This window comes from Bos mutus, chromosome 3 (assembly GCF_027580195.1).
Source record: "Bos mutus isolate GX-2022 chromosome 3, NWIPB_WYAK_1.1, whole genome shotgun sequence".
Taxonomy (NCBI): Eukaryota; Metazoa; Chordata; class Mammalia; order Artiodactyla; family Bovidae; genus Bos; species Bos mutus.
Genome location: NC_091619.1, coordinates 64,570,110 through 64,685,173, shown reverse-complemented (window position 1 = coordinate 64,685,173; position 115,064 = coordinate 64,570,110). Strand labels below are relative to the sequence as shown.

The window sequence follows — 115,064 nt, the reverse complement described above, 5'->3', positions numbered from 1 at the left end:
CCCATACAGAAAAAAAAAAGGGCAAACCTTCCTTCTATGATGCTTTTTATTCTTTACTTAAAAGCCACAGCAAGGCAACTGGTATATCAAATACCACCTCAACGTTTTGCTTTTAACTGTCTCTTATGTGTGTCACAGAAGCCTTTCACAGAGTGTACTTATTTATAGGAAATTACAGAACTTTTATAATTTGCTATTTGAAATAATATCGCAATACTTAAATATAGAGAAGAACTTTGACATTTGAAAACACCTGAGATACATGACTTCTAAAAGTTTGCTAATTCTTTTATTTAATGACACAGTGAGAGAATAGGTCCAGAGACTTTAAAAAGGATTGAATACTTTATGTGATAGCAAATGGGATTTTTTTTTAAAGTAGGTTAAAGCAGGTATACGTGTTATCTATTGCTACCTGAAAAATTATCCCCAAATTTAGCAGCTCTAAACAATGAACATTATGTCCCATGGTTTCTGAGGGTTACAAATTTAGGAATGGCTGGTTCCAGTGGTCCTCGCTTAGAGTTTGTCCTGAGCCTGCAGTCATCTGAAGGCCTGACTAGGCCTGGAAGATTTTGCTTCCAAGAGTTGCTTACTCATATGGCTGTTGTCAGAAAGCTTTAGGTCCTTGTTGCATGGGCCTCTGAACAGAACTGCCTCAGTATCTTTAAAACCTAGCAGCTGGCTTTCCCCAGAGTGAGTAATCCAGTAAACATCAAGACAAAAGACAGTATCTTTTATAACCTAGACTTGAAGGGGACATACCAGCATTTGTGCCATATTCTGTTAGTCACATAGACCCACCGTGATACGATGGGGGAGGAGTTTACACAAGGACGGAAAGACTAGGAGGCAGGATCATTTGAGGTTATCTTGGTAGTTGACTATCACACCAGGGAATCATAATAAATTGTAAAGAGATAATGTATATATAATGTATCATAATGTATTACACATTGTAGTTACATTATATAAAAATATATATTACATTATGTATTACAATTATTTTAATTTTAAATGAATATGTGCACATTCTTGGGCCAATCTTCTGGGGTAGGGTCAGAGCCTATATTGTGTATATGGATCAACACAGTATTCTGAGATGACTGTTGCATAAACTATACCTTTAAATCATCATCTGGGATTTCTAGTTTCCCTTTTATTTATTTATTTATTTTGGCTGTACTGAGTTTTTGTTGCTGCATGGACTTTTTTTTTTTTTGCATGGACTTTTCTCTAGTTGCAGGGAGTGGGGGCTACTCTCATTGCAGTGCACGGGTTTCTCACTGTGGTAGCTTCTCTTGTTGCAGAGCGCAGGATCTAGGACACATGGGCTTTAGTAGTTGTGGTTCCCCGGCTCCAGAATATAGGCTCAATAGTTGTAGCACACGGGCTACACGGGCTTAGTTGCTCTTCAGCATGTGGGATCCTCCCAGATCAGGAATTGAACCCGTGTCTCCTGCATTGGCAGGCAGATTCTTTACCACTGAGCCACCAGGGAAGCCCTCCCTTACTTTTAAAGGAGAAAAAATTTACATGAAAAGCAACGAGTCCCAAATCCCCATAGGTTTTCATAATTTTCTACACAGTCTTTTACATTTGTCTTCCCCACACCTAGTTGGATGGTAATTTTTGAAAGCTGTTTGCCTTCAAGTCTTCAAAGCATTCAACTTAGCTTTTATAAAAACAATAACTTTTTGCTTTTGTGATTTTTCCTTTTTATGATGTTTATGTAATTTCAATAATGTGCGACTCATAGAGTCAAGTCTGAGAACAAATCCAATTGATTCATGATAAATATACAAGAAGTGTTTATGTAAGTCAGCAAATCTTGAATTTCTAATAGCTTTCTCAAACTTAGCATGTCCAAAAGGGAGCTCTTACCCATACCTGCCTAAACCTCCCAGTCTTTCTCGTCCTAGTAAATGACAACTCCATTTTTCCAGTTCCTCAGGCCAAAAACTTCTTTTCCTCACATTTCATACTCAATCTGTTACCAAAATCCTACCAGTTCTACTTTTCAAAAGTATCAAGAAAAAAATACACCAAGCATTTCTCACTGCCTTCAGAACTATCACCTTGGCCCAAACTCCCATTGCCTGTCATCACGATTATTTTGGAAATCTCCTAATTGGTCTCCCTGCTTCATTTTAGTGTATTTGCAGCACACCAGCCAGACTGAGGACTTCTCTTGTGGCTCAGCTGGTAAAGAATCCACTGGCAATAAATGCAGGAGACTCCAGTTCAACTCCTGGGTTGGGAAGATCCGGTGGAGAAGGGATAGGCTACCCATTCCAGTATTCTTGGGCTTCCCTGGTGGCTCAGCTGGTAAAGAATCCGTGTGCAATGCAGGAGACCTGGGTTTGATTCCTGGGTTGGGAATATCCCCTGGAGAAGGGAAAGGGTACCCACTCTAGTATTCTGGCCTGGAGAATTCCACGGTCAGTATAGTCAGAGAAGGTCAGAGAAGTCCATGGGATCGCAAAGAGTTGGATACAACTGAGCGACTTTCACTTCACTTCAGCCAGACTGAACACGTTAAAAATACATCATCACATCATGTCACTGCTTTGTTCACAATCTACCGATGGTCACCCATCTTACTCAGAGTAAAAGCCAAAGTCTTTACAATGTGGAAAAAGGTTGCTCACAATCAGTCTCCTGCCCCAATCCACTTGGTATCATTTCACCCTTTGCCTACTTAGCTAGAAAGATGATGCTGTGAAAGTGCTGCATCAATATGCCAGCAAATTTGGAAAACTCAGCAGTGGCCAGAGGACTAGAAAAGGTCAGTGTTCATTGCAACCCCAAAGAAAGGCAATGCCAAAGAATGCTCAAACTACCGCACAATTGCACTCATCTCACACGCTAGCAAAGTGATGCTTAACATTCTCCAAGCCAGGCTTCAGCAATACATGAACCATGAACTTCCAGATGTTCAAGCTGGTTTTAGAAAAGGTAGAGGAACCAGAGATCAAATTGCCAACATCCTTTGGATCATCAAAAAAGCAAGAGAGTTCCAGAAAAACATCTATTTCTGCTTTATTGACTATGCCAAAGCCTTTGCCTGTGTGGATCACAACAAACTGTGGAAAATTCTTCAAGAGATGGGAATACCAGACCACCTGACCTGCGTCTTGAGAAACCTGTATGCAGGTCAGAAAGCAACAGTTAGAACTGGATATGGAACAACAGACTGGTTCCAAATAGGAAAAGGAGTACGTCAAGGCTGTGTATTATCACCCTGCTTATTTAACTTTTATGCAGAGTACATCATAAGAAACGCTGGGCTGGATGAAGCACAAGCTGGAATCAAGATTGCTGGGAGAAATATCAATAACCTCACATATGCAGATGACACCACCCTTATGGCAAAAGTGAAGAAGAACTAAAGAGCCTCTTGATGAAAGTGAAAGAGGAGAGTGAAAAAGTTGGCTTAAGGCTCAACATTCAGAAAATGAAGATCATGGCATCCGGTCCCATCACTTCATGGCAAATAGATGGGGAAACAGTGGCTGACTTTATTTTTCTGGGCTCTAAAATCACTGCAGATGGTGATTGCAGCCATGAAATTAAAAGACACTTACTCCTTGGAAGGAAAGTTATGACCAACCTAGGTAGCATATTAAAAAGCAGAGACATTGCCAACAAAGGTCCGTCTAGTCAAGGCTATGGTTTTTCCAGTGGTCATATATCGATGTGAGAGTTGGACTATAAAGAAAGCTGAGCACCGAAGAATTGATGCTTTTGAACTGTGGTGTTGGAGAAGACTCTTGAGAGTCCCTTGGACTGCAAGGAGATCCAACCAGTCCATCCTAAAGGAGATCAGTCCTGGGTGTTTATTGGAAGGACTGATGTTGAAGCTGAAACTCCAATACTTCGGCCACCTGATGTGAAGAGCTGACTCATTTGAAAAGACCCTGATGCTGGGAAAGATTGAGGGCAGGAGAAGGGGACAACAGAGGATGAGATGGTTGGACGGCATTACCTACTCAATGGACATGAGTTTGGGTGGACTCTGGGAGTTGGTGATGGACAGGGAGGCCTGGCATGCTGTGGTTCATGGGGTCCCAAAGAGTCAGACACCACTGAGTGGCTGAACTGAACTGAACTATTTAGCCTCACATGGCCTTCTTGTTCTTTGTAGAATATGTCAGATAGCATCTTTCATGGGGCCTTTGCACTTCCTCCCAGACCAATCTTCTCACAGAGATCTCCAGATACTTACATGGCTCATAGGCTTTTCTCATATGAGGCTTTCTCTAAACTCTTATCCAAAGGGATAATATCCAGCCATTCCATTCCCAGCATTTCCTACTTTTCTGCTCTGCTTTATCTGTATTGCTTATTACTAAGCTGTTTATCTGCTTACTGTCTGTCCTCTTCCACTAGAATATATGTCATATGATGGCAGGGCTTTTTGTTTTGTGACTGGTGTATCCTAAGTAGAACTAAATATTTGTTGAGTGAATGAATAATGAATCGAGGGGAGAAGACACAGCTTTGCATGCCGTGGGTAGCTAGCAAAGTTTATAGAATGAAGAGCTTTGTTGTGTCTGGTGAATCTGCTGAGTAGATCCTTTAGGAGAGTTTCTCTCACTTCTTTAAGTCATAAATATAAAAGTGTAATTATAAATTGGTAAGTGTAGGGAGGAAGAGTGGAATAAGAATTTGTAATGGGACTGATACGTGCATGCATGCTGTTGTGTCCAGTTCTTTGTGATCCCATGGACTGCAGCCCAGACTCCTGTCCATGGAATTTTCCAGGCAAGAACACTAGAGTGGGTTGTCATTTCCTACTCCAGGGGATCTTCCTGACCCAGGGATCAAACCTGTTTCTCCCACATTGTGGGTGGATTCTTTATCGTTGAGCCACATTGAAAGCCCAGGGACTGATACAGATTGGGGTAAAAGGAAGACTGCTCTGAGAAAGCAACATATAAGCAGATAGCAAAAGCATATGTTGAATTTAGGTAGGTGAAGAGTCTAGGGAAAGAGAATTTCATACAGGGGGAACAGCTTATGCAAAGGCTGGGCAACTGGAGTGACCACAGAAAATTCCATGAATCGAAGAAGGTCAGGGTGATGGTACTGAAGGGAGCAAGATAACAAGTTTAAATAGCTGCTTTTTAATTAACCAATCTAGAACTTTTCTGTAATTTAAGAATGAATGGCTTATACCTCTTAAAAGAATTGCCATCCTGAGCAAATAGTGTATGGGGATGGGGTGGATAAAGAAGGTTGTAGTTAAGACCAGAAGACCTTTTCAACATCTTTGAAAATGTAACCTGAGCACCACTGTCTTGCTAGTGCTAGAAGTTGGAGGTGGTTGTCCCTGGTTTGTGTAGATGCTAGTTCAGTTTTGTTTATTCATTCATTAAATTGATATTCATCTTATGCACGCAGTGAAGACTTGAAGATCTCCCCCACCAGGAAAATGTCCCCATTAAATGAGTATTTCAGGTTTTAATATGGACTGTCTGATGGCTTTAATTGACAGGCTGATGGTCCAGATTGAAAATATTCAATCTAGTTCTAATATTCAATTAGCTGGTGCTAATATTTGCAAGATGCCTTAATGTGGATTTAGAAAGACCAGAGATGATTTGCCCTCAGTTAAGGAAAACTGGGATATTATATAAATCTTATTTCTTTTTACGCCTCCTCCTCCGCGTCCACCCCTCTTTCGCATCCTCTCTTTCGTCCACTTTTCTCTATCAACCATTCTGTTGAGAGTAAAAGACCAGAACCAAGAGAAGGAGAGCAACAGACAGATGAAGTGGTCCCGGGTCTGCTGGTCTCTGCTCTCAGCAGTAAAAGGAAAGTTGGCTGAGGGGCGACGCTTTGGATGAAGATGAGGTGGTGGTTTGGCTACTTAGACCCCAGAACCGATAGCTCAGCTGAGAAGCAGGCCCTAGAGCAAACCGTTAGTGGGTAGAGGGAAGGCAGCTGCAGCCTGTTTCCGAATCCCACTCCAGTAGCTCCCGCTCCTCACTGGGGAGGCAGCTTCCTTTCCCCGGAGCCCGCCGGGACGCGAAGGCGGACCCGAGGGGAGGGGGTCAGCTCCGGGATCCAGAGTCGGGCGACCGGCAGGTCCCGGCGGAAAGTTGGCAGCCACCGCCCCCCTCGCCCGCCTTCCTTCTCGACTCTCCACCCCTCTCTGGGCGATACGGCGGAGGCGGGGGTTGGGGGAACTGGCCTCGTGTTTTGGAACAGCTGCAGCCGGCTCTGGGCCCGCCTGGAATGCGGGAACAGGCTGCGCACCAGGACTTTTATGGAAACTTGCTGTTGGAGCGGGCGGCGGCGGCGGCGGCCAGAGAGATCGCAGCGGCTGGAGTGGCGGCTGGAGCACCCGGACCCCTGCCCACACCCCGGCGCCCGACGCGCACAGCCTCCGCGCGCGCACCCCGGACCTTCGCGTGTCGCTGGCTTGAGGAGGGTGAGAGAAGTCGGGGGGACGTGGGACTGGGGCGGCCGAGATCGAGCCGTCGGCTCCCCTTGGGGGACTGGCGGGGGCGGCGGGGACGCGCGCCGCGGCTCCTGGCCGGGGTCCATCCAGCTGTGTGGATGTGTTGGTCCTCGGCGCGAGCGAACCGGCCCTCGGAGCCGCATCCCCGGGCTCCGCGCGGCGCGGGGCGGGCCGGGGCGGCCTGGCTGTCTCTCCGCGGTCACCGGCCTTGGGCAGATTCTGGCCGCGACATCCCTGCCCAGCTCCGCAGCTTCAGCTCAGCTTGCGCCCTATGTGTGCAGTTTCGGGAGCTTTCTGGGTCCCGCAGGCAGTGATCCTCCGGGAGTGATCTTCTGCAAGTGGAGCGGGCTCCCGACCCCTTGCTCGGTCCCAGTGGGCCCGGCAGGTAAAGTGCCGCGTCCTCCCCCACCACGTGCCCCCGGCGCTGTCTCCTTGTCCGCCGGCACTGCCTGCTGTTTTTGAGAGAAATCATTCCCTGTCTGTCCCAGTGGGAGGCTGGGGAGTGAGATGTGATTTAACTACCCGTCGTCTGCCCCCTCCCTCCAAACTAGTTTTTCGCGATTCTGTCCGAGGTCGGATGTTGGGAGTTGTGCAGCTAGAGCTGAACTTGGAATGAGTGATGGAATCACCTCTCGAGACCTCCCTTGACTATATACTCTTTAAAAACGCCAGCCATTCCAGCTGTTTGTAAACTGTGAAACGCTCTACAAATGCTAAAATATATATATATATATTTATTATTAATTAATGGCTTTTGTAAAGAAAATAGCCAAGTTCAGAATCGTTGATGGCTTCAAGGTCTTCATTTCATATTTATTTAAGGTCCAGAATGTGAACAAAGAGTTGGAAAGCGGGGTGGGGGGAAGAGAGAGAGAGAGGACAGAAGGAGAACAAGATAAAAATAGCATAAGGCTATGTCCTAACAAAATGTCTGTCCTTGGGTAGGAGGCAGGTAGAGAAAAGAAATAAGCCATAATAAGAAAGAAATCAGTTCCATGAGCGAAGCAACTGGAGCATCATTCACCAGCTAAATTTTGTTAATGAATTCATGTGTGGGCCCACGGGTCTTCGAGTCACAGCATAACTATGTGTTGGGTAGCATGATTAAGTCAACTTAAGTATTTATACCATCTTAGTCATCCGTCAGTCATTGAATGAATTGCATTACTTTCCCCCTGATAATCCTTTTAACAGGTTAAATTTCTGCCCTAAGAAAACGCAGAATACACATAAGTCTGAAATTCTTTTCAGTTTTGAAGTCCAGTAGGGTGGAAAAGTGAATAATGAATTAAATTGAGGGACAAGGTTTGTTTTGTTTTTTTGAGGAGGTATATTTAGTAATAAGGCTTGCCAAGTGGCTCAGTGGTAAAGAGCCCACCTGCCAATGCAGGAGAGGCAGAAAAGTCAGGTTCGATCCCTGAGTGGGGAAGATCTCCTGGAGGAGGGCATGGCAACCCACTCCAGTGTTCCTCCCTGAAGAATCCCATGAAGTGAGGAGCCTGGCAGGACTACATGGAGTCCCAAAGAGTCTGACAGGACTGAGCACACACACATACCAGTATAAATAAACTTTCATTATTTAATGTAGTTAATTAAGATTCTCACAGCTATTAGCCTCCTATTTTTAAAAATATTTTGTATTTTAACTGGAATATTTTAAAGAAAAATGTGGGCAATTCTGTATTTTATCTGCAGTGATTCCCTTAAAGAGCCCAAAGTAAAAACCACAAGATTCTTTAAAATCCAGTTTACCTTAAAACAGTATTGATGTAATTCCATTTTCATGAAAGAGTCACACTTTTAAATCCATTTTAAACTGAAATGTAGAGAATAGCAATTTTTCCTGCTCACCTGAAAATGGAATCTTGCTGTTTTTGAAAATTTGATATGTAAGACTGATCATTGTCAAAATGTATGTCATCTTGAGATGACTATATTTAGCATCAACAAAGGAATGCATTATCTAGGTTTTTGAACAGTATTTTTCCCCTGAAATTACATTTGAGGTATTTGGGTTAGAGTTTCACTTGTGAACAGAATAAAAACTGGGTATGTATATTTGGGTGAGATTAATTGGCAATTTAAGAGCTTCCCTGGTGGCTCAGCAGTAAAGAATCTGCCTGTAGCACAGGAGAGGTGAGAGATATGGATTTGATCCCTGGATGGAGAAGATCCCTTGGAGTAGAAAATGGCAACCCACTCCAGTATTCTTGCCTGGAAAATTTCATGGACAAAGGAGCCTGGTGGGCTACATACAGTCCATGGGGTTGCAAAGAGTCGGACGTGACTGAGAACATGCACACACAATTGGGAATTTAGATTGCTTAGAACCCAAGTGGCCTGAAATGAGATACTATTTCATTTAGGGGGGAAGAACCCCTACTGTTACCTTTGAAACTCATTAAGGGAAATAAGGGCTTCCCCCGTGGCTCAGCTGGTAAACAATCCGCCCGCAATGCGGAAGACGTGGGTTCGACCCCTGGGTCAGGAAGATCCCCTGGAGAAGGGAAGGGCTACCCACTCCAGTATTCTGGCCTGGATAATTCCATGGACTGTATAGTCCATGGGGTCCCAAAGAATAGAACTCAACTGAGCAACTTTCACTTTCACACTGGTGGCTCAACACTAAAGAATCCTCCTGCAGTACAGGAGACACAAGAGATGTAGGTTTGATCCCTAGGTGGGGAAGATCCCCTAGAGAAGGAAATGGCAACCCACTCCAGTATTCTTACCTGGAAAATTTCATGGACAGAGGAGCCTGGCAGGCTACAGTCCATTGGGTCACAAAGAGTCAGACACAACTGAGCATGCGTGCACACACACACACACATGCAAAAGCAAATAAAAATATTAAGTAAAAATACATGCCTAAAAGAAAGAAAACAATGTATTACAGTAAATGTAGAAAAGTATGTAACAGATGGGCAGATATCTGGATATTTTTATATAAAAGAGGACTCTGTGCATTTTATGTTATGCTGGCCAGACACACAAAACATCTTAGTAGTTGGCTTTATAATTAAGAGGGAAAATGACCTATACCATTCTTAGTAATTTCACATATTTCTGTTCTTATTTAAACTGTGGTCTACATCACCTGTATGGTTTCTTTTATGTTCTCTTCCTTCTGGTTTTATCATTTATCAAGATTACATATTTATACACACTTGGAGTTGTTATATTTTCTTCATCTATTTAAATACTCAGTGCATGGTTTGGCTTGACTGTAATAGTATGGGTCTTCCCAGATGGCTCAGCAGGTAAAAAATCCACCTGCAATGCAGGAAATACAGGAGACGCAGGTTCAATCCCTGGGTCGGGACGATCCCCTGGAGGAGGAAATGGCAATCCACTCTAGTTTTCTTGCCTGAAAAATCCCATGCATGGAGGAACCTGCAGGGCTACAGTCCAAAGTGTCGCAAAGAGTCACATATGACTGAGCACATCCTTCACATTGCATGGTAATATACTTTCAATATGGTAGGATGGATGAATTTTTACCCAGAAATCCAGCTATTTAACTTTCAGTCAAGTTTGTTTTTTATTAGAAAATTAATACAACTATGTTATAGTTATGGTTAAAAATTGGGGGGAACCGAAAAAGGGGCTCTCATCATCTGACATGTAAACTGTTAGTACTTTGATATAGTTCCCTCTTTCTCCACAAATAGGACTTTTTCCCCTCAGAATGCCATATCTCAGTGAAAGTACCTATGTGAAAACATTGATGCAGTATCTGCCATCTAGTAAGTATTCAATAGTTGGTTATTTTTCTCCCCCTCCTTTTTTTTTTTTTTTTTTTTTGTCATCTCTTCCTTTTTGTTCTCTGATTAGAAGACAGTCTGGGATCCATCCCTTGGCCAGGTTTTGAGGTTGGTGAAAAAATTTTTTGTCTTGATACAGGCAGTTTGATTTTAGATTATATGGGCTTCTGTTAGAAGTGTAAACCAACAGAGTTATCACCATTCAGCCCCTTACACAAACCCTGGGATTTACTGTCCTGATTCCTAGTCTGATGTTGCTACACGCTGCAAGGCAGTAGAGGAGGCGGGCAATGTCTCTACAAGGCTGGTTGGCAAGAGCCTCCCTGCTCAAACCTGGACCCTGGGTCTGGTTTTGAAGGGATGACCCTATCAGCACACTTAACAAGATGGATGAATTGAAATGCTGCTACTTTGGAAATCCAGGCATGTGATTAACAGAATGGACATTTAGGCTTTAATGACTTAAGTAGATACTTGAGAAACCATAACTTCTTGATGCCTGGACTCATTTGAGGTTGGTGAAATTTGACTTCGCCTTTCTTTCTGGCCCTCCTTCCTGCCATTTCCTTCCTTTTCACTCTGCCTCCCTCTTTCTAGCCAAAACAAGCCCCCACCCCTGTCTCTTTGTATTTTCTTAGTGCTGCTTGTTTATTTAGATCAGGGTCTACAATTTGGGAGCCAAAAAGCCACGTTTAGCCACAGGCATATTTCAAAATTGTACATTTTATATTGAAATATGGATTTTCAGCCTCTCTTGAAAAATTGAAAGGTCTTAGCAAAACTGGTCCACATTTCTGCATAGCAGGGATACTCTAAAACTAAGTAGTGACTCCCTTCTCAGACAGGGCACACAACACACTCTCCTCTTAACACAGTCTCTACCATCCCCTGTTGTTTGATAACTAGTCATCACTGATATACATTATTTGTCAATTATATTGCATAACATTAACTTACATTACCTGACCATAGACACTTGAATATGCAGGGCCCTGATCTAAGTTTAGGGTAAGTCTGAAGCCATGATATGCTGGACTTGGAACCAGGAAGCTGAACTTTAAATGCTATAGATATATTTTGATTCACATCCTTCTCTCAAATAATGTAATCATGGAGCTGGGAAGGAGAGGTTAACTGTCATTGACACACTGTAATTGCTAGTGTCAGTTGAACTGAAAGGAACCATGTTTTGAGAACTAAAACAAAATATTTTAACTGATGGGATTTTAGAAAGTATAGGGGAGATACTTCTGGGAAAGAATTCTTTCCTAGGAACTCTTAAATAATCCTACGTCTTCCCCATCTTAGAAGTCTTCAGGAGAGTTTTAGCAACCCTTACACATTGGTCATAAAGTGCAGTTTACTGCTATTCTTCTACTTAACCGCCCTACCCACTTGTTTGGAGCCAGAGGCCTGGGTCTTTCCATTCCCAGTTATGTCCCTCACTGAAAGGCCATCTTCCACTTGAAGAGGGTTGAGGAATTCCAGTGTGCTCCAGAAATCACCACATCCATTTGCTTGGGAATCCCACATCTGGTTTTTCACGATATCTAGTTTAATGTAAACTGACTCCATTTAATTTTATTCTCTACAATTTTGTTTGTTTGTTCACTCATTCATTCATGCATCCTCATCATCAGCTTTCCTTTTAGAGATATCATACAAAAGTTTCATTTGGGCTCATTTTGGATCAGACAGTTTTCTGGTATCTCTTAGTTATTCATCCACTAGCTCAAACGTGAACTGACTTTGTACTGTGTCCTAGTTGCTAGGTGAGACACTAAAGATAAAAAATGGAGTAGAGCACAGGTTTTCCCTTCAGGGACTCAGAGTATGGTGAATGCTCTTTGAAAAATATTCCACACAGTCATACGAGTGCAAAGTATTATATATTAATATGGAAGAATGACGAGGCAGGTTGAAAATAAGATTGTTGGTGTGACTGCAACCAGAGATTATCATTCTAAGTCAGAAAGAGACAGACAAATGTCATATGATATCACTTATATGTGGAATCTAAAATATGGCACAAATGAACCTATCTACAAAACAGGAATGGATTCACAGACATAGAAACAGACTTGTGGTTGCCAAGGCAGAGGTGGGTAGGGAGAGGGAAGGACTGGGAGCTTGGAGTTGGTAGACGCGAACTATTACATTTAGAATGGATAAACAGCAAGGTCCTAATGTACAGCACAGGGAACTGTGCTGAATATCCTATGATAAATCACAATGGGAAAGAATATTTAAAAATGTGTAAATGTGTGTAAGTGAGTCACTATGCTATACAGCAGAGATTGGCACAACACTGTAAATCAACTGTACTTCAACTAAAAAACTAAATTAAAAACTAAAAAACAAAATGAAAGAAACAGCCAAAGGAAAAAAAAAAAAAGATTGTTGATTATCAGAGAGGAATTATGTACTGGTAGGAGGAAAAAACTCACTATTTTAAGTAGGTAAAATAGGATCCAGTTTCATATTTTTGAACTGAATGAGGTTTATAATGTTTAATAATATAATTTTCAAAGTAGAAGGTTACAACCTTCATTAAATGTAATAAGGTTACATAAGTTTATATTTCTTGTACAAGTAGAAAATGATAAAAATTTAGGCTCACATTTTATGAAGCTGAAAACAATGTTGTTTGTTCTATAAAGAGGTGGGTTTTAACATTTACTTCTAGTATATAGGTAAGTGTTCTGTCTATAACCTTCCTAAAAGTTGAGACAAAGAATTTACTTGAGTTTAATGAAATGCAGATTTAAAGCTGTCACTTTCTTGTCAAGTCTGTTCTCCTTGAGAAAGGAGATAATACTTTCACACGATGAAACAGTTATTGTAAATGATAGAGAGTTATGATTTAAAATTCTTAAGTCTTGCGTTATTTGCTATCTTGAAATATTTTAATTGCACATAGAAAAATCAAATAAAGTAACTAAATTTAGAACATTTAGAGGTCAAACAGAGGTCCAGTGAAATTTTAGAATGGGAACATTAGCATGCATATTTTAAGATAATCTGTTATACTTAATATTATATTCTACTTTGAGACTTTCATATTATTTCAAAGTTTGAGTTCTATACCTTAGTATTCAACCTGTAAGTTACTTTATAACAGCCCCAAAGTATATTTTTGAAACACCTTTTATTAAGCTATTAAGTCATTTTTAAAAACTTCCTGAAGTCTACCTCATTAATTGCTATGCCAGTTGATACCAACATTAGTATATTTGTTTATGTATTCATGTATATGGGCTTTCCTGGTGGCTCAGAGGTAAAGAATCTGCTTGCAGTGCAGGCTGCAGTCCATAGGGTCACAAAGAGTCAGACAGGACTGAGCAACTAAGCACATCAGTTCAGTTCAGTCACTCAGTCGTGTCCGACTCTTTGCGACCCCATGAATCGCAGTACGCCAGGCCTCCCTGTCCATCACCAACTCCCGGAGTTCACTCAGACTCATGTCCATCAAGTCAGTGATGCCATCCAGCCATCTCATCCTCTGTCGTCCCCTTCTCCTCCTGCCCCCAATCCCTCCCAGCATCAGTCTTTTCCAATGAGTCAACTCTTCACATGAGGTGGCCAAAGTACTGGAGTTTCAACTTCAGCATCAGTCCTTCCAATGAACACCCAGGGCTGATCTCCTTCAGGATGGACTGGTTGGATCTCCTTGCAGTCCAAGGGACTCTCAAGAGTCTTCTCCAACACCACAGTTCAAAAGCATCAATTCTTCTGTGCTCAGCTTTCTTCACATCCATACATGACCACTGGAAAAACCATAGCCTTGACTAGACAGACCTTTGTTGGCAAAGTAATGTCTCTGCTTTTGAATATGCTATCTAGGTTGGTCATAACTTTCCTTCCAAGGAATAAGCGTCTTTTAATTTTACATATATACAATTCATGTATATGTATTTCAAGTACTTTTAGATAAAAATGTAGAATGGTAGAGTGAAATAAGTAGTTGACTAGAAGTCAAGAAACTTGGAGTCTAGTTCCTTGTTCTGCTGCTGAACAGTTTACAACCTTGGATTAGTCACGGAATCATTTTGAGCCTCCTGTTTTTTCTTATGATAAATGAATGGCTTTGACTAATTGGTCTTTAATGTCTTTGTGAATAAGCTCTAAAAATTCATAATTCTTAGTACATGTATAACAAGACCCCTAATGTAATTCTGACAGGTAGTAAAACCTGTTCAAAGCTGAACTCATTTTTTTTACCCCTTAAACATGCTTTTAATGGTAACCCTGTTCATCCATTCACTCAAAATAAAAACCTTGAACCAATTCCTTCCTTCCTCTCCTCACCTCTACCCTCCAAATCTAATTGGTCAAAATTTTTGCAATAATGCTCCCAAGACAGCCCCCTTCCCTGGAGGAAGGGACTTTGTCTTTTTGTTCACTTTCATTTCTTCACAGCCTAGGATCATCTCTGGCATATAGTTGGAGCTTAATAAATACTTCTTAAATAAATGAATAAATGGGTTACCACGTCTTGTCAATCCTATTTCTAAAATATGTTTTATGACTTGTCATTCCTAATGCTACCATCTTAATTCAGGCCCTTATCTTTTCTTGCCAAGATCATTGTACTTGTCTTTCTCCCTGTAGTCTTCCCTCATTTTACTCCAATTTTCTGCACTGCTATCAGTCTCTTTTTCTTTTCTATAATACATGTATCATTAAGTTACATGTTTGCTTTAAAAATCCTTTGCTGGCTCCCATTGACTGTAGGATCAAGTCTAAACTTTTTCTTAGTCTGGCATTTGGGAATCTTTCCATTCTGTGTCCAGTCTGTCTTTCTAGTTTTACCATACATTCTCTGGACAACTCATAGCTCCCCAAATTTTCAGTGGGCTGTCAGGCTTGGATGTTTTTGTTCATGTTGCTCCTTTTGCCTAGATGTCCTTACTCTCCTTTCTACTTTGTGAAATCCTCTTATCCTTCAGTATCTACATCAAATGTCACCATTTATCTCTGTGTAATCTGCCTTAAACCCCACCTCCTCCTTAACCCCACCATGATCTTTTCCATGACTTTTCCATATTTCTATAGCTCTGTACATATCCTGCTATTATGTACGCTTACTACTTTGTATTATCATTAGTTGTGGTCCCATCTATTTTTCCCAACAAAGCTAATTGATTTCAAAGGCTGTCACATATATTTTGTATACCATCACCAAGGCATAATTCCTGGTACATAGTAGGTTTCCCTCACAAAAATACTATGTTATAAATACAGGTCTAATCTGTCAAGTTTGAAAAAAATGCATTTTTGATAGATCATAGACAGGCTATAGTAAGACTGCATACAATATTCCCTCAGAACCCTATGCTGGATACTTAGTTGTCTTCATTTAACATCAGCACTTAATATGCTGGATTGGCATTCTTAAATCCCTTCTGTGTACTGTTCTTGGTCAGTCAGTCATGTCCAACTCTTTGCAACCCCATCGACTGTAGCCTGCCAGGCTCCTCTTGTCCATGAAATTCTTCAGGCAAGAATACCATAGTGGGTTGCCATTTTCCTTTTCCAGGGGAGCTTCCCAACCCAGGGATCAAACCCAGGATTGAACCTGAGTCTCTTGTGTCTCCTACATTGGCAGGCAGATTCCTAACCATTAGTGCCACCTGGAATTAAATCCCTTTATTATTCATCGTCCCTTTATTATGACCAAACTTGTTGATGAATCACATGTTCAACCTTATCCTTAGGTCATTGTTTTCTCTTAATTTTGGTAACAATTCATCTGGCTTGCCTGAGATCTCAGACATTTAGAAAAGTACAGTGGGGCCTAATTGTTGTGCTGCTGTTACTCCTTTAAGGTGGCTAAAGACCTGACATCTGCCTGCTCAGATAAGAAAAGTCACTTAATACTAGATTAAGAAAAGTCTGTGAGATTCCAGATATAAAATCCCTTGGTATTTAGGTTACTGAGTGTAAGAATTAAGTTGTTAAACTAATCCTTATTTAGTATTCTAGAATACAGACAGGGAGTGCCCACTCAAACTACTTTCTTTTTTGAATTAAAACTGGTGTGATTTGATAGAATATTTTTCCTATAATTCAACAAGTCTCAGAATATGGTTTTAGAATCCTTAGAAGTCCCCAAGACCCTTCAAGGACCCATAGGCCTTTCTTTTATAACTACATATCTGTATGAGGCCATACTTTCTTTACATACTTCAATCAAAACAACATATCACAATAGTTTGAATACAAAAGTAGATATGAGAATATAGCTATCTTTTTTTAAAGCCAGATATTAAAGAGATGTGCAAACAAAACAATGTAAAAGTAATTTTGGTCATTTTTTTAATAATTTTTATTTTGGAAAATACATTTTTATTTCCCATGACAAGTATATATTTGAAAATTCTCTTCTAATTTTTAATACATTGATATCTGTAGATACAATCTATATAAACAAAAGCCTTCTGAGCTCCTCAATAGCAGGCCTGTACGTTGGGCCCTTTTATATTTTCTTGGTGATTGTCTGTCATCCCATGTGGTCTATGAGTTCCCTGAAAATAAATATTTTATTCTACGTTCATCTTTGTATATGTAGTGCCTTATACTGTCTAGCACATTGTAGAAAGATGTTTAATAAATGTTTTTGAATTAATTAATAAGTACATATTTATTCATTTTAGCTAATTTTTCATTTCCCAATTATTTCTGACTCTATCATACTTATCACCTCTAAGTTTATGAAATAACATGCAAACCACCTAATATATAGCAGATAATAGGGATTCAGTTGTTAGTTTCCACTCTTCTCCTTTATATAATGTAGAGAAACCAGGTCTTTCCTCTAATTTATTATAACTTTTTAAAAATTCTTACATTTTGTTGATATAACTTCATTTTATTAATGACTTCCTCAAATGAGAACTCACCAGTTTTCTTTGAGTGGTTACTTTAAAGTCTTCCCAAGAAAGAATCAAAGGCCAGAATTATAGGGTTTGATTCTGGGCATAATTCTGAGGTGTTAGGAGGATGCACTGCATGGTGCCTAGAATGTGGCGAGTGTAGCTGGAGGAGGATTTAGAGCATCTATAAAGTATTGTGCATTATGCTGAAATAGATATTGGACAAAGTAAATGAAATAGATTGTATTGTTGAAGACAATGGAAGAAGCGAATACTTGTTGAAGCTTAGTGGTGGGTATATGAGGTTTGATTATATTAGTTGCTTTCACTATATTCCTGAAATAATAAAAAGTTAAATAAAGAAGATAGATTAGACTAATATATCTGATATGTTTAATATAAAATTTTTGATTTATGTCAGATGCATCTAGAAACCAGAAAATCTACATATATCTAGAAAAATCTAAGCACATTTTGAGATGTCAGAGACTGAAAGCAAAAAAGTCCATTCTTAGCGTGAAATGCAGAAAACCACCATTGTTAGTTTGGGAAAATACTTCACTGGTAAGGAAGTGGCTTAAGAATTTTCTTGGAGGGAATTCGCTGCAGTCCAGTGGGTAGGACTCGGAGCTTCCAGTGCAGTAGGCACGGGTTCCATCCCTGGTGGGGAACTAAGGTACTATATGCACTACAGGGAGAAAAAAAATCTCTCAGAGGTAGAAATAGTCACTGAATATATTTGTCAAGGTGGGAGGTTGAAGGAATGGGAGAAGACAAGGTAAGTCAGAGAGGCTAGGAGAACCTGCAAAAGGGCCTAATAAGCCCAGGTAAGAATTTTAGTTCTGGGCTTACGTAGTTAACATCCGCAGAGCTGGAGTCATAGACTAGAGTTAAAGAGCACAGAGTGGTAGAGAAGGTAGTAGCCAAGTTGATGAAGGTAGAAAGAATGGCAAGCTGTTACGTTATTAGAAATCAAAATAACTGGGGCTGGAAGTTACTCTGAATTTTTTTTTTGACTGCACAGCATATAGGATCCTAGTTCCCCCACGAGGGATCGAACCCGAGCCCCGAGCCACCTGCATTGGCAGCACAGTCTTAACCACTAGACTGTCAAGGATGTCCCATTCTGGAGCTTTTGAAACTTTATTTTACAACATGTAACCTGTACTTTAAAATCATTATTCTGATTATATGTGCCAGTTAAGAACTTTGAAGAAATTGTGTTTAATAAGTTTTCCTATAGCAACCAAGGTAACTTTGTGTCCTTAAACTTTGTTTAAGTTTATTGATCATAATGATAATGATCCACATGAATAATAAATATATATGAATATTTCTAGTAAGGATTATTATGTGAAGTTGAAGGAGGGCCTGGGAACTCTCTGCTATACAGCAACAAATATAGCAGCAAATTCCACATAAGTTTATAGACAAGTAGGTGAAACTCATCTATATGTTAACTAATAATATATGTAGAAAGCATGAAAGTGGGAGATGATAAAATGATCAAAGATTGAATGGATATTTGAAATTTGAGAATATATTTCCAAAAGATTAATTTGAAGGAAACCAGAATTGAAAGAGACATGTGTACCCCAATGTTCATCGCAGCACTGTTTATAATAGCCAGGACATGGAAGCAACCTAGATGTCCATCAGCAGATGAATGGATAAGAAAGCTGTGGTACATATACACAGTGGAGTATTACGCAGCCATTAAAAAGAATACATTTGAATCAGTTCTAATGAGGTGGATGAAACTGGAGCCTATTATACAGAGTGAAGTAAGCCACAAAGAAAAACACGAATACAGTATACTAACGCATATATATGGAATTTAGAAAGATGGTAACAATAACCCTGTGTACAAGACAGCAAAAGAGACACTGATGTGGGAGAGGGAGAGGGTGAGATGATTTGGGAGAATGGCATTGAAATATGTATAATATCATATATGAAATGAGTCGCCAGTCCAGGTTCGATGTACGATACTGGATGCTTGGGGCTGGTGCACTGGGACGACCCAGAGGGATGGTATGGGGAGGGAGGAGGGAGGAGGGTTCAGGATGGGGAACAAGTGTATGCCTGTGGCAGATTCATTTCAATATATGGCAGAACCAATACAATATTGTAGAGTTTAAAAATAAAATAAAAATTTAAAAAAAAACCAAAAGATTAATTTGAAAATCTTTTGGAAATATTCAACAGCAGATTTTAAAATGTAGTATAGACAGTTTATTAAGGGAATTAAAAATTGAGTCAAAGGAATGGGATCTTTTAGAGTTCTTTGCTTTGATGGTTACTACATGGATATTGAAAACCTTTTCATGATGGCTTTGGGGATTTATTTTAAATTATAGTTTATTAATTAGCAGGCATGGAGCTAGGCACTAGGAAGGAATCAATCCTCTGTGTTGTAGAAAAGGAACATAAAGTTTACCAAATATGCAGATGAAGGTCCAGGTGGAAGTAAGAGAAGAGCAAAATGTGGACTGAGAATGGAAGTCCCCGACCTTAGGCCTCTAGTGGGAAGGTTGGGGTATGGTGTCTGCTGTCTTCAATTCTGTATCAGGTGTGGTTGATGTTAGAATCTTACCTGAGTCTACAGATAGCATAGTGGGCTGGACCATTAAAAATCCTGTTCCAAGGCTTTTGTTCAGAGTTTTGGCCAGGAGACTATTAATAACATGAGAATAGGGAGAGTGTCTGTCTATTCAGTGCTGCATTTCTCAACATCTGGCAGAGTGCCTGGCACATAAGAGTTGCTTAATAAATATTTGTGTGATGAATGGTGTGTCCTATTTATATTGTAGTCCCACATAATGTTAACCATAATGAGAGTCACACAATATATCGCAGCATATAAAGTGCTTCCTCTGTAAGTTGGCAGGATTTACTTATTCAGTAAACAATTATTATATAAGTCTTCTATATATCTGCTGCTGCTGCTAAGTTGCTTTAGTCGTGTCCGACTCTGTGCGACTCCATAGACGGCAGCCCACCAGGCTCCCCCATCCCTGGGATTCTCCAGGCAAGAGTACTGGAGTGGGTTGCCATTTCCTTCTCCAATGCATGAAAGTGAAAAGTGAAAGTGAGGTTGCTCAGTCGTGTCCGACTCTTCACGACCCCATGGACTGCAGCCTACCAGTCTCCTCCGTCCATGGGATTTTCCAGGCAAGAGTACTGGAGTGGGGTGCCATCGCCTTCTCCGTTCTATATATCAGCACATGCTAAATACTGTGGATACAATGGTATATAAAATACAGTCTATGCTCTCAAAGACCTCACTTTCTGGTAGAGGAGGTGGTCAAGAAAGTGCTTTATTACCACATATTATGGTTGCTGTGTTTGTTCAATTGCTAAGTCATGTCCAGCTCTTTATGATCCCATGGACTGCAGCCCACCATGCTTCTCTGTCCTTCACCATCTCCCAGAATTTGCTCAAACTCAAGCCATTGAGTTGGTGATGCCATCCAACCATCTCATCCTCTACTACTGCCTGGAAAGCTCAAGTCATGTCTGACTTTGCAACTCCTCTCTCCTCTGTCCATGGGGTTGGCCCGGCAAGAATACTGGAGTGGGATGCCATTTCCTCTTCCAGGGAATCTTCTTGACCCAGGGACTGAACCCACATTTCTTATGTCTCCCGCATTGGCAGGCAGGTTCTGTACTACTAGCACCACCTGGGAAGCCCTTATACTGTGGTGAATGCCATAATTAGGGTAAGCATGGGAGTGCTGTTTTAACACACACTAGTGGAGAAGGCAATGGCACCCCACTCCAGTACTTTTGCCTAGAAAATCCCATGGATGGAGGAGCCTGGTGGGCCACAGTCCATGGGGTCACTAGAGTCGGACACGACTGAGCGACTTCACTTTCACTTTTCACTTTCATGCATTGGAGAAGGAAATAGCAACCCACTCCAGTGTTCTTGCCTGGAGAATCCCAGGGACAGGAAGCCTGGTGGGCTGCCATCTATGGGACTGCACACAGTCGGACACGACTGAAGCAACTTAGCAGCAGCAGCAGCAGCAGAGAAGCACCTAACCCAGTCTCATGAGTCAAGGAAGGCTTCCTGGAGAAAAATGACAGTTTCAGAACTAAAGAATTAGTAGGAGTTAGCTAAGAGAATGAGTAGAATATCAAGCTGAGGGAGCTAGCTGTGTAAAGGCTCAGGTGGGCCAGTATTTCAGGACATGTGATAGAGTGGGAGGGAAGTATGGAGAAAGATGAAACCAGAGAGGTAAACAACCAAAGTGTATTAACTCATTGAAATAAAAATGCATGTTGATGTATGGCAAAACCAATACAATATGGTAAAGTTAAAATAATAATAATAATAAAGTGTAGAGTGAGAAGAAAAGGGCAAAGACTGAAACATGGGGGCAAACAACACTGAAGAAGTGTAGAGAGGCAAAGAAACCCTCCAAAGAGAAGGAATGGTTAGAGACATGAAGGAACAGGGAGAGAAATGGTATGAGCCAAGTGAGAAGGATTTCAGAATAGAGAAGTGATAGAGTGTCAGATGCAGCAGTGAAGTTCAGAAGGTAGAAACTGTCCATTTTATGGACAGTTTCCCTTAAGGCTCAGCTGGTAAAGAACCTGCATGCCATTGTAGGAGACGTAAGAGATGAGGTTGGATCCCTGGGTTGGAAAGATCCCCTGGAGGAGAGCAAGGCAACAGACTCCAGTGTTCTTGCCTGGAGAATCCACATGGACAGAGGAGCCTGGCGGGCTACAGTCCACAGTGTTGCAAAGAATCAGACACGACTGAAGCGACTTAGCATACATGCATAAAGAGAAAAGGGCTTCCCTGATAGTTCAGTTGGTAAAGAACCCACCTGCAATGCAGGAGACTTAGGTTCAGTTCCTGGGTTGGGAAAATCCCCTGGAGAAGGGATAGGCTACCCACTCCAGTAATCTTGGACTTCTCTTATGGCTCAGTTGGTAAAGAATCTGCCTGCAGTGCAGGAGACCTGGGTTTGATCCCTGGGTTGGGAAGATCCCCTGGAGAAGGGAAAGGCTACCTACTCCAGTATTCTGGCCTGGAGAATTCCATGGACTGTATAGTCCATGGGGTCAAAAAGAGTCGGACACGACTGAGTGACTTTCACTTCACTTCATAAAGAGAAAAACATTATTATGCCTAATTTACATGTAAAATGGAAGTTCACAGAATTTAACTGGCTTTCCCGGGGCCATACATCTAATAAATGACCTCATCAAAGTTTTCAGGCTCTAATTCCAGTATTTCTTCCACCATCGTTGTCTTTTGTTTTTGCTTTTCTGGCCACACACACTGCACAGCTTATGTAATGTTAGTTCCCCAACCAGAGATCAAACTTAAGCCCCTGGCAGTAAAAGTGCTGAGTCCTAACCACTGGACTACCAGGGAATTCCATCTTTGTTGCCATGTGTTTGAAAAATCAACAATTAAGTGAGATATTATCATTAAGATATATTTATAATTCTGAATTCTACCAAGGTCCTTAAGCATCAAAAGTTCTAGGAGAAAATTTTGAAAGATTTCATATTATATTTGTATGAAACTTTTGTCCAATTAAAAAAATACACAAATCTGTAAGCTTTTGTATGAGAAGGTTTATGAAATGTTATGACAAGATTGAAACTGTACGTGTTATTTGTTTTTAAATTTTAATTTCATAATACACATTGTACAACATATAATTACAGTCATTTACATATTGAGCAACTTAGTCCACAGCATGGTCCCTGGTTGGCTGACAGAAAAGGAGACAGTTGTGTCAGGGTTGAAGGTTACTGCCCAGGTGCTAGTGATAAGAATCCACCTGGCAATGCAGGGAACATAATGAGACTTGGGTTCGATCGCTCGGTGGGGAAGACCCCCTGGAGAAGGAAATGGCAACCCACTCCAGTATTCTTGCCTGGAGAATCCTATGGGCAGAGGAGCCTGGCGGGCTACATACAGTCCATGGTGTCACGAAGAGTCAGGACTGAAGTGACTTAGCATGCACGAAGGTGACTGTGTCTGTCTGGTAGGAAGGGCATGAGTACTTCAGGCTTGTAGAGTGAGGATAGAGAGAGAGAAAGAAGAGGATTTAAGGAAACAAACATTTTCAGCTGCAAGTTAGCACTATGGCTCCATTCCTTGACTAAAGTTCAGTGTCTGCGATTCCCTTTCACAGGAATTTCCTTGATGGATTTATGGTTTAGTGTTGAGATTCACTAAAATGTGTGACATTCAGCTAATTTTTAAATGCTTCATAGAGTCCTTGTCATGACTTTGTTGGAGTCAATTAATACTTTAAAAAGTTTTCATAGGACTTCCCTGGTGGTCCAGTGGCTGAGACTCCACATTCCCACTGCAAGGGCCCTGAGTTTGATCCCCGATCAGAGAACTAGATCCTATATGCCTCAACTAAAGAACCTGCATGCTGCAACACACAAAAAAGATTCTGTGTACTGCAACTAAGACCTGGCTGCAGCCTGGTGGTTCATCGGTAGAGTCCAACTGCCAGTGCCTGCCAATGCAGGAGATGTGGGTTCGACCCCTGGGTCAGGAGGAGCCCCTGGAGAAGGAAATGGCAACCCACTCCAGTATTCTTGCCTTGGAAATCACATGGACAGAGGATCCTGGTGGGCTACAGTCCATGGGGTCACAAAGAGTTGGACACTACTTAGCAACTAAGCAACAACAGCATTAAAAAAATAAAAAGTTTTCATAAAATCAAAATGTTCAGTCATTAAGCAAATAAAATAATTTGGATTACACTGTTAAATAATGTTCTGTTAGATAAAAATTTAGAAGCCTTTTGTACTTTGGCAATTTAGCAGAATGATAGAATATATCCATGTGTTCCTTAATCAAGAGAATAACATGCATGTGAATATTGTTACTGGGTTCTTCACTGTCCTTATTTGCAGCAGTCAGAGTGCTGCTTGCATGTTGCTGACTTGGGCACTTTAAAAATCAGAGCCCAAACGGCCCCTGACTTCATCCCACATGAATGAGTTTGCTAAATGAATTCTAAACCACAACCAGCTGAGATAGCAGCATTTCATTCAGTACCTGGGAATAATTTCGTAACCTGTCTGTGTTCTGCTTAACGTCAAGAGAATAACTAACTGTTAGCCTGCATCACTTTAAAAGGAAATAAGCTACTTAAATAAAAACTCTGTGATGCTCTCATAGGGTAAAATACCTGTTTCTCAATTCATCCAGCACCGTATTCTGCTACTAGTTGCCAGCTAAAGATTACAAATTCACTAAGTGTAGAGAATACTGTTAATCATGTCTTTTCAGCTTCCGACATATTTCTACTGCTTGGAATTGTGGTTCTCAAATAATTGGATTAAAGGCTCTGTTGATTACACAAGTAAGTCAAAGCTTATAAGCTGGTTGGTATTCCCCTCATCCCCATCACACAAAGCAGTTGTGCTGCTTTCTTGGCATCAGCATAATACAATGGGTAAGAGTGCAGACTCAGTAGTCACACTGCCAATCTGTGTCCCCTTTGTCCACCACTCATTGTTTGTATGGTCTTTGGCAAGTTACTTGACTTTTCTAAGTCTCATTTTCTGTAACAATTTCCATAAGACTTCAAATCCTACTAGAGAAACTCCAAGACATTTTTCTCATATTAATATTTTAAGAAATTTTAAATGACTGAGTTTGGAAAGTTTTTTGAGATAGAGTTTGATAATAGTATTCACTTCAAATGAATATTGTGGAAAATAAATGAAATAATGATTGTTAACCAGCTGGTACATTATCTGGCACACAGTAAAGGCTCAATAACTATTAGCTTGGATTATTATCATCATAAATTATTCATATTGTGATAAAAGGATGTACTAGTGAGATAGTACAATAGTACTAGTGAGAGAATACAATGCAGTCAATGACTATGGAACAGAATTGTTTCCTGTAAAATTAATAAACCAAATGTAGTCTAATTTATACCTTTAACCCTGGTTCAGCACAGAAAGACAACAGAGTTAGCAATGGAATCCTGCTATCGTTTCTACCAGGCAGTGTAATGTCTTTTAAAAATTATCTATAAATCCTACAAATATTTATCTGCTTGATTTTGAAATTTTTTTGTTCAACCTAAAACTATGAAAGATATATAGGTCCTACTGGTTTGTAATTTACACCTTAAAAAACAAGAGCTAATTAACTTATTTTGCTACAATTTTTTTATCCTCAAAGCTCAGAACAGAGTAAACTGTCAGCAAAGGATAGTTTGCTTATATTTTAAGCAATAATGTTAACATTAGTACTACTCAAATTTTCACAGACTTTCAAAATGAGAGCTCAGAATATTGAAATGACACTTTAAAAACTATTTTAAGTGGTTTTGTTCATACTACATTTAAAAAATCAATATTTTATTCTGAATCTATAAAGAAGTCAAAATTTAATTTGAATTTTTTTTTTTAACTAGGTGACAAGTGTTAACTGATCCATTTATTCTCCAGGATTACTCTTGACAGTATCAACAAGCCACACAATTTTATTTAATTTCACCAGGATAAAAAGACTTCCTGCTGGTCAATTAATTCAGCTAAAATGATCAGTCCTTATAATCTCATGAGATTGCACAAATTTTCATCATACACTTTTGTATTACTATTTTAAATTGCACAAATAACATGTTAATATATGCTCACTGGCAGGGAAATGTAGGTTTTTGCTGAAAAGGTTAAGGGAGACCATGAGTAATGAAATCAATCAAAATTATTGATACCTAATAATGTAAGGCATTATTTTTGAGATAACATGTTATATGTTATCTAATCCTAACTAGGAAGCAACAGAGTTGGAATTTAGATCTGATTATCAAATTGTAGTAATCAAACTGTGAGGTGATGAAGGCTGTATTAATACTGGAGCAGTAAAAATAGTGAAGTAATTAATATATAAGAATAAATTTGAAAGTAACATTAACAAATTGTGATAATCTGTTAAAATTAGGATATATAGAAGAAGAATGAACCATAAATAACTCTAAAACTTGAGAAGCTATGACAGTGAAGACTAGGTTTTGTTAGTTATACAGGAAGAAATATCTAATAGGTAACTCTAGATATAATAGAATGGCTCAGGTAAGAGAACAGAACTAGAGCTGTTTGTTATTTTTATCTCAGGCGCATTCATGCATGACCTACTTTTATTGGGCAATTATTGTTAATAATATAGTAAGCACTTACAGACCTACTAAATGACCAAAGTTAGAACTTGTTAATAATTACATGGAATCATGTCCACCTCCCTCCTATCATATTTTCTCCTGCCACAAAAGAAAACTTTAGCCCCAGATGGCTTCACTGGGAAGTTCTTGCAAACATTTAAGGAAAAATTAGTACCAGTTCTGCATGAAACATAAAGAAAAGGAAGAAATTTCTTAGGGAAAATTAAAGAAAAGGAAATACTTCTCAACTCATTCTATGAGAGCAGTATTACTCTGTTAACAAAAACAGATGTTATAAGAAAAAAAAAATCTGCAGACCAATATGCTTTATAAACATGGTTGCAAAACTTCTCAAAAGGTTTTATCAAATTATCAGTATGTTAAAGGATAATGCATGGTGAATTTTATCCTGGGAATATAAAGTCTATTTAACATTTGAAACCAAATTAATGTAGTTCACCATAATGAAGATGAAAAAACATAATTATCTCACAGACACAGACATACTTGGGCCACCTGATGAAAAGAACCAACTGATTGGAAAAGACTCTAATGCAGGGAAAGATTGAGGGCAAGAGGAGAAGTGGGAAACAGATGATGAGATGGTTGGATGGCATCACTGACTCAATGGACATGAATTTAAGCAAACTCTCGAAGACAGTGAAGGACGAGGAAGCCTGGCGTGCTGCAGTCCATGGGATTGCAAAGAGTCAGACCTGACTTAGCAACTGAACAACAATAAAATGGGCAAAAGATTTAAGTAGACACTTTCATAAAAGAATATTTACAGATAGAAAAGAAATATACGAAAAGATGTTCAATATCATTAGGTACCAAGGAATGTTAATTAATACCATAATATGATGTCACTGCATACATTTAGAATGTCTGAAATTAAGAAGACTACACTAAGTGTCGGAGAGGGCAATGGCACCCCACTCCAGCACTCTTATCTGGAAAATCCCATGGATGGAGGAGCCTGGTGGGCCGCAGTCCATGGGGTAGCTAAGAACGACTGAGCGACTTCACTTTCACTTTTCACTTTCATGCGTTGGAGAAGGAAATGGCGACCCACTCCAGTGTTCTTGCCTGGAGAATCCCAGGGACGGGGGAGCCTGGTGGGCTGCCGTCTATGGGGTTGCATAGAGTCGGACACGACTGAAGCGACTTAGCAGCAGCAGCAGCAGCATACCAAGTGTTGACGAAGATGCAGAGAAAGTATAGCTCTCATATTGGTGGGAAGATAAAATAGTACAGCCATTTAGAAAACAGTTTGGCAGTTCTTTAAAAAGTTGAACATACATTTACCATAAGGCCTAGCCATTATACTTCATTTATTTACCCAAGAGAAATAAAAAAGCATATGTCCACACACAGACTTGTACGTGAATACTCATACCAGCTTTATTTTTAATAGTAATTGGAAACAACTTAAATGTCCATCTGCAGATGAATGATTAACAGTGGTTAACTCTGGTATATTAATACAATGGAATATTATTCAGTAATAAAAAGAAATGAACTTTTGGTATATGCAATGACATGGATGAATCTCAAAATAATTATGCATGGTGAAAGAAGCTGAACAGTAGAGTACATACTTGTATGATTCCTTTCATAGAAAACGTAAACTAATCTACAAGTGATAGAAAGCATTATCTGCCTAGGAATGGAGGTGGGAACAGCTGAAAGAAAAGGGAGGTTAAGGGGATCTGGGATACTTTTGGGTGTAAGTATATATTCAGTTTTTTTCTTTCTTTTTTTTTGGCTACAGTGTGTGGCTTTGGGATCTCGGTTTCCTAACCAGTGATTGAACACAGGCCACGACAGTGAAAGTGCTGAGTTCTAACCACTGGACCACCAGGAAATCCCTATATATTTATATCTTGATTGTGCTGATAGTGTCCTGGGTATATACATATGTCAGAACTCATTGAACTATGCACTTTCAAAAAATATAGCTTACTGTATGTCTATTATACCTTCGAATTTTTTAAAATTGAAAACTTAAAGCCAATAGGCAAATTAAAATAAAATTGTAAAAAATATTCAATCAATACAGAAGTAGGCAGAAAAGGGGAATGGCATATGTACACACACATGCATGCATATGCATTGTTAAAAGTTTGAAATTACATGAAATAAAAATGACAGAATTAAAGGAATAGACAATTCTATATAGGTTAAGAACTGCTGCTGCTAAGTCACTTCAGTCGTGTCCGACTCTGTGTGACCCCATAGATGGCAGCCACCACGCTCCCCCGTCCCTGGGATTCTCCAGGCAAGAACACTGGAGTGGGTTGCCATTTCCTTCTCCAATGCATGAAAGTGAAAAGTGAAAGTGAGGTTGCTCAGTCGTATCCGACTCTTAGCAACCCCATGGACTGCAGCCCACCAGGCTCCTCCATCCATGGGATTTTCCAGGCAAGAGTACTGGAGTGGGGTGCCATTGCCTTCTCTGAGGTTAAGAACTAGACCAAGACAAATTTTTTTTATTAAAGACGATAACCCTGTATACGAGACAGCAAAAGAGACACTGATGTATAGAACAGGCTTATGGACTCTGTGGGAGAGGGAGAGGGTGGCAAGATTTGGGAGAATGGCATTGAAACATGTGAAATGTCATGTATGAAACGAGATGCCAGTCCAGGTTCAATGCACGATGCTGGATGCTTGGGACTGGTGCACTGGGACGACCCAGAGGGATGGTATGGGGAGGGAGGAGGGAGGAGGGTTCAGGATGGATTTTCTTTAAAAAAAAATAAAATAAAATAAAGACATAGAAGATCCAAATAACATGATCAACCACCTTGACCTCGTTGATAACTATAGAATAATACGCATCCAATAACAATACAAATTCTTTGCACAGGCACTTGATACATTCACTAAACTATTTTGGGTTATTAACTTACAAGGATTTTTTTAACACCGTGCACCTTATACCTTCTATACCCTAAATCTTGGGGAAAGAACTGAGAGTTACTATAGTTAATTATGTGCTTAGATTATATCATTATTTTTTGAGGGGTAATAAATGTGCTATTTCTCTTTATAAAAATATTTATATAGCACATTAAAAAATTAAGTCATCAAAAATTCTTACTCAATACTAATATTTTTTTCAGGAGCAGAAAATTACAAAGCTTCATAATCACCCCAAGACCACATAGAGCAAACATGAATGATATTTCCCAAAAGGCTGAGGTAAGCTTTTTAACTTAAAAGTTAAAAAATGGGGGAATCTTAGAGTTGACTGCATAACTGCTGGAAGGGCAACTGGTGGAAAGGTCATCCACAGAAGTTCATAGTAACATAGTGTCAAGATTTAAGACATATGAAGAGATAAAATTCACAAGCTGGTCTCAGTATTTTCATTTGGATTCTTATCTAGGAAGCATGATTATAAAATTGTGTGTGTGATGGTAAAGTGGATGTGATGGCTAGCATCTTGAGTAAATTTTAACATATTGACAAATCTTAGAAATTGTTTTTTCAGTATTAAAAAAACCAGAATTGACATATACTCTTATGAGAAATCAATGACACCATAAGTAGAAAATAAAATAGAGGCTGTGTATGCCACAGATTAATTAATCAATTTGCCATTAACACTAGGAGAAGGAGTTTGTTGTTCTGAGGCGATGAAGTTTTATTTACTGAAACTTCTTTTAGAAATCAGTGTAATTTTCAAAAAGATAAAAATAATTTGGTTTCCTGGTTTCAAAATGGAGGAAACCCATTTCTCCAGCCTTTTAACAGATTCCTCCTTCTTTGGAAAGCTTGTTTGTCATTTGGAAATTTTCCCTAGAGCACATCCTACTTGGAATGATACCGCATTCTCACGTATTTTCAGTGTTGGCTTAAAGAAGTTCTAGATGGGCAGTGCAGCAGTAGTAACAACAAAAATCACTGCTTGTGCACAAAGGCCATGGCTCACCTCAACCACAAATGAGAAGCAAAGGCTCTTCAGTTTTCCTCATATTAGATACAGAAACAAGCAAGAAAATTAATATATAAATTAGGCTTAAGCTCTTTGCTATGTTTTCAACTTATCTAACTTATTAAAATTAGACTTGGTATCTTTTAAGCAAGTAATGTAAAATCTGAATCTTTAATAATGAAATAGGTCAGTAGAATACAGGTTGTTTTGAAATGGAATGCAGTCTTCAAAGTTTATATTTTTCCAGCGTTCAGCTTCAGTGGAACACATACAAAATGGGACTTCCTTGCAATATATTAGTAACATTTTTACTCTCATATTTTCTGTAATATCATCTTTCATACTTAGATTTTAGAAGGTATCTAATCTGATTCTTATACCAATAAAGGTTTCAAACTCATTTCTATATTCTGTTTTGATAAATATTTCTGATATTGCTTATTCTGATCTATCTTTACCTAATTTCTTCCTTTCTTATTTTTTTTTAACTTTCTTCTCTTTATTTTCTTCTAACGAAGATTCTGCTTTCTTCATCTAAACCTATACCAAAAACCTATGTGCCAAAACTTGGCAAGGGTGATGTAAAGGATAAGTTTGAAGCCATGCAGAGAGCAAGGGAAGAAAGAAATCAAAGGAGATCTAGAGACGAAAAGCAAAGAAGAAAAGAACAATATATTAGAGAGAGAGAATGGAACAGGAGAAAGCAGGAGGTTATTTTATTTTATTTTTATTTTATTCTTGTGCAAATTTTCACCATTTGAATTTACATTTTATTTATTATTCACATTAACCACATTTCATATTAACTGTACTTAAAATATTTTCTGCATTTATAAGCTAATTTCAAACTCTGCATATAATATGATTTAGTCTGAAGTTTTGACATGTTCATGTTAATTTATTTACCCATCTAGATTAAAGAAATGCTTGCTTCTGATGATGAAGAAGAGGTATCTTCTAAAGTAGAAAAGGCTTATGTCCCAAAGCTAACAGGTAAGCCACTTGAGGGGTAAACTGAAAATAAAACTGCAAACAAAGAAACAAAACAAAATGTCAAACTTGTTTCATATATTCTTAGGAACTGTTAAAGGTAAATTTGCTGAAATGGAGAAACAAAGACAAGAGGAACAAAGGAAGAGGACGGAGGAGGAACGAAAACGCCGAATTGAGCAGGACCTTTTAGAGAAGAGGAAGATACAACGTGAATTAGCAAGAAGGGCTGAGCAGGTATACAATAGATATTCAGTCAGTATTTGCTGCAGAAACTAATTGTACAGAATAAAACTAACCAGTATGTTGCCTAATCAAAGTGTTTTACTATAACATAAACCTATTAAATAGCAGCTAGCCTGAAAGTAAGGTCTTAAGCACAATATTTAATATCGAATGCCTAGAAAGATAAGGGCAGAATGTGTCTATTTCAAGGTTGAGTACTGAGATGACTTTTGTTATGTACTGTCTTATTCTGTCCACATTCTGTATTTTTCTTGACACATTAGGAAATTTTACAAAGATATAAGGCAAATTCACACATAAATTATCCAGACATGTAACAAAATGCTGATCTTTTAATAGCAATCAAAAATACTTGCTGGATATTATCAAGCACTAAGGCTTAATTAGAATATCTTCCTACTCAATTATTTGTAACATGTAACAAAATTAAGTCACATTTTATTCAATAATGGTATTATTAGCAAGTTGGGGATGGTGGTAGGAGAGGGGAGATAGGTGTGACAGTCATGTCCTTTACTAGCCATTCCTGATGCCCATAGCCATGAAGAACAAACTAGAAGAAGAAAGACATTATTACTATGATTTTATAGAATCTCTTAATGAACTTAAAATTCGCATATATTTTCTTTATTTTTTTTTAAATTTTATTTTTAAACTTTACAATATTGTATTAGTTTTGCCAAATATCGAAATGAATCCGTCACAGGTATACCTGAGTTCCCCATCCTGAACCCTCCTCCCTCCTCCCTCCCCTACCCTCCCTCTGGGTCGTCCCAGTGCACCAGCCCCAAGCATCCAGTACCGTGCATTGAACCTGGACTGGCGACTCGTTTCATACATGATATTATACATGTTTCAATGCTATTCTCCCAAATCTCCCCACCCTCTCCCTCTCCCACAGAGTCCATAAGACTGATCTATACATCAGTGTCTCTTTTGCTGTCTCGTACACAGGGTTATTGTTACCATCTTTCTATACTGTATTGGTGTTTTTCTTTCTGGCTTACTTCACTCTGTATAATAGGTTCCAGTTTTATCCATCTCATTAGAACTGATTCAAATGTATTCTTTTTAATGGCTGAGTAATACTCCATTGTGTATATGTACCATAGCTTTCTGCTCAAAGGATGAGAACTAAGAGGCTGGTAAAGATTTTAAAATACTCAAGAATCTGATCTAAGTTCCAGAAAAAGTTAATCTCTCAAAATGATTAATGATTGTAATGACATAGAAACTTGAAATTCTAATAGTCAAAATGAACATTTTATTAAGTAAAGAACTGATCAGTTCACAAAATTTCTCTAATATATTGATATTTGTTTTATATTATAAATGATCTGTAGTCATAGAGTTGAAAAAAATGCCAGAAGACAGTTATATTGCTTATGTACTTTAACCTTGTCTACACTGTAGGATCAAAAGAGATGATTAACATACTGATTTTAGTGAAACTAAACTAGTACAATAACGGTATTTATCTCTCAGAGTTTTATTAAGATTATATGAGTTAATAAGTGGAAGCATTTAGGACAGTGCCTGGTACAAAGTAAGTGGGCTATAAATGAATGTTTCATCTAAATAGTAGTACATATAAATAAAATGTCATGAAACCATTTTAGTTTTCCCTTCTCTCATCAACATTTTAACAAGTATCCTAACATAATGTTCACAGTATATTGTCTCTTTCATAACCATTTTTATTGCGAGGTTGTACTTGGCTCCTTTTTGCCTTTAAGTGTCTTAAATCTGTTTGCTATGTTTCTTTCAGTTCCTACAACTTTTCTGAACAAAAGTGACAGGGACTTCCCTGGCAGTCCAGTGATTAGGACTCAGCACTTTCTCTGCTGGGAGTCCAGGTTCAATCCTTGGTCAAGGAATTAAGATCCTACAAGCTGCACAGCATGGCCAAACAAACAAACAAAAAACCCCAAAACAAAGAGAAAAATGACAAAGAAGGCAAAGCATATGCCATATTTGCATGTCAAGGAAATTTACTCTGACTTTGTGAATAACCACTTTTATGGCACAAGTAGCCATTTGTATGGTGGCAAATAATGATATATGCCAGATGAAATTATAGAAAAGAATTGGGATTTTCTATATTTTATCACTTTGTATTTCTTTGTGTAAAGAGAGAATGGTATACTTTACCTCTGTCACCTCCAGTCATCAAAGATTAGGATTCATTTTTAAATGAAATTTCAGAAGGGGGCACAATTATTAAAAAATGAACATTTTAGGTTATATGTTATAAATATAAAACATATCACTATATGTAATTATATTTATAATACAAATTGTAAAATAAGGTAATACAATTATAGTAAAATATATAATTAAAATATATGGTGCTTGGCAGGAAATAATGAGTATACACATGGGGTTAGTCTACTTCTTTGAAATCTTGTGTTCTCTTCCAAGAAGCACTGATTACACACTAGACTTTGAGACCCACTACAACCCCATGAACTGAACATGCAGGCAGTGGCTTCACAAAGAACTATGTATGTGTTGAAGAGGCGAATTTGAATCTGATGAAGACATAGGGTACTCAGAAAGAAATGGAAAACAGCTAATCCTGAAAAAGAACCATTTTAGTAACTATAGATACTGTATGGCAAGAGAATCTTGGTTAATAAAAATTTTAGCCTATTGAATTATTTGAGAATATGTAGGTAGAGCAATATAAACTATTAATAGTAATTTCACTTTGTAAATATGGGAAATCTAATTTTAAAACCTAATTAAGTATATTTTCCACTCAAATCTAATAAAATTTAATCTATCTTTGAATATAAGAAGTAAAGCATGATATAGGTAGTTAAGAAGAGTCTTAATGAAAAATCATCTTGTACAAGTCCATTACTATAGATAGGATTTTTGAGTCAGATGACTAGCTGAGTAATGTTCGAAATAATTACCAGTTCTGAGATTTTAGATTATTTTTGTTGTTCAGTCATGTCCAACTCCTTGCAACCCCATGGACTGCAGCACACCAGGCTTCCCTGTCCTTCATCATCTCCTGGAGCTTGCTTGCTCAAACTCATGTCCATTGAGTTGGTGATGCCATCCAACTATCTCATCCTCTGTCGTCCCCTTCTTATTATGATGAATTAAAAATAGAAATATTTTGTATATAGCATGTTGGAATCAAACACCAATAAAATTTGGGGGAGATCTTAATTTGGTATAATCTAGTTATCTTCTAGGGTATTTTGATGGACAAGATTAACATCTATGAAAGTAGAAAAAGAGAAGTTATTGGTGGGAGACTGAGCTGTTACAGAGAAAAGGGAGCAAGGAAATTGATTTGGGAAGGAGCAAAAGGAGTTTTTTCCCCCCATGAATCAAAAGAAAGAGTTGGGAAGCAACTCTTCCATGGTAGCTTCTGAAAACTAGCACTATAATTGAACTGAATGTTTCAGTTCTCTGTGAATATACTGAGACCATGAATGCTTAGGCAAATTCATCTTTTTCCTTGTTTGTTGAAACCCAATGAAAAACATTCTATCTTTTGTTGTTTTGATAGTGGTTTAAAATGAGCAAAGAAGAAAGCAAAAACAAAAAACACCGAACCAAACAAAGAAAAACTCCTCCAAATATATTGGGTTGGCCAAAAAGTTCCTTCAGTTTCAAAGTATAAAGAAAAGACACATTTTTCATTTTCACCAAGAACTTTATTCAACAACCTATTCACTATTTCATTCCACTACATTTCTCAGGCAACTTCATAATTCCATCTTCCAAAAACTTTCTATCTTTTTGATCAAACAACTCTTCCAGGTACCTTTTACAGTCTTTCAGGGAACTGAAGTTTTTTCCATTAAGATAACTTTTAAAAACCAAAATAAATGGAAATCTGAAGGTGCAACAGCTGGTGAATATGGTGGATGAATCAGAACTTCCTAGCCAAGCTGTAACACTTTTTACCTGGTCGTTAAAAAAACATGCAGTCTTGTGTAACCTTGATGGAAGATTATGTATTTTCTGTTGTATAATTCCAGATGGCTTTCATGGAGTGCTACTTTCAGTTGGTTTAATTGGGAGCAGTACTTGTTGGAATTAATTGTTTTGTTTTCCAGAAGGAGCTAATGATAGAGGACTCTCTTCCAGTCCCACAATATATATAACATCACCTTCTTTGGAAGGAAGTCAGTCCAGCCTTTGGTGTGGTTGGTGGTGGTTCATTTTGCTTGCCCCATGATCTCTTCCATTCCACATTATTGTACAGTATCCATTTTTCTTTGCTTGTCAAAATCTGTTTTTAAAATGGAACATTTTTTGTTATGTTTAAGTAGAGAATCACATTCGGAAATATAGTCAAGAAGATTTTGTTGTTGTTGTTTATGTGGAACCCAAACATCAAAACAATTAGCATAACCAAGCTGGTATAAATGATTTTCAGTGCTTGATTTGGATATTTTGAATATGTCAAATATCTCACTCATGGTATAAGACTGATTGTTCTCAGTTAATGTCTTGATTTGATCACTATCAACTTTAACTGGTCTACCCAACCATGGAGTATAATCCAGCAAGAAATCTCCAGCACAAAACTTCGAAAACCACTTTTGACAGATTCCATCAGTCAGCACCTTCTCCATGCACTGCACAAGTCTTTTGTGCATTTCAGTTGTGTTTTTACCTTTCTCAAAATAATAAAGCATTTTTTTATTCCACCTTCAGTATTAAAATGGCTGCATGAAATTCACCAATTTTGGTAAGTTTTTTAAAATGCACACAGATATGACAACTGTCACAATACAATCTAACAAAATTGTTTCAAATGAAGTTAAAGGCAACTAAATGCTACTAGAGCCAGCTTACAGAAAAACCCAAATGAATTTTTTGGCCAACACAATAGTTTATTATCTACTGCAAGCTAATAAAAATCTGAAAAGGTGGTAGCACCAAGAAAAAGAAATCTGGGGTTAAAAAATTTAAATTTTTTTCCCTATGCTCTCAATTTCTCACTTCTCACCATACCTCCTAGAACTTTTTATTGAGATTAACACAAATTGTAGAGTAATTATTATCAATCTTTTGAAGGGAAATAATTTTATAATTATTTTATTATAGATCTACTAAAATTTTTCTTAGTATCATTTATCATTCAATAAAAGTTTCATCATTTACACAGCAAATCAGTATAATAGATAATTCCATAACAAAGCAAATTATTCTGAACAAAACTATTTAAAATAAATTATTAAAATATACAATAGATTTATTTTTAAAAAACAATTTGTTCAGAATAATTTATTTTTCAAGAAAGTTGATATCTTAATAAAATGGGTAATTTCTCCCTTGACAGAGACTGTAGAAAAGAGGGATGATGAGAGAATAGGGATTAAACCAGCCCAGTTCCTAGTATGAGCAGGGTACAGCCGAATTCCCTTAGCCTGAGTGAGGAACAGACTACTTCCAGATTCTTTCACTGGTGTTAGGAATCAAATTAAAACAATAAACAATTTGAATTTTTACTGTATAACTTTTTCATTTTCCCATTGTTTATGTTTCTTTTTCCTGAGACTTCAAACATTGTACTATTTAAATCATCTTTCTGTCATTTCTCACTCTGTTATGTACATTAGCCTGCTAACCTTATTGGCCAAATGGAGCTCCCTTCTTTGGAATGAGGGCCTTTCCTATATAGATCTGGTCAAAATATACAATAAACAATTATGATTGTTTTTCCTTCTAAACTAGACATGTGAAAGCCTGTACCTTTCACTGCACTTTATTATTGTGTCAGTTATATTTTGGCCGTATTGTAAAATATAGTCATGATGGTTGCTAATGATAGCTTTTCCTTTCATTGTGGCAGAGAATGGAGAAATGTTTCTGTATCTCAGTTTAAATTGCTTGTTTATTTAATAACTGTTGGTTGTAAGCTCACAGCCATGTTGTAAGAACTTGGTCCGTTATTCAAATTCCAGAATTATAAAGGTAGGCTTTATTTTAATTTTTTCTTAATGTACTGTTCCCAATATATTGATATCAAAATGCAAAAACTAATAGAAGGTTTAATCTCTATTTAAAAGGACATAATTGGCTAATTTGGAGCAACACAAAAATACTTCCAAAATTCTAAATTTTGAAAATTTACCATAAATCACAACTAAATTACTTTTCAGTTATATGTTTAAAGCAAAACGCAGAAATCTGATGTAATGTAATTATATGAAATTCTTATTCAATAGATTGAGGACATAAACAATACGGAAACTGAATCAGCACCAGAGGTAAATGGACATTTCCTTTAATGAAACATTCACCTAAAATTATCCAGTTCACAAATAATCTTTCAATTAAAAAATTAAAAGAGTTTTATTATGAATATAGCAACAATAAAAAGGACAAAAATATTTTGCAAAGCAAGGTCATACTTTTGCACTTTCAAACACTATAGCTTAGTGTTTATGGAGAAAAGTATGTTTTTGCTCTCATGGTTCAAGTGGAGGCACAAGTCTGAGTTTGAAATACTCTGCCAAGACTATATATTTCTTGAACTGTTACTAATAGTTGAGACTCTTGAAAGCTAACGTTGAAAAACGCAGTTTCTTTTCATCGTTTGTCTTCTTTCCTCAGAGTTCCTGATAGTTTGTTTTGGTTATTACATGCTAGCAGAGAGTACAGTATCTATTACCATGAAGGAATGTTCAACAACCACAACAGTTTTAGATCTCTTCTAATCTAACATACAAAGTTAAATATCAATCAATTTGATCGTGTGCCTAGACGTACAGACAAATAAATTGGAAGCAGTTTTACTTCAGGGGCATGTGTTACAAATTATAATTCTTCACTTTGTTTTTGAAAAAAGTTCGGAGGCAGTAATAGATGATATAAAAGAACTAATTAAAATGAATTTCAAAAACAAGTTTAAGAATATGTGAATAGGACCAAATACCAAAGAGTTTTGTCTATAATATAAATGTTTTCTAGATCACTTGGAAATACTGTTTTTTTTTTTCCTCGCTAAATGTCGGTTTTATTAAATATTTAAGAACTTACATGGAGAGAAAAGCCAAATGCAGAAAGCTTTCTTGTGTGTTTAAACTGAATCTATCCACCATCAAATTGATTGAGAGTATGCTCACATGCACATTACCTTTTGTGGGATGAATGCATGATAGCGAAATTTAGATAATGTCACATGGTTTTATCTGAACACTGTATTAACACCATCTTCTAGGAAAAAGGATGCTTCTAGAACCTTGTCAGCAATGGATTTCAGTAAGATTAATTCATAATGTACAATGAATTCAGAGAAAGAGCTATTTAATAGAAATCTGTAAAAACTGTATTTTTATTCTTCATAGCACTGATAGCAATGTAATGAAATCCACCAATGATGGAAGTAATGTCCCGTGGAATCTAAATTTTGATTTGGAAGAAATATGCTAATCACCTATTTTATAAATTAGGAAGGAGATGAGTCACTGCTTGTAACAGTGGTACCTGTCAAATCACACAAAACCTCTGGAAAAATAAAAAAGAATTTTGAAGATATAGAAAAAGAACGAGAAGAGAAGGAAAGGGTCAAGTATGAAGAAGATAAAAGAATAAGATGTGAAGAGCAACGCCGATCTCTCAAGGAAGCAAAGTGTCTTTCGTTGGTCATGGTAATTTTTTTTTTAAGAACAAATAAAAAGTTAAGTTGAGTCAAATCATATCCTTTTATGATTAACGGGTAGGTTTTCATTATGTTTTCTTAGGATGATGAACTAGAAAGTGAGGCAAAAAAAGAATCACTTTCTTCTGGAAAATTGAAACTGACTTTTGAAGAATTGGAAAGACAAAGACAAGAAAACCGAAGGAAGCAAGCTGAGGAGGAAGCAAGAAAACGTTTAGAAGAAGAGAGGCGTGCTTTTGAAGAAGCAAGGCGGCAAATGGTAAAACAAACTGATGTATATGTAACATTTATATATGTGGATTATAATACATAATTATAAAATACATAATTATATATAATGTATATTACAATATTATATAAATTATATGTATAATATTATAAAAATGTTATCTGTAAAGCATTCAATATTAAGGGAGGTAGCTGGATTTGGAAAGGTTCATTGCTATAAATTTAAGGAGATCTTCTATGTAGAAGGGTCTGATTTTGAAACTGTATATATATTCCATATATAACATGCATCCATATTATGTTCTAGTTTTCATTTTGGGATATTTTATCTAATATTCTCCAAGTTTTTATAAATTGTTATAAATATACAAAATATTTATTCAGCAGAATAATTATTCAACTCTTTGTTAGTTCAGTCTGCAGTGTGTTTAATAGCATGGTGCAGCACACTTTCAAGTCTAATCATAAGTATACACTTAGTGTCAATGTGTGTATACACACACACACATATAGTGAACATATACATGTGTATAAATGTATACAATCTAAGTGGTTAAGAACATGGACTGTGGAGCCAGACTGCCTGGATTCATACATCTAACATTTATTAAATGTGTATCCATGGACAAGTTATTTAACCTCTCTATACCTTTCCTCATTTGTAAAATGGTTAAAATAATTGGGCCTACTTCTTAAATCATTAAATGAGTTAACACAGAAAGCAATGAGCATCTAGCATATAAGAAGTGCATTATTTTTTATTTATTTTTATTTTGCAATTTTTATTTTTTTGACTATGCAGTGGAGCTTGCAGGATCTTAGTTCCTTGACCAGGGATTGAACCTGTGCACCTTGCAATGGGAGTGCAGAATCCTAACCACTGGACCACCAGGGAACTCCCACTAAGCACTTTAAAATCATTAACTGCTATTATAGTAACAGATTTACCAACAAAAAAATAAAACTGAAATAAGAAAACACTGATTCCAAATTTCATTGCAAGAACCGAAGAATGGAACATATATAATTTTTTAATTTTTCAGACTTTCTTGATCAACTTTAAATAATGATGTTCTAAGGACTGTACCTCCAAAATTTTAATGTTCTATATATTTTGTTTGAAAATGTTGTTACTTTTGGGCAGTTATAGTTGGATATCTACACATTTTAGATATCACTGGTGGTCAATTTAGTGAAAAGACATAGTAATATCATTAATTAATTAAATCATAAATTTCAATGAGTATTTAATTAATTCATATTATATTAGTTTTAATTATAAAATCATTAAATTTGAATTGTATATAAAATAGCTCCAGATATTTTACCCATTTAATTACCACAGTTCATAGTAAAAAAAAATCCATGAAAATTACAGAATGACTTTATTATCTAAGAGACTGTGTGTGTATACTGTTTGTACATACACACACTTTTAAATAACCCCTAATTTTTCCAGCTTAGATTTTTTTGAATCATATTAGATTCATATTTTTGAATATTAGATTATTCTAGAATTAGAATATTAATCTAATATTAATTAGAATATTAGAGGAAATATTAGATTCATATTTTTTGAATCATATAAAGGAAGGAGATTTTGGTCCCCTATGTGAGGTGACTGAGTCTGTGCCTTTTGATTGATAATTCGTTCCTGTCTTTGATGAATCTCAGTTCTTAATACTGAGTTGTTTGTTGGTTAGGTAAATGAAGAGGAGGAAAACCAAGACACAGAAAACATTTTTAAAGGGTACCGCCCTGGTAAACTCAAGCTCAGTTTTGAAGAAATAGAAAGACAAAGGAGAGAAGATGAAAAAAGGAAAGCAGAAGAAGATGCCAGAAGAAGAATAGAGGAAGAAAAGAAGGCATTCGCTGAAGCAAGGAGAAGCATGGTAAGACAGAATGTGGCTGCAGGCGGCCACTGGGATTCAGCTTTTTAGAGTATGTTAGGAGAAAGCATTCAACTGTGGGGAATACCCTATTATTTCTGGAAGTTGTGCCAAAAGTAGGGACGGCATATAAGTTTTTAAAAGTCTCCTGTCATAATACCATCAGTTAAAGATCAGCTTCAGTATCATGTTGAAAAGGTTCTGATTAAATTGCCCTGCCTAGTATATATTATCTTCCTTCTCTGAGAAGGTGTGTTTTTTAGAACTAAGTATCTAAGCTGAGGGAGGGGGGTTCCTACCCCCACTTTCCCTTCCATTCTCTCCATTCTCTTCTGCCTAGCCACATTTCCTCCTTCCCTTCCTCACTCCTCCTTCCTTCCCTCCTTTCTTTCCAAGTTCCATCCCATCAGGATACATTAAATGACCAAAGCCATTTAACCACAATTATTTAACTCTCCAAAATGCTTATCATCACTCTGGATATTGCTACCCAACTTAACTCTGCTATAAAATTATACTTCTATACCATTTTAATGTTTGTAAATATACAATTATCTGACAAACTCTATTTTTAAGTACATTGACATGTGAATGCTGCACAACCTTCTTGAAACATTTTCATTCGCTTCAGTCATATCACGACCTGATTTTCTTCCTCTATGTCTGGGTGAGCTTCAGACACACATTCCAAGTGTTTTTTTGGCCTCATTCCAATCCCAAAGAAAGGCAATGCCAAAGAATGCTCAAACTACCGCACAATTGCACTCATCTCACATGCTAGCGGAGAAGGCAATGGCACCCCACTCCAGTACTCTTGCTTGGAAAATCCCATGGATGGAGGAGCCTGGTAGGCTGCAGTCCATGAGGTGGCTAAGAGTTGGACACAACTGAGTGACTTCACTTTCACTTTTCACTTTCACGCATTGGAGAAGGAAACGGCAACCCACTCCAGCATTCTTGCCTGGAGAATCCCAGGGACAGGGGAGCCTGGTGGGCTTCCGTCTATGGGGTTGCACAGAGTTGGACATGACTGAAGCGACTTAGCAGCAGCAGCAGCAGCAGCACATGCTAGTAAAGTAATGCTCAAAATTCTCCAAGCCAGGCTTCAGCAATACGTGAACCATGAACTCCCAGATGTTCAAGCTGGTTTTAGAAAAGGCAGAGGAACCAGAGATCAAGTTGCCAACATCTGCTGGATCATAGAAAAAGCAAGAGAGTTCCAGAAAAACATCAAGAACACTGGAGTGGGTTGCTATTTCCTTCTCCAATGCATGAAAGTGAAAAGTGAAAGTGAAGTCGCTCAGTCGTGTCCGACTCTTATCAACCCCACGGACTGCAGCCTACCAGGCTCCTCAGTCCATGTGATTTTCCAGGCAACAGTACTGGAGTGGGGTGCCATTGCCTTCTCTGACACTTAAATGAGTCCTGAGAACCTTAAGCAGTTCCACCTTTCATTTGTGCCTCATATCCAGTCACTCACTAAGTCTCACTTCCTATATATCACTATTAAAATTCCCCTATTTCCCACTGTTGTTCAGTTGCTGTTATGTCTGACTCATTGCGACTCTGGACTGTAGCACGCCAGCCTTCCCTACCCTTCACCATCTCCCAGAGTTTGCTTAGATTCATGTCCATTGAGTCAGTGATGCTGTATAACCATCTCATCCTCTGCTGCCCTCTTCTCCTCCTTTTGACTTCAATCTTTCCCAGAACTTCCTACTGCTACAACTATAATGCAGGTCACTGTTACCCGTTGCCTCAGGCCAACTCCTAATTAATTTGCTTTGTTGCCTATAATCTATTCTTTCCTATAAAGCCAGGAAAGAAAGAAGGAAAGTGAAGTCGCTCAGTTGTGTCTGGCTCATTGCAACCCCTGGACTGTAGCCTGCCAGGATTCTCCGTCCATGGGATTTTCCAGGCAAGAATACTGGAGTGGGTTGCCATTTCCTTCTCCAGGAGATCTTCCTGACCAAGGGATTGAACCCAGGTCTCCCACACTGCAGGCAGAGTCTTTACCATCTGAGCCACCAGGGAAGCCCATAAAGCCAGGAGAGTTCTCCTGATGAAACAATGGACGGAGGTTCATAACATTGTACAGGAGACAGGGATCAAGACCATCCCCAAGAAAAAGAAATGCAAAAAAGCAAAATGGCTGCCTGAGGAGGCCTTACAAATAGCTGTGAAAACAAGAGAAGCAAAAAGCAAAGAAGAAAAGGTAAGATATACCCATTTGAATGCAGAGTTCCAAAGAATAGTGAGGAGAGATAAGACAGCCTTCCTCAGTGATCAGTGCAAAGAAGCAGAGGAAAACAATAGAATGGGAAAGACGAGAGATCGCTTCAAGAAAATTAGAGATACCAAGGGAACATTTCATGCAAATATGGGCTCAATAAAGGACAGAAATGGTAGGGACCTAACAGAAGCAGAAGATATTAAGAAGAGGTGGCAAGAATACACAGAACTGTACAAAAAAGATCTTCATGACCCAGATAATCACAGTGGGGTGATCACTCACCTAGAGCCAGACATCCTGGAATGTGAAGTCAAGTGGGCCTTAGGAAGCATCACTATGAACAAAGCTAGTGGAAATGATGGAATTCCTGTTGAGCTATTTCAAAGCCTAAAAGATGATGCTGTTAAAGTGCTGCACTCAATATGCCAGCAAATTTCTAAAACTCAGCAGTGACCACAAGACTGGAAAAGGTCAGTTTTCATTCCAATCCCAAAGAAAGGCAATGCCAAAGAATGCTCAAACTATTGCACAATTGCACTCATCTTACACACTAGTAAAGTAATGCTGAAAATTCTCCAAGCCAGGCTTCAACAGTACGTGAACCGTGAACTTCTAGATGTTCAAGCTGAATTTAGAAAAGGCAGAGGAACCAGAGATCAAATTGCCAACATCTATAGGATCATCAAAAAAGCAAGAGAGTTCCAGAAAAACATCTATTTCTGCCTTATTGATTATGCCAAAGCCTTTGACTGTGTGGATCACAAAAAACTGGAAAATTCTTCAAGAGATCGGCATACCAGACCACCTGACCTGCCTCTTGGGAAATCTGTATGCAGGTCAGGAAGCAACAGTTAGAACTGGACATGGAACAACAGACTGGTTCCAAATAGGAAAGGAGTACATCAAGGCTGTATATTGTCACCCTGCTTATTTAACTTTTATGCACAGTACATCATGTGAAATGCTGGGCTGGATGAAGCACAAGCTGGAATCAAGATTGCCAGGAGAAATATCAATAACCTCAGATATGCAGATGACAACACCCTTATGGCAGAAAGGGAAGAAGAACTAAAGAGCCTCTTGATGAAAGTGAAAGAGGAGAGTGAAAAAGTTGGCTTAAAACTCAACATTCAAAAGACTAAGATCATGGCATCAAGTCCCATCACTTCATGGCAGATAGATGGGGAAACAGGGGAATCAATGCCAGACTTTATTTTGGGGGGCTCCAAAATCACTGCAAATGGTGACCACAACCATGAAATTAAAAGATGCTTACTCCTTGGCAGGAAATTTATGACCAACCTAGACAGCATATTAAAAACCAGAGATTTTACTTTGTCAGCTATGGTTTTTCCATTAGTCATGTATGGATGCAAAAGTTGGACTGTAAAGAAAGCTGAGCACCGAAGAATTGATGCTTTTGAACTGTGGTGTTGGAGAAGACTCTTGAGAGTCCCTTGGACTTCAAGGAGATCCACCCAGTCCATCCTAAAGGAGATCAGTCCTGGGTGTTCATTGGAAGGACTGATGTTGAAGCTGAAACTCCAGTATTTTGGCCACCTGATGCAAAGAGCTGACTCATTTGGAAAGACCCTGTTGCTGCGAAAGATTGAAGGTGGGAGAAGACGGGGACGACAGAGGATGAGATGGTTATATGGCATCACCGACACGATGGACATGAGTTTGTGTAAACTCTGGGAGTTGGTGATGGACAGGAGGCCTGGTGTGCTGCATGCAGTCCATGGGGTCGAAAGAGTCAGACACGACTGAGCAACTGAACTGAACTGTTCTTTTTTTTTTAAAAAAAAAGTGAATTTGATTGTTACTACTTTGCTTAAAAATTTTCTACTTCCATTAAAGCAAAAATCCAAACACTACAATTTTAAAACAAATTTCTTTACAATCTTGCCCTAGTATTTTCTCATTTCATTTCTTGATTCTTGGTTAATCTGCCATGTTTGTTCCAGACATAGTAAATTTCTTTCCATTTCTTCAAAATGCTATGCTCTGATCTCTGGAACTTCATAAATACTGTATGAAACACGTTATCCCTCTCCTTTCCCTGTGCTCTGCTCTCTCCTGTTAGTATATTCCATTTCCTCTGGAAGCCTTTCCTGATAGTGCAAGTTCCAGAAAGGGTTCCTTTCATGTACTCTTAAAGCATTTTGTGTTCCCCCAGTGTAGCAGTAGTGCTGTTTTCTTGTTGCTTATGACTGTCTTCCTCACTCAGTGAGGCTGAGACCACATTGAGTACGTGGCATGATGCATTCTAGTGTAACAAACTTCCTAAAATGCTTGTGGAATAAGTGATATTAAAACTATTTTATGTATATTATTAGGTAATCCTTGATTCACAAATGGTTTCTACACAGAAACCCTACAAAATTCTGAAAGCACTTAATTTTTAGAGAACAAGCTGGTTCAGAACCGCTAGATGAGAAGTAGCTGTGGAGATTAAGAAATCTAGTCCTGGGGCAGATTTTTAGGCCAAATCTGTCTTTTATCATGATGTACTAGTGAGAAAAGTGCAGGGTTAGGGTTAGGGTTAGGTGCAGGGAAAACTAGTGTCCTAGAGACATTTCTATACTAGGAACAAGAAACTTTTCCCTTCCTTTATGTGGTTTTCTTATCTAGGACCAAGTATTGTCATTTCATTGTTCTTGTTCAGTCGCCCAAGTCGTGTCTGACTCTACGACCCCATGGACTGCAGCACGCCAGGTCTCCCTGTCCCTCACCATCTCCAGGAGTTTGCCCAAGTTCATGTTCATTGCATCGGTGATGCCATCCAGCCATCTCATCCTCTGATGCCTTCTTCTCCTTCTACCCTCAATCTTTCCCAGCATCAGGGACTTTTCCAATGAGTCATCTGTTTGGATTAGATGACCAAAATACTGGAGCTTCAGCTTCAGCATCAGTCCATATTATAGCTCAAGTAGCTCATATATTATTTAAAAATTTGGGGGGTAATATGTGGATTGTAAAACTATATAAATGTTGTTTCTGAGCTGCACTGGTTTTGTGGTAAAGCCTGTCATTTATAAAATTTGGAACAAATAAATAATTACCATTTGTTTTTCCTTATTCAAGTGTCTAGTTCAACCACAGGGACATAATTTAAATGAGAGGTTTATGTATGTACTTTCAGGGAGAAGGCAATGGCACCCCACTCCAGTACTCTTGCCTGGAGAATCCCATGGACAGAGGAGCCTGGTAGGCTGCAGTCCATGGGGTCGCTAGGAGTCAGATACGACTGAGCGACTTCACTTTCACTTTTCACTTTCATGCATTGGAGAAGGAAATGGCAACCCACTCCAGTGTTCTTGCCTGGAGAATCCCAGGGACGGGGGAGCCTGGTGGGCTGCCGTCTATGGGGTCGCACAGAGTCAGACACAACTGAAGCGACTTATCAGTAGCAGTAGCAGTTCGGGGAATATAATTAGGTAATTTCTTGTTATCCAAAGTGTATTGCAAGTCAATGACTTAAAAGCAGAGTTGTTATTTGCAGTTTAGAGACTGCCGGTATACAATGATATTGTAATAATAAAACTGCTATTTGGTAGCTTATCTTGGTGTCAGGCACACTGCAGAGTGTTTCCAAACTTTATGTGATTCTCATGACAATTCAATGAAAGTTGTTGCAGATAGGGAAATTCAGATCTAAAGAGGCTATGTAACTTGTCCGCGGTTGCAACTAAATCGCAATTAAATGGCAGTTAGACATGTAATTTATAAAATTATGAAAAGGTAGTCTAAATAGTTATTTATAATTTTATTAGACTTCTAAAGTTTTGGATCTTACCTTTTCCATATAGTATTTGTATTGACTTTGGATAAGTTAACTTTTTATTGCCTTAGTTTCCTCATGTGTTAAATGGGGATATTAATAACACCTACTTCATATGGGTATAGAAAAATAAGTCAATGCATGTAAAATGCTTAGAATTATTCTTGGCAGTTGTTAAGTATTAACTATTATTTATTTTTAATTAGCCTGACAGGAAATAAATCAATATAATAAAATCACAGCATTAAGTGATTATTGCCCAATTATGAAGGGATCATAATGATAACTCATTCAGTTAAAACCATGATTTAACTGAAACGCTCTATTTTAATTACCAGAATTGAGGTTCATTTTACTTTTTAAAAAGTAAATTATTTTTTAATTTTTAAAAAATTTATTTGTCCAGAGAAAAGAATTTTCTTCTTATCAGGCAAGTAGTAAACAGTTTGGTCTGAGAGCAGAGAGTTTCAAAGTACAAGATCTTCCGTGTTGACGCTGGCATCTGCAGACTGATCATCTTCCTGTTCTCCTACCTAGGACCAAGGAGAGGAGCAGTTCAGTTTACCGAACTAGGGCAAATTACCAAACTCGAAGCTTGTTTTCCTTAATGGGCTACTGAGAAATGTGGTGTCCCCTGTGAACCTCCTGTCACTTCTCGGGGGAACGGCACTCAGCATGGCGTGCAGGCATCTTTGCTATTTATCGCTACGTCTCAGTGGCTCCTGGTTCCATTTTCCCCTCTTTTATTACTTTAGAACAAGTTTGCTGGTAGTCTTGAATGCAGTATTTGTTTATTCCAAAAGATCATATTTATAATAAAATCATTGTAGAAGGAAAAAAAAAATTTATTTGTTTGACTGTGCCAAGAGCTAGTTAGGGCATGTGAGATCTTTGATCTTTGTTGTAGCATGTGTGATTTTAGTTATGGCATATGGGATCTAGTTCCCTGACCACGAATCAAACCTAGGTAGGCCCCCCACATTGGGAGCATGGAGTCCCAGCCACTGAACCACCAGGGAAGTCCTGAGGTTCATTTTAATCCAATTAAAAAGTTTTCCCAATATTAGAACATCTTTTAAATTTTTTTAATGAAAATTTTTGTTGTGTGCTCGGTCTCTCAGCTGTGTCCGACTCTTTGTGATGCTGTGGACTGTAGCCTGCCAGGCTCCTCTGTCCGTGGGAGTCTCCAGGCGAGAATACTGGAGTGAGTTGCCATTTCCTCCTCCAGGGGTCTTCCCCATCCAGGGGATTGAACCGTCATCTCTTGCATCTCCTGCATTGGCAGGTGGATTCTTTTACCACTGTGCCACTGGTAAAGGAAGCCCCTAATTCAAATTACTCATAGTAAAAGTCAAAGTATTTATTTGTGTTCATTGGAATGGAGACTAGATGGTCACCATTTTCTCTGTTACTACAAATACTTTAGTCTTATGTTTTCTAATAATTATTCCTTGTTTTATATTTTTAAAGAGAATTTTTGGTTTTTAGTCAATGTGAAATCTTTCTATTCAAGAGCTATTCCCTTTTTACTATGTATAATTCTGGTAAAAGTGATAAAAGAATTATTTTAAATAGGTAGTAGATGATGACACCCCAGAGATGTATAAAACAATCTCTCAAGAATCTCTTATACCGGGAAAACTGGAAATTAATTTTGAAGAATTATTAAAACAAAAAATGGAAGAAGAAAGACGACGAACAGAGGAGGAGCGGAGACATAAACTAGAGATGGAAAAACAGGAATTTGAACAACTGAGACAAGAAATGGGAGAGGTAAGATTTTAAGAAATATCCATTTATATCCCACAAATATTTATTAATCTAAGTATTTCACATGTATTACCTTACAATGACTTTCTAAGTATTATTATTCACATAAAGGACACTCCTATGAGGCACTTGGACAAGTTTAGCATAGTTGAGTTGAGTGTACCTTTCCAGCCTGCTATAACTCTACTCCTGCTTGCTAGTTTGAAACATATATAATTCCAAGTGACTGAGATATTACAATACTTAAGTAAATATTTCTTCCTATATACCTCACAGTTGTGTGTGATTACACCATGATTGAGAACTGTTGTTCTAGAGTGCTTAATATACCCACTTATACTTATTTGCCTTGAATCAGAATTAAACTGACCATCAAAATAAGAAAAACCTACAAGAGTACCATGGATGCTAATAGGAGCATCAGTTTGGCAAGTCTTTGAATCATTTTACAGGCATACTTCATTTCATTGTGCTTCACATGATTGCACTTTACAGATACTGTGTTTTTTTTAACAAGTTAAGTCTGTGGCAACCCTGCATGGAGCAAGTCAGTGGACGTGTTTTTCCAACATTTGCTCACTTTGTGTCTCTGTATAACATTTTGGTACTTCTTGCAATATTTCAGACTTTTTCATTATTATTATATATGTTATAGTGCTGTGGGATCAGTGACCTTTGTTGTTACTATTGTAATTGTTTTGGGCCACCACAAACTGCACCCATATCAGATGATGAACTTGATATATATATTATGTTCTGACTGTGCCACTTACTGGCTTCCCCTCACCTTGGGCCAATTTCATTACACAAAAGTACTGAAATTAGGACAATTAATGGCCTCTAAGTGTTCAAGTGAGAGTCTCATGACTTTCACTTTATGCTTGGTTGAGAAGTGATTTGTCTCACTTTAAAAGCTAGAAATGATTAAGCTTAGTGAGGAACGCATGTTGAAAGCTGAGATAGGCTGAAATCTAGACCTCTTGTGCCAAATGGTTAACCAAGATGTGAACGCAAAGAAAAATTCTTGCAGGAAATGAAAAGTGCTACTCCAGTGAACACATAAATGATAGCGAAGTGGAACAGCCTTACTGTCATGGAGAAAGTTTTAGTGGTCTGGATAGAAGGCCAAACGAACCACAACATTCCCTTAAGCCAAAGCCTAATCCAGGGCAAAGCCCTAACTCTCTTCAATTCTATGAAGAGTGACAGATGAAGACACTGCAGAAGAAAAGTCTGAAGCTAGTAGAGGTTGGTTCTTGAAGTTTAAGGAAAAAAACCATCTCTATAACATAACAAGTGCAAGGTGAATCAGCAAGTGCTGTTGCAGAGGTTGCAGCAAGTTATCCAGAAGATCAAAGATAATTAATGAAGGTGGCTACACTAAAAAATAGATTTTCAATATAGGCAAACAGGCTTATATTGGAAGAGGATGCCATCTAGGACTTCCTTAGCTAGAGAGGAAAAGTCAGTGCCTGGCTTTGAAGCTTCAAAGGACAGGCTGACTCTCTTGTTAGGGGCTAAAACAGCTGGTGACTTTAAGTTGAAACCAGTACTCATTTACCATTCTTCCTATGCTCTATAAATGGAACAATGAAGCCTAGATGATAGCACACCTGTTGACAACATTGTTTACTGAATATTAAGCCCGTTGTTAAGACCTATTGCTCAGAAAAAAAGATTCCTTTCAAAATATTATTGCTCACTGACAGTGCACCTGGTCACCCAAGAGCTCTGATGATGTGATGATATTAATGTTGTTTTCACGCCTACTGGCACAGCATCCATTCTGCAGCCCATAGGCCAAGCAGTAATTTCTACTTTCAAGTTTTATTATTGAAAAAATAAATTTTGTAAGGCTTCAGCTGTCATGATGATCTTTTCTTTTTGTAGTTCTTCTGTGTATTCTTGCCACCTCTTCTTAATATCTTCTGCTTCTGTTATGTCCATACCATTTCTGTCCTTTATTGTGCTTATCTTTGCATGAAATGTTCCCTTGCTATCTCTAATTTTCTTGAAGAGCTCTCTAGTCTCTCTCATTCTATTGTTTTCCTCTACTTCTTTGTATTGATCACTGAGGAAGGCTTTCTTACCTCTCCTTGCTATTCTTTGGAACTCTGCATTCAAATAGGTATATCTTACCTTTTCTCCTTTGCCTTCTGCTTTTCTCAGTAACGCCTTGTCAGACAACCAATTTGCCTTTCTGCATTTCTCTTTCTTGGGGATGGTCTTGATCCCTGCCTCCTGTACAGTGTCACGAACCTCCATCCATAGTTCTTCAGGCACTCTATCAGATCAAATCCCTTGAATCTATTTGTTACTTCCACTGTATAATCATAAGGGATTTGATTTAGGTCATACCTGAATGGTCTAGTGGTTTTCCCTACTTTCTTCAGTTTAAGTCTGAATTTGGCAATAGGGAGTTCATATTCTGAGCCACAGTCAGATCCCAGTCTTGTTTTTGCTGACTGTATACAGCTTCTCCATCTTTGGCTGCAAAGAACATAATCAATCTGATTTCAGTATTGACCATCTGGTGATGTCCATGTGTAGAGTCTTCTCTTATGTTGTTGGAAGAGTGTGTTTGCTATGACCAGTGTGTTCTCTTGGAAAAACTGTTAGCCTTTGACCTGCTTCGTTTTGTACAAAAAAGATCTTCATGACCCAGATAATCACAATGGGGTGATCACTCACCTAGAGCCAGACATGCTGGAATGTGAAGTCAAGTGGGCCTTAAGGAAGCATCACTATGAATAAAGCTAGTGGATGTGATGAATTCCCATTGAGGTATTTCAAATCCTAAAAGATGATGCTATGAAAGTGCTGCACTCAATATGCCAGCAAATCTGGAAAACTCAGCAGTCACCACAGGACTGGAAAAGGTCAGTTTTCATTCCAATCCCAAAGAAAGACAGTGCCAAAAAATGTTCAAACTACCACACAATTGCACTTATCTCACATGCTAGTAAAGTAATGCTGAAAATTCTCCAAGCCAGGCTTCAACAGTATGTGAACCGTGAACTTCCAGATGTTCAAGCTGGATATGGAAAAGGCAGAGGAACCAGAGATCAAATTGCCAACATTCGCTGGATCATTGAAAAAGCAAGATAGTTCCAGAAAAACATCTACTTCTGCTTTATTGACTATACCAAAGCCTTTGACTGTGTGGATCACAACAAACTGTGGAAAATTCTTCAAGAGATGGGAATACCAGACCACCTGACCTGTCTCCTGAGAAATCTGTATGCAGGTCAAGAAGCAATAGTTAGAACTGGACATGGAACAACAGACTGGTTCCAAAGCAGGAAAGGAGTACGTCAAGGCTATATATTGTCACCCTGTTTATTTAACTTTTATGCACAGTACATCATGTGAAATGCTGGGCTGGATGAAGCACAAGCCGGAATCAAGATTTCCCGGAGAAATATCAATAACCTCAGATATGCAGATGATACCACCCTTATGGCAGAAAGGGAAGAAGAACTAAAGAGCCTCTTGATGAAAGTGGAGAGTGAAAAAGTTGAGTTAGAACTCAACATTCAGTAAACAAAGATCATGGTATCCGGTCTCATCACTTCATGGCAAATAGATGGGGAAAGAGTGGCAGACTTTTTTTGGGGCTCCAAAATCTCTTCAAATGGTGACTGCAGCCATGAAATTAAAAGGCATTTGCTCCTTGGAAGTAAAGCTATGACCAACGTAGACAGCATATTAAAAAGCAGAGACATTACTTTACCAACAAAGGTCCATCTAGTCAAAGCTATGGTGTTTCCAGTAGTCGTGTATGGATGTGAGAGTTGGAGTATAAAGAAAGCTGAGTGCCAAAGAATTGATGCTTTTAAACTATGGTGTTGGAGAAGACTCGAGAGTCCCTTGGACTGCAAGGAGATCCATCAAGTCAATCCTAAAGGAAATCAGTCCTGAATATTCATTGGAAGAACTGATGCTGAAGCTGAAACTTCAGTACTTTGGCCACCTGATGTGAAGAACCGACTCACTGGAAAAAACCCTGATGCTGGGAAAGATTGAAGGTGGGAGGAGAAGGGGACAACAGAGGATGAGATGGTCGGATGGCATCACCAACACGATGGACATGAGTTTGAGTAGGTTCCGGGAGTTGGTGACGGACAGGGAAGCCTGGCGTGCTGCAGTCCATAGGGTTGCAGAATCTGACACGACTGAGCTGAACTGAGCTGATGGTGATTTCTCCAATGAATATGGACAAAACCAACTGAAAATCTTCTGAAAAGGATTCAACATTCCAGGTGCCATTATGAATATTCATGATTCAAGGGAAGAAAGAAGTCAAAACATCAAATTCAGAAGAGTTTAGAAAAAGTTGATTTCAACTCCACGGATGATTCTGAGGGTGTCAAGATCAGTGAAGGAAGTGACTGTAGATGTGCAAACAGCAAGGGAACATGAATTAGAAGTGGTCTCTGAGGATAGGAATGAATTCCTTAAATCTCATGATAAAAGGTTAATGAATGAGGAGTTGCTTCATATGGGTGAGCAAAGTGCTTTCTTGAGATGGAAGCTACTCCTAGTGAAGGTGCTGTGAAAATTCTTAAAATGACAACAGAGGGTTTAGAATATTGAATAAACTTAGCTGACAAAGTACTAGCAGTTTTTAGATTGACTCAAATTTTGAAAAAAATTCTACTGTGGGCAAAATGATATCAATGAGCATTGTAAGCTAGAGACATTATTCACAAAAGAAAGACATATGATTCACAAAAGAAGAGTCAGTTGTTGCAGCACACTTCATTGTTGTCTTAAGAAATTGCCACAGCCACTCCAGCCTTCAGCAATTACCACTCTGATCAGTCAGCAGCCATCAACACTGAGGCAAGAATATCCAACAGCAAAAAGATTACGACTCACTGAAGGCTCAGATTACCATTTTTTAGCAATGTTTTAAAGTTATGTACTTTTTTAGACATAATGCTATTGCACACTGACTATAGCATAGTGTATGCACTAGGAAACCAAAAAATTCATGTGACTCACTTTATGAAGATGTTTATTATGGTGGTCTAGAATTGAATTCACAATATTCTCAAGGCATGCCTGTATTATAGACTCTACAGGGCCAGCTTCATGAGCATGCACCTTGTGCCCACATAGGACCCCAGACTCAGAGGGTCACACTTAGGATTTAGTGTTCTGAGGTTGTCTTTGAAATTTTAGAGGTTTATCTTTCAATCTCTGTGTTGTAAGTAAAAGTAGTTGGACAGTGGAGCCTGCACTAGTCTTGGCACCTTGCCTCAACCACTCATGATGTCTCTCTGCTTGTATCCATGGTGGGCTCTTGGCACCTCTTCTCCTACTTCCTGATGCCGCAAAACCCTGTTTAACCTTCCTACCCCTGGACACTTCTTTGCTCCTTCTGGATGGCCAAGCAGTTAGAGGGGAGGGTGAAGGAGGAGGCCAGCATTCTACTGTCACCTTAGGCTTCTGGCTGGGCAGCAACACAAGCAGCAGTCTAGGATGCATGCACAACCCCATTGCTTGGGGTGAGGTGAGCACCCCAACTCAAGTAGGACTGGTAGTGTAATGGCATGTTTCACAACTGACTCTGGGGGGACTTCTTGCCAGCTCCTGATCTAGGAACGGAGTGGGTTCCTTCACAGAGGTTGCAGTCTCTTAGAAGCTGACTCTGTCACGGGTTGGAGCAATTGACCTGTACGGATATTTACTTCTTTGCCCAAATCTACCAAGAGATTAGAAATGCTGTATATATAGTTAATAAGAAAATATAATGAATATGCTACAGGAAAATACTGCAAGGTCTAGCCTTGGAATTAAAAAAAAAGTAGTAGGATTTATTTTATAAAGGAAGCTGAAAATGAATTGTGTGTCTAGAAAAATGAAGTAAACTAGAATATATTTTAGTATACTATTGAGAAGTAATCTAATTAATATATAGCAAGTTAACTGTCAGACATTCTGATGCTACTCTGTGTCTGGGAGTTTTCAATCAAGTAGAAAGCCAATTTCAAGATTACTCAGATTGTAACCGATTAGTCAACCATTAATTTTGATCAGCTACCTGGGAACCACTGTGATATGATACAATGTCATAACTGTTAATTTCTATTTTAGGAGTTGCTCATTTTCACCCAGATAGACCAAAATGTGGAGGTAGTATGAGGAATAAACTTTTTCTTTTGTTGAATCAAAAAATTAAGCCTCATGTCAACATCATCCACTCTAACTCTCCCTGCATACCGTTTGCCCCTACCCAAACTCCAGTCCCACCTTTTTATTTCTCTGCCTGGAACTCTAGGTCTTCCCCAGGAAAAGTGTACCAGGAATAACTGGAATATTCTACTACTCCATTAGGATTTAGTTTAAGAAGTATACAAATACTTTATATTTGTGAAATATACAATATTTTGTGAAAAGCAAAGGGAAAACTTGAATAAAAAGTATTCAAGATACAATGGATAAGGAACTGGAGCCTGATTTTCACTGACTCCTTATCTTTCTTGGCAGAATATAGAGAATACAAGTGATATGTAGCAAAATATAAGGATTTTATCACACTGTGTCTGTAGAAATGCTTAATTCAGAGTATTGAGTGATATTTGACTATCATCAAACCAAAGGCAGGACTAATTTTTAGAGATACTGTGGCTCTACATAGAGATGAAAAGATCATGTCCAGTGGACTGAGACCAGGCAAAAGGCCACACAGTATCAGAGTCAGAATTAGAACCTCTCTTAGCCCAGTGATTTTTAAAAATTTTCTTTACCTCCCCCTAAAAATTCCTCTACAATTCCTCATAAAAGTTAATCCTCATATGCATATTTTAGTTTTACCAGGTTATAATGGAATATTAACAAGCTTTCAGCCAGTCTCTAGTTAAGTAGTATTTTAAATAAAGTAAGATGTTATCTGAAGTCTTAAATTTGTAGCACCACTTTTAATTAGTAAATTTAGGCATAGTGTTTAGGGGAAAAGTTATTTATAACATTTAGTTTTGGTTTCAAATAAGAAATAGTGAACTTTCTGGATAACTTAAGTACAAACTAATTTTATGGTATTTAATATATAACAATCTTAATTTTTTTGAAGGAAGAGGAAGAAAATGAAACCTTTGAACTGAGCAGGGAATATGAAGAATTAATCAAATTGAAAAGGAGTGGTTCTATTCAAGCTAAAAATTTAAAAAGCAAGTTTGAAAAAATTGGACAATTGTCTGAAAAAGAAATTCAGAAAAAGATAGAAGAAGAACGAGCAAGAAGAAGAGCAATTGACCTTGAAATTAAAGAGAGAGAAGCAGAAAACTTTCACGAGGTATATACATACATATAGTTTTATATTTAAGTTGTAATACAATAATGGATTTAACAGAAGTAACAATGTCTTTGAAATAAGTGTTGGTACATACAATTAACCATCAGAGTATATAATAATCTGGGAACTAATACAGAGCAAAATCATATTAAGATCTTGAGACTTTTTAAGATTTTGCTATTCTAGTATTATTCCAAAATGACTTTGGAACAGAGAGAATGAGAGCCTATAGTGAACATCAAATGGTTCACTCTAGCAAAAATAGCTCAAAAGTAAATCTTTATTGGCGCAAGTTTTTACTTTGAATCAGTAGGAACCAGTGTATTTTTGAGTTAAACTCCAGGGATTATTCATACCTACTTAAAGATGAGGACAACAAAGCCTATGTTATCTGCTAAAGTCATGCTAAATCATTCAGGTACAGAACCTAAATAAAAATTCAGGTGACATGAATTTGGTACCTCTGGCAACCCACTCCAGTACTCTTGCCTGGAAAATTCCATGGACTGAGGAGCCGGATAGGCTACAGTCCATGGGGTCGCAGAGTCAGACATGACTGAGCGACTTCGCTTTCACTTTCATATGTAAAATTAGGAGGTACTCACTAGATGACCATAATGTCCCTTCCAGTTTAAGGACTAGTTCCATGATATGAATATTGGTTTAAATAAGATCTGGAAAGCTTATTGTCAGAATTGCCATTTTGTTGTATCTAACACATACTCTTCTAAAATTCATTCTCATCAAATATTCAACTATAATACAAGTGTCAGAATTTGGGAGGGCATTCAGAGGAGACTGTTGAATAAAAATGGTGAAACTATGGGCAAACTCCAGAACTATAAGCAATTCATTGAGACAGGGAGAATGTGAGCACAGCACAAGGTAACGAAGACACAAGCACCAGCAAGATGACCCATCTTAGATGCCATGTTAAACAACTTTATTGAGGTGCACCGAAGGGATTTTTTTTTTTTCTCTAATTTTATTTTTAAACTTTACATAATTGTATTAGTTTTGCCAAATATCAAAATGAATCCGCCACAGGTATACATGTGTTCCCCATCCCGAACCCTCCTCCCTCCTCCCTCCCCATACCATCCCTCTGGGCCGTCCCAGTGCACCAGCCCCAAGCATCCAGCATCATGCATCGAACCTGGACTGGCAACTCGTTTCCTACATGTTTACATGTTTCATTGCCATTCTCCCAAATCTTCCCACCCTCTCCCTCTCCCACAGAGTCCATAAGACTGTTCTATACATCAGTGTCTCTTTTGCTGTCTCGTACACCGGGTTATTGTTACCATCTTTCTAAATTCCATATATATGCGTTAGTATACTGTATGTTTTATTTTTAAAACATGGAATGATATTATCAAATAGGTATCTTCATTGCATGATCATGTTTAAGCTAAAGATGGTTTTGGATTCACGTATTAAAAAATTATTTGAAAGCCTACACCGGGGCTACATTGGCAAATAAACCTGCGTAAGTCCTGGCTCATATGGTATTTAGAATCATCTAACAGGGGTAGGGATGTAAAATAATGACTGGAAAGTAAAGTCACAAACAGCTTCAAACAATTATAGGTGATAGGATAAAAGGTTGTAAAACTAGTTGTTAGCTGAAGGGCCTTTTAAACCTTGCAGGCACTATGATTTAGGAATAATGTTAGTAATCAAAGTTTTAGGACAGAGTATAAAAAGCTAGCTTAAAGAATCCTGGGGTCATGGAGGATGAACTGGGACAAGGTAATGAAGCTGGGGGCAAGGGAGAAAAACTGAGTTACAGGCAGGTGGTTGCTGAGAAGGCTAACATTTCTTCAAGATTACTAGGGAAACTAGATACAGAGAATTCAGGAAGTCTGGAGAGGAGAGGTAGATGAACAAATTGTTTCGGACCTGTGAAGTTTGAGCTATATTTGGACAAGTAATGTCAGTCTGAAACATAGGTATTGAGCTCAGTCAAGAGGCAGGAGCTAAAGACTAACTTTTCTGGATACTATTTGAAAGTACAGATGTAGATAAAGCCATCTTGAAAGGGTTAATAGTTGTCAGATGAGTAAAATCCTGGAAAACATTAACATTCAGTGGATAGATGGGCCACAAGATCAGTTGATTCCTTAGAGATAAATCACAGAAGGTAAAGAATTTAAATCAGGATGCACTTGCTCCCCTTTTCTGGTTAAACGTAGTGAAACCTCAGAGCAGTCATACCTAGCCCTATAAAATTTATAGGTAAGAATAAGAGAAATGATGCTGGTGGTTTCTTGCTTTAATGCTGTTACTGGCTCTCTTGTATAAAAGGACATAAGATTAGGACTTGGCTGACTCTCTAACCCATGAGGATGTCCTGAGTTGAGTTTCCTGTGAGGAACCTGACATTCTTATCTCAATAAACTAAGGGTCACTGAAATATTGTATTAGCATAGTTTTGGCAGAGTATAGTCAACTTCCAGGGTAGGACCTGTCCCTTCTGATTGTTTCAGGTTTCCTTCTTTAGAAAATACCTTCTTTTTATATTCCAGACATCTTTCAAGGCCTAACTCATTCATGTAAACTTACCTAATCTAAGAATTCCATCCCAGCTCCTGTAGCCCTTAACTGTATCAACATTTGGTACATAAATCACTTAACTGCCTAATAGTGTTTGATTTTCTAGTTAGATTCTCCAGAACCATGCTTTACATTCTCTTTTATCCCAAATTCACTGCTTAATTGTATTGCCTGTAATATCCACATGCTGGGAGTACCAATGCCCTACAAAGAATGCACCTAAAGAACAAAGATCATTCCATTTATAACATAATTCTCAGTAGATCCATATCCTGTTAAAACTTCTAACCTGGCTTTACAGGGATTCAAGGAAAAGCAACTGTACTTAATAACCATAAGACTATTCATAAACTTTCTCCAAGTCAGCTTCTACTTAAAATTTATTTTCTAAAGGCAGGTTTTAGGTAACTACATAAATAAAATTTTTGAGTTTACACAAACTTTTATACAAAAATCTAGAAGTTATTAAGAGGGAGGGATCTAGCCAGAATAGTAGTTGTTATACTTGCTGAAATACATGATCTTAAAGTTTTGTTATGCAAAGAATAACATTAAATATTCAGTGTGAACAAAAAGGTCCATTTTTTTTTCCATGTAAGTCTTGGAAAAGTCTGTTGAGATAAAACTGCAGTTTATTAGTTTGCTTGTTTAACAAGCAGACCATTGTTTTAAAATGTATTTTTTGCCCTATCTTTTAAATATAACAAGAAGCAATCATACCAATAAAATTCATTAGCAATAATGGTAGTCTGGTATGTTTATCAACTGAAGGCTAAATAATGGCATGAACAGAAGTTACCCATCAAGTCTCTAATTATGTCTGATATCCTAGCATTTTCCAGTATCAAATAAAAACTGGATTCAGGAGAACCAGGAAAACAGTCCAACTTACTTTTAACATCTACATTCATTGGAGCTGTGGTGCAACACTTCACACTATAAAACATTGATGAACCAATATTTTTCTTATACAGGCAATTATTTTATAGCCTATTTCAAAATTTTATTTTTTTGCATTGGATATCTGGAAGTAATTTCCTCATAGTACTTTGAAATACAAATGGTGAGATTTCCAGATAAACTCACAAGAGTCTAAGTAGTTTAGAGACCAAGAGTCAACTACAAGCAAGGTATTTTTGAAACCATGGGTTAACTATACTCACAAGACCCCATTCTACTAAAACTGCTCTCAAAGGCCAGTAAGTGACCTTCTTATCACCAAACTGGTTTTACAGACATGCTACCTGACAGTTCAAATTCTACTCTTACATTACCCCTTTATTTTCATGGCTTCCAACTCTTACCCCTAAATAAATTGACTCAGAACTGGATTTCCTGTTTTCCCAAGTTTCAGTCATTGCCTCTTTCAACAGTTGTCTTATTTTATTCTACCTGTACACATTCTTCTTTGCCATTGCTTTTCGATAAATTATTTACTGGATAGAATTCATCTCAGTTATTAACAAAAAAGGGTGAGGAAGAAATCATGAAGTGGGAAATAACAAAATTGCATTTCTGTACTATGAGGTCGGGTAAAGAGTTAAGTGGAGACTCTTATGAAAGTATTTTAATAATTGTTAATAGTGTATGATTTCCTCATCCTTTTCTTTACTCAGTACTATTAACAAGCACTGAGATTTGGTTGGGCAAATAAAATACACTAGGACTCCAGAGACAATGTGTGATAATTACACTGGGAGAACAATTCCAACTGTTAAAAAAGAGTATTTCACAAGTGAACTTTCATCTTTCCTAAACTGGGGGATAGTCTGCAGTGTAGCAAATAGCATAACCCAAACATGTTAATTTTCTTGTGCCTAGGCATCTTCAAAACTATTAACATTTTAGTTCTTGTTGGTTTTTAGAAAGTAAACAATTCTTATTCTTGTATTGTATTCCTCTTGTAAAGGAGGAAGATGTTGATATTAAGCCTGCAAAAAAAAGTGAGGCTCCATTTACTCATAAAGTGAATATGAAAGCTAGATTTGAACGTATGGCTAAAGCAAGAGAAGAAGAAGAACAAAGAAGAATTGAAGAGCAAAAGTTACTACGCATGCAGTTTGAACAAAAGGAAATTGATGCAGCACTACAAAAGGTACCAGGCTTTCATATCCTTTCTTTCCCAAAGATGATTTCTGAAAAACAATGAAATTTAAGGAGGGATTAAAAATACATTTTAATAGCTTTCAAATCAGTGAAATGTTAATGTAAAACACTTTATAGTAAGGACACTTACATGTTCTTTACTTTGGGGGAAAATATATCTACCTCCAAATTCTATTACTAAATCACTCTCCTGAAAACATGACTACAGTATAAATGCCAACCTGAATGTATTTATTTTAATACAGAAACGAGAAGAGGAGGAGGAGGAAGAGGGTAGCACCATGAATGGGTCTACCATTGAAGATGAAGAGCAAACCAGATCAGGAGCTCCGTGGTTTAAGAAGCCTCTAAGAAACACATCGGTTGTAGACAGTGAGCCAGTTAGATTTACTGTTAAAGTAACAGGAGAACCCAAACCAGAAATTACATGGTGGTTTGAAGGAGAAATATTGCAGGATGGAGAAGACTATCAATATATTGAAAGAGGAGAAACTTACTGCCTTTATTTACCAGAAACTTTCCCAGAAGATGAAGGAGAGTATATGTGTAAAGCAGTGAACAGCAAAGGATCTGCAGCTAGCACCTGTATTCTTACCATTGAAAGTAAGAATTAATCCCTCTTTGAATCTAGAACTTTCATTCTATTTAAAAATTTTTTCTAAAAAAAAAAAAAAAAATCATTTTTCTTCTTCTCTTTTTTAGCTGACGACTACTAGGTCCCCTTCCCTCTCCCTGGAACACACCCTCTCTCTCCGACTTTCTTACTACATCCATCTTTTCTGTGGCGGGGCCAAAAAAGGAAACTGGAAGTGCCACTGTGTTGACTTCTTATTCCTTTCCCTAACAGTCTTCAAAAAACAAGCTCATCTAAAAAATACCTTTTTCCTTTCCAAAAGAGCACCAGATTCATCACCCCATTATGCAGTGTAAGTTAATGTGTAATTTAATGGGGCAAACGGGGGAATTTACTCAATTATTCTATCAGAACCTATTACAAACACTGTGTATTTTTCATGTTTACAGCATTAAGTTTTAAAGAAATTATAAACAGGACACATTTTGCATGAAAAGATTATCATTTATGAACTAGTCACACCTAAAATTAGTCTGAAATAGATGAGTTAGTGAATTTGGAACTTATCAATTTAAGTGGGCTTTTCCCCTCAGTAGAGTATCATTTTGGTTGTTGTAGTTTCAAAGTCTTTCTGGAGCAGGGAGATGAGGGGGAAGGGTTGTCATTTCTCCCTCTATGCAGAGAGAACACAAAACAAGAATTAAGACTTTTAAGAAACAACTGTTAGAGCAAATCTGATGGATACCACTGCCTAATATGGAATGTTGGGAATATCAAACACGTATTTTTCAAATCTGTGTAATATATATTCAAGCTTATAAAAAGCAAATTTATGTTCTGACTTTCCTGAGCAAATTATATTTTAATGAGAAAACTTTGTATTAATAGTTCATGCAGGACAAAACATAAAGATTTTCAGATCTAAGAGAATTAGATGTAGGGGAAAATGGCACAATCATCAATTTTGAGTTTTTAAAGTGAGTTTGTAAATAATTAGCTATCATGTTCTATTATCAAGTTGTTTTATATTTTAGTTTTCTGGAAAACAATTTTATTTTACAATGTAAACCCATAATAAAGTCACTTCTGTATTTAAGAAAAGAGACAAACACTCCTTAATAATATTCACCAATGTACATTTATTTTTTTTATTGAGGAAACCATTATCAATACAAAATTACAGCAATCATGTACCCCTTTACATACAATGGTATTAAAACAAACTAAACCACAGTTTGTAAAGTATTCAATTTACCTCAAGTCCAAGCTGCATCTCCCTAAGACACTGTTCCCATCACAGTAGCCATTTTAAGCCAATCTTCTTTTTACACGGGTAGTTTCTGTAGAGAACACTTTTCTCAGGACGAAAATGCATTGAGCATGCATAAGAAAAAATATATATATGTGCAAATACATTTATGAGTTCCTATAAGGGGTATCACTGAAGAAAATAAAATCCTGGGACTTATTTGCTTTCTTAAAAGCACCAGTTAAAAAAAAAATCCCTCAGAAGTTTATACTGTGGCAAGAAAACTCATGACTAAACAAAAAATAAGGTTATTTTCAGAATCAAAATTATCTTTAGGTATTGTTATAATACATTTTAAAGTGAGGCAGAATTTTCAGAAAATAAAAAGACATCTTTATTAACTAGTAATTTCTACAACCTTATTCTAAAGAACATAACTTTGCAGGTAGAAGTGGTTCTCCTGGCAAGAGTATTCAAACAAACATTATCACTTCTGAATATATTCCTATCTTCCTCTTAAGGTATTGTTTACTCCTACACAAACCCACTCCTGTAAATTAACTACTCAGGTATTTGTCTAAGAATATATTTTACAATGCTCATAAACAACTAGTATTAAATCACTAATTTTAGTATTAAAACCATTTTCATTTATTAAAAATAAAAGTATACTTCCCATTTCTAAGAGAAACATCAAACTATAAGAATTCTAATTACCACCACACTATGAAATCTTAAAAACAAAAACATATTGTCAAGTGCTAAATAAATCAATTTCAAGCCAAACATTGTCTCTACCACTCCTAACACCACTGCATTCAAATCAACTGGCTCACCTTTTCTGCTTTCCATTTATTTCAAGGTTAAGATTAGCGCCATTTAAAAAATGCCTGCAGTATCAATGAAGGCTTATGCTAATGAATAAAAAAATTCTCATGAGATAGAAACAATGCCCCAGTATCTATTAGCATTCATATGTATTTTCTTTTATAAAAATGCAAACTACAACTAAGCAAAACTTGACAGGCTCTTAAGGTTCAAAGAGCTCCTTTATATTATCAATTTTAACATTGACTATTAAAACACATATACACACACATAAATGTGGTGCAATAACTAACTTTCAAAATTTAACATTTCATGGAACATTTAAGATCAAGTGAATAGCACTTTAAAATGAAAAGTGATCAAAAGCAGGCACAGTACACCCTGTATCATATTACGTATGGGAAAACATTTCATTTTTCTCAGTTACGATTTGCCAATTTTACCTTCTACATTGAGCCCTTCTATGGTCCATGCTCATCGGCTCACCAATGGCATACACTCAAAGGATTCCTCTTTATGGGTAACTATCTCAGGACCTGATTTTATGAGCTATGATTTGGTGCTTGCAGCATCTTCAGCACTGTGTGTGAAAATGAAGGCAGTATTTTTGAATATTTTTCTTTGTTGCAAAGATAAGCAGGAGTTTTAAAAGGATCAGCACATTTTAGAAACCGAATAAACAAAACTGATATGATGCTGCTTTAATACATTCATCTTAACTCAAAATATTTACCAGTTAAAATTATCTACAAGAACACACAAACATTTAAAACTGGCAAAAAATAAAATAAATGCAGCGTCAAGTTATTAAAGTATTATAAATCAGAAAAATATTGGTTGCTATACAGATTATGATAGGTTATTTGCTATACAGTTAACATTTCACTGATGCACATGCCTTTTATCAAACATACTGCCAGTATTTCTTTCGGTGTATATAAATAAGAGTTAGGAAAACTGAGTTGTCTTAAGGAAAAAAGGTCATAATAAAACTCTGACCCATAACGCCCTTACTGAATTGCTATAGTTTAAGAACAAGAAAAAAAGTAAAGACTCCATAGCTTTGGAGAGCAAAGAAAATGTCTTGTCAATCATAAACAGACTGTGAAGGCTGTTGAAGTTTCTGACCAAATGATCTCCTAAATCTTGAGAACTATGTAACTTTCCTTTTAAAATTCTAACAATTTTTCTGTATTAGGGAAAAGATTATAAAAAGTTTGGATGTAGTTTAATTACAGCAGCAATCTACTCTTAATTTTCTTGTTTTAATAAAAAGAAAAATCAAAATAAAAACATCACCTAGAAAAGTAAACAGTTGTTTGAACAACTTACAGACTTTCCACTGAAATGGTAGCATAAATAACAAAATACATTTTGGGGAAGCAGTAGCAGATTGCTTTTGAATACACAACCACAAAAACCTCACAGGGACAACATTAATGTACTGAAATATTTATTTATATATGTCCTTAGGTTGTGCTTACCTGTTGCTTTTTGCAGCAGAACCTAAGGTGGAAGGTCTGGGAAGGCACTGTGAAGTATAAATAATTGCACTGTTTGCAATTAATAAAGATTTTAAACCTTAAATGAATCAAAATCAACAGCCTCCAATTTGTGAGTACTGAATCCAACTGAAAACTATCTCTTCAGTTTAATTAATAAATGCACCACTTTCCTAAAAGGTCATCTATAAAACAGTATCATGCAAAATACTGAAACTGTTCACATCAATACCCTACTCTTAAACAGATAACTCCTTAACTATTAAAACTTCAAACTAGAACTACATATCCATATCTAAATAAGGGCAAGGGAAGAAGTCACTCTCGGTTCTATAAGATAGTCAAAAACATTTCAAAACAGCTACAATGAACTGTACCGCTATTTTCTACCCTATAAATAATCTCAACATTTATGTCCTGTACATCTTCCTTTTATAGTATATTCAGAACAACAAATGGTGCTCCCCTACCAATGAAAGAACTAGTATACATATTTAGGAAATGGTATTAAAACCACTACATTGCTTAATATTTGCAAACTGAAAACCACCCTGTCTGATACATTTCAAGTCTTTCATATTAATATATAAGATATGCATTATTTTACACTGAAAAGCAATATATTTTAGGAGCACCAATGAGTAATACTATTCAACTTTGTTAATGATGAGTTTTCTTTAGCTATAGCTAAAGCATATCAAAAATACTTACCCATTAAGCTCACTTAAAAAAAATACAGACCTATGAATATTCTATGTTAAATTAAGAAGCAGTTATGGTTTCCAAGATATAAGCACTGTATTCCAACATAATATTCAAACAAAGTATGGCATTTGCATTATGTGGAACATTGACAAAAAGATACTGTTGCAGTTCATCAATTTGTCATTCTGATGTACTTACAGTGCAATGCTCCTTGAAGGAACACAATCAAGGATGATACACAGCACAGTCCTCCTCACCCCTACAGAGCTAGTTCTATACTGGCTGGATCAAACCTGCACTTCAACAGACAATGGCAAGACAGACTGTATTTGCATGTAGTCTAATATATTAATATGCAAAGAGCCAACAAATATGCAAAGAGTAAAACAATGGATTTCAACAAAATATCAGAACTTCAGCATGAGTGTTATAGAGTAATAAAATGATTCAAGTACATAAAAAAATTAAGTTGATTCAATGATTGGACTTGTGCATTTACAAAACAAAGCTTATCTATACTGCAAAAAGGAAAAAAAAAAAAAAGAAAAAAATAGCTCAAACATTTTCATACCGCAATAATGTTTCAATGGCAGATGCACTATAGCTATACTTTTTGCATACTATTCACTTTTTCTACCCTACATTTAGAAAGAAACACACTAATATTGCATACCTTGCAAGAGCTCCTTTACATGAAAAAAAAAATACTGTTCTTATTATAGACTACTCATATTTACTATTTGAAAACTGTTTAAAATTAGTTATGCTGAAACAGTCTTGGAAATCAAGTAATTATCAAATTAAAAACAGAAAGGTTAACTGTTATAGCAGCAGTACAGGTCTGAAACAGTGGTCATGTATAAAAGGAAATTTCACTGTTAATGCAATGGAAGTATGCCAAAAGATCATTGTACACACATGCAGTTTTTAATCAAACAGAAGGAAAAAAATGAAGATATCAGGATTACTTGTGCTGAAAACAGCCAAATACAATAAATGGAAAAGATCCTCCAATCTACTACTATACTGCAAGGGGGAAGAAAACATGCCAGTGTTTAAAAACTCAAATTAATATTTCATGGGGAAAGCTTATATATTTGTGTATATGTATCTTAATTTATCATTACTAAGAAATTATGAATTCTTTAAATACCCACATATCCAACTTACCGACACAGGAGGTTTCATATCATTTATTGTAAAGCACAAAACAGGCATTTTAAAAGTGAAAGTATACATTGAAAAAAGTACATTTATATCACAAAGCATTAACCACATAATAGTTGCAAATACATTTGCTGGAATGTGTACATCTACACTAAATACTAAAAACAAACCAATTTTCATTTCTACACAGAAATATTAACCTCCTATCAGTAGTGATAGATATTTTGTACATTTTCAAAAAAAAGAAAAAAGAAAGGAAGAAAGAAAGAAAGGAAAAACACTATTTAAACCAAAAACAAAATTAAGATCTTCATCAAGCCGTCTGCATCCATATATTTAACAAAGGTTTTTTTCCCCCACACAATGAAGCAAATACTGTATTGTCCACTTCTTATTATTGGCCCTGTGCAGAAGAGATACATAAGAAATACACAAAAAGTTAAAGAAAATCCTTTAAATGGAGCTAACTCAGGAGTGAATCCTCTAAGAAAGAAAAACTGGTTAATATAAATGGTGGTGGCTTCTTGCATGATTTGCAAATCCCTGGGGGAAAAAAGTTTATTTTTAAAATCAAAGGCATTATAGAAATATTCAGCACTCAGATGCCAGGAAGCATTATAAAAAAACAAACAAAAAACCCAAAACAATATACCACAGTACTTCATTTATAGTTTTGCCAGATAAAAATTTAAAAGGCAAACAGAATCCCAGACAAAAGTAAACATGCATAGAACATGACTGAAGTTGAAATCAGCACATTAGCAAATTTATTATACCTGAGGTGCTGGAGGATGCTGTGGCATTCCCTGGGGACTTGTCTGGGCATAGTAGGCTGCTTGTTGTCTATAGTACTCAGCCCAGGCTGCACTATAATCTGGCTGACCACCTGGTGGAGCACCCGTAGGAGCAGGAACTGCTTGACCTTTTGAGAAAACAGAACAACTTTGTTGCTGTAACCACAATTAAAAGCCCCAAAGAATCTCATTTCTAATAAAAACAATACCTTGCTTCTTGTAATATTCCTCCCAAGCCTTTGAATAATCTTGTGTCTGCCCTTGTTGACCTAAAAAAAACCCCCTAAATTTTAATACAAAATTATATCCACTGTAAGTACAGGTTATAAAGACAAAAGCACAGAGGGTCAGAATTGCTCCTGTTCTATTTTTAATATTCCTTAGTGTCAAAACCTACTCTGTAATTAAAAAATCAAAATACTCTTTAGTTTCTTTTTGCCATACTATCATAACTTTCAGTTCTTTAGCATTACTCTTTAATAAAAAACAAAACTATCTACATAGTTTCTTGATTCAGTTACAGTTTTTATAAACTGTTCATATTCTAAATTAAGTCTGAACATGCAGTCCACTGTTCCCCAATGGTTATGTTGCGGGGAATGAATGGACCACTATTTTTGGTAGTTTTCTTCTCCATTTGGATTTGTTATACTACAGGTTTTAAAATAAAATGAAAATCTTCAATGAAGAGAATATTTCTTGAGAAACAAAAACCCAGTTAAAAACTATTATTTTAAGATCTGGCCAAGATTTGTTCTTTCCAGATTAGTAACCTATAAACTATGTATAACACTAATCTTCAAGATATCTTTTAATAAGATATTGAAAGTTTTAATATGCTATGCCCAAATGATAACAATTTTATTAAAAATAACCTGATGCAGGACATAAAAAATAATCACTACTGAAGAGGTTCTAAGCAACAAAATCAATGAAAGACAAAACTCAACAGCTTTCAGAAAGAGGTCTTTTTTCTAGGTGACTTTCCTGAATTAAGAGACTAAAAAGACATAATCAAATGTAACGCATGAAACGTGAATGGGCTCTGTATTAAAAAAATAATAATAATAATGACAACCCTACCTCTCACACACAAGTAGCTACAAGGCACTTTTTTCTGACAACCAGGGAAACTTAAATATTATTAAAAATTTATTTAGAGCAACAGCTTGCAACTTACTTTGAAATGGCTCAGGCACCAAAACAAGTATATATACACACAAAGTACATATGACAAACTTTTGAAAATGGTGAATCTGGACAGAAAATATACATATAGGTGTTCGCTATACTGGTTTTCCAATTTTTTGAAGGTATTAAAAAAATTAAAAGTTGGGGAGAAAGAGACCATAATTTTTCCTATTTCTTTATTTGAACAGATTTTATTTAGTTTGCAATTCATTTGGCTTTATGAAGTTATGACAACCAGACAAAAAATACTCAGAGAAAGCTGTTTTATGTTTGTTAGATGGTGCCATACCAAGGCAATTTTAGAAAATAGTCTATTATCATCACAAAAGTGGTTAAAGAATAAAAGCAACTGAGGAAATAAAAATTGAAGATGTATGGCTTAAGAAACATAAGAAACTCCCCCTAGTTATACAGGCAGCAGCACAGAGAAATCCTATATTCTCTTAACAAAATTATCACACTTTCGTTTTTCCATACTTCTTTTAGGAAATGAATTTAATATTTTGATTTTATGAGACACAATTCAAGTAAATCTAAAACCAGTTTCAGTATTTAGACAACTGTCAAATATCCTGGTACTAAGAATAAAAAAAAAACCAACACACATTTTTTTTTTTTTTAAAACAAACTGCCCACTGCAAAGCCTTCTGACTTGAGGCCAAATTTATTTAAGGCAACGACGACGTCCACTACAGGTTTAAAAATGGAACTAAACTTCATTAAAAGACACTCATTTTTAGAGAGGAAAAAAACTACAGTTACCATGGAGACATATCAAGAAAATATCAAAACTCTAATTTTCACTGAAAAAACACCCCCAAACTCAAAATATTCCTGTGGAAAACTGAAAGTAAACATGTTATACTCCAAGAAACATAAACACGTGGTTAAGTCACCAACATCTGACACTCCAATCTTGAAAGCATCCATAGAAAAACTCATTCCACTCCTATATGAAGAGCAAACGCGATTCTTTTTGCTCAGCTATAAAGTAGGGAAAGAACTTTTCCCGTCTAATCTTTTTATGTTTTGGATCTTCCTCTAGCCTCTTGCCCTTTGGAAAGGCATGTACTTAACCTGTTCCCTTTATTCTTTCCCTCAGTTCCAAAACTGTTTTGACGTGAGACAGTTTAGTTTATACTTCAGTAGAACATTACTTAACATTTACATATAACGTGACAATGTAAGAATCTTAATTTCATTTCATTTCAGAGATAAGACTTAATCACCCTAGAGTTCACATGCAACATTCCATTACAGCCTAAGAGACAGTTCCGCTTGAATAGATTCCATCCTCAGACACCTTTATCTTTCCCACAATCACTCTCTCCTGGCTCTTTTAAAGGCTTAAGGTATCATATGCTAGGTATCATATGCTAAGGGTTCAGAGTTCACTGTATCAGTGCTTGACATTAAAAGGGCCTCTCTGAAGTCAAACTTATCCCCAAATGTCATCACTTACTCTCTTTTCAAATAGAAACTTCCTATATCTCTATTTTGAAGCCCTGTTTCTCTTTAGGGAGTTTACTTAGAAAAGTTTCCTTTCGTTCTAGCTTCAAAAGCACATACATCCAGATTACTGTCATTCCTTATATGGCAGCAATATGAATTTCTTAGTTTCTTTCATTAACCTTCAAGTATCTCATCTTTAAGAATTTCTCTCCTAAGTTTTCTTTGTGCTAATTGCAGGTAATTTAGAATTCTCTTAGAAAACTAATTTAAAAACAACTTATCTGTTTTCAACAGAGGTCTATTTTAATAAGCAAACTGAAAAATCTATAATGTTATTGTGGATTTTCTTAACAGAAAAAGCTGAAAAGGCTTCAAAGTCTGGGACAGTTCTAGTATGGTGACAAGGGCACTGGATGGAAATCAGGACATCCAGAGTCCTAGGAAATCCTACCTCTGCCACTTGGAAGATTAAAAATCTCTACAAATAAGGGAGTTAATTTGGAGATAAAGATCATTGTCTCTCCCTGGTATTCTAGTACTCTTTTCTTTCCCTCCTATTTAAAAACATCAAAGATTCAACTGATAAGTTTTATCCTTTAAGGTCTCTTATTTGTAGCTATCCTAAAAAGGTCTTAAGGACAAGCAATGCACTTAAAAGAAATCAAAGTGGTTAAGCAATCAATCATATACCAAAAAAATATCCAAAACAGAAGAAAACTTCCACAGGAAAAATAGACCTTGTAGCTATCATTAAGGGAGAAGGAAATGGCAACCCACTCCAGTGTTCTTGCCAAGAGAATCCTGTGGACAGAGGAGCCTGGTGGGCTGCTTGCTGTCCATGGGGTTGCACAGAGTCGGACACGCCTGAAGCACCTTAGCATGCATTCATGCATTGGAGAAGGAAATGGCAACCCACTTCAGTATTCTTGCCTGGAGAATCCCAGGGACAGAGGAGTCTGGTGGGCTGCCTGCCATCTACGGGGTCGCACAGAGTTGGACATGACTGAAGCGACTTAGCAGCAACAGCAGCAGCTATCATTAAAGATCACCTAACATTATTTAAGATTTACATTTAAAGGGAATCATTCAACCAGTTCACTTTGCTTATAAAATAACAGCTTATACCTGCAGTGCTACAGAAAAATAACAAGTGAAAAGAAGGCAAGGGTTAAGGAGGATCTTCAGTCAAACATAGTGTTTTAAGTTATTTCTATACCACCTTTTCCCACAAAGGTTTCAAGACAGACCAGCAGACTACCTCTATAATTACAATTTTATACAGCAGTCAGCAGGGAAAAGAACACAAACAACTTTTTAAAAGGCAAAGTGAAATGTCTACCCTTAAAAATAAAGATTTGAATGGTTAGAACTTGCAGATTATACAACATATTTTGGGTGAGTAACACGTGAATTTATTAAATACCTAAGTCTACCAACAGGGTTTGTTTTTACCTGATTTCAGTATTAATGTAGGAATCATATAAAGCATACTGCCCATTGTGAAAAGAAAACTCTTTAACCTTTAGTAATGATGCTATTTCATAAAAGCTAGTGACCACAGGTCATGTCCACTATGTTGTTAAGGAATGATTACTAAAACAGCATTCCGGGTTATTCTCAACAGTATCCCCATTTGGGCAATAAATTGTGTGATCGCCCTAATTACAGTATTCTGTCTTCAAGTATTTTTAAAATTTCTTTTTGCAGAATTTTAGTTGTTATAGGTCTGCCTGAGATAAACTGGGTCAAGCTGGGCCACAAATACATAAATTAATGAATTTGTTACAACCTCAGGAATAACATATAGCAACTTTTCTAGAAAGCCTAAGAGGAGAAATTATTTTTCGTTTTTTAAAAACACAAATTAGCTGTGTAAAACATTCTCATCACCAGTTTTATGTACTTTTATATAAAGATTAATAGAATCACCATTCTGGAAATTTTTTTCTGTGAAAAATGGCAAATATTCTTTGGCAAATAACCCTGAAATTTACACTGAGAATCAATCACAAGTAGACTGTTATTTTATGATAAACCTATCACCACAGATACTTTCAATATCAGTGCAGAATGGGCAAGTTTATATGATTAGCTTGTTTGTCATTTCATTTTAAATGACTAAGAGAATAAGCACATGAGAAACAGCCAGATCTATCCAGAAGTACATCATTGGATTTGAAATGGTCCCTGAAAAATGCAAACATAGGAGACAGGTTTGGACGGCTCAGATGGTAAATGCCTGTCTACAATGCCGGAGACCCGGGTTCGATCCCTGGGTCGGGAAGATCCCCTGGGGAAGGAAATGGCAATCCACTCCAGTACTATTGCCTGGAAAATCCCATGGACAGAGGAGCCTGGTAGGCTACAGTCCATGGGGTCGCAGAGTCGGACATGACTGAGCGACTTCACTTTCTTTCATTTTCAAGAGTTCCAAAGTCTGGTTCCACCACTGTGTAGTTGTGGGACTTGTTTCCCAATCCGTACATATGTCAGTGAACAGACAGTAGCCCCCCACCACCCCCATCCATGGTTTTGTTTTCTGCACTGAAGTGACCTAAGGTCAACCGTGACCTGAAAATATTAAATAAACAATTCATAAGTTTTAGACTGCACATCATCCTGAATAGCAACATGAAATCTCATGCTGTCCCTTTATCTGGCATATTCCACCTATTAGTCACTCAGCAGCTATCTTGTTTATATAATGTTGACTGTCCCAGTACTGCAGTGCTTATGTGTCCAAGTAACCTTTATTTTACTTAATAATGGCCCTAAAGTACAAGAAGAGTGATGCTGGCAATTGGGATATGCCAAAAAGGCTTTTCCTTTAAGTGAAAAGGTAAAAAGTTATCTATTTAATAAGAAAAAAATTGTATGCTGAGGTCGCTAAGATCTACAGGAAGAACAAATCTATTAAACTGTGGCAGAAAAAAAATTCGAAGTTTTGCTGTCACTCCTCAAAATCCAAGTTACAGCTATAGTATGTGACACATAGTTACAGTGTGTGACATATGGTTGGTTAAGATGGAAAAGGCATTAAATTTGGACAAGGTATTTTGAGGGACAGGTCATTCATGTTCACTTTCATTCAATATACTCTAATTGTTCTATTTTATTAATGTTGTTACTCTCTTACTGTGCCTAATAAATAAACCTGATAATAGGAAAAAAGCATAGTACATATATAGAGCTTAGGACGATCTGCACTTTCAGGAACCCATGCGGCGAAGTACTTAGAACATATCCCCCATGGGTAAGGGGGGTGGGGAACCACTGATACAGTATTTGCAAAGCACTTTTATTAACAACTGTACTCTCCATTAGAATATAATAACCAGAAGGGCAGAACTCCTAGGTGTTGTGCCCACAATCACATTCTCAGCATCTATTTCTATGCTTAGCATGTAATACACGTTCTATGTTTAGTGAATGAAGAAGACAGCAATTCCAGGTGACTGTTTCTTTTTTCATATATGCATATGTTTTAATTAACTTCCTTTATCACTGTAGGTTACTTCTGTATCTGTTTATTTTGCAGAAAAAATAACACTGCACACAACCAATTATTGCTTGGTGCTCTATATTTTAGTTTCAACTAGTAAGTGGCTGATAAATTGTGTTTAGAAATAAAAAAACTTCTTAACCACAATTTAAACAATGATTTGTAATGACCATGATACTTCTGAGAGTTCAGTGATTTGGGAATGTATCCTTCTACACGTCAAGATTTTAAATTACTGGACGAAAGAAGTCCAAGGTACTAAAACCATGGAAAAAACATGCTTTTTATCAAAACCTTTAACCTTTTAGTGTGGTATTTACTGAATATTTTAGTTTAATAAAATGCATAAAAATGAAATGTAGAACATACCCATTTTCTTGTAGTACTCTTCCCAAGCCTTGGTATAATCAACCTGTCCAGCTGGAGCTGGATTCTGCTGATCTCCTTATTCAAGAAAAACATAAAAAAATTATGATTAAGGTTTTTAGGAAGCAATTTTGGCCGCTGGGGTGTTTTTGTGTACGTGTGAGAGGAGTTGGGAGTAGTCTGTCATGGGGAATGAGGGGAGGGAAATGCTGTGTGGTAGTGGCATCCTTGCTGGTGCCAAAGACCCACCCAGGATTCTGGGGGAAGAGACAGAGTGGGCAGAAAGATGCTCCATCTATTTAGAATAGTAGTTACAGTGAGCATAAGTAAATTCATTGGTCAAATAAGAAAACACACTGAAGATACCAGGTCTTTCACCATGTATAAGCATGGAAAACAGAAAAGCTAGGAAAAAACTTTCAAGTCTTAGAATAGAATTGCAGGTTATATGAACATACAGTTTAAAAATTATATACACATATGGATATTTATGTGTTTTTATACATATGTAGGTATGCATGCATGTAAATTCATTTCCTAGCTCTGCACACTGAATGGAGCTAGTAGCAATAACACCTCAGTGGCAACAAACACAACTATTTAGCTTCTAAATATCATTATCTACTAAAAAAAATTAGGGCTCCTTGGAAAAACGGTTAATTCAAGGGCTGAAGCTCCAAAAACACAAAGTAAGCATCTTATTGTCCAAGAAAGCAGGAAAGTGCTGAAAGAACTGACAGGCATGTCAAAAGAATACAGGAGCCATCGTGAAGGTGCTCCTGACTGGCCAATCTGGCTAAGTTTAAAATAAAACCTATTAAATCCATACTGACATAAATAAATAGAAAGAAAAGGAAACCTCTTTCTTATAGTAAAATACCACCTAATAAATGTAGAAAAATGATGGAAGCAGAAATTATCATATTTGTAATTGAATTAGGTAGGTACTATCAATGAAGGCTAAGGCCTTCAATGAGGAACAGAATCCTAAGTTCAGCTGAGAAATCTTTTTTCTAAGGAAGTTTAGCTGTAGTGTTATGTTTTGATCAGAAAGGTAATTTCTCTTTGCTCTAGCAGTTTTATAATTTGTACTAGTTCTTTATTTTTGTTCTCATTTTTTTAAAAAAAGTTAAAATTATAAATCACGTCTAATCAAACTGAACTGTAAAACTTCTACTGTGTCTTTAAGGAAACAATAAAATTATCCCACTTGTCCTGCCAAAAAGAGAATAGAACAGTGGTATAATCACTGTATAACTTTCCTGCTGCTGCTGTAACTCTCCAGACAGTATTAATTTCAAAGAGAAAAATGGTGTTTTTATAGAACCTTGGCAGACCTCATTCATTTTTTTGCAGTATTCTTGCCATATTGTATGTAAGCAGGAACCTTGATCATGACCTCATCTTCATGAGAAAAGGTTGAAGGGACCTATGGTTGACCCATAAGCATCTCACAAAAGGTCTGTACTCTTTTGAAAGAAAAAGATAGGAATTATTTTTGACTGGTGAGAAATTGTTGGAACAACTGGTAAAATGGGGTAAGGGCTATGACTTGGGATAGTAAAAACAATCAGTGTTGATTAACTGATTTTGAATGCTGTGTGATGGTTATATATATTTTTTGAGAAACACAGAAAGGAGTACTTAAGAGTAATGGGCCATTAAGTCTACACTTTGGTCTTAATGATTCTGAAAAAGACTAATGACAATAGATATGGACACATAAGATAGGGTAATGGAACAGATGGGGGAGATACACATTTAACAGCTAGATTATCTGGGTATTCTTGGTAATGTATCTTACAACTTTTATTGGTTTAACAGTTAACTCAAAGTAACTTGTTTTTAAAAACTGAAGGCTACTTACTTAAGCTATTATTAACTAAGTATTATAAATATGGGGGTATTATACACTGATGTACTTCATATATATTTCCAAACACAAGTTTTCACTTCTATATAAAAAATAAATTCTTTAGTTACCATAGTTACCTTGTCCATTGGTTTGGGTTGTAGTTGGTGCACCAGCAGGAGCTGCAGGTGGTGGCTGTGCTTGTTGCTGGTAATAGTGAGCATAATAAGCAGCCCAAGCTGCTGAATTTGGATCCGTTCCTGTTTTAGCTAGAATAAACAAAGTTATACATTTGCATCTAAAATCCATAATCAATTAATCACACACACCCCCCTCTCTAGCAAATAAACAGAACTCCAAGTTAACTGGACATTAAAAAATAGTAGGTGGAAACTTACAAATTCTTCTATTATTTTTACTGCCATATTATTTTAGAAAACTGAGGCTCAGATTAAGTTCCTAGAAAACTAGCTTGTGGCAAAGCTGGGATAGGAATGAAGATCTTTTGGTTTCAAATCCAATGCTTTGTCTCCTAAATGCTTTGTCATCCTGTGTGGTTTTCCTAAATCAAGTTTGCCTCAAGTACAACAGTCCTTATGAAGAATTTTCAGGAACTAGCCCATACAAGAAACAATTATTTTATAACTATGAACTGTCCTATCTTCTTTCAATGAAGAGCCAATTAAAAAATCTTGGAAAAAGAAATTGAGATTAGCTGTATTTCATCTCATCATATTCCAGTGATTATCCTAAAAGATAAATTTGATGTCACTGTCCTATTTGAAATTATTTCCTGGTGTCTTTAGGACTAATAAAACTTTTAAGGACAGCATATCATTCAACGCTTTTACCAAGATATTTGGACACCCTGGCTTATACTTTCCTTTCCAGCCTCTCTCTGCTGTCGGTATCTTTCCAACACTCAAGGTCGGAACACAGTAAACTGGCTGTATTTTTCAAGTCATCATGCTCACATCTGGGCCTTTCAGCACGTTACACTTCCTCTGCACTTTACTGACCCTCACTCAATTTTTCATAAAAAAACTGATGCATTAACAGTATGGGACTTTTCAGTCAGAAAAAGAAATCTTCTTACTGATTCTTTTATACTTGGGAGCATCATAGGATGCTATATCTTTATTAGTTTATATCCTCAAGAAAAATCCTGGTAATTTCCTTAATCAGTCTAAATCTATATGAAAACCAGTCTACACATATGACTAATACATATTGAGAACTTACTAAATTCATTCAATATAATATTCATTCATCATTTTATAGATAAAACAGACTTTAAGTTCAAAACTTGCTTGCTATCCCATAATTAGTAAGTTGTAAGAGTAGGACTTATTCAAGTCTCTTACCTTCTGAAGTCAAAGTTATGGGACTTACTGCACAAATCTTTCATAATCCATTGATTTTTTACAGGAAGACTTAATTCAGAGAATACTGACTTTATTGTGAATACAGGGCCACATTAAAATTCCAGGGTATTTAACACAAAATCACAATTTCATTTTTTTTAATTTTCATTTCAATTTTATTTAAAAATATTTTGGTTTTACAAGCAATATCTAACCCTAAATGCTATCTTTTAGCTAAATGGTTAAGTAACTTCTTTCCCAAAGGCACTGCTGAAACCCACATTTAGTTATACCAATTCTTAAGAGTGGTGACTTCACCACTACTCCAAGTGGGAAAATGAGATTGTAATACAGAGACCACTTATTTTTTAAAAAGAGCAAAGGAAGATCCGCTTTTTCTTTCTATACAGAGCTGCTACTGCTAAGTCACTTCAGTCGTGTCTGACTCTGTGCGACCCCATAGACGGCAGCCCACATGGTTTCCCCGTCCCTGGGATTCTCCAGGCAAGAACACTGAGTGGGTTGCCATTTCCTTCTCCAATGCATGAAAGTGAAAAGTGAAAGTGAAGTCGCTTAGTCGTGTCCAACTCTAGTGACCCCATGGACTGCAGCCCACCAGGCTTCTCTGTCCATGGGATTTTCTAGGCAAAAGTACTGGAGTGGGGTGCCATATACAGAGCTATTCAAACATATAAACCATTTTTTTTTCAGTAGCTTGAATGAACAGAAAATAAAGTTATATATAATTTTTGATATTTGGTCTTCATCAGCAACTCTCACTTCAACGGCATGGCCTCATACAAGGACATCAACCTTTCTAGGCATAAAGAGTATATGAGGAGCTACATTTTTTTTTTTTTTTGGAGAACAAGTGCTTTACGATGTTGTGTTGGTTGGGGCCACTTCTTATTTCCATCATTTTTTTCAATCTTACTACTTACCTGAACAGAGCACCCAAATAGGTGCAATCCTACAGATTCAAGTTAACCAATATAAATCTGCCCCTTAATTTTCTCAGTGTCTTCAGTGGTGTGATTCCTCAGCTTAGTAACACCATGCCTTAGCTTACAAGAGGGAGAGAAAAGTTTTTCCACTCTTTAAAGACTAACTTTTAGACTATTATACAATAAATCATATTTGACCTTTCTTCTGATAAGTCCTTCTATTAACAGCACAGTATTGCTAACACTTTAAGTACCCTCTTCTGCTACAGAATGTAAATTCATTACTCATACTCAGACGTCAGCACACTTCTTGAATGTGTGAGTTGAGGTTATTTGCTGTCATGTTGTATCATCATATTCCAAAAAGCATACCTCTTGTTATTCCAAAGAGCATGAAAAATGAAAGCGTGTGTCACTCAGTAGTGCCTGACTCTATGTGACCCCATGGACTGTAGTCCACCAGGCTCCTTTGTCCATGGAATTCTCCAGGCAAGAACAGTGGACTGAGCTGCCACTCCCTTCTCCAGGGGATGTTACTGACCCAGGGATTGAACCCAGGTCTCCTGCATTGCAGGTAGATTCTTTACCGAGTTACCAAAGGCATACCTCCTATGAAATTAAGGTATGTTAAAATATAGGACCACTCTTAAATACTAGAAATGTTTAATAAAGTTCACTAAAATAATTGCAATCAAATCATTTTAGCTGTTTTTAAAAATATATATACATATACATATATATATATATATATATATATAATAGTATGAAAAGGAATCCTTAATTCAGTACCTTCCTTGAAACTACTCCAGTGAAAAGGTACACAGTAGGTGAGAAAAAAGGACCATAAAAATTACTGGTTTCAATGAATTCCCTCTTTGACCGTAATGGAAAGTAAACTACAGGGTAGGAAAAGATTCAAGAATAGGATAAAACGTAACAAACATATAAATCCAGATCTGAACAGAAAAAATCTTTATCTAAATGAATTTTAAGAGTTCCAACATGCAGATATTTAATATAGGCCTGACTTTTACTAATATGTGAAGTTATCATATCAGGAATACTAAAATAGACAATATACTTGCATATCTTATTTGAGAATCTATGCCAAAGTATTAAAACACTTCAGTTGACCCACGTAATTTTGTAAACAAATGTACATTATTCTTTCAAGGAAAATGTCACAATTAACAGACAATATATTTGATGGCACTAGCATCTAAAACCTAACACACTGTACTTCTTCCTATAGCTTTGGCTTTTAGCATTCAGCTGTATCATTTTAGAAACAGAGAAAGCCAAATGCAGGAAGAAAAACACTCATGAAAACAGACCATATTCCCAACAGTCTTATTTGCTATAGCAGAACCAGAAGCTAACACTCCTGCTAAAGGAGTGAACAAGTGCAGACAATGCACACAATATAGATTCAACACTAGGAATACCTAATGAATGTAACAGGAGTGGCAAGCAAAAACACAGATTATACCAAATGATAATCATCTTTTACCTGGATCTGGAGGGGCTTGTTGCTGCCAATGTGGGTATGCATTTCCCCACCCTTGGGGAGCATAAGGGGCAGGAGGGCCACTGAAAAGACAGAAATCAATTTAAAAATACAACTTACCAAAATCTGTAATCTTTGAAGAAAAGCCAAGAGCAAAACTCAAAACTTACTGAGGAGCAGGGCCAGGCGGTCCTGGATTATAAGGTGCAGGGTTATATGGTCCCATTGGAGTTCCTGGTCCAGGAGGCCCAGGAGGCCCATGGGGGCCAGGGACACCATGGGGCCCATGGGGTACAGGTGGCCCTAAAGGATTTACTGGGCCCTGCAAAAAGACAAAAATCACAAAGACAATAAAGGTTAAACATTTCAAAAGTCAAATAACCTTTCATTTCTACACCTTTACCTACCTGTAATCTAAAATTTATGTTTTTCCTTCATTCCTTACCCATGCTGCAAAAATCTAACTCTACCACATTGAGACATGTAAAATTAATTCAAATTAACAGTATTAGCAAAGACCTGATACATTTCCTTTATCTTCTACTCTTTTCAGACTACTCCCTTTTCCATTATTTCCCTTTCCTTGTACAATTCTTACTTTTACTATTCCTTCATCATCTTAATCACGGAAGCTTACCAAACATCAAGTTCTTTCCTTTACCTCTTCTCTCTCTGCATCAACTCTACATCTACTCTCCTAACATTAATCAGAGAAATATCTTAACAACATAGTGAAATGGCTGATGAATATTTTACCAATAATGAATACTAAACCAATAATATTTAGCAAGTTCTTCTTCAACAAAGTAGCCTTCCTCCTAGCCCTTCTGTCACTGAACCACTTTTGAATCAATTAAGTTCATTTTCTCCCTTACCCTTTATCATAATTTTCTAAATACATCAAGGATTTCCTTTTAATTGATTTAGTAAGTCACAGACTACTTCATATCCATTTCATGTTATAGTATAATTAATAATGCTTAGTTGATTCCTTTTTGATAATCCCAACTTGTAAGGACAACTAGATTCACCTGCTCTAAAATAAAATACTGTTAGTACTCACCATGTGACAATTTGGACAAAAATGCTTAATCTATATTTGGTTGTCAATTTTCTCACAATAAAGCTAAATACTTCATGACTTTTAAAATCCCTTTATTAACATTATCCCTCACTTCTATTAGCCATAACCTATCCTTTCTAAAGAGTAAAAAAAAAAAAAAAAAAAAAAAGATTACTGGAAAAAAAAAGTAGCAACATTTTATAGGGCAGGCATGCTTTTAAGTGATAGACACACATACTTCAAACATTTCATCCCTATAACCCTATAAGGTAGGTATAATTATCCTTACTTTCAGAAGAATGAGAGGCAAAAAAAAGTGTAAATATCTTCCTCTAAGATCATGCAGTCAGTAAATAATTGAGAGTATTTTGAACCTGGACACCTGACTCAGGAGTCCATGTTCTTAACTGCTTTTCCAGAACAACCTGTCTTGTATGTTCATCAATCCAAATGCAATCCTAATTTTGCTAATGATAGCAAAATCCAAAACCAAGGAGCACTAATCATTCTTCTGGCATCAATTCTTGCCATTACTGAGTCCAACAATTATTTTCCTCATGTTTTTGAACAATTACATTTATTCTCCTTATCAGAGAACTTAGAATATTTGTGTGTATTTTTAAGGTATTCTTAAGTGTCTTTTCTACATCTATTTTTGTTTTCCCAAGCATGGAGAAACACCTCATTCAGAGCATGGCAAACATCAAGGAGAATTTTCCTAAGATATTCTAATTATTAATAATAAACTAAGAAGCTCCCTCACAATATGTTAATTCTTCACAGTAAAATAAACATAGTAAAGCAGTATTTTGGGGGCTCCAAAACCACTGCAGATGGTGACTGCAGCCATGAAATTAAAAGACACTTGCTCCTTGGAAGAAAAGTTATGACCAACATAGATAGCATATTATAAAGCAAAGACATTACTTTGCCAACAAAGGTCTGTCTAGTCAAGACTATGGCTTTTCCAGTAGTCATGTACGGATATGAGAGTTGGACTATGAAGAAAGCTGAGCACCGAAGAATTGATGCTTTTGAACTTTGGTGTTGGAGAAGACTTTTGAGAGTCCCATGGACTACAAGGAGATCCAACCAGTCCATCCTAAAGGAAATCAGTCCTGAATATTCATTGGAAGGACTGATGCTGAAGGTGAAACTCCAATACTTTGATGGAATTTTGCCCCCTGACGGGAAGAACTGACTCACTGGTAAAGACCCTGATGCTGGTAAAGATTAAAAGTGGGAGAAGGGGACAACAGAAGATAAGATGGTGAGATGGCATCACTGATTCAATGGAAGTGAGTCTGAGTAAACTCTAGGAGTTGGTGATGGACAGGGAAGCCTGGAGTGCTGCAGTCCATTGGGCTGCAACAAGTTGGACACGACTGAGCGAATGAACTGAAAGCACTGTTTCCTCATTATTTTCAAACTTGGTTAGGTATCAGGATCACCTGGAACATTCTTAAAATTAGACACTGGGCCCTACTGCAGACATTCTGAATTACAATTATATGTTACATGCTGAAATGTAAAGCACACAAGCTGTCTACATTCCAAATTCCCCTAGATGACTGTCTGGAGCCAGTCTAAGAAATAGGATAATAGGATAATGTAGAGTTCTACTTTAATGAGGGGGGAGGCATCTGATTCTTCTTTGCCTCACCAAGGTTGCCCTTAATAAACAGTAAGCAAGCAGTAACAGTCACCAAGTAAGTCCTTAATAAATAGTGACTTCTGGTTAACTATCTATATCTTTTAGTATTTTTCACAACCCTCTACTAACCCTAATGTTGTAACTCAAGTAATGTCATCTTGTCTTATTTACCCACACTCCAGTACAAGATTTTGAATACCTGTAACTATATAACTTTTTTTTTTTTTTTTTTTTTTTTACTGCTGGACAATCTTTTCTATATTGTTAGGTGTCTGTTGTGATCAGATCTATAATTTTAGAGTAGAAATTAACACTTTTCTTATAGGAACGTATCAATTAATGTCTTATATAACTAATAGAACCTGTGCTAACAACAGGACGTTTAAAGCATACTCACACCAATCTTTTCTTCTATGAGTTGCCGAGCATAGTCTATTTGCTGTGGAGTGCCACGAATTGTAAATAACTTCATATTAGGATCTGCATTAGGTGGAGGATTTCTCTGAAGTTCTATTCTTGCACCAGACTGTTGGCTTATGCTTTTTATGGTTTCACCCCCTAAAATCAAAACACAGTAATTTCTTTAAAGATTCATAGGATACAAGTGGAGCTATTCAAAAGGAACTGATTATAATTAAGGAAGTTTTGAATAGTATCCCATCTGCCAATATGCTATTAGGAGTTTCCATTTATTCTACATTTTAAATCAATTTATATAATATACAATCAATCATAATCATACACTTTAAAGTTTTAAGACATAGTTTAATATGTCTGTACCCAACCTTAAAATGAATTATCGTATCAACACTTGGTTCAAAGAAATTGCTTTTATAAGCAATGAGAAGCTAACACAATGACTTAAGAATTCAAAAACTTAAAAACATGTGTCAGGAAACAGCAAAATAAACAAAAACACTCAAACCATTTTCCAGGTGAGAAGAAAAGTTTTTTACACTAATAATTAAACTGCTGATCCTCTTCTCTAGAAACCAATGTGATTCAAATCCCACTCTAGATTTAAGTACATATAAGGCCCTTCATTTAGGCTTTAGCTGTTACATATCAGCATAAGAACACTTTCCTACTAAAATACAGCCAAAGAAAAATCACTGCTATTCATCTACAACAACAACAGAAATAGCATCCAGAAAATCAGATAAAGCATTAAATTATTAACCACACATTAATAGTTTTAAATACATTGCCTTTTCCTATTATTAATCCAGTTTTCCCAGTTGGGACAATGAAATTAAATTCCTGTAGTCCACCAGGTGGTCCCATGTTCCAGTTGCCTTGACCTCTACCTCTTCCTCGACCACCAGGTCCAGGTCCACCAGGATTACCAGCCTAAAGAGGGCAAAGACAAAGTCAGAAGAGTCAGAAACTCTTCTTTCCACAATAAAATTATTGCATGTCTATTTCCCTCAACTTTCATTTTTTCTAAATCTTAAATTTAGAGAAGCTAGGAGATGCCATCCACCCCCAAATCAACAAACCACCACCACCTTTTATTCTGTTTTACTGTGGTGAATAAACTAGTGCACTTATGTAGCTGCCCTCCTGCTCCAAGATGTGTACCTTAAAGCAATTTAAACTTCCTAGCAATTAATAAAGTTTCATCTAACAGATTTTGATTTAAAAACTATGGAGGGGAACTTCCACATTTAATGAAGGAAAATCTTCTTTAATGAAAACAAAGCAATGAACATATTAACATTCTATCAAACCTGAACACTTCGAAGGAGGTCTGTAATAATCTCTGCAGCATGCTGACATCTGTCTGGAGGTCCTGTTATTTGTGCTATTCTATCAGGTGTTGTTCCATCATCTTCAAAACAATGAAACAAAATTGGATTAATTTAACATTAAATTAATGAGTGTTAAAAGAAATTGCCAGCAAAGCTTAGAAAATTAACGTAAGTACTCACCTGGCTTAAACTGAATTCGAACACCAGCATCATTTTGTATTTTTTTAATCATCTCTCCATTTCTTCCTATTACAATGCCAACAGCAAATCTTGGAATGGGGACCTTATGCAAAGAAAACTAAGTATCAGGAAAGCCATTTCCTGAAAAATGTATCTGCCTCAAACCACAGAAGCACTATATTTATATAGAAGAGGTTAAAAAGATACAAAATATACTGTATTCTAAGTTGAAAAGTTGCGGGGGCGGGGAGGACAATACAATGTTAGAGAAGGCTATGTAACACAAAACAGGGAAAATCCTAGTTTATTTATGGACTAGCATTCAATCATTTCTGAATCGGTATTTTTACTTACATCTATTCCTTCATTTCCTCCTATTCTTGACCCATACTCATTTCGAACTTCTCTGAAACCACCTTGATCACGAATTAACTCTAACACCATCTCCTTGGCTTGCTGAAGTACAAAAAAAATTACCCAATTTAGGAAGCGTGTCTCAAAACATTGTAATTAGTCATGCATGTTTTACCCACTGCTATCCACCCCAAATCCCCTACTGTAAAATATAAACTTAAGTTTACTTGAACTTTGTATGGGTCTCCTGTAATCCTAAGAGGTTTGTCAGCACCAGTATTCTGAGGTCCATCTTGGATCATAACCATTTTAACTCCAGCCCGTTCCTGTTAATCACAGAAATCAGACGTATTAACAAAAGGGGAGAAGGAGGAAACAGGCTTCAAAATAGACAAAGTAATCATTTTAAATAGTAATACCTGAAGTTGTTTAATAGTCTCTCCCCCTTTTCCAATTACTAATCCTGCTTTGCTAGCTGGAATCATGATTTCTTGAACTGCATTTCCTGGTCCATCACCATGATGGAAGCCAGGGGCTGGTCTTCCTTTTTCAACAATCTGGTCCAGTAACCGTTTTGCTGATCTGTTAACAAATTAATAGTCAATACAAAATAATCAGGTATTTCGTCCATCCCAATTCAGATTTAGGTGGCCTAAAAGTAAATTTTAAAAATTCAAAGAAAATATCATCAATATAAAAAACTGAAACCATGCAATAAATTTTCCAGGTATATAATCTTCAATATTTTTGAGAACAGTATGAAACTTCCAAGAAGACATACCCTACTTCTAAAGTTATCTCAGAATAAAGCTCATTCATCCAAAAATTAAATGATGCATTTATTTTTAAAACTTTACTTTGGTTACTCATGTTAAAATTTATTTATTCATTCAACAAATAATTTAAATATGTCAACTATATATGCAAGGTACTATTCTAGGTTGGAGTTACAGCACTGAAATAACAGTTAAGGTATGTGTTGATGTGGCTTAACTTTATTAAATAAGTAAACACAGAAGGTTAAATAAATAACTCATCTGTTAAGTGCTATAAAGAATATTAAAGCAAGATAAGAAGGACAGATTGTATGTGTGTGTGAAGGGATGCTATTTTATGTAAAATAGATGAATGAGGAATTCCTTGGCAGTCCAGTAGTTAGGACTCTGCACTTCCACTGCAGTGGGGCATGAGTCCAATCTCTGGTCAAGCAACTAAGATCCGGGCAGCTGCATAGTAGTGATCAAAAAGTAAATAAATGAAAATAAACAAAAACTTTACTGATAAGGAGACATTTAAGCCAAGACCTGAATTAAGTACAGGAGTGACTATGAAAACATCTGGGGGAAAAACATCCCAGGGAGAAGAACTAGGAAATACAAAGGATTCAAATGAGAAGTATTCTTGGTGTCCTGAAAAAATAGAGAAGAGGCTAAACAGAAAAGAGGCTACTAGAACAGAGCTGGGAGAATAGCAAAATATGCAGTAAGAAAGGTGGCAGGGAACCTGAGCCATGATAAAGACACTGACTTCTACTGTAAATGGGAAAGCATTAAAGGGTTTTGAACAAAGTACTATATGAATTGACTCACATTTTAAAAGGATCAGTATGGCTGTACTATAATTGGACAAAGCTAAAAAAAAAAAAAAAAAAAACAACACAACAACAACAAAAAACAGAAACACCTTGCAGTAATACAGGCAAATGGTACCAGAATTAAGGTGACATGGAAGGTGACAAGAAGAGGCTGAATTCTAAATAAATTATGAAAGATAAAATGACCAAGAGTTGCTTATGGATAAATAGGTCATTAAAGAAAGATAAAGTATTAGAACAGTTGTCATACAATGAAATGAAATGAATTAGACAAGTCAAAGTATGGACTGGAAAAACAATGATTCTGTTTTTAACAAGCTAAACTTTGATATGTTTAAAAGACATCCAAGTGTAGAATATACTGAGGAAGCAACAGGATATATACATCTGGAATTAGGGAAAGAAATCAAGGCTGAAGATTCAAGCAGTGACCACCTTTCAAATTTTTTGGTAAAAGAGTCCTGAAAAATAGAAATGTGGGGTTCAAAGATGGTTTTATGTTCAGATAAAGGGATTTTTTTAAGCATGTTTATGTGCTATTAGAAATTTTCTAGAAAAGGGGAAAAGTAATAGTGCACAAGAAAAGTTGGTTCAATTGCAGGGATAACATGCTTCAGGAAGGAGGGACTGGAACATGATTTTCATACTTACTGGACAGACTCGGGTGTTCCAGTTAACATACAAGACCTTTCTGGAAGGCCACCACTATCTACAATTAAAAACAAACAAAAATCTTAGGCCAAGAAAAGAGTAACAGCATCATTTTCACTAACAACTTTAAATATGCTAGTTTTCTTGTGACTTTGAAAATTACAGCAAGAGAATAACATTACCAGGAGCTATCTGTATTTTACATCCAGATTCCTGTTGTATGCGTGAGATCTGTTCACCTCCTCTGCCAATTACTAGTAAGAAAAAAGAAAATTATTTGCTGAAAGGTTTTAAAGTATATTTTGACTATGTCTTTTCAAAGCGTCAAAAAAATTAGATTACTTACTAAATCCAACCATTCCATCTGGAACTTTGTATTCTTCTGTCATTACAGACCTGCTAAGAAATGACAGAAACTAACATTTTTCTTCGAAGAAACATAATTTGTTTACAAATAAAAATAAACATAGAAATCTAACAGCTTCTAAGAGCTTAAACTAAGTTTGTAGGCACACACTTAAAATACTCAAAAGTCAAAATATGAGGCCTATGTAGCTAAAAAAGCACTTGGGGTACAGTTCAGAAGTATCATTTTAAGTTATTTTAATCACTTTAGTTTTTCCAAAGGGTGGCTAATTCCACCCATCCTTCCAAAGTATAAATGTATCTCACTCAAAAAGAAAACTGATCATTCACTATTATCTATTTGAGTCAAGGGCTTTAAAGGATTCACACACACACACACACACACACAAAGACATGTATATTCACTATATACTAACTTGGTTATATTTCACATTGAATTCAACTAAAACTTGCAAAATACTCTTAGAAAAGCTTTTATTTTACTATACCTTTGCTGCTGATGCATTGGTGGTAACTGTGTTCCAAAAGCTACCAAAAAATTAAATGAAATAAAAATTATTTTATTTAAATTGACAGATGTTTAACAATATCATCATTTAAAGCAATTCTACAATTTCCCCGACATAAGACAACATCTTGAAAAGAATAAAATTTTACGCAGAATACTTAAATCAACAGTCAGCAAGAAACTCAGCGAAAGGGCAGACATTATTAACAATAGCATTAAAAAATGTCCTTTTTCAAGTGTTGTTAAGCAAAGATTAAGAAATGGAACTGTAACACTTATGTTCAGAGCAGCACAACTCACAGTAGCCAAGACATGGAAACAATTTAAACGTCTGTTGACAGAAGAATGGATAAAGGAAGATATGGTATATATACAGAGTGAAATACTATTAGCCATAAAAAAGAATGAAATATTGGCATTCACAGGAACATGGATGCAACTAGATATTATCGTACTAAGTGAAGTCAGAAAGAGAAAGACAAATACCATGTGATATCACTTATATGTGGAATCTAAAATATGACACAAATGAATCTATCCAAGAAATAGAAATAGACTCGTAGGCAGAGAACAGACTTGTGACTGGTGGATGGGGGGTGTTGGAGGGATGGAGTGAGAGGTTGGCGTTAGCAGATACAGACTATACATATATATGGATAAACAACATGTTCTTACTGTACAGTACAGGGAACTATATTCAATATCCAATGATAGACCATAATAGAAAATATAACATCTATCAATTAAAAACTGGGAATCATAAAACAAATTGAATACATAAAATGATTTAGCAACCAAATCTTATAATATATACACTGCCATAACAGAAATGGAAGATTATAAAGATAGAAGGTATATCTTTACAAATAAATTCACTCAAAAAGAAAATTTATGATCTTCAAATAACTTCAAAGATACCACAGAACATAGGAACAAAATCCTGTTATTAAAATTTAGTTTTTAACCAAATTTAAAATAAATACTTACAGTCATTTTGAGGAGCAACTTTCTTAGCATCTGGCTGATCTGCAAAATTAAAGAGTCTTTTAATTTTTTGCCAATAATATAAGACTCAGATCCCCCATACCCAATCAAGAACACCAATATAAACATTTATGGAAGTAGCTGAGGGTATGGTTTATCATTTGAACCAAAACCACCAAACTCAGCCCAAACACTTAGGAATCGAAATAAAGAAAACTGCACTTCTTTCATGCTCTTCATGTTTAAAAGATGCACAGACATTAAAAGAAAATTCTTTTTTACTGAATCAAATCACTGACCTTAATGTATGTCAATCACTTTAGAATGATACAAGAAAGTATTTAGTCCATTAGTTAGCAAAACATCACATGCTAAAGTCTAATGATGCTTCCCACTGTAGGAACTGAAGATTGGAAGGAAAAGAACCTATCAAAATGTGAAATTTTGACATATCAAAAGCTGAGTGTACCTGACAATGAACACAAAGCTATGCAAAATAAGTAAAAAAAAAAAAAAAAAAAAAATCACATTACAAGGCAATCTCAAGCTAAACTGTTCTACTGTTCCTAACCAAACATTTCACAGCATAAACTTCAGCAGAAACTCAACAACTACATGACTTCATCTTTATCTACATCCTTTACACACATGAATACAATGCATACCTTAGAATAGGCAACCTACAGCTCAAAGTACTACATTCTCCTCCCCCCTTCAAACTTAAATGATTAAACATCAGAATGTTGTGCAGCAAAAATTCAGACACATAATCCAAGAAATATTTGTGTCCATTTAAGAATCCACTGGTTTATTTCACGTTTACATACTGAACACAGGTAATAAATAAAAATTCCTGCCTTTAAAAGGAGAGGGCATTCCCTCCCAGTGTGTTGTACTGCTCGGACTTGTCCAAGAGCCATCTACACATAAAATAAAAAGAATACATTACATACAACATCTGAAGCATCATTAGCTCATTTTTTTTTTTGTATATTAAAACCTCACTATAAATGTGAAAGACACTTAAATAAAAGGAAACCAAGTACTCCTGATCAAAAGCTACAAATACATTCTATAAGCTCATTCAGAATCCTCCTTTAAAAAAGAATAAAAGGGCAAAAAGAAAATGTATCAAAATTCATACATCAAATCTAAAATAAAAAATACGTGCAGACTTCTAAATTCAGAAGCTTCAACAATTATGTTTTTTAAAAAAATACAAAGCACTGTATATCTACTGTTTTAAGCCACATTTTGAGTTAAACCTGAAACACAAAACAAGGTACTAAAGCAAACAAAAAGGTAACAATGGTATAACCTGCAACACACAAAAGTAGCAAACTATATAGCAACTTCAACCTTTAAAGTGAAATCTCAAATAACAATGAGAATATAGCATCTCAGATTAATTCATGTATGATGAGAAAAACCAGTGAGATGTTTCCTAGACTTTTACTTCAGTATATTAACAAGTTGTCTGTGCAAACTATCAATCTGGCACAATCCTAAAAGAGGGAACATAGTGTTTTCTACTAAGACAAAACTGGCTGGTTAACTCAAATTTTACCTACCTTGTTTAGGTCTCTTTTTACCCCCTCTCCTTCTGAGGCCAATATAACCCTTACAATTTTAGGAACCTTATGATAAAAGCAATGTTTCAAAAAAAGAACACTTGAAAAGCAATGAAAATCACTTCAACTAAACTCTGTGTAAAACAATTTAAAATATTTATGGCTATAACTTACCTCCATCTTCCAAAGGTCTTTTTTGTCCCCCATAACCATAGTCATTTGAATTCAGTGACGTACCAGCATCACCTCCAATTTTTGCTGCAATCTTAAAAAACAAAACACATCATCAAGGACAGCATCATAGCTTTAACTATTCAGTACTAAATTTCCTCACATATGCTAAATATCTATCACGTAAGAAAATTAACTTGATAGACAAATTAAAATAATTCGATTTATATCATTAATAACTTCAGACAGTTAAATCATTATCATCTGAAACTTTCTGATATATCTCTATAAAAACAAAGAACTAATCAATCAGGAATCTTTAGAAGACTGACTGAAGAACTTTGAGGAAAGTCTGACTCCTAATTCTGTCTTCTCCATGACCATGTGTTGGCTGGCTCAGAGAGAACAGCTGTGAACAGCTTATGAAATGCTAAGGCTATGCTGTCTAACAAGATGTAAAATGCCACTCACATCTGGTCAGTGAGTACTTGATATGTCTAGTCCAAACTGAGATGTACTTCAAGTGTAAAAGACACACTAAGTAGTGAAACTGTGGAACAAATACAAAGCATCCCCCAAATTCTTACACTGAATACAATAAAATGGCAATATTTTACATACGTTGAGTTAAAATATGTAACTTGCATAATACTTCTTCCGGACAATCTTTTTCTAAGGAAATGTGGAGGTGTGGGGGAAACCTGGGAAGTTGTACATCTAAGTCTATTATAGAACCACGTTCTGGGGCAAACGTTGTATAAGAAATACCAGCCTCACAAGTGAGGCAAAACCAGGGGATATTTATGGCATTTTTCTATGAAAAAGGAAATGGAACTAAAATTACTGAGTGCCAACAGACCAAACTGACTATCTGTAATAAATGTTTTATACTCATTTTGTCACTGAATCACCACAACAATTCTGAGATAGAGTGCTTATGAGATAATCATTTTACAACTGAAAAATATCTCAAGAGGCATAGCAAGTCAATGGTGAAGTTCCAATTTCTACAGAGCTCCACGGAAATTACTAAAGGGGTAGTCACCAAAGATGGGTGATGTACTGATGTTATTCTTTGAATCTTGAGTATGTTTGAAATTTTCCATGATAAAAGTTAAAGAGAAAATGAAACTTTTGATGACTGGAATTCTTCCAAAGAGAGATCTTGATGTGGAACTAAACCAAGTGCCTCAGGCTTCATTGTAACTAGAAAACTGTGAAGGATAAGTGTATATAACAACCTGAATTCAAAATGTATCACATAAGTCCTGATACTTACATTATCTGTTCCCATATACCAAATATATTTCCTAGGGTTCCCAGATTTCCCTTTTTCTCATCTGTAAATGTAAACACCCACTACAAAGCATATTAGGATTAAATATAAAAATGCTTGATAAAAGAAGTATGTATTTCTTGATGCTATCTTAATCATCTTTCACTTTCTCAAAAGCTTATTTGTATATTTGATATGATTAATATTCTGAAAATTTTCCTCATCACACCTGAAAGTTGTTTTTCCACTTCAGTTTAAAGCAATGAGCATCTGAACTGTTGCAAAGGAACTTAGCTGCTGGGCACTGATTTATAAGTATTTCAGGTCTGAGAAACAACAATATACATGAAGGAAATAGTTTAGGCTGGCAATACCTTCTGCAATTAGCTTTTATAAATACTCTGAGTTTGCAAAGCAGCACTCCTTGAACTCCAAGGAACTTCTGCATAGAAAAAGGATTCTTAATTGGATATCTTCCTATTTATTGAATAGTTCTAAAAATATCCAAATGAAAACTGATCATTAAGTACACTCAGAAGAACCAGTTAACATATCTCAAAAATTCCAAACCAATACAAAAACATTGTTTGTGTTTAGATGCTTTGGTCCTGTTCAACTCTTTGCAACCCCGTGAACTACAGCCCACCAGGCTCCTCTGTCCATGGGATTTCCCAGGCAAGAATACTGAAGTGGGATGCCATTTCCTTCTCCAGGGGATCTTCCTGACCCAGGGATCAAACCCACATCGCCTGCATTGGCAGGCAGGTTCTTTACCACTAGTGCCACCTGGGAAGCCCCCGTCACTAAAAATGTCAGTAAAAATCTTCTAGTAAAAATACTACTATTTGATCAGTTAAATATATATTTGCTAGGTTACTTCACAGGATTACTTTAAGAGAAATAGTAATCCTTAAAATTCAACCTCTAGCTATATAAAATTCTTATGAGACCAGTAGAACTAAGTGTAGGCAACTTCTTTGATTTTAATTTACAATAAAAATACGAGTGTTCTATTTGGACTCTCCTTGCTTCTCAAAAGGGTAAATATTTTTTGTATTTTCACTGTTTTAGCATTGTCCACCTCTCTTCATTGATTATTCCTAGAATCTAAGAATTTTGGAGTTGAAAGAAAATTTAACAGATTCAGCCATACCACCTCATTTTCAAGAACAAAACAATAAAACCACAAACAATAGCACACAAAAGATTGACTTTCAGAAGTAATTACCTAAATGCCCCAAATGACTATCTCCTAAGTTTCAGTCTACATGCTTCCTTAGGCTTTGGGGTCCAACCGTGATTTGGGGTCAGTGGTAATTCTGGTTTTACTGCTTTGTGTCCTTGCCAAATTTCCTTAAGCATTTTGTGCCTCATTCATCTTCTGTGTACAAAAGAGATAAATAGTTTCTCCACTTACCTTGTAGGATAATTGTGGGAATTAAATGAATTAATACACATACGCTTAGCACAGAGACCTAGTATGTACCACATAAATTGCCAGTTACTATGAACAACTCAGCACACTAGAATTCAACAATGCAGAGTTCACAAGACTTCAAATGTTTGGTTCAAAAATTTTAACAGCCTTTTATTTATACTGGCCAAAGACATACATTTTGAAAGAATGCAATTATTTTCAAAACAAAATTTCATCACTAATTCATTAGATATATTCATTCAATTTAATAAATACTGAGTACCTACTATAGGAAAGGTCCTAATGGATTGTTTCCATGTACCAGAAATGTGAAGAGGCTAGAAATATTACTAGGCTGCCACTTCATTAATATTGTCCCCTCTCTACAGTCCTAAGTCTTTATTATCATAATCAAGCTTTGCTATCCTATCTCAAAATATGTTACTAAAAAAAGCCCCCAAAACAAAACTCTCAAATGCTAGTTTTCACTGAAAGAGAATAATGGTAAGTAAAAAGTCAAGAGTTCTATTTTATAAATTTTTCTTTTTATTCAAACATAATAGTCTGAATTACTTTCATAATTATCAAGGAAGAGACTTAAAGAATTGAGTACCTAATGACTAATTTAATAGTTTAGAGGGGAAGTGATGAGGGTTGATAATCTTGCTTAACCTACGATCTACTACTCAGTCTCAGATTTACTTCTATCTTCATATAACTTTAAGGGGAAAAAAGTAGATATGCCTTAATTTTCCAATGTTTCAGGGACAGAACTTGTTATCAGTGTGACCACTAAGTATCTAGTCAAACAATTTCAATATCACCCTCTACAGATAAAGCTTGAAATACCCAAATATAATTTCTAAACTATACCATTGGAAACCCTAGAGAAGAAATTTGGTGCCCCTGTGTTAGATTTAGCTCACAGAGTATTATAAAATCTGAAAACTTCACATTAAAAAAAAAAACAAACTATTAGAATTCTCTGGAAAAAAGACCGAGCTTCACTGCCAGATGGCAACAATCAGCTGGAGTAAATGCTACTAGCTTTAACTAGATAGGTCCAGGGACCCTAATCATTTGTTCTGCTTTCCCGCATAACAAAGAACTGCAGCTGAAATGCCAATAGATTTCCCACCAGTATGTAGCTCTTTGAAGGCAATAAGCTGTTCTTATACCTCTTCCTTCCAAAGAACATAGCATAATACTCTGGACAAAGAAAAGAAACTTAAGGTTAGATGGAGATTTTGGAAATACAATTCAGAATCCATTTAATATAAATAAGGAAAAAAGTAGTTCAAATATTAACCTAACTTGTTCCGTAAACCCAAACACCTTTCCCTATACTCCACACCTGAATAATCAGACAAACAGCTACAACCAATATATATGGAAGCATTCTCAGATACCATGAGAAGGGGCAATTCAACTCGAATGCTAAACTTGAGAATATCAGATTTAAGATCAATTCTGTAGAAATAATCAAATCACAGCAAAGACACTTGTAAACTCTATTGAAGGACAAGAAATTCATAGTTTGAGGACAATTTCTATATTAAAAAAGCATTCTAACTTGGTATCCACCTTCACTTTTTCTCACCTCATTTTCCACCCTCCTTCCCCACCCAACCCTATCTCCAATGACTTCACTCAGGTTCTCATCTTCCCCCAAACCCCCATACCTTAGTGCATGCTGCTTCTTTATCCACTGGTCAAACTCTCATTCTTTAATGCCTTGCTTAAAATATCAGTCCTTTGGCAGTAGGGTACCCCACTCCCTTGTGATGTGTACAGTACCTGATTCACAGCAGAACTCTATAAATGTTTACAGGACAAATGGACGAATTAACAGTGCCTAAATCTTGTCTACGCTTTGAAAGCATTTATCAGATACTACTACTCTTTTGCATTTGGTTCTTTGACTATATCATGGCTTCCTAGAAAGCAAAAAATCCAATTAACACATTTTAAAAAGTCTCCAGTATCGAAGTATAGTGTATGGAACAAACTGATTCAATATGCTGCTTGAATAAATTAATTTCGGTTGAGTCTTCTCTAAAAACCCCTCTAACAGTGTTGCTGTCATTATATTAACGTTTCAGTCACGATTTTAAACAAGTTCAAAAACAGTAAATAAAAATTAGGTAAACAAATCGAATAATTGGTGTTAATGGTATCCCCCTGTTGACTACCTGGAAAATTTATGGTTATAAACAAGTACAGGTACATTTTTATTTATAATGTGTTCACATTATAAAAATATGAGCCGTATGCTACATCACTACAGATTTAAGGATTTTGAGTCAAATGATCCTTTAATCCAACTAGTTAAAAAGTAAGTTAATGAAGTGAACTCCTAATGTTATCAAAACATACCACAAAATTGATTTCTGATTACCATTAGCTTAACACTGTATTCCAAAAATGTCTAGCATCTAATAAGCATCGAATCACAAAGATTCTTACTTTTGCTTTAGACACAAATTCATACCGACTAAATACATTTGAAAATTACATGAAGGTAAAGTTCAAATTAAATCCTAGAGCACAACGTTACTACCTCTTTTCAACAGCTCCCGTTTGGGAAAGAAGTGCCTTCAAGGCAAATGTACGCACCTACGTAATACAAAGAGTCCTGGTCAGTTTACGACTCCGAACTGAGAGGCAGATTCAAACTGAAACTTCGGGTATGAACGACCTGAAGCCATTTTGAGAAGAGGGAAGGAGCCATAGAACACGCGTAAATCCCGCCCTGAGGAAGGATTCCAGCCCGGGATACTAGTGCTCCCTTAATTCTCTTCCTTGAATGTGTGAAAGTGAATGATACCGAAAGATTAACTGCGGGAGAGTTCGAATGGGCTGGAAGCTCTAAAGACTGCTTTAATGACAGGTCCCTTCCCTTACTATGGCTCCTACAGTCCTAGTCCTTTCCCAAACTCATTACTAGAAGCTTCCATACTATTGTGTAAAACTACGCGCGCTTTATCCCATGTAAGTGGATGTTCACTCAGAAGAAAAGGAAATGCTAACTCCTTGGAGAAAAAAGCGCGAGTACCGCAGAAGCGGGAGAATAACCTAAACCCATCTTCGCAGAGCATGCGTTGGGGTTCAAAGTGGCTCATACACTAAGAATACAAAACCCGAATTCCAGCTTATTACCAACGTGGAGAAACGTGAGTCTTCTCACATTTCAGAGGCCGGAAGGGCACTTCTTTCCTCTTCCTAACGCGCGAAGAAGTAGCGGCCTACTCCGCCAGCGGCCAATTACCGTGAGCTGTCGGGATCCCGCCGCGCGGTCCAGACTTACCTGCCGGGCTCTCTGCAGTGCATCTTTGAAAGCATCGTTAACTCCTCCACCACCACCACCGCCGCCTCCGCCACCGGCTGAGCCAGAGGAGGGTGGAGGCACTGTTGAATAGTCTGCCATGCCTACACTACAGTGGCCGCTACCGATTCCTCCCAGTGACCTCTCAGCCAACTGCTAAGAAAGAAAGAAAATGGCGGCCGTCAAGCCTGTATCGCATTCTTGTGCGACCATCGTGCCGTAAAGGGGCGGAGACTAAGAGAAGAAAATCTCGCGACGATTTGAGGCAACGCGCTGGCTTGAGGGGGTGAGGCTAGAAAAAGGCGAGGAGACATCGCGAGAATTGTCTTTATATTTCGCGAGAATGGGGTTTACTTTGGCACCGCCTCTTTGTGCATCCTTGGGCTAAGGTGGTACGATTTTTCCACTTTGGTGGTGGGTAAAGACTCGAGGGGCGACTGCGGTTCGCTTTAATTTTTGAAAGCCCGGAGGAATGGAGTAGTGTCTTATTGGCCGCCGCCTCAGGGAATAGAGTGGGTGGATTTTCCACCGAGGGTCATTCTGTTGTATCCTTGGGGAAGCATGTGACGTCGACAGGCGCAACGGCGGCGCAACAGTGTCTCGAGAGCGCTGCGGCCGGGAGTGCGCCTGGGAGAGAGCGCGCCCCGGCCGCCGCGAGGTGATGCTGCCGAAAACGTCCGCCCGGCCTAGCGGCAACGCGGCCTGATTTTCAGGGTAGTGAAGTGTCCCTGTATTTTACTTCTAGATTGTCAGTTTGGAGTTTTATCACAATTGGGTATGAATTCAGGCTGGAGGCCTTAGTTCTAGAGTTGATTTTACAAAGGTTTTGTGTAAATATTTTGGATGAGGCTGTGACGATATGATTGCTCATTTCTTTTTTAGAAATGTGATTGTTCCTAAAATGTAGTTTTCGCCGGACTTAGTAACCTAATGTCGTATGTAACCATGGCCAGTTTTATTGAGGTCCTTATAGTTATGAACAGCATCCATTTCTTGACAAATTCTTTGTGGCTTCTTGGCTTCTTAGAAATACTGTCCCAAACCTGTGAGAACTCAAATGTAATTTATTGTCATCTGGGAACTAGGTTGTTATTGTTACGTATTTTCTGTTATCTTCAATTACCAGGTAATTTCCTTTTGGAGCATATCGTCACGCATAATTTACTGCAATAGTAGTAGTAGTAGTTTAGACTCAGTAGTAATAGTTTCAGACACATTACAATGCTTTAGGAGTCTATTACAATGATTGTCTTTGTCTCCCTGCCCCCATTTTTTCCGCTTAGGTAACAAAGAATGAGGTAAAATGAACTTTACCAACTTTGGTATTTTGTGTTCAGTGAATCAGTTCTCAAAGTTTTTGTTTAGTCTCTCAGTCGTGTCTGACTCTTTCGAACTCCGTGGCCTGCAGCACGCCAGGCTTCCCTGTGGGTCACCATCTTCAGGAGTTTGCTCAAACTCATGTCTATTGAGTCGGTGATGCCATCCCACCATCTCATCCTCTGTCATCCCCTTCTCCTGCCTGCAATCTTTCCCAGCATCAGGGTCTTTTCCAATGAGTCAGCTCTTTGCAGCAGGTGGCCAAAGTATTGGAGCTTCAGCATCAGTACTTCCAATGAATATTCAGGATTATACCCCTTAGGATTGACTGATGTGATCTCCTTACTGTCCAAGGGACTCTCGAGTTTTCTCCAGCACCACAGTTCTGAAGGCATCAGTTCTTTTTTATTGTCCGGCTCTCACATTCGTACATGGGTGCTGGAAAAACCATAACTTTGACTATACAGACCTTTATGGGCAAAGTGATGTCTCTACTTTTTAATATGCTGTTTAGGTTTGTCATTACTTTTCTTCCAAGGAACAAGTGTCTTTTAATTTCATGGCTGCAGTCACTGTCTGCAGTGATTTTGGAACCCAAGAAAATAAAGTCTCACTGTTTCCATCCTTTCCCCATCTATTTCCCATGAAGTGATGGGACCGGATGCCATGATCTTAATTTTTTGAATGTTGAATTTTAAGTTTCATACTTTTTCCATTGCTAGTCTTACAGTAATTGAGAGAAATATGTGCTGCAGTCTTTGTTACATCTGAAGTTAACGTGTCCACTTGCTCAAGGCCCAAAATAAGTCGGATAACAGTTACATGCACGCAGTACACGTGGGCCATCATTCTCTTATTATTAGCTTTTCCTACCATCTTACAGCTCTGATTATCTTTTTCAGTGTGCAGCATGGTCATCTATTTCGATATAGGGGAAATTTGTATTTGGAAAAGCAGTGCATGTGTTGGGCTACAGATTTAAGCTTAACCGATAAGAAAATCTAAAAACAGTGTTGGGTGGTATTGCTAAATAGACTTTCTTCAGTTGTTCTTTGAGAAAGTCTGCCCAATAAATGGCAGTCAGTAATTGATTTTTTAATACTTTATTAATTAGACATACACCAGTTAGTCCTTATTGACATAGTTAGAGAATGCTATAATTTACCTCCAAAGAGATTTTATGTATACCACAATTTTAGTTATCTCTAAATATTAAAACATCTATTTCTGCTTTATTGACTGTGTCAAAGCCTTTGACTGTATGGATCACAACAAACTGGAAAATTCTGAAAGAGATGGCAATACCAGACCACCTGACCTGCCTCTTGAGAAACCTGTATGGAGGTTAGGGAGCAACAGTTAGAACTGGACATGGAACAACAGACTGGTTCCAAATAGGAAAAGGAGTACGTCAAGGCTGTATATTGTCATCCTGCTTATTTAACTTTTATGCGGAGTACATCATGAGAAACGCTGGGCTGGATGAAACACAAGCTGGAATCAAGATTGCTGGGAGAAATATCAATAACCTCAGATATGCAGATGACACCACCCTTATGGCAGAAAGGGAAGAAGAACTAAAGAGCCTCTTGATGAAAGTGAAAGAGGAGAGTGAAAAAGTTGGCTTAAAGCTCGACAGTCAGAAAACTAAAATCATGGCATCCAGTCCTATCACTTCATGGCAAATAGATGGGGAAACAGTGGCAGACTTTATTTTTTTGGGCTCCAAATCACTGCAGGTGGTGACTGCAGTCATGAAATTAAAAGGTGCTTGTTCCTTGGAAGACAAGCTATGACCAACGTAGACAGCATATTAAAAAGCAGAGACATTACTTTGTCAACAAAGGTCCGTCTAGTCAAGGCTATGGTTTTTCCAGGAGTCATGTATGAATGTGAGAGTTGGACTATAAAGAAAGCTGAGCACTGAAGAATTGATGCTTTTGAACTGTGGTGTTGGAGAAGACTCTTGAGAGTCCCTTGGAGTGCAAAGAGATCCAATCAGTCCATCCTAAAGGAGATCAGTTCTGAGGTTCACTGGAAGGACTGATGTTAAAGCTGATGCTCCAATACTTCAGCCACCTGATGCAAAGAGCTGACTCATTTGAAAAGACCCTGATGCTGGGAAAGATTGAGGGCAGGAGGAGAAGGGGACGACAGAGGATGCGATGGCTGGATGGCATCACCGACTCAATGGATATGAGTTTGAGTAAACTCCGGGAGTTGGTAATGGACAGGGAGGCCTGGCGTGCTGCAGTCCATGGGGTAGCAAAGAGTCAGATATGACTGAGCGACTGAACTGAACTGAAATATTAAAAATAACTAAAGACCTCCATTTCTAGGTTTTTTTTTTTTTTTGGTGAAGTCTTCTGGAAGTATGGATATTTTTTTTTTTTTTATGGATATTCTAGGATGGACACCATTTGAAATCAGTCAAGACCAGGATTTCTCAGCCTCAGCACTGTTGACACTTTATGACCAGATGCTTTGCTTTGTAGCACTACTGTGCATTGTAGTATGTTTAGCAGCATCCTTGGCCTCTACCCATGGACGCCAGAAGCACATACCCCCCCATACCAATTATGACAACCAGAAATGTCTCTAGATACTGTAGCTGTCCCCTGGGAGGCAAAATCACTCCACAGTGAGGACCACTGCTGCTGCTTCTAAGTCGCTTCAGTCGTGTCTGACTCTGTACGACTCCATAGACGGCAGCCCACCAGGCTCCCCTGTCCTTGGGATTCTCCAGGCAAGAACACTGGAGTGGGTTGCCATTTCCTGACCACCGGTTAGCCTTAATAGCCGTCCCTGATTTTCCTTCAAGAAGATGTATTTACCATCCTTCTACATGCCACTACTTTTTACCTCCACTGCTCCTGAGTTACCATCACCACAGTCCTGGGCTGTTATAGTAGCATTTAGATTTTCTGCTTCTACCCTTAACATTTCTTCAGTTTACTTTTAAAAATTATGAAATTTTGTACAGCGAAGTATATAGTTATATACGTAAGTTCTCAAAAGTAACAAGCACCTGTTCATCCACTTTCCAAGAAGAGTCTCCAAGAAACAGACCATTAACAGTACTTTTGAAGCTCAAAGTTGCCTGTACCTAATTGTATTATAATTGTTTCTTCATATAGGGGCTTAAAAGCTTTATTTAAAACATCAGTCAGATAGTCTTACCTATGTCTTTCCTGCTGTACTTTAAATCCTGTCTCCTGGAATGGCCTATGGGCTCCATATGATCAGGCTACTATCTAAACACTTGAGCCACCTGGCTGCCCAAGATCATTCCTGCCTCTAGAGTTTTATATTTGCATTTTCCTTTACCTGATTCAGATGTTCTTACGGACCTTCACATGGATGAATTGTCCTCGTCATTTGGGTCTCAGCTTAGATGTCACCTTAGACCATCTCTGACCTCTGGTTGTGCCATTTTGCAGTTGCTCTCCAATTACCATGTTCTCTTTATAGAATTGATTGAAAATTGTATTATGTTGTAGGTGTTAACTTGTTTATTGTCTCTCTTCTATTAGAATGTTAACTCCTGTATAGCAAGGACTTTGTCTGTCTCTACCATTGACTAGTTCCTAACATGTAGGCTTACATATTTGTTGAATGAATGAATATTGAAAAAAATCCACTTCCACATTTTGGTTGACTCTGTTATCTTGGTCAAGTGAACTTAGCCTCTGTGTCTCAGATTTCTCATCTACATGAGGATCATAATCTGTGTTGGTATCCTCAAATGAGATACCACTGTGAGCACTTCAGAAACCAGGAAATACTATCAAATGGAAATTGGCATTATTAAATGTAGAATTTGTCTTCTGGTATTTAATAATTGGGGCTTCCCAGGTGGCACAGTGGTTAAAGAATCCGCCTGCCAGTGCAGAGGACATAGGAGATGTGGGTTCTATTCCTTAGTCGGGAAGATCCTCTGGAGTAGGAAATGTCAACCCACTCCATTGTACTTGCCTGAAAATCCCATGGACAGAGGAGCCTGGAAGCCTAGAGGCCATGAGGTTGCAAAGATTCAGATACTACTGAAGTGATTTAGCATGCACACTGACCTTAAGCCACTGAACACACGTCAGCACATTTCATAAATAGGAAAGGATGATCCATGGTATGCAACTTCTATACACTTTTTGGATTAAACATCTATGTTCAAATCTTAGTTTTTGTAAAAGCCAGGATCCTGAAATAGCAACTGACTTGTGGAAAACTATAACCAATGACTTTTGACTTGGTTATATGTGAGTTAGTTCTGGATCTACTCAGTCTTCAAACTCACTTGTACTTTGCTTGTAACCATGAACTTCCTGATGTTCAAGCTGGTTTTAGAAAAGGCAGAGGAACCAGAGATCAAATTGCCAACATCCGCTGGATCATGGAAAAAGCAAGAGAGTTGCAGAAAAACACAACTATTTCTGCTTTATTGACTATGCCAAAGCCTTTGACTGTGTGGATCACAATAAACTGTGGAAAATTCTGAAAGAGATGGGAATACCAGGCCACCTGACCTGCCTCTTGAGAAATCTATATGCAGGTCAGGAAGCAACAGTTAGAACTGGACATGGAAGAACAGACTGGTTCCAAATAGGAAAAGGAGTACATCAAGGCAATATGTTGTCACCCTGCTTATTTAACTTCTATGCAGAGTACATCATGAGAAACGCTGGACTGGAAGAAGCACAAGCTGGAATCAAGATTGTCGGGAGAAATATCAATAACCTCAGATATGCAGATGACACCACCCTTTTGGCAGAAAGTGAAGAGGAACTAAGAAGCCTCTTGATGAAAGTGAAAGTGGAGAGTGAAAAAGTTGGCTTAAAGCTCAACATTCAGAAAATGAAGATCATGGCATCTGGTCCCATCACTTCATGGGAAATAGATGGGGAAACAGTGGAAACAGTGTCAGACTTTATTTTTCTGGGCTCCAAAATCACTGCAGATGGTGACTGCAGCCATGAAATTAAAAGATGCTTACTCCTTGGAAGGAAAGTTATGACCAACCTAGATAGCATATTCAAAAGCAGAGACATTACTTTGCCAACAAAGGTCCGTCTAGTCAAGGCTATGGTTTTTCCAGTGGTCATGTATGGATGTGAGAGTTGGACTGTGAAGAAGGCTGAGCCCCGAAGAATTGATGCTTTTGAACTGTGGTGTTGGAGAAGACTCTTGAGAGTCCCTTGGACTGCAAGGAGATCCAATTAGTCCATTCTGAAGGAGATCAGCCCTGGGATTTCTTTGGAGGGAATGATGCTGAAGCTGAAACTCCAGTACTTTGGCCACCTCATGCGAAGAGTTGACTCATTGGAAAAGACTCTGATGCTGGGAGGGATTGGGGGCAGGAGGAGAAGGGGACGACAGAGGATGAGATGGCTGGATGGCATCACTGACTCGATGGACGTGAGTCTGAGTGAACTCTGGGAGTTGGTGATGGACAGGGAGGCCTGGCGTGCTGCAATTCATGAGGTTGCAAAGAGTCGGACACGACTGAGCGACTGAACTGAACTGAAGCTGTAGATAATTTCATTATAATTTATGAAATCAGACTTTTCTTTAGTAAGTTCATTTCCCTTTGCCTAATGTAAATCATCTTAAAAATGGGTGTATAATAGCTAATAATCTAAAACTTGTTTATTGTGCTTTAAGAGATTGGCTAATTGTTCAGCTGAATTATATTTTATAGTCACTGTCAACATAGAAATTAATACTTCATATTTTGTGCTTAGAATGAAACAAATTCAGTGTTTTTAAGCTTATAAAAGTCTTTCCACTATTGAATTTGTTAAATCTGTGTGAAATATTAACAGATTTTTATAGCTCCTGAAGAAAAACAGTCCTTTATGGCTTTTTGGATAGGTGTTTGAGTGGCAAAATTGTAGACTTCTTGCCTCACTTTTATTATCCATCACCTACATCCAAACAACTCTTAGCCAAAAGGATCTGATAACTTCTGATCTGTGTCATTGGAACCGGGCCTGTACTTTCTGAGTGCACAGTCACAACAGATTCAGGTTAGATATGAGGAAGAAAGTGGCCAATTCAAACTGAAATAAGTGGTCCACAGTGTTATTTTAAGGTATTTGATGGTTAATGTTGTTTTAGGGTATTTGATTATTGGTCTTAATGACTTGTGTATCCTTTCTGATTGAGTTTGTAGGATACTATTTCAGACTGTGTGAATGGAATCAGGAAATACTTTTATTTTAAAGGACAAAGTTGTTAACACAAAGGTAACTTGGGAACTTTGAGGAGAACCACGTTTTGACTAGTGTCTGAAATTGGAGGCAGCTTCATGTAGTGAAAAGAACTCTGGACTTGGTCCGAGAGGATCTATCTAGACTCAGGTCCAACCCATGTGCCCTTTGGTAAGTCACATAACTTCTTCCTTTTACCAGCATACTAAAAAGAGAGAACAGTTTAATCTGTTTTTGAAAAGTAAAAAAAAAATTTTAAGTCATATGTTTTTACATAGTGATTTTTGTTTTCTCTCTCAGAAGTATCATCTCACCCTCAGTTTTTAGAAATTTCTTCTCTGATTTGGATGTCAGATTTAATAGCATGTCTTGATTGAAAGGCTGTTAGCGGATTGACAGATCCTCTAGGATTTTGCTGATGACCATTTATTTGCCATAAATCCAGCCTTTTGCCATCCTTGTCATTCCCACCTATTCTTAACTGCAGAGCCCTGGGCCTTTACCCATATCTTTCTCTTTGTCAGGAACACTTCCTCACCTCTTATTTCACTGTTGTCTGTTGAAAATTTTCCATTTTTCCAAAAAACCTGTATAAAACTCTAAAATTTAAAGATTCCTATTTGTTCTCATGTACCATGTCATGGTAATAATACCATAATATCATTTATTGTTTACTTACATTTCACTATATTGTAAGGTTTATGATAGTAAGGACTATGTCTTTTCCCGTGTCTTTACTGCAAAACACACTCTAAAGTGCTATATACTGGGCACTCTTCTAAGTGCTTTGTATGGGTGCATGGTCAGTCACTTCAGTCATGCCCCACTGTTTGTGACCCTTTGGACAGTAGTCCACCAGGCTCCTCATTCCATGGGATTCTCCAGGCAAGAATACTGGAGTGGGTTGCCATGTCCTCCTCCGGGGATCTTCCCTATCTAGGGATCAAACCCATGTCTGCCGTGTACAGATTTTTCACTGCTGAGCTACCTGGGAAGGCACCTCTAAGTGCTTTACATATGTTTAATTCATTTATCTGTACAATGCCTTTATGAGGTAGGTGCTATTAATATCTCCATTTTACTGGGGTACAGATGAGTTAACTAACTTGCCCAAGGTTACATGTTAATAAATGTTAGGGCTGAGATTTGAACTCAGGCAGCCTGACTTGGAAAAAAAAGAATCTATTAAAAAGTCAAGTAATGAAATGTATCTCTCTTAATTTCTAGGGTATGAGTCACAAGTTGTCATTTCTTACTTGGATTTTTAAAATATTTGCGTTAGTTTTTATCAAGATGTAGGCTAAAATTCTTCATGGGAAGGCAGCTCTTAATGTAAGGTAATAAAAATATTTAGATTACTTACAGAATTTAAAGAACATGTGTTGTATGTTATAGAAGCTTGTTTTTCTGTATTGCTGATTGCATTGGTGGATTAGTAATATATCTTACTAAAGAACATAGTGCTTTATGGTGTGTGTGTGTATATGTGTGTGTGTGTGTATACACCTGTATATTTGATGATGCTGTGTTATTTTTCAAATATATTGTTCAAGGGGTTTATGTATTTGTAGTACGTATCACTAACTAGACTGTTAAGACTCTTCAGGACCAATTCCAATGATCTTGTCTTTAATTCAATGGTCGTCTGCAATTGATTACAGGAGATTTTTTTTTAAATGTTAGGGCTGAGCCCCAACTACCACTCCCAGAGATTCTGATTTAACTGGTCTATATCTGTATCTGTAAAAACTGTAAAAATGTTGATTTTTAAAGTGCAGCCCACACTAGAGAACCACGGGAATACAAAGTCTACGTGCTCCATCAGACTTCTGCTTATTTTTAATGCCTTGCAATTTGCCCTCTGGTTGTTACAGGCATATAATCTTAAGAATTCAAGCTCTAGAAACATTTTCTGTTTCTAAACCCTATCAGCTTTTTGAAAAATGTGGATACCTGAGCCCCATCTGGACCTAGTGACTTATATTTTTGGGAAATACACATTTTAAAAAATTAGCATCTTAAGGAAATTCCCTGGCAGTTCAGTGGTTAGGACTTGATACTGGCCTGTTCAATACCTGGTTAGGGAACTAAGATCCCACAAGCCATGGGGCATGGCCAAAAAGAAAAAAGCATCTTAGATTCTTACGTTCATCATAGTTTGAAAACTGACTTTTATACAAAAAAGTATTTAATAAGTATTTGCGTGAGGAGGCTGAATTAAAATTTGTTTCCCCAGATAGACTGTAGTAAATGTTCTGAATTCAGAGATCTTATCCTATCTAGTTTCCCCTCTGCATAAGAGAGGGCTGTGGTTAAGGACTGCATCTTATTCTTTGGCTTGCCCCATCTGGCTTACACTTTTCTGCTGGTAGAAGCCTAAATACTTATTGAATTGAGTTTTATGTGTAATAATAATTTTTATAATTTTCCTGCCAAGCCAGAGCTAAAAACAAATTGTTGAATATGATTATGAATGTTGGGGCCCCTTGAGGCTAAATAGTGCTGAACAGCATCTTCACTCAAACTTTTTCTAAGAACTTAGAAAGATGTTGAGAATCATCTAGTCCATTTCTTTCATTTTATAGTGGAGGAAATTGTGACCCAGACTACTTGAGTGCTGTGTACAAAGTGACAGAATTAATTGCAAGACTAGATTCCTATCCAGTGCTGCTTATTACATGAAATAACTTCTCTTTCGAAGCAGCAGTGATTGGGTTAAGTTTCAGATAGAGGTTTTCTGCTTTTTAGGTACAATGGAAAGAAGAATCTGTGCAGAACCAAAAACATCTTGGTTTTTAAAATTAGGACATCTGCCTTTACTCACATTTACTTTTTAAGATAATTAGAAGATGGAGAATCTTTGCCGGTGAAGTCCTTAACTGAAGATGTGTGGGTATGAGATATAAAACTCATTTGGCATACAATTTTGTTGTTGTTTTTAGTGGAACTTTGCTTCTCTGTCCTGACATTTCCACATCTCTATTTATAGCAGTGATCTCTTTGGAATTTGCCTTCTGATTCTGTTTGTTCTTTTATGTTGCTTCATATTAACTGATATTCTCACTTCATTTTTTAAAAAATGTACTTTTAAAGGACTGGAGAAGGAAAATAAGGAATAAAATCTTTAAAAGTATCTGAAATTACTATTTTCCTGTAACTTAACTATAATATTCTTTATAACATTATATATTATAGTACCTAATGATAGAAATACTAACTTTTCAAGATAGAATGGTAGTTTATTTTCTAAATTTAAAAACATATGAAGTCTACAGTGAATTCCTTTTATCCAGGATAGATATTACTTTGAGTCTTAACAACTTGCTTTTTAAACTGTACTCTGATATAAGTAAAGATCAAGAAATTTTATTTTAGTTAGAACCTTTAAATGGTATACTCTTTAAGGGCAGGAAATGTCGTATTTACTTTTGAGATGAATGTAGTATCTGGCATCTAGTGGCTACTTATTAATCTATTAATTTATTCGGTTTAGTCAAAATGCTGGGCATTGTTCTAGGTGTCAGAGATACAGTAGTGAACTAAATAGACAAATATCCTTACCCTCGTGAGTGAATGTTGAATGAAACTGAATCACTTTGGAAGGACTCTTTATTTGTTTGTAGGTAGTTATTTACATCAGTCTGAAAAAGAGAATTACCTGGTTGTGCAGTGGTTAGAACTTGGTGCCTTCACTGCTGGGGGCCTGAGTTAGATCTGTGGTCAGGGAACTAAAATCCCATAAAAGTGAGATGCAGCCAAAAGAAAAAAAGAAAAAAAACTTTGAAGGAATGGAAAAGAATAGACTGTAGTTTATTAAGCAGTGTATTGCGGAGTCAGAATGGGAGAAGATACGATCATTCATTATTTAAATATTGATTTCCTAGTGGATGTAAAATTATTTTAAGTAATTACATAATTGCCAGTCTTTGTCATCCTGATTGTCATTTAATTCTTGTGTTTTGTTTGTTGTTGTTCAGTTGCCCAGTCGTGTCCAGCTCTGCAACCCCATGGACTGCAGCACGCCAGGCCTCCCTGCCCCTCCCATCTCCTGAAATTTGCCGAAGTTCATATTCATTACATTGGTGATACCATCCAGCCATTTCATCCTCTGACACTCTCTTCTTCTGCCCTCAGTCTTTGCCATCATCAGGGACTTTTCCAATGAGTTGGCTCTTGCATCAGGTGACCAAAACACTGGAGCTTCAGCTTTAACATCAGTCTTTCCAATGAGTATTCAGGGTTAATTTCCCTTAATCATGCTGTCCAAGGGACTCTCAGGAATCTTCTCCAGTACCACAATTCGAAGGTATCAGTTCTTTGGTGCTCTGCCTCCTTTATAGTCCAGCTCTCACAACCATATGTGACTACATAGGGTTGTGAGAAGACCATAGCCTTACTATATGGACCTTTGTCAGCAGAGTGATGTCTCTGCTATTCAACACACTGTCTAGGTTTGTCATAGCTTTCCTGTCAAGAAGCAGTTGTCTTATGATTTCATGTATCATCCATATGTCAGGTTCTTGTTGTTTTTCCCGCCTGTCTTTGATTCCCACTTGAAACTCATCCAGACCAGCATTTCTCTTAATGTGCTCAGCATATAGGTTAAATTAACAGGGTGACAGCAGACAACCCTGTCATACGCCTTTCTCAATCCTGAACCAGTCAGTTGTTCGATACAGGGTTCTAACTGTTGCTTCTTGACCCACATACGGGTTTCTGAGGAGACAGGCGAAATGGTCTGGTATTCCCATCTCCTAAGAGCTTTCCATAGTTTCTTATGATCCACACAGTCAAAGGCGTTAGATAGTCAATGAAACAGAGGTAGAAGTTTTTCTGTTTGTAACCCTGAGTATAATGTTCTGTTTGTAATTCTGAGTAAAGGCCTCAGTTGGAAGCCAGGGAACTTCATAAAAAATCAGATACCACTGAGTGCCTCTGACTGTAGGGCCCAAAACTGCGTACACACCAAAGTTCTAGTTGTTTATTTGTTGTCAGTGTTTCATCCCATAGTGTGAGCTCCACAGGGTCTAGTCATCACTGTACCCAAGTACAGAAAATAATGCGTCACATAGTAGATGCTATTAATTACTCAGTCCTTGACCACTCAAAATGCAATTTCCTCCTACTCATAGCTACAGTCTATGAGTACAGTCTACATCTAATCTTCATCCAGACCACTCAAACAATAAAAGCCTTCCATTCCAGTATTCTCTTAAAAAGACTTACTATTTTAGACTCTTCACTAACATACTGTTTCCGTTCTTCTTGTCTTTTGACACTTCCCTTTTTTTTTCAGTCTTTGTTACTTCCTGGTTTTATTTGCCAGTCCAGGAATTCCCAACTCCCACTGCCCTTTGTCTTTCAGTTATATCCACTGTTTAAAATCCACTCTAAATCACTTGAAAAAGATTTTGGAATTAGATAAGCTTCAATTCATCATTTGCTACCTATGTGTCAAGTTATTTAACCTGGCCATGTTTAATCTTTTTCAAGTCTCATTTTGTTCTTTGTGCTCTAAGGATTGTTACAAAAATTAAATGAGATTTTGGTAACCATATACAATTGCCTGTAAATAATGAAAACCATTACTAAATAATAACTAAAAAATTTAGATGCAGAGTTACTCTTGGGCTGGTTGATTTAGCAGCTCAATAATATATCAGGTATCCATATATATTTTTTTTTCATTTTTTCCCTCTGCCATCCTCAGCATTTGACTTAGTGCACCTCATGATTGCATAATGGTTGTCACAGTTCCCAGTGTTACGTAGGCATGATTGTAAAGTGGAAAAAAGTTTCTTCTCTTTAAAACAACGAAACCACTGAAAAAATTGGTATGGATGATCTTAATTACAAAGCAGAACTAGAGACGCAGATACAGAGAACAAACATGGATACCAAGGGGGAGAAGAGGGGAGGGATGAATTGGGAGATGGGGATTGACATGCATACACTATTGATACTATGTATAAAGTAGATAAATAATGAGAACCTACTGTGTAGCACAGGGAACAAATCCAAAAAAGGGGTATATATATACATATATGAATCGCTCTCCAACTCTGGGAGATGGTGGGGCACAGGGAAGACTGGCGTGCAGCAATCCACTGGTTGCAAAGAGTTGGACACAACTTGGTGACTGAACAACAACAACAAAATAGCTGATTCACTTTGCTGAACAGCATAAACTAATACAACATTGTAAAGAAATTATATTCCAATAAAATTTTTTAAAATAATAAAAGCAAGGAGACCTTTCTTCTACCTCCACCTCCTTCCAGATGCTGACTGATTAACCTTGTGCTGATCAGATCGGAATCACTGGTTTACTCTAGCAAGTATCATACTTGGCTTTGAATAACTGAGATGCATCTTCTGAGGCTGAGAGAGAGACCCTAACTTATTAGTAATAGTTACTGTTAGTACTATGTCTGTAAATCTATGACTCTCTGCTTGGACCCTTTTTTTTTCTTTTTGCTATCTACATTCACTCTAATATAATCTCCTTAGTCTCGAGGTTTTTTGTTTTTTTTTTTCTAATTTTATTTTATTAGAGTGAATGTAGATAGCAAAAAGAAAAAAAAAGGGTCCAAGCAGAGAGTCATAGATTTACAGACATAGTACTAACAGTAACTATTACTAATAAGTTAGGGTCTCTCTCTCAGCCTCAGAAGATGCATCTCAGTCTCGAGGTTTTAAAGTTCACTTCTACTGGTTTTTTTGTTTTCCCTCCGTACTGCCTCTATGAATATCAAAGAAAGTGAAAGTGAACTCGCTCAGTCATGTCCAACTCTTTGCGACCCCATGAGCTGTAGCCTACCAGGCTCCTCCGCCCATGGGATTCTCCAGGCAAGAATACTGGAGTGGGTTGCCATTTCCTTCTCCAGGGGATCTTCCCCACCCAGGGATTGAACCTGGGTCTCCTGCACAGGAGGCAGATGCTTTAACCTCTGAGTCACCAGGGAAGCCCTATGAATATCAAACTTATATCCAGCTGCCTATTAGACATTACCATTTGTATGTTTAACTGGCATCTTAAACTGAACATGTCCGATACTAAACTCTCCAATTTCCTCATCTAGCTCTTCTATCTTACTATTTTAGTAAATAACAATTCTGTTCTTTTAATTTACTGAAGCTGAAAAACCTTGGAGTCATTATTGATTTCTCTTACATTCCACATCTGATTCACCAGAAAATCCTGACTCTACTTCTAAAATAAAATAGGACCTTCACTACTATATCATGGACGAAATCACTTGGAGTATTATTGTAATACATTCTTAACTGGTCTTCCATCCTTGCCTACCGTCCTTCTGCATTCTAGAAGCCAGAATAATCCCATCATTTTTCTGCATAAAACTCTCCAATGGCTTCTTACTTTCCCTCAATTCAAGGCAAAGTCTTTAGTGACCTGCAAGGTTCAACACCATCTAGGCATCTGTTATTTCTCTGACCATTTCCCAACTCCTTCACCACTCCTACCCTCTAATTATTTTTTAATTTATTTATTGTTGGCTGCACTGAGTCTTCATCGCTGCATGCAGACTTTCTCTAGTGGTGAGTGAGGGCTACCCTCTAGTTGTGGTGTGCGGGCTTCTCATTGCAATGGCTTCTCTTTTGTTGCAGAGCACAGGCTCTAGGCCACAGGCCCAGTAGCTGAGGCTCATAGGCTTAGTTGCACTGTAGCATGTGGGATCTTCCCGGATCAGGGATCAAGCCCTTGTCTTCCCCATTGGTCAATGGATTCTCAACCACTGGACCACCAAGGAAATCCCCTACCCCACCATTCTTAAATAATCAAGCCTCAAAGATTCCTGGCATTCCCTCACTTCTAGATTTTTGTACTTGAAATTTCCCTCTACCGTATTTGTTCTACCCCCCCATATTTATATTGTTTTCCCCTTCTTTCAGGTCAGAGTGCAAACGTTATTTTCTTGGTGAAGCCATTTATGGCCACCCCATCTAAAATTTAAATTCTCTTATTTCCCTTTTGCACTTTATTTTCCTTAGTACCTACCATTATCTAATATTCCATATAGTATTTTAAAAATATTTTAAATTATATCTTCATTAGAATGTAAAGTACATGAGGCAGGAATTTTTGTTCTCAGTTTATCCCCAACACCTAGGAAAGTGCCTTGGCATATGGAAAATCCTTAAAATGTTTATGAAGAAATGAATGTTGATTCATCTTATGGTTTCTGGTTTTGGCTGGGTCCTCAGTGAGACTTAGTAATCCTTTACATGTTTCTGATTAGTTTCCTTCCTAGTTCCCATAACTGCTGTGTCAAACCATCATTCTGCATCAGATGCCCTACTTTTATTCTTAGCTTCTTAGTTGTGGATGTCCTAATCCTCTTGCCTTCAGATTTATGATTTTTTCCTTATTTATTTTCTCTTAGAGCTTTACTTCTGAGTTTGTTCCAATTTCCTCTATTTCAAACCTTCCTCTCTCCTCTGAGACTTGACTTACGCAATTATTTCTTTTCTTACGTATTTGTATGTATTTTTATATATCTCATTTTCCTGTTTTTTTCCTCTCTTGACTATCTTAAAATTAACTTATTTGCTGCTGTTGCTGCTAAGTTTTAGCTTCAATTATTTGCTGACTTTTTGTGATCCAGTGGACTGTAGCTTACCGGGTTCCTCTATCCAAGGGATTCTCCAGATAAGAATACTGGAGTGGGTTGCCATGCCCTCCTCCAGCATATCTTCCCAAGGCAGGAATTGAACCCATGTCTCTCATATCTGCATTGTTAGGCGGGTTCTGTGCCACCTGGAAGCCCCAATCCTTCCTTATCCCTACTTTATTACAAGTCTCTCTCCTTCCCTCAGATTATCTTTAAAAGCTTAAATTTACTATTTCATTTTCATATCTCTTATTGTTCAGTTCATATGTATTAAGTTTTTAGAATAATTCTTGCACATAGTTAAGGACTGAGTGCTTACCATGATTAGTTATAACTACTGAAACCAAAATCATTCTCACTCTTGTGGGTACTTTTCTGTCACCCTTCTTGACTTTTCTGTATCCTTCATGAAACACTGTCCTCCTTTTGGTTTTGGGACACCCATGATATCAAGTGATATCAAGATGTTTTCAGCTCCAAGTAACAATTTCTTTAACAATAAGGCCAATGATAGATGATCCCAATATTGGTTCAGGGATGCAACCCAGCCTCTTGCTTTCTTTTTACTCTAGCATTCTCACTGTGTCACAGATGTTTACTTTCAGGGTTGTAAAATAGCAGGCACAATATTTTAATTATCCCAAAGCAGAAAGGCAGTGCTGGGTTTTCTCTTGGGTAGATATCTCTTCATAGGGAAGAGAATCTCCTCCAGAGCATTTCCCTTGCATCTCATTGGCCACCTGTGCACCAGTCACTGGCAAAAGGAAATGTGATTACATGATTGACTTAGACTAACCACTAGTCATTCCCCAGGAGCCAGGGGGAGGCATCAACCTTTCTTGAAGGTTCATTACTCTGGAGGAAACTAGATATCTGTTTTCCAGGAAGAAGATAGGAATGGCTGTTTGGTTCATAATCAGTACTGTCTGCCATACCACTCTCACCTGGTTGATCTCTGAGTGCGACTTCTTAGTGTTTTTCATTTTTTCCCCTTTATTGATGTGTCCCCTAAATACTGGTATCCCAAAGTATTCTGTCTGTGATTCTTTCAAGTGTTATTTTTTTTTTTTTTAAGATTCTTTTGGTGTGGACCATTTTTAAACTCTTTATTGAATTTGTTAAATTATTGCTTCGGTTTTATGTTTTGCTTTTTGGTCATGAGGCATGTGGAATCTTAGCTCCCTGACAAGGAATCAAACCTGAACCCCCCACACACACATTGGACGGGGGAGTCTTAATCAAGGACCACCAGGGAAGTCCCTCAAATGTGATTCTTTTAATCTTTTAAAATACCACCTGTGTTATGATCTTTTCTAAATCTTTATCTCCAGCGAAGACTTCTTTCCTTTAAAAGCCTGTTTAGAATATCCAGCTGTCTCCTGCACATCTTCATCCACATTAAATTCAATTAAATATTGTGCCAGGTTTTGGGAAGTCAAAAAGTAAATAAACATTGCCCTGTATGATCTTTCATTATAGTTGGAACAAGTTATTCCAACACAGCTAGTACTTAGGAATGCAGTTTTATCAGGCAATAAAATTTTCCAAGTATAGAAGTAGCATAGATGAAGGGGTTATAGGCAACTAAATGGAACTCATCTTTTTCTTCAAATCTACTCTTCCTATATTCTATACTTTCACTAGTAGCCCAACATTACACATCTTTGGCCTAATAGTTATGATTCTGGGCTTTCACAGATGGTGCCTGGGTTCAATCCCCGGTTGGGGAGGATACTGCAAGCCACATGGCCAAAAAGAAGATGAAGAAGAAACCAGGGCAATCTAAAATCTTTACAAATTCCCCATATAAAGTTGGTTGGTAAATTGTGTGTATTCTACCTCTATCAGATTTACCCAGTTGTCTTTTTATATCATAGTCTTCATACTTTCAGTTCAGTTCAGTTCAGTCACTCAGTCATGTCCGCCTCTTTGTGATCCCATGAATTGCAGCACGCCAGGCCTCCCTGTCCATCACCAACTCCCAGAGTTCACTCAGAGTCACATCCATTGAGTCAGTGATGCCATCCAGCCATCTCATCCTCTGCCATCCCCTTCTCCTCCTGCCCTCAATCCCTCCC

At 37.1% G+C, this 115,064-nt stretch overlaps 2 protein-coding genes and 1 long non-coding RNA gene across 23 annotated transcripts; 2 read left to right on the top strand and 1 right to left on the bottom strand.

Moving 5' to 3' along the window:
* Window positions 1-6,071: 6,071 nt before the first annotated feature.
* Window positions 6,072-62,320, top strand: NEXN (nexilin F-actin binding protein). 5 transcript variants are annotated; one of them, XM_070367826.1, is made up of 14 exons: window positions 6,074-6,439; window positions 29,413-29,491; window positions 30,746-30,937; window positions 31,142-31,220; window positions 31,306-31,454; window positions 37,667-37,708; window positions 38,894-39,091; window positions 39,185-39,361; window positions 41,034-41,222; window positions 48,812-49,009; window positions 56,085-56,306; window positions 60,772-60,957; window positions 61,214-61,571; window positions 61,671-62,320. In XM_070367826.1, exons 2-14 carry the CDS (start codon window positions 29,465-29,467, stop codon window positions 61,682-61,684), a joined length of 2,031 nt encoding a protein of 676 aa, XP_070223927.1. In that variant the 5' UTR covers window positions 6,074-6,439; window positions 29,413-29,464; the 3' UTR covers window positions 61,685-62,320. The 5 variants fall into 5 exon arrangements, with proteins under 5 accessions (XP_070223928.1, XP_070223931.1, XP_070223927.1 ...); XM_070367827.1 differs by having other exon boundaries at window positions 6,072-6,439; window positions 61,214-62,320; XM_070367829.1 differs by lacking the exon at window positions 30,746-30,937.
* Window positions 62,321-62,995: 675 nt separating this feature from the next.
* On the bottom strand, window positions 62,996-97,046 carry FUBP1 (far upstream element binding protein 1). Of its 17 annotated transcripts, XR_011463691.1 has the most exons (24): window positions 96,813-97,046; window positions 90,816-90,906; window positions 89,928-89,990; window positions 89,074-89,112; window positions 88,067-88,106; window positions 87,559-87,611; window positions 87,395-87,466; window positions 87,213-87,270; window positions 85,387-85,549; window positions 85,195-85,293; window positions 84,968-85,069; window positions 84,614-84,716; window positions 84,413-84,513; window positions 83,891-84,032; window positions 83,080-83,240; window positions 80,136-80,287; window positions 79,969-80,048; window positions 76,282-76,419; window positions 74,302-74,376; window positions 67,997-68,056; window positions 67,770-67,915; window positions 66,025-66,124; window positions 65,104-65,150; window positions 62,996-64,199 (listed from the first exon to the last, which is right to left on the bottom strand). XR_011463691.1 is itself a non-coding variant. In XM_070367823.1 (22 exons), exons 1-22 carry the CDS (start codon window positions 96,930-96,932, stop codon window positions 64,169-64,171), a joined length of 2,064 nt encoding a protein of 687 aa, XP_070223924.1. In that variant the 5' UTR covers window positions 96,933-97,045; the 3' UTR covers window positions 62,996-64,168. The 17 variants fall into 17 exon arrangements, 15 of the variants coding, with proteins under 15 accessions (XP_070223924.1, XP_070223925.1, XP_070223910.1 ...); XR_011463690.1 differs by having other exon boundaries at window positions 65,104-66,124; XM_070367823.1 differs by lacking the exons at window positions 66,025-66,124; window positions 67,997-68,056 and having other exon boundaries at window positions 76,291-76,419; window positions 87,559-87,608; window positions 96,813-97,045.
* A 504-nt stretch (window positions 97,047-97,550) lies between these two features.
* On the top strand, window positions 97,551-110,788 carry LOC138987237 (uncharacterized). Its single transcript, XR_011463692.1, has 3 exons — window positions 97,551-104,524; window positions 105,581-105,690; window positions 107,102-110,788. It is a non-coding gene; the product is annotated as an uncharacterized lncRNA (long non-coding RNA).
* Window positions 110,789-115,064: the final 4,276 nt, after the last annotated feature.

Bases quoted from the DNA above. Each gene is read 5' to 3' on its own strand.
- FUBP1 (XM_070367809.1), bottom strand. From the start codon at position 96,932: ATGGCAGACTATTCAACAGTGCCTCCACCCTCCTCTGGCTCAGCCGGT. The intron at 90,907-96,812 runs GTAAGTCTGGAC...TTGTTTTTTAAG, and splicing joins CACTGCAGAGAGCCCGGCAG to ATTGCAGCAAAAATTGGAGG. The intron at 85,294-85,386 runs GTATTACTATTT...TGTGATTAACAG, and splicing joins AGACTATTAAACAACTTCAG to GAACGGGCTGGAGTTAAAAT.
- NEXN (XM_070367826.1), top strand. From the start codon at position 29,465: ATGAATGATATTTCCCAAAAGGCTGAG. The intron at 49,010-56,084 runs GTAAGATTTTAA...ATTTTTTTGAAG, and splicing joins TGAGACAAGAAATGGGAGAG to GAAGAGGAAGAAAATGAAAC. The intron at 60,958-61,213 runs GTACCAGGCTTT...ATTTTAATACAG, and splicing joins TTGATGCAGCACTACAAAAG to AAACGAGAAGAGGAGGAGGA.